The following is a 123939-nucleotide window of genomic DNA, read 5'->3' on the forward strand; positions in this document are numbered from 1 at the left end:
CTGCTTATACTTTTATGATCTTTCTAAATTATTTTGAACTTTTAAAATCTACTTTGTAGATTATTTGTAGATTATTCTTATTCTTTACAACCCCCTTTGCTCATTACTGCATATTACAAAGTTAGTCTTGCCCACATATTTGACATCTGGTCATTGTGCAACCCATGGGACCTCTTTTTTTGTGAGTAGTTCATGCAGTATTTGTTTATATACCTTTAGTCATGGTGGGCACATTTTTTTCCAGTATGGAGTTATCTAAGTACTCTTAGATCTGCTATAACTGAACTAGCCTTACACCAAAGTCTTGAAATTAGCTTCATGCAGACAATTTTTCCAACATTTCTTTTAACAGTTGTTATTCAATTTGAAGTAAAATAATTGGATTTAAAATTTCTCTTCAAAGATAAGAAAATTTCAGAGTGATGTTCTTGCAGTTCTTTGGCCGCAGACAGCTAAATTGCCACTCCAGCAACAACTTTGGTTTCCCACTCTTCATTGGATTCTTAAAGACCTCCTATGGAGCTTTATCAGATTTGGAAGGGTTAAGTGATGGTTAAGTGATTGAATCAAAAACAGAACAGTAGCACAAGGTCCATATCCTTGACCATATTTGACAATAACATAAACTCAGAAACAGCATCAAAGGTTCTCAAACATTTTGAGAGGACAGAAAAAGTATTAGTTTGTTTTTGCAGGACAGATATTGGCAGAGCATTTGTTGAAATAGAAAATAGGGAAAAAAATGTTCCATGGGAGTCCTCTATTCTAGTACTTATAATGGCTAGGGCTGGGATATTCCCAAGCTCTATTTTATTTTATTATTTTTCACATTTCTGAACTGTCCATCTCCCTCACAGAGAAACTGTAGCAATATCACTTAGACTTATATACCGCTTCATAGTGCTTTACAGCACACTCTAAGTGATTTACAGAGTCAGCATATTACCCCCAGCAATCTGGATCCTCATTTTACTGACTTTGGAAGGTTGGAAGGCTGAGCCCCATCAGGATTGAACCCCAGGCAGAATTAACCTGAAATACTTCATTCAACCACTGTGTCACCAAGGCAATCAGTTGTACATTTATGGGTTTTTAAATTGGCCATATGTAATCTACATTCAGGACATAAGCAGTGCTCTGCTAAATTGGCCATCTAGTCCAGAAATCTTGTTCTCATAATGGCCAAAAACAGAAAACAAAGCCCACTGGTATCCCCACAGATCAGTGGTAAATTCCTATCAGTTCGGACCTGTTCGCCCGAACCGGTAGTAGCTTGACGGCCTGGGTCACTGGAACTGGCAGCACCCCTGAACTGGTTCTCCCAGCAGCACCCTAGGTGCTTGTTTTTTGCTTCTGTGCATGCGCAGAGCAAATTTTGTTGCACTTCAAACGCGCATGCATGGTGCGTCCCTGAGCGAGTAGCAGCTACCCAAACCCACCCCTGCCACAGATGGCTTTTAGAGGCATTCACGCTGACATCAAAGCTTATAGCCATTGATCCCCATGACTTCCATGATTTGGTCCAATTCCTTTTAGAAGCCAGATAAGCTGGTAGCCAACATCATATCTCATGGTAGCAAATTCCAAACTTTAATGTATATAGTTCAGTAGATACAAAAAAACTGTAAATTCACTTTAATCTGCACAGAAATTAGCACACTATTGTGATAGACACATCAAGATTATATCTCAACTCTGCTTTGCTCCTAGCACAATTTATGCATCTGCGGTACTTTAGATGCTTGTTTCTTATTTACTTATCAAATTTATATAGTGGACCAACTCACCTGAGATGACTCTATTTATATTATGTTGGCTCATCTTTGATGGGCCCAAGTTTGGAGAAGATTTTGAAAGGAATTCCACTGCTGCAGCTTCTTGACTGAATTAAGAACCAGAATTTAATCCATCATTTAGGAATTAATGGGGAATGCTTGCAATTGCCAATCATACCTGCCAGGAACTACTAATGGAAAATGCTTGCTTCAGCAACTTGTTGGCATTAGATTGTCAGAACAATTTTTTTTTTCTGTATTCCCTCCTTTTCTTAATGATAGCTTGGGCAGGAAACCAACCCCAAACTGTCAGTCACGTTATGAAAAAGTACAGGCTGCAGAGAAAGGCTGTAAGTATTCCAACCTTTATTGGAAGCTGAATTTTCAAATCAAAGATGGAAACTATTTGCTTCTGGAACACTGGATGTATATTATGCCTAATTATTCCATCTGAGACCCTTATGGCTCCTACCCTAATGATGTTCCATACAGCATTGCAGATATGGCCATTCTCACAGGTCTTGGAAAGGGGTGATAAGTGAGCCCCTATAACATTTTGCTTGGTATAATTTTGTCTATTGCTGCATACACAGGCCATGGAAATATATATAGAAGCATGATACATTTTATTATTTATGATGCAAAATTTAAGATAATTAATAAAGGAAGCAACGGTGATGAGTAAGTCTGAATGTTGGATGGGCCATTCTTTGGGAAAAGGGACAGAGAGAAAAAGGATGTGGATGCTACTCCAGACAAAATGAAAAGAAAAATCCCAGAAGTACAGGGAGTTACACTGATGTGAAAATGAAAAGGAAGGTCTGTGAATCAAGAAAAAAGTAAGATATTGAATGCTACAAAAATGAGAATGGGGACAAAAAGAGGATGATATGGTATATGTCATATACAAAGAGCAAGATGCTTCTAAAGTGTGTAGTCAAAGAAAGCAAGGAATGGCTATCTTTAAGAGGCAGAAAAAAATGCATGTTTTAATAGAAATAAAATGGTTTTTTTTTTAATGGGAAAAGAGGGCTAAACAAGAAGCATCCAGAAAAGTAATGGAAATTAAAATAAAAGTTATGAAATATTTTGAAATGAAATTGAAGAAAGGGAATGGTAGAAGAAAGAGTTTAATGTTTGTAAGGGATGAGTAGTAATATACCAAAGAGGGCAATTGAAATGAATGCTCTGAATAGATAACTAACCCAAGAAAAAAGTAATGAAAAGGAACTCACAAATGTTAATAAAACTATGGAAAAATGCTAAGGCTGTACATGTAGATAGTGTAATTGCAGAATTGTTAAAATGTGGAAGCATTTGTTTAATGCTTGCAGGAAAACTGACAAATGCAATATAAAGATACTGTTGTTCTTCTTTCATACAAAGTTAAAAATAGCAAAAAGTTAATGCAAAAGCTCCAGGGAGATTAGTTTGCATCAGCAAAATGTATGGAATTATGCCAGGGGAGGAGAAGGCTGACAATTTTTTCCAATGATTACCTCCCATGATCTTTTAATCAGAACTCCGCCAAACACCTTCCCAGAGAAAAAATTTCAAGACAGAGGTTTGCTCCATTTGTGGAGAAAATCCATAATGTGAAAAAGTTCATTGTACTTTGTTGATCTAAAGAAAGCTTGTGCTTGATTTATAAATAGCTTTGTGTGAATTTAGAAGGGAAGGTGATAAAAGTAGTTTATGAATGTGATAAAATTGGTTTATGATGGAAGTAAAGCATGTGCGAGAATAAATTGAACCGTTCTACATTGAATAAGAAAACAACGTGTGTGATGTCCTACGGGTGCTAATGTATTTATGGATTGATATAAAAGAATGATTGTTATAATGTTAGTGATGTGTTTGTTGGAGTGTCTTTTGGTATGCAGACAAAGTCATGTTTTGGCTGAGAATCCAGAAGATTTGTAATAAATTTTAGATAAGTTGAATGCATGAGGAAAATGGAACTGAAAATTAATGACCAAGAAAATGAAATAAACCATTGCAGGTTACTCATAAATGCCAAAAAGAAGCGGGGAAACAAGTAGATGAATTTGGGCATTTTTCTGGTATGTACTATTTACTAAAGATGAGAAAACAAATGGAGAAATTGTACAGTATAAAATACTGGCAGAAAGATGGCAGATATCCTGTGATCTGCTGTGAGGAATGAATGCTTGTCAAAAGAAGTAAAATTGCTCGGTGTAAGAGCGTGCTTCTATCCACTTTGCAATATGGACGTGAGAGTGAATATGTCAAGAAAAATATAAAAGGAGTTGAATGCAGTGAAAATGGAGTACTCGGGAATCATGTGTGATTGAAACAAAGGGAGGGTCTGGAATGTATGCAGGATGAAAAGCTCTCAATCCAATCCAATTCAATTCAATAGCTAGCTGCTATCGTGATTTTTCTGACACCCACCTGCATGTTGCTGGATGGAAGAAGAATATGGGGGTTTAGAGAACAGGTAGACTGAAAAATCCATGGTAGGATGCAATTAACGAGATCCTCCCAAAATGAGAGATTTCAAAAGAATGGTATAAAAGAATGTACTGATATGGTAGAAGCAATGGTGGTTTGTAAATATTGAAAGGACTGGAGAGATACAGTGAATAATGTTGATATGAATTAGGTTTAGCTCTTATTTCTATTTCTTGTTTCTGCTTCCTGTCATTTATTTTGCTCCCTGCCTTTTTCCCCCTGCAATTTCCAGTATTACTGCAGTTTTGTAAGCAGTCCATAGTCCATTGCGAGAAAACTTCTTCTTCTTTACCAGCCATCCTTTTCCACCATTCCAAATCATCTATAAGGCCACACTTGATTTGCCATTCCTAATTTGCCTCTCCCTATGTTAACTCTCTTAATTTCCTGGATGCTCCCCTCCCCTTACTCAGTGCCTGGTTTTAAGGGTGAATTTAGGCAATTGTGAACATCCACTCCAGAGGTGGGTTGCTCCTGGTTCAGCCTGGATTGGGCAAACCAGTAGTAGTCGTGGCAGGAGGCTCCGCCCACCCACCCGGATGCTTCTGTGCAGGGTTCTCACTAACAGAGAGGAAATGGTAGAAGGTGTTGAAGCCATAGGAACCCTGGGGACAAGTGACCATGCAATATTGGAATTCAACATTATGTAAACACGAGTAGTAGAGCAAAGTCAAACTAGAGTCTTGGATTTTAAGAAAGCTAATTTCAATAAACTTAGATAGAGCTTGGGAAGAATTCCATGGATGAGAATCCTCAAGGGGAAAATAACTCAAGAAGCTTGGGAAATTTTGAAAAATGAGATTACAGAAGCCCAGTCTAGCACAATACCAATGAAGAAGAAAAATAACAGCTCCCAAAAGAAACCAGCATGGCTGCATAAAGAACTCTCTGACAAATTGAAAGACAAAAAAGTAAGTATAAAAAGTGGAAAGAGGGGGACATAACTAAGGCAGAATATCAGCAAATAGCCCGAGCTTGTAAAGATGAAATAAGGAAAGCTAAGGCTCACAATGAAGAAAGGCTTGCCACAAAAGTAAAAAATAACAAAAAAAGTTTCTTTCAACATGTTAAAAACAAGAAAAAAGTTAAGGAAACAATTGGTACATTGCTGGGAGAAAGTGGCAAGAAGGTGACAAGCAACAGGGAGAAAGCAGAACTATTTAACTCATGTTTTGCATCTGTTTTTACACAAAGGGATAAAACAGTCCAACCTATCAAAAACAGCACCACAAAAATCAGATTTGGAACACAAGTTGAAATAGGGAAGAAAATGGTAAGTGAGCACCTATCTACCCTAGACGAGTTCAAATCACCAGGACCGGACCGATTACACCCCAGGGTTCTGAAGGAACTGGCAGATGAGATCTCAGAATCACTGAACTATATCTTTCAGAGATCCTGGAGCACTGGGGAACTGCCAGAGGACTGAAAAGAGCTGATGTGGTTCCCATCTTCAAAAAAGGAAAAAAATAGATCCAGAAACTATAGACCTATCAGCCTGACCTCAATACCAGGAAAGATTCTGGAAAAGATAATCAAGCAACAAATTAGTGAATACCTAGAAGTAAACAAAGTAATAGCCAAAAGCCAACATGGGTTTGTCAAAAACAGATCATGCCAGACTAATCTTATTGCATTCTTTGACAAAGTGACAAAATTAGTGGACCAGAGGAATGCCGTCGATATAGTTTACTTGGACTTCAGTAAGGTATTTGATAAGGTAGACTATAACCTACTACTAGATAAAGTAGAAGAATGTGGGTTGGACAGCATCACTACCAGATGGATTCGTAACTGGCTGACCAACCACACTCAACATGTAATCCTCAATGGAACTGCATCTACATGGAGGGAGGTATGCAGTGAAGTACCCCAAGACTCTGTTTTGGGCCCAGTACTCTTCAACATCTTCATCAATGATTTGGATGAGGGAATAAATGGGGAACTCATCAAATTTGCAGATGACACCAAGCAGGCAGGAATAGCCAACATTCCAGAAGATAGGCTTAAGATACAGAAGGATCTTGACAAACCTGAACATTGGGCACTATCTAATAAAATGAAATTCAATGGTGAAAAGAGTATGGTTCTACATTTAGGCAAGAAAAATGCAATGCACAGGTACAGTATAGGTGGTACCGTGCTCAACAGTAGTAACTGTGAAAGGGATCTTGGAGTCCTAGTGGACAACCATTTAAATATGAGCCAACAGTGTGCAGCAGCTGCCAAAAAAGCCAACACAGTTCTTGGCTACATAAACAGAGGGATAGAATCAAGTTTACGTGAAGTGTTAATACCACTTTATAATGCCTTGGTAAGGCCACACTTGGAATATTACATTCAGTTTTGGTCGCCATGTGGAGAAGATGTGGAGACTCTAGAAAGAGTGCAGAGAAGAGCAAGAAAAATGATTAGGGGATTGGAGACTAAAACATATGAAGAACGGTTGCAGGAACTGGGTATGTCTAGTTTAATGAAAAGAAGGACTAGGGGAGACATGATAGCGGTGTTCCAATATCTCAGGGGTTGCCACAAAGAAGAGGGAGTCAAAATATTCTCCAAGGCACCTGAGGGCAGAACAAGAAGGAATGGGTCGAAACTAATCAAGGAGGGAAGCAACTTAGAACTGAGGAGAAATTTCCTGACAGTTAGAACAATTAATCAGTGGAACAGCTTGTCTCCAGAAGTTGTGAATGCCCCAACACTGGAAGTCTTTAAGAAGATGTTGGATAGCCATTTGTCTGAAATGATATAGGCAGGGGGTTGGACTAGAAGACCTCCAAGGTCCCTTCCAACTCTGCTATTGTATTGTATTGTATTGTATTGCATTGTGTGCGCGCCTGAACCAGTAGTAAAAAAATTGGCATCCCACCACTGATCCACTCCTTCTGAGCACTTGGCCCATCCCACATTAAGAACAGTGGTTTCCATCAGCTGGTGATATTGACTGGGAGAGGAGGGGGGGAAGTTAAGGGAATCTCCCAATCATTTCCCTTAACATAACCCACTACAAAGAAAAATAACATCATTTGATGACATCATGAACCATGGCAGGATAGGAAGCAGCACATATAGTTTTCAGCTGTAGCCCCATGGCTCTTATTTTGGAACGGCCGAGCCCCATCCCATCTCGGCCATTTTATGAGGAGCCTCACTTTCTAGAATTTGTAATTCTATTTTAGGGGAGTTGGGTTTATTCTATATCTCTCTCTGTAAAAATGGATATGTGTGTCTATGTATGTTCCAGCATAACTCTGCAACGCCTTCAGCAATTTCAACCAAACTTGGTACACAGATTACTTATCCTCTGGAAACAAATACTGTTGGGTAAGATACCCCTAATACCCCTTGTGGTGTGTGTTCTGTTAAGAGCCTGTTGTGCCTTAAAATGGCTTCTCCAGTACTGCCTTAAAATGGCTTCTACTGTACAGCGCTGTGGAGTTGCCATGGTAATGGCTTCACAGTACTCCACAAGGGGCTCCCTCCAGTAGGGGGAAAATTCAACATTAGAAATTGTGGCGACATTCATGGAAGGAGGGTTGGGATAAATAAATACCTGGCAGAACCAGGTTATCAGTTAGTAGTAGATAAAGATATCAAGATATGGCATTAGATATGTGCCAGCTGAGGGGAAAAAATGACTGTAGATCATAAGCTGTTCCAAAGAAGCATAATATCAGGCTCTCGCGTATTTCTTTTGCAAAGAAAAGAAAAAGATGTTTCTGATCAAATATCTTCTGTTTCTTTATGCATTCTTGGGTTTTTAAAACAGATGCATTAGTCTTATATTGATATTATTTGGTTAACCTTTCCTTTTTAGGCAGTTTCAAATTGTATCCTATGAGAGAACTCGGCTGTTCACGTGAGCTGAGCAAGAAGGTTGAGTTAATGGGCTTTGTCGGTGTTGAGCATTCGCTCTGGTGGGAATTTTGCCTCGGGTGCCAGTCTGAATTAATGTGAACAGGGATAGATACTTACCCATTAATCTTTAGGTTATTAAACAAGAAACTTCAATGATTGGATTAGCTGCTGAAGAGCCCATGTGTCCTAAGGAGGAACAAGTTTAACTGGGATGGAGTGTTTAACAAGAGTTTATAATATCAAGGAGAGGATGAACATAAGAGAGTCAGACTTGTGCACCAGAATTCAGAAGAATAGATTTGGATGAATTCAGAATAAGGTAGATTTAGAGCCAATGGCTTGGAATCTTGGGGAAGGATGGGAAATCTTGCAAACATGACACTAATCTTGATGGAATCTCAAACAAGACTTGCTGGAAGGAAAAAATGTGAGATATATAAAGAGACCAGCGTGGATTAAAAATAGTGGGAAAAGGAGCATGTATAAGAAATAGAACGAGGGTCCTATAACCAGAGAAGGAAAAAAGGAAGTTACCAGAATTTTTGTTAGCCTAAAGATAGGGTAAGCAGAGACTTATGAGAAATGCCCAAATACAGCAACAAAAAATGCCTTTTGTGTACATCATGGTCAACAGGCAAAGGAAAGAGGCTATAGGTCTATGGGGGGAGAAAGAGGTTGATTGATAGCAAGTGCTGACAAGAAGACCAAAGTGTTTTAATTCACAAGTTAGAGCTGCCTTCATTCTGAAAGGGAAAAGAAGTTGTAACTGGCCAACCTTATGCCATTTGTGCTAAAGAGAATTGCAGGCCTGGGTATGTAAAGAGTGTAAAAGAGCACATAGCCAATTTAAAGAAATCCAGGCCTCCAGGAACCATTGAATAACATTTTAGGATACCAAAGAACTATCCCAAAACTGTCCACTGTGTTCTTTGAGAATTCTTGGAAAACCAGGGGGGTTTCAGAAGACTGGCATGATGCTTTTATTTTCAGAAAAAGAAGGAGGAGAATCGGGGAAATTATAGCTTGATCTCTGTATTGGACAATACAGAGCAGCCTATTAAACAGAATGTGTGTGACTGATTGGATGGGAATGCAACATTTAACAAGCTTCAGCATGGGTTTGTCACAAACAAATCATGCCAGATTAACCTTATCTGCTTGTTGGACAAGAGTTCCTAGCTTAGTAGAACAGCATATGGATATAGCATAGCTTCACCTCAGTAAGTTTTCAACAAGGTGGCTCATGAGATTCTGCTTAATACAAATGTGGATCAGATGACAGAAGTGTAAGATGGATTCATAGCCAGATAAATGACTGTATCTAGGGAGTGTTCACAAATTAATAAAGACCTAAAGGAATGTAAGATGGAGCAGGCCATGCTTGGCAATAATAAATGAGGAAAAAAGCTGAGTAATAACTTACAAAAAGAACACATGTGATGCAACTGCTAAAAAATCAATTGCTTTTTAGGACTGCAGTAGAGAGCCCAAATTATGGGAAGTAATTGTCCCACTCTATTCTGCCTTTCTCTGGTTTGGGAGTCTGCTGTCTAAGAAGGACATTAATAAATGAGCATGAGTTTATTAATGTCCTTTATTAATGTCAAGGTGAGGGGGACTGGAAAATCCTTTAAGAAACAATGAAAAGAACTGGGTATATTTAGCTTGCAGAAGAGAAGAGTGAGAGGAAATACAACAGAAGTCTTCAGATATCAATAGATGAAGGAGCAGACTTGTCCTCTGTCATCCCAGAGGGGAGAAGAAGGATGAATGGCTTGAAACTACAGGGAAACAGATTAGATTTTAGGAAGAATCTCCTGAGGATAAAGATTGTCAAGAAATGAAATGAATTGCTTCATGAAATGGTTAGTTCCCTTCACTGGATATCTTCAGAAGGAGTCTGGGTTGCCATCTGTTGAAAATGTTTTAGAGGTCTCTGCACTTGCAAAAGGAGCTGTAAAATATATCTCCATTTCTATGATTGTAAGAATCTGCCACCAGGGATTATCTTAATAAATCTAGTTTAGTATTTAGGACCATATTACGTACTCTGTTTCAATCCTACAATTTAAGAGCCAAACTTAAAAGCCAATCTTAAAGAAAAATAGTACTATATTAGTGGTAGATTTTGACAGAAGAAGGCTAAGACCAGATTTTATTTGTTTTTCAAGTGCAGGGTACTGAATAATTATAAAAAGGCAGATTCTAAGGGAAAGATAAGAAGAAGAAGAAAAACATTCTAATAAGAGTACTTTTTTGTAAAAAAAAATATTTTTCCATTTTCACAACATTTAGTCACATGTATACTATTACATAGCCAACATCATTTTGTATTAAGTGTTTACATCAATTCATCTTACCATCAACTCCCAAAACACAATTATTATTTTTTAAATAATTTTTTTATTTTCAGACAAACACAAACACACAACACATATAACATAAAAGCCTCTTCAACTACATACAGTGTGTCAATTGGTTACAAGGTCTCTCTGCGTCCTTTCCATAGTCATCACTTGAATTTTATCAAAATTCACATATTGTCAATCAAGATATCTTTGTATACATTGTTATTATGTTTCCTTTGTTTGATTATCACTATTGTTTCTCCATTTTAGATAAGATATTCTAAATATATAACCATTAATATTATAATGATTCATTGTATCTTCAATATATCCAATAATAAAGGGTTATTTTTTTATCCTATTCTACGTCATTCTATTATTTTAGCATTTATAACATTCTCTAATAATTTTCAATTCCATGTTTTTCCCCATTATTAGTATCATCAATCTAATATACATGTATACAAATTGTTATAATTATTAAACATCCATTAAGCCTAGTTATTATTACATCCTTTCAACATAAAGTATATTAAATTTGAAGTAAATTTATATTATGACATTTTATTACATCATCCTGAAATCATCCAATGATATTATATCTTTATATTCTATTCTATATAGAATTGTTTATCTTTTATAAAAAGGCTTTTCAACATCATCTCCATAATCCTCACTTACAGTTTGTATAAGATTTCATATTATCAATCTAGTATTTATAAATGCTTTGTTATCATTATTAATCATTTATTTGACTATAGCTATTATTACATTGTACATAGCACTCAAAATTTAACTATATTTAACTAAAAATTATTGTGACATAATTCTAGTATTTTAGCATTGATAACATTCTCTAATAATTTTCAATTCCATTTTTCCCATTATTAGTATCATCAATCTAATATACATGTATACAAATTGATATAATTATTAAGCATCCATTAAGCCCAGCTATTATTACATCCTTTCAACATAAGGCATATTAAATTTAAAGTAAATTTATATTATGACATTTTATTACATCATCCCTAAATCATCCAATGATATTTATATTCTTTATATAAAGATTTATATCTTTATATTCTATTCTATATAGAATTGTTTATCTTTTATAAAAAGGCTTTTCAACATCATCTGATAAGTCTTATGTGGACTTCTCTTAAGAACTTGTTCATTGCATGTCTTATAAGAATTCAAAACCCTCTATCTCAGTGGGTCTCAACCTTCCTAATGCCGCAACCCTTTAATACAGTTCCTCATGTTGTGATGATCCCTAACCATATTTTTTTTATGTTTGCCATATTTTTTTGAAAATATGTGTTGTCCGATGGTATTATGCAACCCCTGTGAAAGAGTCATTCGACCCCCAAAGGGGTCCCGACCCACAGGTTGAGAACCACTGCTCTATCTGCTCTTTTTAGCAGCTTAACTTTTGTTATCATTAGTGCTTCTGCCAAGATTGCGCTCATTATTTCTGCCAAATTTTCTCTCCTGGAAGGAATTCAAAGTAAAAGTATTGGCTTCTGTTTAAGATCCATCTACTTTGAAACCAGAAGAGAAGCTAACGCCATCTTAATCCTCCACAGCAAAAAGAGAAGAGAGAGGAGAAGAGAAAAAAAACCTTCGTAGTTCCCAGGTCCAATATTTATTCTTTGCTTCAATCACTGCTCAAAATAAATCACTTATAATAAATTTGTAATCAGCCAAAAGTTTTTCTCTGCCTCTGCTTTTCCAACATCTGATTTATGGCAGTTGGTTAATTAAAATTTTATGCACAGTGAGGGTTAAGTTGTCCATTATCAGTAAGAGGATGTGCTTTTTTTTCTTGGTTATATTAGCTGGAAGGAATTCAAACAAAGTAAAAGTATTGGCTTCTGTTTAAGATCCATCTACTTTGAAACCGGAAGAGAAGCTAATGCCATCTTAATCCTCCACAGCAAAAAGAGAAGAAAGAGGAGAAGAGAAAAAAACCTTTGCAGTTCCCAGATCTGATATTTATTCTTTGCTTTAATCACTGCTCAAAATAAATCACTTTTAATAAGTTTTTAATCAGCCAAAAGTTTTTCTCTGCCTCTGCTTTTCCAAATTCTGATTTATAGCAGTTGGTTAATTAAAGCTTCCTACACAGTCAAGGTTAAGTTGTCCATTATCAGTAAGAGGACATACTTTTTTTTGGGTTATATTAGCTGGAAGGAGTTGAAATCAAGTAAAAGAATTGGCTTCTGTTTGAGATCCAAACAGAGCCAAATTTAGCATTTATAATTGAGTGATTTTGTCACTTCTCTGCTTTCTATTCTTCTGTTCAAAGCGTTTCAAACAAAGAACTTCTGGAGGGGCTGGTGTTACAACACTCCAACTTCTTTTCTTCTTCAGCATCTTGTCAGCCATGTTAATGACTGCCACCCCGATTCCGATTCATAGGCAAATCTCTAACCCACGAGGGATCAGTTGCTTCCCCTAGGGTCTGATGAGACACTGCTCTTCTTCACCCCCACCTCCAATGTGGGTTCAGAGTCAAAAGAATCTTGAAATTGGATTGTCAGACAGGGTTCATGTGAGACTCTTAAGAGCCCACACCCCCAACATCTGTCCAGCTGGAGAACTTCCTGTCGACCCATTCTAATAAGAGTATTATTAGAATATACAATAAAGCTCTTACTAGAATGAAGGTATTTTTGAAGATGGAACTAGTTCCTCAGAAAGGTTTCCCATTTGCCTCAGATGCTTTACTTTGATTGCTTGTGCTAAGTAACAGTTCAATTTGATGGTTACAGTGTCCCCTTCTGTTTCTTGGGATTTGTAGTACCAGGAATGCCAGAGTGAGCTGTGCAGAAGATAGAATAGCCTTTTATCCACAAAGCAAAGAGTAAATTTGGAGATATCTATCTATCTATCTATCTATCTATCTATCTATCTATCTATCTATCTATCTATCTATCATCTATTAAATTTATATACCATGCATTTAGCTGTTTGGGGTGAATATGTTGGTTCCCCTTCCATGTCTTTTTATACAAGTGGAAGTTCTGAGCTAACATGAGAAAAATAAAAAAGTTTCCAGTACAGTATCTTAATTACAGAAAAAGAAGAGACAGTTCTTGTGTGTATTTCTACAGTGGATGAGGCTTCAGTCCCTGGAATCTTCTTAACTTGTAAATTTCTTGCATTTAATATCAAGCCAGAGGCTGGTTTATCAACCATGATCCAACATATATTTGTTAACCATGGTTTATTAACGGGGACAAAAACCTTCTGAGTTGGCACCACGCAACACCCCATGAAGAAAACCAAATTTGGTTTTGGTGTGATGGATAAATACAGTTACTAATTGGGCTTGCCTCACAATAACAATTGTGGAATATGATTCTCTCATCACATGTCTGAATGCTACAGATGAATACAGATACTGATTTCCCACATAGTCGCTTGCAATAGTTTGGCAAGTAGATCCAAGGGAGATAATTATCATCTGCAGCAGCCTGCCTTTGGCAACTTCCCTGTACTTGGAGTACATATTTGGTTCATTTAGGTGACCATCTTTTTTGTGTTGATTCCTGGTGACTCCCTGGACATATCCTTGCAGCTTTCTTGACAAGATTCCAGAAATTGTTTGCCATTCGTCCTTCCTAATGGTGAGAGAAAATGAGGAATCCAAATTGCCCATTTCGTGCCTAAGGTGGGACTAGAACTCATGGTCTCCCTGTTTTCAGCCTGATGCCTTAAACACAACTTCAAACTGGCTCCCTCAGGTGACCACTAAGCCATCATCAATTCAGATGATGACCATGCCATAATTAGATGTAAGTATTTTCTTGCTAGAAGAGGTTCCATCAGCAACCCGTGATGATATACAACAACAACACTTACACATTTACAGTATGTAATTAAATAATTGTCACAATTATAAACGTGGACCCTAATGGCATTTGTATGTTCCTCACATGTGTATTTTATCATGTCTCTTTTCACTAACACTGTCTCCTCTACCATGTTCATTGTTCTCTATTAGATAATTACTTCAGAATAAAAGGCACTGGAGAGAGATTTTTTTAAAAAGCTGTTACAGAATAGAGACTGTAAAAGTACTACTCATATTGTTAGTAAAATGCTGTTGGAATTTACATTTTTCCCCTGTTGCATATGCCTTAAATTTTAATTGCCATTATAAACCATGGATTATTGTTAAATCCAAGTCTCAGACTGCATTAATGCCCTTTAGAGCATATGTTTAAACCAAAGGGATTCATAGCCAAGCAAAACCTAAATACAGTATTTTTGTGTCTTTCATTGCCTGTTCTGAAACCTTACCCAAGCTACTTGTATTTTCTAAACAAAGATCAAAGAGTGGAGCAGAATCTGTAATTACCTGGACTATAATGAAAACTTTAGAAAAAGATGAACATGGTTTTGATGACTGGAAAATATTAGCTAATAGAAAAAAGAAAGAGATTTTTTGTAACCATAATTATTTGCTGCAAATGCAAATTGGAAGCTTCCTTTTATTTCTTTTTATCTTTTCTTTTTGCATCTTTCTTTTTTCCTTCCCATTTCCTTTCTTTTCTTTCTTTTCTTTGTATTAGTTTTTGTTAGTTTATATCTGTTTAAAATTTTTAATAAAATTAATACATGGCTATGATGAAGACTTAATTCACCAGTCATTTTATGTAATTGACAGTAATTAATTGTAATAAATTAATTACTAATACTAATTACTAATTAATTACTTTATTCTCCTGTTCATTTGTCCTATGTATGTTGCAGGGCAGATTTTGCATGGTATTTCGTAGACTCCTTGGTTTTCTGGTAGATGGTGTGTCCTAGGGAGCCATTGGGATTTTTGTAGATTAGGACATCCAGAAAGGGAAATTGGTTGTTTGCTTCTATTTCCATAGTGAATTGTAGTTTTTCATGTAGGCTGTTGAAATGTGTGAGGAAGTTGTCCAGTTTTTCTTTCCCATGTGGCCAAATCATGAAAGTGTCATCAACATATCTAAGCCAGAATTTGGGTTTGTGTTCAAATTTATCTAAGGCGTTAGTTTCAAAATGTTCCATGTATAAGTTTGCAATGACGGGTGAGAAGGGTGATCCCATGGGTGCTCCTTCTATCTGTTTGTATCTTTGTCCATTATGGATGAAGTGTTGGTTAGGCAGTGGTTGGTCAGATCCAGGATGTGTTTAGGGGGGTTGTGTTTGTTTTGGAGAGCTGTCAAGGCTTCTTTTATAGGCACTTAGGTGAAGAGGGATATGACATCGAAGCTCACAAGTAGGTCGCTGGGTTGTAGGTTTTGTTTCTTTATAGTTTCTATGAAGTGGAGTGAATTTTGTACATGTGAGGTGATGGATTCTGCGTAGGGTTGGAGTTGTATATATTATATTCAGTTCACTGTCATTCATTATAAGCAATTATAAGCAATTGCTTGATGAATGAAACAGACTTTTAATTGTCCTACTCTTCCAATGGTTGCACAAAATTGGAAAACCCTCTCTTGGCTTGCCTCCACTTTGTTTTTTTGTGCTACAAAGTGTCATCAAGTTTTGCAATATGTTATCTCTCCCATGAATATTTATTTTCAAAGCTCAAGGGTTTCAGAATGTACTTCTTCATTAAAGGAGCTGATCAAATTCCAGTTGCTGCTACTTCTAAAAATTCTGCACATGGTTTAGTCAGAATAATTAATATTTTCGTTGGCTTTTAGCGTATGTTTAAATTCCTCTCACTTTAAAAATGCTCAAATGTGTCTGGATCATACTCTCATTTTCTGTTTTTTTCATTTATTTAAATTTGGGTAATGTATTCCACCATTTTTGAAATAATAATTCTTTCTGATTTCAAATTACAGTATGTGGGCTGCTGAAAACAAATTTTGTCTTTAATCTTCTCTACACTGATTTGTGGGCACAACTCCTATTCCTAAATCCAGTTCACTCTTCATATTTCATATATAAAAAACACTTTTAGGAGTTTATTCCTAACCATGTCATCCAGAGGTCAACCCTGCCTCAACCACATCACCCATATCTGCCAAAATATTTGAGTACTTCATGGTAGCCATAATTGTTCAGATGACTTCATGCAATTGAATCCTTACTGTCTTCCACACTAACAAAAAGGGCTCTTCGCACTAATGTGAATCATATCCGCAAAAAGATAGAGATTGAAGTAATTTCTGTGTGATCTATTTTATAGGAACATAATGGCTAGGTTTGTGGGACATGCTTTATTTGCTTATTCGGGTAAGTTGTTTTCTTAGTTCACACTGGGCTCCGAAACACCCAAATCAAGATGAACATAAGCAAGCTTTGCATACTTTGTGATGCAGTTGTTATGTCTTTAACTCACTTGATTAAGTGTATTGTGCAAACCTAGCCATAAACTATTCATGTAAATATATATACTCTTCTCTGTTGATCTGAAATCTTGCTAAGCCCAAGGGATAGCTTGAAATATTTTCCTTATTACTAGTCATTATCTGCACCAGTGACCTGGAGTAGAAGAAAATCTATATCTGTCTTAGCATTGCTCTGGTTTCTTTGTATTGCTGAGGGGACACAGTTTTCTATGCTAATGCATGAAAACATGGATGAACAATAGCATTTTCAAGCACTTCGTGTAACTCTTTTTAGATGGTTGTAATTTATCTGGGGAAAGTTTCACAAAAGAAGGCAAATATACATGTCCCAGAATAATGTTGCAGGAGCCAATCTAGGTTGGTCATTGGGACTAGAGGTTTAGCCTTCCAAATTTTCAGATTCATGCTGGAGTCCATCCTTAGGGAATTTCTTTATTGTCAGAATGTGTGCTTTGGTAATTCTATGTGTAGTATTTATGTGGTGCCTGTTTATGTGTGACTTTTTAGTTGTTGATTGGGGTGCCTATTTTGTTTTCTCTCTCTCCCCCCCCCCCTTGATTTTAATCCATGTAGATTTGGATGTCAGGCTTCTAAACTGAAATCCAATGGCTTTAGAAAGGAGATACTGCATATTTACTAACAAGGCACATATCAGAATAACATAATAACAGAGTTGGAAGGGCCCTTGGAGGTCTTCTAGTCCAACCCCTTGTCAAGCAAGAGATCCTACACCATTTTAGAGAAATGGTTGTCAAGTCCCTGCTTAAAAGCCTCTGGTGTTGGAATATCTACAACTTCTGAAGGAAAGTTGTTCTATTAGTTGATTGTTCTTACTGCAGGAAATTTCTCCTAAGCTGTAGGTTACACATCTCTCTTTGTTCAGACTTCATCCATTGCCTCTTGTCTTGCCTTCTGGTGCTTTGGAAAGGTTGACTCTGTCTTCTTTATGGCAGCCCCTCAAATATTGGCACACTGCTGGCGATCACTTCCAGTTCCTGCAGGCAACGGACGCACTGTCCACCGCTCGTCTCCTCTGTGGGCTCTGTAAGGACCACAGGGAGCCTTGGAGGGGTCTCCTGCCATAGGGCTGCTCGCTGGAACCCCCTGGACTCGGCGGCAGCAGGCGGGGGTGTTTTTCAGCCTCACCCCAGGAGCCGGGGAGTGGAGTGGGGGCATGGTACAGCTTCGCGTTGTCTGCCCTTTCGCAGAATGGGCTCCGGGAGGAAGGAATTAATCCAAGGAAGAGCGGCTGAATGCTGGTGGTGGGGGAGCCATCCTGATCTCCTTAATCGTCGTTAAAGAATAAGCAGCAGACTATTGTAAATTCGTGTTCAACTTATTTGAAACTGAAGATTAGAGGGGGGTGTTTCTTCTCTTTACACCCCCCCCCCTCGGATTAAGTGGCATTTGAATTAGCTCTCTCTATATTGGGATGGAGAGAGAATGAAGGCTGACTCATAACTTGAACTAACTATGTGAGAAAGATTGCTATCACAATTGCAAGAGATTATTGCTGAGCTGTTCTTTTTAAAAAACTTTATGGAGATCTCCGTTTTTCTCCCTATGAAAGGAGGAGCCAAGATGGCTCCCTTCCATCTTTGTTTTTGCACTTATAAATGAAGCCTGCCTTTTGAAACTACCTTCGGAAAAAAAATCCCTCTGGTATTGTTTTATTACCCTCTCTGAGGGAAACCTGGACCTCTCCTGTTACGTGGTCTTCCTGGATTTTGATTATTTGACTTTCCCCTTTCTGGTGTCCCTCGGTGCCTTGGAACTCTGAAGGAGAATTAACATTTCCCTTTTGGATTTGCCTGCCTCCCTGGACCGGCACAGCTGCGCACTCCACTGACACCATTTTCTTTGTAAAAGACTTATACCATCTCTGAACTAAGACAAATGGGGCCTAAGAAACCACCAACAGGCAAGTCATTTTCGGCTCCTGCTTCTGCCACCTCCAGTCCAAGCATGCAGCAAATGAAAATTACTTCTTTATTACAACAAGAAGGGTCTGGAGAGAGCTCAAAAGAACTATCTGTTACCCAAATGTTTCAAGAAATAATGAGGGGTCAAAATGAGTTGAAAAAAGAGGTGACAGATCTTAAAGATGAACTCAGAGGTGTTCAACATCATATTTCAGAAAACAAACAGAGAATTGTGGTGTTGGAGGAGGGGGCGGCTGGGCTGGGGGAGGAGGTTAAGGCAGTCCGGAAGGGAAATGTAGACTTGGAAAACTTTATGGCAAAAATAGAATTTGAAAGAATGTCCTTTTTTCTCAGATTACAGAACCTACCAGAGACAGAAAATGAAGACCTTAAGGATATTATGAGTACAATTTTAGCAGAATATATTAAGAGAAATAAAGAACAGCTGTGGTGAGAGAGGGATCTGGTTTACAGGATTAATTCAGCATATGCTAGAAGTCATAATGTTCAAAGGGAGATACATGTTAAATTTCTCAGGAGGACCACAAGGGATGAGGTGCTAGGGGCCCAAAGGGAGGGACCACTAAAATATAAAGATGAAGAAATCACCATTCTTAAGCAAATTACGAAAAAGATAAGAGAAAGAAGGAGGAAGTATTCCTCCTTATCAAAGAAATTATACAATAAAGGAGTTTGGTTTAGATGGTTATTGCCAGAGGGAATGTTGATTTTTTGGGAGGGAAATAGAATTAGAATTAATGCAGGAGGCTGAAGCCTTCATTTAAAAACACTTTTCTCTCCTAGAGGACGAACATAGGGAAGGAAGTGAAAAAGGTAGCAAGGTACAAGATATGAAGGAGGGGGGCTGTGGCTCTACCTGGGGACAGGGAGGAAGGAGCAATATCGAAAAGGCTCAGGTCACAAAAATAAAAGTATTTGAAATATTTGTAATTGTTGATATACTAGAAAGTGACAAAGGAAAAGATGATTGAACACATGATTGATACAATGTAGAATAAGATTCTGGTTTTTGCCTATTTTTTATACGTTGTTTTTAATATTGTAAAAATTGTGAGATTTGGGGGGATTTCTACCACTAGCATGGGAACTGCCAAAATTTTCTATGTACCCTCTTACCTTTCCCCAAAAATGTTTAAAAACCAATAAAATTATTTTTTAAAAAAATATTGGCACACTGCTATCATGTCACCACTAGTCTTTTTTTTCACTAGACTAGATATACCCAATTCCTGCAACCGTTCTTCATATGTTTTAGCCTCCCCCGCCCCTCACTAATCATCTTTGTCACTCTTCTATATGCTGTTTCATATATGGAACTTCTTCACCATTTCTGGTTAACCATTTATGATCTGTGGGCATTTTATTCCTAGCAGTACACACTTATGTAATTACACAATTACTAATATATGGAAAACCAAAGAAATTACCAATTTCTGGGGAGAGTCTAATAGTAAAGGCTCTTCTCCAGTGAGTCCTTCCTTCTCATTTGGTGGCTCATTGTACTGATACTATCCCTTGTTTACAGAGATATCAATGTTAAAACAAAATGAGCATGAAACAAAGAAAGTTAGAATAATTAAATAGAATTTTCTCTCTCTCTTCTCTCCCTTATCCCCACAAGACACTGTTTTTTTAATGATCTAAATGTTGTTTGAAGGCAAGCAACACTGTGTGTATGTCTGTGCATCTCTCTGTGTGTTTTAAATGCTTACCTTGTAATTTCAACCACTGTGATGAAAAGCATGCCTTGCACAAAACAAGATTTATTATGCCTTGCTCTCCACATTATAGCTGCTCTGCTAACCATAATGCACAGGCAATGAAAAGCAATCATGTAGATAACGCTAAGAAGGAGGCGGGGGATTCCCTCTTCCACTTTAACTATTTTCACATCACTTTATCCTGGTGACATTCTTTCTATAAAATAATATTTCTGGTTGGATCTCTTGTTTTTGAACAGCTTATTAAAATACAGACACAGCACACAAGCCCCCATGTGACTTGTGTTCAGGGGTAACTAGTCTTCCTTATATAAGAATAGCCAATTTCCATTATGTCATCAATATGTGATGCGATATTGATTTTCAAATGAATGCACTTAATCTCAAATTCCTGCCTTACCTTTGCGAAAAGACTCAGAGTGCATCAGAGACCCTGTGGCTACAGTGGCACAGATTTGCAGTGATCATGGCAGACATAACAAACATGCCTTTAAATCCAGATAGTCCTTGACCTATAACTATTCATTTAGTGACTGTTTCAAGCACTAAATTCACTGGAGAAAAGTGACTGATGAACGGTCCTTGCACTTACAACCATTGCCACATTGGCAGGGTCACGTGATCAAAGTTTGAGCACTTGGCAACCAGCATATATTTATGATGATTGCAGCATCTCAGGGTCACAAGATGGGCATCATATAAATTTAATCAGCGTGATCACCATTTTCAACCTTCCCTATTGGCTTGTGACAAGCAAGATCAGTGGGAGAAGCTAAATTCACTTAACAACTGCAGGGGTTTGCATAACAACCACGGTAAAAATAAAGTTGTAAAATGAGACACATGAGTCAACAATCAGCTTGCTTAGCTATGGAAATCCTGGTCCCAATTCTGATTGTAAGTTGAGGGCTACCTGTATGTCATTATGTTGTATGATTTGCCAGATCAACATGCTTGAGATTCTAGTTCTCTCATGAGTCCAAAACTTCTAATTTAAATTTGACTCCCCCCCCCACAAATTTGTGTCAAGAATATGAACAGTAATTTCTGAATTCCAAATTGTGGGTATGTAACACCTAAAAGTGGATAGGAGCCAAGCAGTCCAAGTCATGGACACATGGGAGACTTGCAGCAGAAGTACATCAAGGTTGCTCAAACTTTAGCCAGACTTTAAAATCACTGAGCTCTAGAAGTCCAAAGCATACCCATGGACAAGAATCATGCCAATCTTTAAAAGTCCAGTTGAGTCAGCTGAGTCAGCATTCTTGGAGACCTTCCAAATAAGAACACAGTCCTAATCGTGGGAGAAGATGGGCCCCTTAATAATCAAACACTTTCAATTGCAATCAGTTGGAATAAATATTTTTTACTTATATAAGGATGAGCCATGGTGGTACAGTAGTTAGAATACAGTATTGCAGGCAAACTCTGCCCACAGCCGGGACCTGCTCAAGGTTGACTCAGACTTCCAGCCTTCCGAAGTCGGTAAAATAAGGACCCAGGTTGCTGGGGGCAATATGCTGAATCTGTAAACTGCTTAGAGAGGGCTGTGAAGCATTATGAAGTGGTATATAAGACTAAGAGCTAGTGCTAGTGCTGTTTTATCCATACCCAGGACAATCTTTTTATGGTCTAGTAAATGTCCCACTGCAAAATGTACACACTATTATTGTATTACATTTCAAGAGGTACCCTGGGCTTCCTTTGAGAAAACTCTTGCTTCCTGGAGTCTGGCATAAGAGAATGACTTCCACCTTTTGGATTCATTGCATAACATCTGATACAGTGAAGCTTTGCTCCTTTGCCACACCCTGTCACAGAATCTGATGATCCACTCTTAAAGTTTTCAATGGGTAGAACATTTCTTCATTCACTTCCTCCTCCCTTTCACCCAATCAAGTGGGGGGGAAAGGGCCCCCAATGAATTATTGGAATTGCAAATTAGAGAGGTTGGTGAGGCAGCAGAGATGACCAGGAAGCTTTTGAAGGCTTTCTGCACATTTCTTCATCTTTAACCTTCTCTGATTTAGCTCTTCTCAAACATATCAATGCTTGTTTGCAATGTCAGACACATGTTCACAAATGAAGAAAAGCATGGACCACATTTTATTACTTTTTTTCCCCCTCTCAGCAGAGGGGAATAAAGGCATGCTGATTTAGTAACAGAAAGCCTGAAAATAGATTGTTGGAGGAGGCGGGGAGGAGAAGTGGGAGGAGGGGAGTTGGAGTAAGGCTCCAGTAAGAAGAGGAGGGGGGAGGAGGAGAGGGGGAGGAGGGGGAGGAGAAAGAGGAAGAGGAAGAGATCCTATACTTGGTGGGGATTGTCCTACTAAATACTACTCAGTATTAATGGCTAAAGCAGGAAATTAAAATAGAAATGCCCTTAATTGATTTCCATAGAGAGGGAGCATTTCAGCACTTTGGATATATTAAACTAAAAGGACAAGTGGTCATTAAAAATAATTATGCTACAGTTAAAGAAAAAAAAGAATCTAAGCAGCCACTTACTATTTTATTCTTATGAAGTGAGACCCTCCATATAAAAATTATTACTCTTTAGAGGCTGAATAGCTTTGTAAGAGGTTTTTTTTAAATCACATATTCAAAGGCATAACCAAGAAAAACATAGAAAAGAAATATAAAGGAGCGAAAAATAAATAGAAAAGAATTCTGATTCCATTTTCTGCAAACGAATAAGAATTTTCAAAAGAATATTAGATTAGTAATGTATAAAACTCTTCTACAATTAATTTAGTACTTGAACATCATTGTTAAACTCAAATCAATAATTAGCAAAAGATAGACAATATAATAAAAATCCTGAACCAGAATAAAAAAAATAAGAGGAGTTTCTACCTAAACAGAGAAAATCTGCCCATATTAAAACACTTGAAGCAAAATATAATATTTTAAAGTCTTATGTTAAGAAAAACCAAATTTTTCAATGTGGCACAGTCCATAAATGATTTCCAGGTTAAATTGAATTCAGGATCAAACATTTTCGTATTGAGACATGCTCCCATAGTTTAGGAAGGAATTATGTTTCAAGTAAGTAATTTCAAGAAGCATAAGGTATCCTAGCAACGATCATCATATATAGAGTCAACAATGCATACTGTATAGGCATGTGAGGCTTAATGATGCTCAAGAGAAAAACAGCCAGATGGAAAAGTCTACATCTGAAATTAGTTTCAATCTATGGAACTCCAGGAAATGAAGCGGCATATGAGATGCCTAGAGTGGCCACTGGAGGAAGATGAAGAGTGACTCTAATGGGGCACAAATAAAGAGGCTTTATTAAGAGTACCCTGTGGCATAAACACAGTGAAAAATGTTCATTTTTCCATTCTTATTGGGTCTGCCCGATGCCCTCTTTTGGATGATGATGTCCCTCCTTGGTATTCAAAGGAACCTTTGCAGATCTGCAAAGGGGTTTATTCAAAGTATCTATTGGCTAAAGGCTTTTGGGTCCATTTAAGAATTAAATACCAGTTGTGCTGGTCCTATGATGTAATGGCATGTGGAAATGACCTTGGGAATAAAACAGAAATAAATTAAAACCAAGGATTAAAATCTAGGGACACGTGGGGAAGACAGGGACGGAATATGGGGAGGTGGGAACTGTTGTTACTTGATCAACCACCTCCACTGTGTTGTCCCGCCAGACCAACTGGCAAAGGAAAGTCTTTAGGCCCTTACAAAAGGATAGGAGGGTTATATATATTCTGTATTCAAATGAAAAAATTCAAACTGGAATTCATCTTCTAAATTGTGAGCATAAAAACCCATTCCAAATTATCAAAAGCTTTCTCCAGATCAAGAAATATCATAGCCACTTTCTTATTTTTCTGATTACTCTTATATTTTCAATAGCATTCAGATATCTAATATTGGTATATCTAATATTGTCCCTCATATATCTCTTTGTGACAAACCTGATCTGATTAAAATGAATTAGAGCAGCTAAAAAGCCATGTAAACTCTTTGCAAGTACAGCTATAAAAAAAGATTATAATCTACATTCAGTAAAGGGATATGCCTTTATGATTCTGGACAAGATGGAACATTCTCCTCTTTATAAATCAAAGCCAGTAAAAGCCTTTTGCCACAAAGAAGGAAAGATTTGATATTGTTATATCTCATCTATTAGCTGGGCCAATGGTTTTATCAGCATTGATTTTAAAGTCTTATAATTTATTGCAGAAAAAACATTAAAGTCTGGGATTCATTCCATTTTACTTTTGTGTTGTTTTTTTATATTTATTTAGAGCCTCCTTTTATTGATCTCTAAATTTCATATTCTGTGTTGCATTTGAGTATTCTATAATATTCTCCAGACTTGGTGTCTGTTTTCTGTATTGTAAAAATAATATTTAACAACTTGAATCATTATGCTTTCTGGAGACAAGACATACCTATTTTCTTCTCAAACTGAAATAATCCATCCTACCTTCCTTCTTTTCTCCATCCCACCCTCTGTTGATAAGCTAACAATTTGTCTATTACTTTTCTCATTTTTTTCCTATTTCATGAAATTCATCTTCCTGATTTATTCATCTTCATTCACTTGCTCCATTAAAACTGGAAGTGGTGTGAGTTTGAAACAAGCTCTTTAATTCAAATTGACACTTCAATTTAATATTAACTTAATATTATTAAAATAATAAGCAATTCAATCTCCAGCTTTTTGAACTAAAGGTTCCCCAGTGCAGTCTTACAATTAATAATGGATTATGATCTGCATAAATAAGAGCTGCAACTTCCATATTTGTAAGAATAGTTAACAATGAGTTAGATGTCCAACACATGCCTATTGTGGAGCAAGTATTGTGAGCAGAGGAAAGATAGATTATTTTTCCAAAGGATATTTAAATCTTCATCTAAGGAGGAAAATAATAATATATTACAGTAGAACTGTATATTTGAAAGTTTTCAGAATTTCTTTTGTATAAACCACATTTGGTTGGGGGTTGTTTGGCAGTTTAGTTTTAATGCTGTAACTTTGTCCAAAGTTATTTATGAGATGGGCAGCCATATAAATTATATACATAAATTTATCAAATTTTATGCACATTTGGAGAGTCAAGCAAGATTTGTCAGTTTGTCTGGGTCAGAGTTGCAAATACCTATACAAGCAAAAGGCAGGGTCATGTCAGAAATCTGATGGTCGTCTTCAACAAGGAAAATTGGGTCAGAAACCTGCCTCTTAAATCAAGCTGCAGCCACCTGTCCTTAATTAAAGCAGGTACACCTTTGTTTGGCAAGGGGTCTAAGTGTCTTTGCTCTGCTGTCCAACCTACTTACTGAATCCAAGGTCTTGTACATCATCATCTGACTGCTCCATCTGTTCTGATAGTGCCAATGTTTGATTTCTGACTTGGGGGTCTCCTGAGGCTGACATTCCACTTATTCTCTGGACTAGAGCAATAAACCATGACACAGGGCATTACTTGGGTAACTCAGGATGGAAATGTAGAACAGAGTCTCATCAGCATAATCTCCTATGGCCTTGAATCATGCTGTTGAATGACCTTACCCAGTGACTTTGTATAGATGTTAAATAGGAGAGCTTCATGCCTTGATGGGATCCACAGAGTAGGGCCTTGGGCTAGATATTTTCCTCCAATCAACACCAACTGGGTGACTTTAAACCTTCTCAGCCTAACTCATCTCACAGGATTGTTGCTGAGGAGAAAATAAGAGTGGGGAGGGGTATTAGGTATGTTTGCCACCTTCAATCATTTATAAAAATAATAATAAAGGCAGGATAAATAAATATTAAAAAACCATTCTAAACTTATACTGGCTTGGAGGAAGGTGAAGAATCAGTGTATAACAGCCCTACCCCAGAGTTGTTCCAGGGTACCATGATTAATGGCATTAAAAGTGCTGAGGGATCAGTGAGAACCACTTCCATCCTGTTCCTGCCAGAGGTCATCCATAAGCACAATCGATGCCATTTTATTTTCCTATCCAGGTCTTGAAAGCCAACTGAAAAGGTCCCGGTAATTTGTTTCCTTCAAGATTTTCTGAAGTTGCAGTGCAAACATCTTCTCAACAACTTTCCCTAAAAAGAGAAAGGTGAAGATGGGACAAAAATTATGCAGAATCATTGGCTTCAGCCATGACTTCTTCTTTTTTTCCTAAAAGTTTTTATTTTTAAACAAACATAGACAAACAAAACATGTAGCATTAAAAACATCTTCCATTACGTACAGACTGTAGTCCAACTTAGACTAAATTCAAGTGATCTTCTTCAACATATATCTTGACCAATCCTTTATAGGGGACCTGGAATAAACACCTGCAACTCAATCTTTCCTAGAAAGAGTCAGGTCACTCTAAGCACTCCCACTGGACAGTTATTTGCAGATGGCAATAAAGGTGGACAACTTTTGATGTTTCAATGTTAACCATGGTTCTCATTCATGTTTGGTAAGGTTCACTCCTTGTCATTCTCCAATGGTGGTGTAGGTGTTTCCTTCATCTCCCTCAACATACCAGTAAACACAGGATATGCAAAAGAAGAATTATATGAGAACAATGCAATCCAAAGTCCCAACCATCCTCTCATTCCAAACAGTGGCCAAGGCTTTGGTCAGATCATGGACCAGACTTTCATGAAGACCCCTAAGTTCCCTTTGAAACCCAGAGGAGTCCATTAGTTACCATTCCGTTTTTTCCAGATTCAGTGGCGAGTTTATGAAGTTTATACTTCATTTTTTTTCTGTCTACTGAGGCCAAAATTCTTTTACCTAAAAGGCATTCTAAAACGCTAGAATTATCTTTTAAAATAGACGTCTTCAGAATATTTATTTGCATTTTCCTTTTTTTAATTTCAAAACTGTATTTTTCTAAATAGAGTACCACATTCAGTCCATTAATGTTTAAGAATATTTTTATTTGATCCAAGATGTCAGTTATCAATGTAATTTATGAAAATAGAGCTGCTGTTTGATCTAGTTTTGATCACCTGTCTGTTCTGGATCTTTTGGGATGTGTTCTGTTGCTGTCAATGATTCAAGCACTTTAATAGTGTCCTCTGCTTTGCCACCATCCATAAAAACCTTGAGATGAAATGGAATGGCCCATGGGTATTTGATCTTTCTTTCATGGAGACAAGATGTCAAAAATCTCACATCTCTTTGCTTTCAAAATATATCCAGAGCGGCCTCTGGCAAAATCTCTATTCTTCTATCTCCAAGCTGAACAGAATAACATGCCTTTTTAATTGCAGTGCTGAATTATTTGCCTTTAAATATCTAAACCTGACAAATGGGTTCTGTAGTGAGTTTTTTGTACTTGCTCGTCCAAGAGTTCGTTCTGTAGTCAGTCCAAGCAGAATATTTCTGGTTTTTTTGCTGAATCTAATTGAATTTTCAAATTTTAAAGGCTATCCAACTCAAGCAATGTGATTCTTGGCTGCGTACAACAAAAATAAACAGTAATGAAGTAACGCTATCTCATTAAAATAACCCTCCAAAATATAAAATGGTAACCCAAAGGGGATAATTGAAGAACTAAGAGGGGCTCCAATGCCTAAGGAAAAAAGCAAATTTTAATAGCTTTTCTACAGGCAAGGAGCCTGGGGTATCATCATGTATCAAGGAAGGGCATCCCTCTGGGAAACAGGGATAGTCATTAAAAAGGTACACTATCGTGGCCCTACAAGATGACAATGGTTACATGAGGAAAACTGTAACATGCTCTATCTGTGGAAGCATGTGATGTGAACGAAGTTCTAGAGAGAGGGTGGCACCTTGGATAACCCAATCTTATACCATGTAGGACTTTAAAAGTGAATTATATATTCTCAGCCAGTCCAGCTGTATTAATAAGCAATTTCCAAATGAGCTTGGAAAATGAAGCATTCTGTTAAGGGTGCTGACCACAGTTGGAATAGATTCGATCATCTCCCAGTGCACAAAGCCCATTGAAGAGCACTGTATTACAATCTTGTGAAGAGCAACTGCTTCGAGCAGTTGTGGCCGATCTCTGATCCTCTTTCACTCACCAGCTCTTTATCCTTCATCACAATCATCAACTCAACTGCACTTTTCATGTAAAAAGATGTAGTCAGAAGAGGGCTGTGGAAATACCTACAGACCCCTCACGTCTTGGACACAAATTGTTTCAACTTCTACTCTCAAAATGATGGCGAACCTACGGCACACATGCCACAGATGGCACACGGAGCCATATCAGCCAGCACAGGCGCCGTCAGCTCCAGTGCGCATATGCATGCCGGCCAGCTGATTTTCGGCCTTCCAGATGGCCAGGGAGGCTGTTTTCACCCTCCCCAGGCTTCAGGAAAACCTCTGGAGGCTGGGGAGGGCAAAAAACAGGCCCAATGGGCCAACCAGAAGTTCAAACTGGTAGTTTAAAAAAGGGAAACCCACCACTGGATGTGACTAAGGTGAGAGTGATAATATGGAAGGCCTCCTGATCCAGGAATAGATGCAATTGTCATCTATAGTTGTGCAAAGGATCCTCTGACCACTGTTTTCACCCTACAGTTCAAGCATGGATTGTGAGTTCATAAGGACCTCCAGATTGTCCACCAAATATGAACAGAGGTCATGCTCCACCATCCAAAATGAAAGAAGGATACTCTCTAGTTCCCTTATCCAGGGGACCTGATCACTGGATTTGCTCTGTTCGCATGGAATTTTTGATAAATCAACAAACAATGAGCTTCTCTTTCTCCATTCTGCCATCTCTTACTCATTTATAACCAATGGCAAATTTACTATGTTGGCGAATGATTTTATCCTTGGAGCCTTTTCTCTAAACAAGCTCAGAAAAGGATATTAACTTGTTAAAAGCAAGGTAACCTTTAAAGACTTCAGAATTTAATGCTCACTCCTTCACATCAAATATTTTTTTGAGGGAGAAATAATCTTTTTATAATATAGTTGAATAGTTTCAAAGAGTTCTGCAGTATTGATTTTAATTAGTGGAACATATTCATTATGAACTCAGGTATGCCTTAACTTATATGAAAGGCAAGAAATAAATTCACTAGTCTGCATCTAGATGGTTTGTCAGCATTTAATTAATTGGAGACCAACAGAGCAGGTTATTTTAATCCACCCCTCAAAAACTTATAGACAGAACATTAATTCATGTCATAAATGCTCTAGTGCATTAGCATCATGCTGTTAGAATGTGGAAATGCGTGGCCATGGGGAACATAACAGAATGCAATTTGATGTTTCCTCCCTTTAGGTTTATTCCAGCCACATTTTATTATATTTTCATGCAACCTTTTTTTTTTTAGCTAGTGGAAGAATAGTCTAAGATAAGAGGGACGTGATTTTGTACCTCAGCTTTCCTAATCTTGAATACCACTGAGGCTTTGGAAATAAATATTTGCTTAAGAGATGGGGATGGGGTGGGGGAACTGTAAACATCAGACAAAAATAAAAGCAAATTCCAAAAAAAGTGGTTTCAAAGAATCTTTACAAGGCTTGGGAAACTACAGGTAGCCTTCGACTTATAACCATTCTTTAGTGACCATTCAAAGTTACAATAGCACTGAAAAAAAGTGACATGATCTTTTTCACACTTATGGTCACACTTATGATCATTGCAGATTATCGGTGTCACATCGGTGTCCTGAACTCATGTGATCACCTTTTCTGACAAGCAAAGTAAATGGGGAAGCCAAATTCACTTAACAATTGTGTTGCCAAATTAATAATTGCAGTGATTCGCTTAACTGCAGCATAGCAAAAATTGTAAAACGGGGGCAAAACTCACTTAACAACTGTCTTGCTCAGCAACAAAAATGTTGAGTTCAATTATGGTTATAAATCAAGGACTGACTCTAGTTCTTTAAACAGTAGGTAGGAATGTTTGCACTCCATATTTTCAAAGAACCTGAATGACTTCATGGAGAATGGAGATAGCATCAACCAGATCTGCTGACATGTTGAATTGGAGATCTTGTGCTGTCAAAGGGCTATAACTTGCCATAGCCAACTCACTGTGGGACAATTCAATGGTGTATTAATTATTTCATTCAGGTACTTTTATTATTGGAGACCATGTTTTCATTGAAATTATTATAACTCCTCTATTTCTGGATTGACTTTCTTTATTTTATTATTATTGGCCACAGTGCTATCAAAATTAATTTAACTTTTGTATTTGTTGAATTGTTCCACAGCAGTTTGTCCTACAGTGAGTTGGCTTAATGGTGGGTTAGCTGTGGCGAGTTGTTCCATTCCACCTTGAAGCACTGTCAACCCTATTCCATTGGGTCATTAAAGAGAATCTGATAAAACTGGCCAGGAAGTGAGAAAAATAACATTTCTCTCTGACTTGCTTAGATCCAACCTTTTCACCATCTGTTGTTTATCAACTAGACCTAAATTTGTTGAGTCTCTAGCATCCAAATAAACAATACTTCTACTGGTGGGACAAGTGCTTTAAACCACAGCCTACATAATAGTTTTCCCATCTGGACAATTTTTCCCTTTGAACCATAAGACGTCTTGAACAGGCAAGCCACTAGTAGACAAAATTCATTTTATGTAGTAGCAACAGATGCTGGCAGTATGTTTGTTTCTCAGCGGTACAAAGAGTTGACACTGACAATCAATTTATCTTGAGTTGATTTTCAGAATAACAATCTGGCTTTGGTACCAATTTAGTTGTGCAAAGGTCTGATTAAAGCCCACAACAAGATCGCATTTTAGTACCTACACAATGTGAGTCTTCACCACTTCATCACCCAGGTCTTCTTTGACAGGAGACAGAGCATTTTTATGGTTGCCTGGCAACCTATCATGAAAAAGAAAATCACTTGCTGGATTTCTATTCTTGCTGTACTATTGCTGGGCTGTTTCCTTTTGGTGCTAGGATGAGATTTCTCCTGGGGGTTGAGCTTCTCTAGAAACAAACAGTGAGGGAGAAGACTTAATCAACCAGATATTGAACATCTGTTATAATCCCTTGCTCTCTATACCACAGTGCTAAGTCACTAAGTTAGGGAGAGGAGTAACAGGGGGAGTGGGGAAAGCAGATGCTGATTAGGATGTGAAAAGATTTGAAAATAAAATCTCTCCAGTCAAGCTGACCCCTGATGCCTACATCCACATGGTTTTCCTGGCTGTTTTCTCAATGTAGTTTCCTATTGCTTTCTTCTGGGTTTTTTTTTATTTGTCAACTGACTCTACCATCTGGTGGTTTTCTCATTCAACTGCTAACTGAACCTTGGATTGAATCCAGACTGGCACCCAATGCAGGTAGTATAGCCAAAAAAAATGTAATATGTTCTAGAGGAATCAATAACTGCCCATACCACATTTTGCACCAAATGAAGCTTCCAAATCAGTGGTGGGATTCAGCCAGTTCACACCTATTCGGGAGAACCGGTTGTTAACTTTCTAAGCAATTCGGAGAATTCGAAGAAATCTCCTTTTGTTTTTTTTTCCACTTTACAGGGCTAATCCTGTAAGGAAAGCTGGAAGGAAACATTTTGGTGTTGTTTCTAGCCTCATCTTTTTTGCCCTGCTTACAGAAACTGCATCTCCGATAACCCTTATTACATTGCAATGGCTAAGGTGAAGCACCCATTAACGTGAGTGGCATTGAGTCGGCCACGCCCACCCAGTCACATGACCACCGGGCCCCACCTACCCAGCTAGTCAATTGTTAAATTATTTGAATCCCACCACTGTTCCAGATGCTCTTCAAGGACAGCCTCATGCAGATACACTGACCAAAATCTTTGATATTCCCTCCTTTACAAATAGGGGTTTCCATTTAAAATTTGCTTGTAGATATATTTGTTCTCTCCAAGAGCAGAAGGGGAAGAGAAGAAAACTGAAAATATTTCTCCTTTACCCCATGGAAAACTGAATTTACATTTCTCTTCGTTCAACCAACCAGTGAAAAATTAAAATCTGGCATAGTAAATAAATTGTGTATTTATACTTTGCATCAAGGCCTCATTCTTTTGGGTTTTTATTTAATAAACTTTATTTTATGAACTTAGAAAAATTAAAAAGGGTGACAGAAAGCAAGAATAGTCAGTATTTGGTGACTGAGCTCAAATATCACTGAACGTAACTATTGTAGATAATTAAATATGGGTTACATATTCCAAATCATGATAATAGCAATAATGTACCTGGAGAGATTTCTTTTGCAGAGTTTAAAGAGGAGACTGGCATGAGAAAAACACTTGGAATATACGGTTTAAAACTTGGTTTATGGTTAATGATTCATTGGATCGCCATCATGCTACTTCATGCTGCACATTTCTGAGTTCAAATTTGGCTAATCTCTAATTTGTCCATATCTATTTAAACTATGTGTACCTGCTATTTTTGCTAACAGATCTGCCATTAACTCAAACCTATTTTGTTTCACAAAAGAAGGCAAATATACATGTTCCAGAATAATGTCTTTCTCCCTCCCTCTCTCACTCTCTCTCACTCTCCCTCCCTCCCTCCCTCTCTCCCAGTGACGTGCGTTGAGGTTTATGGCTGGTGAGGCTGGTGACGTCATCAGGAAGGCAGGGAATGGGACCACGTGTGCAGGAGGCTGAGGGTCCGCGGTCCCGCAGCTTGCGCTCCGCAGTCCCCTTCATGATGACTCAGGAAGGCGGGGAATGGGACCACGTTTCAGGAGGCTGAGGCTGCCTCAGCCTCCTGCATACGTGGTCCCATTCCCCACCTTCCTGAGTCAACATGAAGGGGACCATGGAGTGCGAACTGGCGGAGCGCGCTCCGCGGTCCCCTTCATGTTGACTCAGGAAGGCAGGGAATCGGACCACGTGTTCCTTTTCCCTTTTCCCTTTTTTTTCTTTTCATGATACCCCATACATCCCTGCGACCAATTCGCTCTCACAGGGAGGGACTCCTCCGGGTGCCGTCCACCAAGCAATGCCAATGGGCGGCGCCCAGGAGTAGGGCCTTCTCTGTGATGGGCCCAACCCTCTGGAATGACCTCCCCCCCGATATCAGAACCACTACTGACCTCCACTCCTTCCGTAAGAAACTCAAGACCCACCTGTTCCAATTAGCTGGCCTAGCCCATTTATAGTCCCATCCTTATCCTCCTGGCAGTTATTTTAATTCTGGGGTAGTTTTTAGGGATAGATTTTAATGTTGTTTTTAATTTTAACTATTATTGTACAGTTTGTATGTCGTCTCCTCTATTTATATTTATATGTATTTATATTGTGTTTTTATTATGACTGTACACCGCCCTGAGTCCCTTCGGGGAGAGGGTGCGGTTTATAAATTTAAATAAAGTTAAAGTTAAAGAGAGCGATGAGGCTCTGCCTCCCCTGCCTCTCCTGACCACATGTCCCTGCTCTCTCCCCTTTCTATCCCGCTCCCTCTCTCCCTCTCCCTCCCTCTCTCCCTTCCTCTCTCCCTCCCTCTCTCCCTCACCTCTCCCTCCCTCCCTCCCTTCCAGATTTGCTACTGTTCAAGAACCAACCAGTTCTTCTCTTTCCTCAAAATGGGGTGGAAAGAGTAATATTTCATCCAAGAGAGAGAAAACAAAATTAATCCTCCCACCATGTTCACTATTTCAGGAGAATGAATTAAAGTGACATTTCTATACCTCATAGGAAGGTGATGTATGTTCTGTTAATGGAGGAAAAACATGTTTAATCATTATCAAGAGGAATCATATGTTTGTGTCAAACATATTTATGAAAAATGATATTGGGGCATGGCTAATGTAAGCTTATTTGGGCAATGGAATTAGACAGTAGTGTTTGTTATGTGTATGTGTGTATGTGCACGCACACATGTGCACTATACTCTCTCATAGCTCCCTTTGTGAACCTTTATGGGGATTTTAAGACAGGCATCTCTATATCTCATGCTGAGTTGTTCATTTGACGGACTTTATGAAATGGCGGATGAACACAATGAAAGAAAAGCTAGTTTGCTAAGACTGAAAAGCATGGAGAGGGATGGTGAATGGTGTGGACTGTATTTCATGATATTTCTTCCCTGTCTTCATCTTATGCCTTTAATTTATTTGGTTTGGTATGAGCTGGCTCTCCATTATAGTGTGCATGCATACGAATACCTAAACAAGCTCTGTACTAATTCTCTGTAATAGGCTTTGCTGATAAGGACCTAGAAACAGATGACTGGTTGGATTATCAAGCAACATTGTGCTCATCATGGAAGGGAGGGGCTGCAGAGGCAGAGCTGGCAAAAGAGGGGACATCTGAAGCCATCCAGGATAGTGCTGGGACATCAAAGAGAATTTTGAGAAGGAGCAGGGGATGGAAGATAGCTGAAGGTGCTACCATGGCAACAATGACCTGAGCCATTTCTAGTGGCTATGTTAAGCATAGCCTGCTGAGCTTAATCTCTAGAAGGAATGGCTAGTGATCCCAAAATGAATTAAGCAGTCTTTTGTCCTTCTGAAAGCTGATCTGTTCATGACTGGTGTGAGGTCTATGATTCGCCTGAGAGTGAGACCAGGAAAAGCACCATGAGATCCATCCAAACAATGCAAATAGCACAGAGGCTCTGCCAAAAGACAGACAGGAAGAACGCAATCAAAGTTATACCTGTCAGAAGGTTATTAATAAGTTTCAAAACAAATGCTAATTCATCTGACTGAGAGATATGGAAAGTTGACCATTAAATTATGTAAGCCTCTTTGTTAAATCTACAGTATATGAGTAGCTTTAGTATTTAGGAACCTAAAGGGTTGTCTTGATACTGTGTACACACATAACATAACTTGGATAGATGAGCTTACTTAGAGTTGCTCCAAGGCTACAAGCGGTCTGGTACTTTTGCATTAGGCTGAGAGGGAAAAGCACTTCCAAAGGAATGCAAAATAATTAATGAATTGGAAAAGTCCTGACTAAATTGCTTTTTACTGTCTTTTAAGTAAATAAAAATGGGCCCCAAAGAAATAACAAAACTCAGGAAGTTACGTGCTCTCACCTCTTTCAATTAGATTTCTTGAACTTGTAGACATACCCCATCATGGTATGATTTCCTAGCCCCCTTTTTGAGTTTTGTGTAATATTGACAATCCTGAAAAAGCAATTGCTGGTGTGTGTGTTACTTTAGAACACATGAAATTCCCATTATCGCTTAGTGTTTGTGAATTAATATACCATGGTTTGTTCAGTAATCCTGCTTTAAAAATTCCATCTTATTGCCAGTTGTGAACCCAGCATTAAATGCTTAATTAATTCCTAAACTTTGTATGAGACTTATGTTCTGTCACAATTTTTACTCAAAGGTTAATCAGTCAAAACACAAACTAAGCACAGTTATTCCACCACCAGGGACATTACAAATTTTCCAGTTCTTCACTTGGAAAGAAAAGAAATTGGGTGTATTCAGTCTTTATTTATTTAAAAAAATTATATAGCAATCCCTCTTAAAAACAATCCTGGAGGGGTTACAATCAATAAAACAATATAGAATAGTATAAAATTAACAGCAAGCACCACCACCACCATCCAAAAACAGGAAAAAAAGAGGAAAGAAACACTTGGTGCCACAGCTACACTAGGTATCTAATAAGCTTAATGTACCTGGAAATTGGGGGGAAAGTACATTCCCCTCCCCACTGGCCTAGCCTTTTTCTATTATCACCATGTCCTCTCTGAAAAAAGAATATTTTCTCATACCAAATCCTGCTGGGTTGTTGTTGTTAGTTGCAAAGTCGTGTCCAACCCATCGTGGCCCCATGGACAATGTTCCTCCAGGCCTTCCTGTCCTCTACCATCCCCTGGAGTCCATTTAAGCTCACACCGACTGCTTCGGTGACTCCATCCAGCCACCTCATTCTCTGTCGTCCCCTTCTTCTTTTGCCCTCTATCACTCCCAGAATTAGGCTCTTCTCCAGTGAGTCCTTCCTTCTCATTAGGTAGCCAAAGTATTTGAGTTTCATCTTCAGGATCTGACCTTCTAAAGAGAAGTCAGGGTTGATTTCCTCTAGGACTGACCTGTTTGATCACCCTGCAGTCCAAGGGACTCACAGGAGTCTTTTCCAGCACCACAGTTCAAAGGCCTCAATTCTTTGGTGCTCAGCCTTTCTTATGGTCCAACCTTCACAGCCATACATTGCAACTGGGAAAATCATAGCCTTGGTTATATGCACTTTTGTGGAAGGGTGATGTCTCTGCTTTTTAGTATGCTGTCTAGATTTGCCATTGCTTTCCTCCCCAGGAGCAAGCGTCTTTTAATTTCTTGGCTGAAGTCCCCATCTGCGGTGATCTTGGAGCCCGGGAAAATAAAATCTGTCACTACCAGCATTCTAGTTACTTAGTTGCTGATTAAGTATGAATGAGGGGGAAAAACTATTTCAAATGCAGGAACGAAGTGGACCTACTCTTCTGAATTGGGCCACAGTGGTACAATGCTAAGGATGTTGAACTACAATTAAGAAGACCCAGGCTCAGGTTTCTCCTTAAGTGAACACTGAAGTTCACTAGATTGTTTAGAGCTAGGTGTAATCACTCAGCCTAACCTATCATGTAGGTTGTTGTAATAGTGAAAAATTGGATGCAGAGAATGCTATAAGTACCTTAAGCTCCTAAAGAAAATTCACAGTATAAAACATATGAATAATCATTAATTTAAATCATATTTATTACACAGACTACACTACACAGATCGTAAGTAGGTTATATATTATCCTGTTCAGGATTGGGGGGAAATCCAATGCAAGTTACAATTGGTCTAAGGTTTGACAGGAATATTACAGAGAAGGCCATCAGCTTGATGTGATAGATTAAGAGTGGAGAAAACCAATGGTCTAGTTTTTTGGAAGTTCTCTGGAAGGTGTAGAAAGATGATCTTGGCAGAAATATGCAAGAATTGTTACATAGACAAAGGGGAACTGAAGCATTTTTTTAAAAAAATCCAGAAAACTGAGTCAACATTCAGATGTAGCTCAGGAAGATGTTATCCCAATTCAGTTGTCTTTTGGGAAGCTGATACAGCATTGAAAATATTGTTCCAGGATACTATTTGCTGCTTCTGGCTATCAAACTGAGGGATGACAGATGGACTCTTAAATTTTGGATTAAAATTCTTCTGAATTGCGTAGTGAAGACATGATCTGAGACCAGATATTCACATAATCCATGAAGACAGAGCAGATGGCATAGGAACACTTGAGATGATTATTTGGCTGCGAATAACCAATGTACCAATTTTGAAAAGGTATTGATGAACACCATCAGAGGTGGGTTGCTCCCAGTTTGGCCTAGTTCGGAGGAACCGATAATGGAATTGTGGCTTGGTCCAGAGAACTGGCAGTGACCCAGGCTAGCCATGCCCACGAACCAGTTCCCTGATCTCTTATGCCATTACCGGCATATTTCTGCGCATGCGCAAAACAATATTTAGTCAACTGTGCATGCGCCAGCAAAGCGCATGCACAGCAAACCAGTAACAACTGATATAGGAACCCACCCCTGTTCACCATGATTGTGCTTTCTCCCTTAGACTTGGATAGTTAGTTAATAAGGTCTAGGGATGGTAGTGATTATAGTCTTTAACAATGGCAGCAGGAGTCCTGAAAGCTGAATCACTAGTATCGATCAATCAAAGTCACAATGACTGCCAGAAAATATTAGTAACTTCTCAACCAGGAAAGCTGTCTCAGTCTCCAAATGGCAAACTAAATGTCAAAATGTTTAATTCATCTGACCTCAGATTGGAAAACAATTTATAATGGAGATCTTCACAACAAATACATTGTTCCTTCCTTAATTATTTTATTGAAAACCACTAAGGAATGCATAGGATTTTTCCTGAGAGTTAATTTGAATAGTATAAAGGAATTGATAGCCAATTAGAGTAAAAAGACTGACCTATTAAACCAGTACCTTCGATGATTCTTGGAAGTATTTAAAGTTATACGTTAACAGTCTTAATTTCGGTTTAGCAAATCACCACAGATGGGGACTGCAGCCAAGAAATTAAAAGACACTTGCTCCTGGGGTGGAAAGCTATGGCAAATCTAGACATACTAAAAGGGAGAGACATCACCCTGCCAACAAAACTGCTTATAATCAAGGCTACTTTAAATACTTTGGCCACCGAATGACAAGGGAGGGCTCACTGGAGAAGAGCCTAATGCTGGGAAAGATAAAGGGCAAAAGAAGAAGAAGGGGATGATAGAAAATGAGATGACTGGATGAAGTCACCAAAACAGTAGGTGTGAGCTTACATGGACTCCAGAGGATGGTAGAAGACAGGAAGGCCTGGAGGAATGTTGTCCATGGGGTTACAATGGGTCGGACACGACTTTGTAAAACAACAAGGTTTCAATGCATCTAAATTGACTTACATTTTCTTGTTCAAATCATATGTTAGTATTCATTCCTTTTCCCTATTGTAAGTGTTTGATGTGGGGTTTTTTCCTTCCAAATTTGGGGGCATCAGTTGTTCCTGTTCACTGATTCATTGTTTGAAATTTTTCTTTTGCATCTTATTTATACCTCCAACAGAATAAATGTTGAAAACAAAGAACATGTAAAATGAAATAGACCTCATATAACTTTGAGCAATAACTTGAGCATATTGTTAGGTTATTATCATCAGTGTTACATTCCAACGCTGAATCCACAAAACCAAAAGAAAAACAAAACCCAAACCCAAACCCAGACTATATTATGGCAGATTGCAAAGTGTGTGGAGGAGAGCTTGACAGGCATCTCAAGAGAAGGGCTTCCTTCAGGGCGGCAGCAATCAAGTTCTTTGCTTAGATCCCAATAAAACTCAGATTAACCGCTATCTACATGGAATTAACTCTTCAACATTAAAAAAAATACCTGCTTGTCCTCAACCAGGGACAAGAGCAATAGTGGGTGGAAGCAAATGTTACTACATGGAGACAAGGGAAGAAGCTGGCATTTCATTTAGGCCACTTTCACTTAAAGGCCTCTGGTCAGTTTGCCCAGCCAGTGTATAGATCAGGTTGATTAGACTACAATTAATGAGAAGAATGGTAGCATATATTCTTCATGGAATCAAATATTGTGGTCCTTTAAATTGCTTCTAGTTTAGACTGATAATATCTCATTCAGAATAGCCAAATAACAAAGTTGGAATGGACCTTAGAAGTCTTCAAGTCCAATACCCTGCTCAAGCAGGAAAGCCTACGTCAGTGATGGTGAACCTATGGCACGCGTGCCACAAGTGGCACGCGGAGCCATTTGTCAGGGCATGCGAGGCGCTGCCCTGTTAGCTGGCCAGCATGCATGCGCGCGCTGGCCAGCTGAGTTCACCTTTTTAAAAGCTATTTTTTGCCTTCCCCAGGCTCCAGAGGCTTTATAGGAGTCTAGGGAGGGCGAAAAGAGCCCCCCCCCCCGAGGCTTCAGGGACCATCCGGAGGCTTCCCTGAAGCCTTCGGAACGCTTAAAACCACCCTCCGAACAAACCGGAAGTGACTTCCGGGTTGCTTGGAGGGTCGTTTTAAGCGTTCCAAAGGCTTCAGGGACCGTCCGGAGGCTTCACTGAAGCCTTCGGAGCGCTTAAAACCACCCTCTGAGCAAAAAGTCACTTCCGGTTTGCTCGGAGGGTGGTTTTAAGCGCTCCGAAGGCTTCAGTGAAGCCTCCAGACAGTCCCTGAAGCCTCCGGAGGGCCTCCGGGGGGCGGGGGAGGCTCTTTTCACCCTCCCCAGGCTCCTATAAAGCCTCTGGAGCCTGGGGAGGGTGAAGAAAGCATGTAAAAATGGGGGGGTCGTGCGTTGTGCATGCATGCGCACTGGGGGGGTCGTGCATTGCATTATGGGTGCGGCATGCCCGCACAGGACCCCCCTGCGCTCCCCGCACTTGTGGCACGCGAGCCAAAAAAGGTTCGCCATCGCTGGCCTACGTCATTTCAGACAAGAAACAAAGCACACGAAACAAACCATGATCAAGACACTAACAGTGCAGAGACACTTCAGTTACAGAGAATATTACTGGAATCTGATCAATATCTTCCAGTAGTTGTCCGGAGCCATTCTTTTAAGGACTCATAAAACTAATGACATATACAGGGCATTCAGAAAGTATTCAGACCCGCTTCACTTTTGTCAATTTTGTGGTGCTGCAGGCATTTTCACTTCGTTATTTTTGGGGTACTGAGTGTAGATTAATGAGGAAAAAATGAATGTCAACAACTGTAAAATAAGACTGTGGCTTAACCAAATTGACAACAAAATTGAAGTGGGTTTGAATACTTTCTGGATGCACTGTAGCTTCAGGAGCCTTAACAGAGCCTCAATAGGGTTGTGTCTCCAACTATCCTAAGTCTACATTGATTCCATCCAGAATACTGATAGGAACAAAATTGCAACAGAGACCATGAACATCAACTCAATACATTCAGGTTTGTGTGCTATTTGTTTCATCAGAATCAGTTTAACTGTTGATAGGACTTAGATCAGAGATGGCGAACCTTTTTTGGCTCCTATGCCAAAAGCGGGGGAAGCACAGGGGGGATTGTAGGCAGGCCTGCCACACCCATAATGCTATGTGCGTGTAACCAGTGCCCCCCCCCTGCTTTTGTGGTTTTTTCACTCTCCCCAGGCTTCAGAGGCTTTCTAGGAGCCTGGGGAGGGTGAAAACAGCCTCTCCCCCCCCCCCCCGACGCCTTCCAGACACCTCAGGAGCTTCCCTGAAGGCTCCGGAGGACAAAAAATGGACCTATGAGGAACCTGGAAGTTCAGGAATGGTGACTTCCAGTTTGTCCATAGGCCAATTTTCGACCTCTGGAACCTTCAAGAGGCTTCCCTGAAGGCTCTGGAGGGTGAAAAATGGACCTACGGACAAACCAGAAATGAATTCTGGTTTGTCTGTAGGGCCAGTTTTTGCCTTCCACAGCCTTCAGGAGCCTTCAGGAGGCTTCCCTGAAGGCTCCAGAGGCCGAAAATTGCCCCTACAGCCAAACTGAAAGTCCTTTCCCAAACTTCTAGTTGGCCCATAGGGCCAGTTTTTCACACTCCGAAAACAGCTTCAAAAGAAGGCCAAAGTCAGCTGACCAGCACACACATGCAAATGGCTGTTCCATAGATTTGCCATCACGGACTTAGATGAAGGTCAAATTTGATTGTAGATCCAGCATGTTGAGATTATGGATAGCTCTAAAGGGTTTGCAATTTCTTTTTCTTCCATCGCTGCATTTAGTTTCAGTCCAACTGAGTTTGGCAAGATTTATTTTTGAGTCTCTGCACTGCCATTTTATAATTGCTTGGGGTTTTTTTACATGTAGGTATTAATACAGTATTCTACAACAAGGCACCCCCACATAAATATATATTACTTGTGAAACTAATTTGATTTCTCTAAGTGTCTATAATTCACTAAAACTCAGACTTGTAAACTAAGATCATTATCTACAACTGGGGTGTCAAACTGGTGGCCCGTGGGTCGGATGCATCATGTGTCAGCCGCATCCATTCCAACTCCATGAATGGGAAAAGTGTCACGAAACATCACGTGATGACAATGTGACGTGGTGAGTTTGACACTTGTGATCTACAACTATTGGCAATACATTGCACAGAGATATTTTTCAAAAATAGTTGTACTAGTTACACTAGTTACACTTGTGATCTACAACTATAGGCAATACATTGCACAGAGATACATGGAGCAAATGGTCACACATTACTTTTTCAGTGCCGTTGTAACTTTAAGTGAACTGTTGTAAGTCGAGGACTAGCTGTATTAAATATTATGGATAAGCATATTTCTATGGCTACTCTCATTATTTTTTGTTTGCTTGTTTATTAAATTTGTATACAGCCAAATCTTTTATATTTATAGTGGCTTGCAATAACAGTAAAATGTCCATTGTAAAATAACAATGGACTACATTGGACTAAAATACCAAAATACAATTTCACAAAGCAAAGCAAAATAGGTACAGTATATAATTGCAAATAAATAACCGATTGATAAAATTTTGTTGCAGATGGTTCCTTCCCCCTTAAGACCCCCTTAAGACCTCTGAGAACAGCATGAAAGTAAGACTGTTGCTTTCTCATTTTTTAATGACCAAAATGAAGCACTTTTGAACTTCCTCTTACAACTGCTACATGAAGGTGATGGAAATGTAGCCTTTTCTTGGGTGATGCACTATTTAAATCAACTATTTCATTTCTCCAACACATTCAAGGTCTTTCTTCATTGCTGAAAAGATACCCAGACCATGCATTGTCTGGATGTGAATTATTCAGCAAAGACTGCCTGCAAGATTAGAGCAGAAGTTCCACTAATTACAGATAAAAGAAAACAATTTTAAGTATTTGGTGAGTCTATAAAAGTAATTAACCTATTCACCTTGCCCCTAATCTTCCCCTGAATGAGAAGTATCAGCTATTCTTTTCTGTATCACTAAGAGCTTCTTTGTAACAAAATCGCTAGATATTCAATACTCTCTGTCCAAACTAATTAACCCAACAGGTCCAGCAAGAGGAAAATAAGAGTTAAGTGTCAGGAATAGAAGCAGAACAATTGAACTAAATCTATTTTTTTTAAAAAAAATCTATCCTTTTTCCTCCACATTTTTTTTAAACAACGTTTTATTGGTTTTTTTAGAATTTTACAAGGAAAAAGGTAATGGGTAAATACAAATTTTGACGGTTGCATGTGTGGTAGATGTCCCCTCCCTCCATACTCAAAGTATACATTTGCAAAAAAAATCATTACTAAATAGTTACATATAGTCAGCATATAAATTCAATTAATAAATTCGGTCAACTTATGTCAAGCAAATTTTCTTATTCATTTTTGTGATCTGGTTTTTCTCTGTGTCGCCCCATCTCCCCCCGCTGGCAGGGCTCCGGCCCCTCCCGTGTCCTGTGTATCTGGTGTAGGATCATCTGGTTTTTCTAAGAGTGCTTTGTTTTTGTCCATAAAGGCCTGTGCCTCTATGGGTGTGTTAATTCTAACTCTTGTGTCCTCCCAGAATACTAGCATCCCTTCAGGCATCTGCCATCTGAACCACACCCCCTTCTGGTATAATTTCTTCGCTAACTGCGAGTAGCTTTTTCTTTTTTCCCTCACTTTCTTGGGGATCTGTTTCAGAATGGTTATATGCCTGTCCTGGTATTTCAATTCTTGCCCCCTTTGTGCACTCAGAATCTCATCTCTTGTACTTTTTCTGAGGAATTTGATGTGAACCTCCCTGGGTACGTTATGTGTTCTAGCATACGCTGAGTTCACTCTGTAAACCAGGTCTATTTCCCACCCCATCTGTTGTTTCTCTCTGTGAATGTATTCAGCCAAGATATTTGTCATAATGTCCCTTATGTCTTCATCATCTGCTTCTACCACATTTTGAAATCTAAGATAAAAGGACATTCTCTCAAATTCTATTTTCATCTGCTGGGTATCAAGTTCTTTGTTCCCCTTCTGCATCCCTTCCATCCCCTCCCTCATCTCAGCCATTCCACCCTCCAAAAGATCCAGTCTCTGTGAGTTTTTATTAATTTGAACCTAGTTCCCTTTGATTTCTTCTTTCATCTCTTTTAATTGTTTTTTATTTCCTCTTGCCCCTGTAGAATTTGTTGAAACATTTGTTGAAACTCAGTCTCTGTAGATTTAGGTTGCATCAAAGCTGTTATCGTTGATTGTGTACTAGGACTGGACATTGCAGATGTCGGTGCAGAGGCAGCAAAGCCAGGTTTTCCAGGGGGTGGTTTTTTAGGTGCCATTGTTTGTAGAGTGAGAAGATCAGTCAGTGCAGAGTTTGATCAGTCAGAGGATGAAACAGCCAGGAGAGTCCAGGAGACAGAAGTTCCAGGCAGAAGAGGATTTTTCTAATCACCCTGGCAGTAGAGTAAAGTTTTTCAGACCAGGGAGTTCAAAAGGCAGAAATCAACAAGAGATTTGTCTGAGTAGCACGGAGACAAAGACCGGAAGCCTGAAGTTTTAAAGGTGGAGTCAGGTTTCAGAGCTCATAAAGACAATGGAAGTGTGCCATCTTGCCCTGCCAGCTTCGGGTTTGGAGGCATAACAAAGTTTTCAAAGTTCCCAAAAGCCTTCCAGATCATCCTTCCATTATAGTTTTAAGTTCAAAAGTTCGCCGTTACTAGAAGCGTGGCATCCTTAGTTGGCTCTCCCCCCTCCTCCTTCCCTTGGGGCTGAGAGCGAAATTGTTTCCAGCCGCCTGTCCGAGGGGGGGGGAAATCCCCCTCCCTCCAGTCGCGCTTCTCCAGCCAAGCCGAAAGTAAAATTTAAACTGCTGGCAATTTTTCTGAGTTAGTGAAGGGGATGAGAGGGAGTTGTCACCTCACCGCACCGCAGCCGCGTCCTTCAGATCGTCTTTTTCTTCCGTCAGCCTCACAGCGAAGACGCCGGAGCGTCTCCCATCATGCTCCCCGGTGCCTAGAGCGAGGCGGGGGGCCCCCCACCGGCCGCTGCCGATTCCGGGGATCCCCGCGGTGCTGCTCCTCTGGCAGGAGCCTCTACGGGGCGTCCTGTGCCCCCCAAGGAGTGGGGAGCCCACCGGGAAAGCGCGGAGCGAGCAAAGCTTGCCCGTCGCCGTCAGCCGCCGGAACCGGAAGTCCTCCTTTTTCCTCCACATTTTTATCCACCTCATTGTTTACTATTATTCACATCTTTTTTCCTCTAATTTTTAACTCTAACTAACTCACTATGAATGCAATAAACTTAAATACTTTATCCCCTAGGGATTTCATTAGTTTCCCCCTCCACTTAAATGAACAAGCTGTAGAGCAGGGGTATCAAACTCAAGACCCGGGAGCTGAATCTAGCCCATGGGTTGCTTAGACCTGGCCCACGGGGCCCCCCATGGTACCTCTGCTAGCAAAACCGGCCCTCGGGAGGGCTGTGCGGGGCCCTCCTGAGCTCTGTTTTTGGCAGTGATGGCCTCCTGCAATTGTCTGCCAATGAAAAAAGAGCTCCGTTTTTGCTGATTTGCGCTTGGGCCACCACAGGTGCCCCTGACATGAGTGATGTCGAGCTAGCCACGCCCACCCTGGTCACACCCACCTTCCCCCCAAGGTCAAACACTGATGCAGCCCTCAATGAAATCGAGTTTGACACTCCTGCTATAGAGAAACCTAAATGTTTGTTTGTTGGATGATGTTTTGTATCTACCTGCCTTTGCTTGCGGTACCTATATGTTGAAATCCCGCTTTTCTTTCCAGATCAATTCACTATTTTTTCCCACCATTTCTGGGTTCTTTCCAGATTCTAGCTCCGTGATGGGGAACCTATGGCACGCGTGCCAGAGGTGGCACACTGAGCCCTCTCTACTGGAACGTGTGCTGTCACCCCTGGTCAGCTTTCCGTAGTGTTTCTTTTGTGAGCTTGCAAACGACGAAACAGAAGGTCACCAAATAAAACGATCTTACCTCTTGCCACACTGCCAGTGTTGGGATACCCCCGCCTTCCAGTGACCAGCTGGTCTTCGGGTCTTTGCTGCACATGCATGCATGTCCACACATGTGCACATTCATGCAAGTCTGCACATGCCCATGTTAGCACATGCCTGCGTGTTTGTGCATGTCCGCGTGTGTGTTCATGCACATTCACCCACCTTTCAGTTTGGACATGCGCACACGCAGTTTGGGCGCTCGGTGACTACAGGGTTTGCTTTTACATCGAACTGTTTACATCACTGTTCTAGCTTCTTCTTTTACTTGTCTGAAGAGTAAGGGTGCCAACAGAGAACTCCTGATTGTGGGATCCTTCCTGCTCTTCTGCAAAGTTCAACTGTGAATTACAAGTATTCTCTTCTGCTGAAATGCCTAGTTTCTTGATGTTTCACCAGCAACTGTGATTGGCATCTTCACTATCATTAAACCCTGAAGCCCAATGCTGTCCAACCTGAAGTTTGGAGATGAGTTGACAAGCAGCACAATGGTTGACTCAAAATTTTAAACTATTATAAACTAGTTACCATATTCTCTTAGATGTTTCTTTCTGAATTTGTTTTTTTCCCCTCATGTTATTTGATACAATTTTTTATTATTTACTGGCGCTTTTTTATACTAGCTTCCTTTCTTTATAGTGACCCTGTCTGTGTATTATTTGAATGTTAACTACCTTCAAATTTTACAAAACATTGAAATACAGTAGCTGCAAGTCTGAGAATTTGCAACCAGTATTTTCTTGGCCATATTGGCTGGGAACTCTGGGATGTGTAGTTCCATGCACATGAAAAGCCCCCGTGCTTATTTCCATGTAATAATATTTCAAATTAATACAAGTAGTTTTAGTTTCCCATCCCTTCTCCTCCCAGCTACATACATATTCCATTCTTTTGACACATTTACACCTTATAGTTTATACTCTGATTAACTATGGAGGTGTTTATATCAATTGTACAAAATATCTATGTTGTGGTTGTACTGCAGTTGTCACCCAATGGATAAAATAAAAAGGAAACGATCATCAATTACCTAAATGGGGCAGTTACAAATGGCCCACTCCACAGAACAACCTTTTTAGAAATAAGTGCTTACAATTAAATATTAAAGTGAAACTTGGCAGGAGTGTGTGTGTGTGTATGCGTGCGAGAGAGAGGGGGGGAGGGAGGGAGAAGATTTTAAGCACCTGGGAGCAGGACAAGAAGCAATGGATGGAAACTAATCAAGGAGAGAAACAACCTAAACCAGGGGTGTCCAAACTTGAGAACTTTAAGACTTGTGGACTTCAACTCCCAGAATTCCCCAGCCAGCATGGCTGGCTGGGGAATTCTGGAAGTTGAAGTCCACAAGTCTTAAAGTTCCCAAGTTTGGACACCCCTGACCTAAACGAAGGAGAACTTTCCTGACAGTGAGAACAATTAATCAATGAAACAACTTGTCTCCAGAAATTGTGGGTGATCCAATGCTGGAAGAGTTTTTAAGAAGAAATTGGACAACCATTTGTCTGAAATGGTATAGAGCTTCTTGCCTGAGCAGGGTTTGAACTGGAAGACCTGTCCAACTCTGTTATTCTGTAATTTTTCCGTACCAATCTTCTTAAACATTTAAATATTTATGAAAAGGTTTATAATATGGATCATAATGCTCAGTTGATATATATCCCATGTGAAAAAGATCTCTGGTCCCATTTTATAGACTCAAAGCAGGTTGTGTGTTGTATGTGTAGTTTCGCAGGAAATTCATATATCTTATACTAATATCTTCACAAAATAATGCAACTGTGGTCAATTTGCTTACAAGATTTCTATATTCCATATAGGATTCTTTATTTATAGCCACCTTTATTATTTTTACAAATAACTCAACTGACCCTCTCTGGGGTCCCCAAAATGACAGGATATCGCCACTTCCCTGGAGCCCCCAAAGTTTGCATTTGCACTACTGCAATGCTGGCCATGCCCCCCATAGTCTCCTTTTTAGCCCATCTATTTTCTCTACAACAACCCTGACAGGTAAGTTGAGTAACTGGATCAAGGTCACACAGCTGACTTTCATGGTTAAGGCAGGACTTGAACTCACAGTCTCCTGCTTTCTAGCCCGTTGCCTTTACCACCAAACCAAACTGTCTCTCTCTGTATAGAAGGATTCATCTTCTTCTTTCCCATAACAGAAACACACCAATTACTATGACATGATGAATACTAAATGCTCAACATGACAACTTTGTTAGCTCTTTCTTTTCTACCTGAAAAAAAGCAATTTAGTTGGACCTGAAGTGATTTGGGATTTAATCACAAAAAGATGTTTCAGAGCACATGACGAATAAACAAAGCACCTGTCTGTCACACCTTAAAACTTTATTCATATTAAAATTTTACAGTAACAAGATTGTAATCACTGTGGTCCAACTAAAGAACACACCAATGTTTTATATAAAAAAAATTCTTCATTCATTTTAGCCTGATAGTAATCGTAAGTAGTGACTTGAATCAAACTTTGGATTTTATTTTTATTTTTTTATTTGATCACAATACAGTTTCAAGTAAATGAAATTCTCTTTTTCAATTGCTCAACCCTTATGTATTTAATGGAATTCAATTTGCTAGATACATGGCAATTTCTGAATACCATCTCAGGGTGAATATATAATTATTCTAATTTCTAAAATCAGCCATTTTCCCATTGATTTAAAGGCATCAGGTGTTAAAATAAAATATGTTTCAATCTTTAAAAAAATCTCCCAAAGATCACTCAGGATCAAGCAACTTATTTAGCTGCATTATTACATCTTTAGGAAGTAACGGATATTATCACATTAATGAATTTGGGTAGGAAAGCTGGTACAAGTGTCTTTCCTATTGATTGGTACAAGATTTTTATTGATTTTAGTCTCAGTCTTGTGTTATTTGAGGTTTTCCACAGCATTGTTTTCTGGAAGTTTTTCTATCGTTTATTGATGCTTTTATAGCCTATTTTGAAAGCTGATGAAGATATCCAAAATCTTTTTAATATGTGAATGCTCCAATTTTGACTGTGATATTGGCTCGAAGTCTTTAAACTACATTACTTTAAATAGTTAATTCTGAAACAGCCTGGTTTTACAAAAAGAAGTCAACTCATGGATAATATTAGAATATTAGTGAACATAATTAATATTTAGTCATATAATTGATTCAAAGATGAATGTGGAGAAAGTCCTTAATATGGCTGTCCTACGTGAGCCTTAGATTGCAAGCAGGAAGTAAGGCAATTACAAACCTTAAAACTTTAATTAGCATGTTATAAATTTTCCATCATAGCCAAGACAGAGCTAAGAGCCAGTAATTTAAACAAGGTCTTGGAGAGTTGAAGGAAAGATTGCTTGTCTCATAAATTATATCAGAAGAACAAGGTGCTAGTTTGAAGAATCAGAGGCAGGAATGCCAAGAGGAATCAAGACAGCCTATAAATGCAACACCAGAAAATTCCACAGAAGGTCTGATCACAGGGCTAGAAGCAGGAGGAACCTGGAACAGGACACCACAGGAGTACAGATTGGAAGCTGGAGTGTAATTTCCAACATGAAGAGGGATCTGGAACATGTTGTTAAAGGTAAAGGTTCCGCTCACACATATGTGCTAGTCATTACCGACTCTAAGGGGCGGTGCTCATCTCCGTTTCAAAGCCAAAGAGCCAGCCCTGCCTGAAGACATCTCCATGTGGCCGCCATGACTAAACACCGAAGACTCACGGAACGCTATTACTTTCCCACCAAAGATAGTTCCTATTTTTCTACTTGCATTTTTACGTGCTTTAGAACTGCTAGGTTGGCAGAAGCTGGGACAAGTAATGAGAGCTCACTCCATTATGCGGCGCTAGGGATTTGAACCTTTCTGATTGGCAAGCTCAACGCCTTAGCTACTGAGCCACTGCATCCCTTTGTAGCAACATGAAGCATGTTGTTACACAGTCAAAATTCCTGCCATGCTTAAGCATCTCCTCCTCCTCTTCTTCTGCTGCTGCTGGCCCTCTTCAGCATTCTTCCCAAGGATAGGCTGTGACTCCTTACTACTGGAATTAGTCACCAATTGCACTAAATCAGTCACGTCACTTGGAGGCGGTTGCCGACTGCCTGTTGCATCTTGAATGGCAGATGGAGTCTGGTTCTTCCTCTTCAGCATTAGAGTTGGAGGAATTCCTAACAACGGTACAGTTTTAAAATTATTTTTAGAATACGTTAAATTGTTTTTCCAGTTTACTGACTGGATCAGATGAGCTAGTCCTCGATTTACAACCACAGTTGGTACCGGAACTTCCATGACTAAGTGATGTAGTCATTAAGTGAGGTGTGCCCAATTTTACAACCTTTTTTTGTCATCATTGTTAAGTAAACCACTGTGTTCATTTTGCTTCCCCCCATTGACTTTGCTTGCCGGAAGCTCCCTGGGAAAGTTTCAAACGGTGATCACATGACCCTGGGATGCTGCAACTGTTATAAATACATGACAGTTGCCAAGCATGCAAATTTTCATCATATGATTGCCAGGACATTGCAATGATCATAAGTGGGAGGACCTTTTTCAGTATCATCATAAAATGAACAGTTGTTAAATAAATGGTTGTCAGTGAGGACTACCTGTAAAATGAGGTTCAATTCACTAACCCGTGTTAACATAAATGCACAAAAACACAAAACTTCTCTGGAACAAATCTGGTTGGTTTGCTTGCTTGCCTATCTTTGGCTTCATCCAACCATCCAAGATAGTCACAAATTGGACTGCTTGCCATAGCAATAGCACATAGACTTGTATACCGCTTCATCGTGCTTTACAGCCCTCTTTAAGTGTCAGCATATTGCCCCCAACAATCTAAGTCCTCATTTTACCGACCTCAGAAGAATGGAGATGGAATGGAGAATGGAACTCCTGGAGTGAGCATTGAGTTAGCCTGCAGTACTGCATTCTAAGCACTGCCCCACCATGACTCAGTGGTGATAACTTGCTTTCTCTTGATCATCCAGTCCAGGAAAGAAAGTTTGCCATTAGCCTTTTGCTGTTTATGTCATTTGGCACCAGCCCACTTTTCTTTAGTACTTTGAAAGTTTTAGGTTGTCACGGCAACCATGAAACCCTGCATTTCTTTTAGATAGAGCAACAGATGTTGAAGTCCTTCAGGGCTATCACTGTGGGAATCTTCAACAATAAATCTGAGACAGCCTTAATCATGTCAGGCAGCGAAACTCTTGGGCAGCAGAAGGAGCTGTAGAACCCCATCCTGCCCTGAATTTCAAACACAAGTTATAAAACTTCCAAAATTGTACATTTGTCCACACCAGCATCCCAGAGATGCCAAAGAAGAAGATGGAAATCCTTCGGATGTTAGTGACCTATATATCTGATCCTATATACCACCAATATCCTAGGTGCTTTTTGGAGTGCTGTACGCAGTTTTTTCTATCACATCCTCTCATGCATTTAAATCAACATTCAATTCTTATTCACTGTTCTTGTTTTCCCCTAGTTATTTACAGAGCAGTGACTGAATGCCTCTAATCTTTATTCATGCCATCATGCACATTTATTAAACCTAGAACAAAAAACGAGAGATAAATATGCTAAATAAATAAAAAGAAAGATCCCCAAAAGTGAATTCTGACCAATATGAATGGGCCAAATATCAATTAGATCTGCCTTGTGAAAGTGCCTACCTTAAAATATATCAGCTCAGTAGTTAAAATAAACTCGGTCTTGCTACTGTATTTAACTTGGGTCTTGGAAGAGTGTCATGGTATTTTATGGTTTTATTCTTTTGCTGCTAAAAATATTTTGGAATTTAAACAGGGAATAGCAGTGAGAAAGACTTAAGTTATTCCAAAGCACACCTCTGCCGATTTGTATGCTTTGCATTTTAACATGATCCTCCTCATTGAATAGCTCTGGAAAGATGAGAAACATTGAATAATTATAATTATTGCACTATGTGCAGTGTGTTGTAAATATGTTCATCGAATAATACTTGCACACAAAAGGCAGTTTATCTGTCTTCTGGGTTGTAAATCCTGTTCAATGATAACAATTTTTCCCTGCTCATATAAGAAGTGGTAGATGTAGGACTTACCTGGTGTTTTAAGGCTTTGGAAGCCCAGCGTAAGCAGATTTTTTGCATCATCATAAAATCCCCAAACAGCTGCATTTGTCAAATAAGCAGTTGCTTTAAATGTCATCCTTACTGAAAAAAAGTTGGTAGTTGTCCTATCTGACTTTGAGTATTAAGCATATCCAAAGAATTCAAGTAGCAGTTTTGGAGGGTGATCTGTGTAACATATGGAATTTGAAAATGTACCCATCCAGTGCTGTATATTGTACAGGTGGACTTTAAATTATTATGGAGACTACCTATCATACACATACTCATCAGGGTGATAAAATGGTGCCAACTCAATTTTTCAACATTTTTTTTTGCAGTGGTCATTAAGCAAACCAATAGTTTTCTGACGGTGCCGTTTTTCTGAAAACTGGAAATAAAAGCTAGTTTTCGTCAAAACTGTTATAAAACACAGTTATGTGACAGATGCTCCAAAAAGCCATAGGTATAGCCTGATTGCCAAGTGCCCCAAGTGCAGCCATGTGTCTGTGTGGAGGAAACCATCAGAACTTCAAATGTGGGTCTACTTGGAAACCGCTTCTGGACTTTATGCTTGAGGTGAAAAAAATGAAACTTTGATTTTGGGGTTTCCCAATTAGCTTGGATAGGATTAGATAGGTTTGTTGTTATAGAAATGGCTAGTTTGTATTATGATGTAAAAGTAAAATGTTGAAGTTTGATGCTATTATGCTACTCTACTGCACCAAAAGAAGTTGGAAGTCAATGCCGTCTCTTTCTTTTTTCCCTTTTCCCTCCCTTATTTTCCTACTATTTTCTTTTGTATTTTTATATTTTATTTATAAACTAATATACAAATAATAATATTTTTAAAAGAACTTAAAATGTGGGTCATAAGTACCTACCAAGTAGGTCTTTCACAACATCAGTCACTTAGCAACCAGTTGTAAGTCAAGGTCTACCTCTACTGGAAGTTACAGCTACTGATAGTCTAGTAAAAATATAATACTAGTGGAATCTAAGAAAATGTTGTCTGTGGGAAGGATTATTTTGGTCACTTATTTTCTTTACTTTGGGCTTAGGTTAACTGTTCTATCCTCAACTTACAACCTGACAGCCAGCAACAGCCAAGCCGTGCCTGATTGGCTAAGATGTGGTTTGGCTGAGCACAGGCTGTTCAGGATGTTTCTATTGGCTGCCCTGCTTGACAGCTCCGTATAAATAGTTGTCAAGCAGGGAAAGGTGCTGAACTCCGTCTGTATATAGTTTTGACTGCTCGTTCTAAATAAACCTGTTGAGTTGCCTCAGAACTCGTCCTGCCTCATCCTTCGGCTGCTCTATTATACTGGTGACGAAGGTGGGATTCTGAAGGCCAGCTAACAGCGCCCTAGTGGGAGCGAATGGAGTTCCCACAGCCAATGAGGCTGCATTTTTTTTCTCTCTCCCGTTCTCGCCTCCTCATCCCATTTACGGGCACTACCATGGCATCAATGCCCCCTTTCGCTCCTTAGGAACCCCAGGCGAGACGTGGCCTGGGTTCATGGACCACTTTGAATGCTTTTTAATAGCGAACGGCAACTACGACCTGCCCGCGGACCACAAGGTTAGTTTTTTCCTCAGCTGCTGCGGGCCGGTCATGTTCAACGCTACCAGGGCTCTTGCCATGCCACTGCCAGCTCATGCCCTTACCTGGGACAATTGAATCGCCAAATTAAAGAACCACTTCGTTCCAGATCCCTCACGGATCGCACGCCATTACACATTTCGCCAATGCGTACAGAAGGAATCCAAATCAATCAGACAATTCCTTCAATCCTTGAGGACGGCTGTGATACCGTGTGAGTTCGCTGAACTGGACGACTCACTGGTGGAGCAGTTCATGTGCGTGGTCCGGAACCTCCGCCTGAAGCAGCGTTTGTTGGCCCGACCGGAGATCACACTGCAGCAGGTGGTGGAAGAGTCCGGAGCCGTGGAGCTGTCTGACCAGTCCACAGCTGAGATGTTCAACAACCAGCTACCTCCTCATCCCACCCGAGCCTGCCTCATAGACGAGCTTGTGCCGTTGGATGACCTCGAGGAGGAGGACCAGGTGGACCGGCTGGGGGCCGTGCCGCTGCGCCAAGTGCAGCAGCCGTTCCACCAAACCGCGGGGGTCTGCCTTGGTTGCGGAGGAAACCATGCCCATACCGCTTGTCCTTTTAAGGCTTCAATATGCCGCAGATGCCACAAGAAGGGCCACCTGGCCCAGGTCTGCCAGGCCACTTTGCCGCTACCACAGCGCCCAGACGTCCCCGTGCAACCGTCCAGCCAGTAGGCACCACCTCGCCTCCAGCAGCCTCGCCACCAACAACGCAGATGAGATGACTGCTTCACCGTCGAGCCAGACCTCCCTGCCACGCCTGCACTGTCGGTCAGCCACGCCTTGACCGGATCAAAGAAGATCACAGTCTTGCTGTTACTCGATGGGTCGCCCTGCACGATGGAGGTCGACTCCGGATCCTCCCATTCCCTCCTATCCTGGGCTGAGTTCTCCCGCCTCTACCCCGGCATCACCTGTGACCAGCTGTCACCACCGGACACAACTTTGAGAGACTACCAGGAGACTATCATTCCCACCCTGGGCTGTCATATGTTGTGGGTGGAGTATGGGGAATTTAATGGCTGCCTACCAGTGCTGGTAGTGGAGAAACCGCTGCCGGCCCTACCGGGCCTGGATTGGTTCCCCGCTTTGGGCCTGTCGTTGTTGGGGGTGCATCATACCGCTGACACACCCCCTGACATTGAAGACGTCATCGTCGAATACGCTGACGTCTTTGATGGTAAGCTGGGGAGGTATAAGGGTACCCCCATCTCCCTGAACAAATAATAATATTTTAAAAAGAACTAAAAATGTGGGTCGTAAGTACCTACCAAGTAGGTCTTTCAGAACATTAGTCACTAAGCAAACAGTTGTAAGTCAAGGTCTACCTCTATTGGAAGTTACAGCTACTGATAGTCTAGTAAAAATATAATACTAGTGGAATCTAAGAAAATGTTGTTTGTGGGAGGGATTATTTTGGTCACTTATTTTCTTTACTTTGGGCTTAGGTTAACATTTCCTGAGTTTCCCCTCAACAATCCTTTAACTCACACATCAAATTTCTTGGTATAAAACACAGACCAACCCAAAGGGCGGGGAAATAATATAAGTATAGAATTTCTATTAAAAAGATGCACATGTCTTTCAGAAATATATGTCCATTATATTCAATAAAAAATTAGGAAGAGTCAAGGTCCATTCTGGCCAGCCATTAGATGAGATCACTACCTATTGGCCACTCCACTTAGATCAGATTACATCTGGCATAGCTTTTCCTTTAGGGATCCCTTCTACCTCTGCTGAGGCCCTGACTGAAACCAGAGCACAAAATGGATGGAGCTGCAAATGTTAAGTTGGATAAATCTTTAAATAAATAAATAGGTGATTCTAATCTTCATTCAGCATGCAGACCTCATGGAGACATTTTTATACTAGAAGTAAGAGTAAATACAGTTATGGAATAACTGGCATGTAATATTGGTTGGAGAAAGAATTACAAAATTAGTTTACAGATTAGCTTGGTTACAATCTGCCAGGCAAGTTAGAAATGTAAACAAATAAATGAGAAAATTAAAACAGGCCACATGATAGATAGATAGATAGATAGATAGATAGATAGATAGATAGATAGATAGATAGATAGATAGATAGATAGAGTGAGTGAGAGAGAGAGAGAGAGAGAGAGAGAGAGAGAGAGAGAGTGTGAGAGAGAGAGAGAGAGAGAGAGAGTGAGAGAGAGAGAGAGAGAGAGATGATAGATAGATAGATAGATAGATAGATAGATAGATAGATAGATAGATAGATAGATAGATAGATAGATATTGATTGATTGATTTGCTTTGGGTCGTGTGGATTTCAACTTCAATAGGTTCTCTCCAAAATACTGCATTAGAGCAACCCCACAAACTCACCATAATGAAAACTGTAAGCCTCAGAGGTGCATTTCCAAAAGACAACTGGACTTTCTTGGTTTTCCCCTTGAAAACGTTTTGCTTCTCATCTAAGAAGCTTCTTCGGTTCTCAGCTTCTTGGATGAGAAAAGAAACATTTTCAAGGTGTGGGGGGGGAACCCACAGGAGTTCCCTTTTGGAAAAGCGTCTTTGGGAGAATCCTGACCTAGATGATTGAGAATCTCTGCAGACAAAACTGTAAGCCACTGTTGCTCTCAGAGCTGCACATTTGATCCTGAATAATTGAATATTTAAGCTCTCACAATGTACAAGAATGCCTTTGCTAAATGTCATAAGACGAGTCATACAGATGTTTGACCCTAAAGTCCTTGACCTACGACCGGCCGCAAGTCCTCGACTTACAAACGGCAGCCAGCAACAGCTCAGCCCCGCCTGATTGGCTAAAGTGTGGCTGGCTGAGCATTCCTATTGGTCGCCCTGCTTGACAGCTCTAGTATAAATAGCTGTCAAGCAGGGCGAGGTGTTGAATCTCTGTACATAGTTTGTTGTTGCTGTTCTACTGAATAAAATAGCTGTTCTCTTACCTCAGCTGCCTCACGCCTCTTCAGTTAATAGCGAATCTAACAGTTCAGATCTCTCTACTTTTCTCCTCAAGACCAAGCTACTGAAACCTAGCAGCAAAATGCCAAACATGCCCTGCTAATTTTGGGAGGAAGAAGAAAGATGGGCTAAGATTTTTACAGAACTCCAGGACAATGTATATGGGGGTGCGCAAAAGGTGCTGCACAGTTCAGGAAAGGAAGGCCAGCATGATTCAGGGGTGCACACTGGGGGCAAAGCAAGAGGTGCTGCATGGGGTGGGGAAAGTGCTCAGACGTGGCACAGGTTGAGGAAGCATAGGGGGGGGGAGAGATGGCATGGGACAGGAAGGGTGCTTCCCTACTCCCTCTCTTTCTTCTGAGTGGCTTCCTAAAATAACTGTAATTAACTTTCCCTTTGTTAGCACTTCTTCTATAGACTCCATTTTGTGACATGCTGTAAGTAGCAGAGATTCTCCTATTTGTTCTTTGAATCTTTCTTCCCTTCACTCGTGAGATCCCACCTTTGCTTCAGGATGGTAGGACCGTGACATTTTTATTTATACTTACATAACTAGAAGTGTCACAGATTAAGCTTTAAAGAGTTTAAGACAGAAAAGACCAAAGAATGATGTGTAAAAAGATTTTGTAAAAGAGAGCAAGTATTGATTTCTTGTCCTTCAGTCTCAATTTTGAAAATAAACTCCGGTAGTGACACCTAGTGGCGACTCTCTAGCCATACAGTTTTCGTACGTTCTGATTTCAAGGTTTAAAAGTAAACAAATTGAAATGGCCGACAAATTGGTTCTTCTGGGGTTTTAGCGGAATAGCATGGCATGAAAGTCACTTCATTCTGTGTACTTGCCTATTTCATGCTTCTCTATTGACATTGCGTTTCCAGGTTTCTTCTTGCTATAAATTGCAAAGGTTTAACTGTAATTCATTTTGCAGTAGGTTTCATGTACCATAGATTTACAAGAGAGGGAGCAGGATTACATTTTGTGCTCTGCTGAATTCCTGTTTCCTCAGAGATGGAATGAAATGGACATATTTAGCCCTGGGAAGAGAAAAAACGTAGAGGGAAATGATAGCATTCTTCAAATATATCTGAAAGAATGTCACACCAAAGAAGGTCAAAACTTGTTCCCTATCATTCCAAAGCGCAAGCTTTGGAATAAAAACCAGGGCATATAACTTTATAGGAAGGCAGATTATAATTATAATTGAATGCTAGGAAAATATCCTAACAGTGAGAGCAGTGAGTGAAAGCAGTATGTGGTAAAATAGAGGCTAGAGGAGCTTTAATCTGGATTAATCTGCTAAAAGAGCTGTAATCTGGATTCTTGCATTAAACAGAATATTGTGCACAGTAGTCTAATATCTCCCTCCAACTTCTGTAATTCTATTTTAGCTGGTGTGTGTGTGTGTGTGTGTGTGTGTGTGTGTGTATATGTATGTATATATATATATATATATATATATATATATATATATATATATATATATATATATATATATATATATATATATATATGTTGTAATTGTACTGATAAATATATATGTGTGTGTGTGTGTGTGTGTTGTATTTGTGCTGACAAATATATATATTTGTTTTCGTAGATTTTTCGTAGAAATATATATATATTTCTCTATTGGAGGGTCTACGTGAATCAATAAACAGAATTGTGGGATGGAACCCAAGATATTTAAATGATTTATTGAATTACAGTTCAATCAAGACATCAGTTCAATCACATAACTCCTTTTTTGAGTCTAAGGCTATTGCACATGTGTGCATGCATATTCACACACATGCGCACAAACATACATTGCCTGTATATATTTAATCTGCAACCTGTTTTTCCTTAAACAAAATACTATTTAGAGTTATTTAATAGGCAATATAGCAACAATGGATATTTTCGAATGTGCTTTTCACAAGCTCTCAAATTTCCAAATGTGTCCCTTGCTCAAAAAAGATGCTTATTCTATTCTTGTCAGGAGGCCACCCATTGGTGCTAATGTAATGCAGAAATGCTTTTGAAGGAGGTGATTATTTTCAAGCCTAATTATATTTTAATAGCTAGTTGCTACTCCATTTCCTGGAAGTGAAGACCAGAGTCTAGCCCCCTTGAGACACAACTTTGATGATTGTAGAAAGATTGGGCGAAGTGAAACCTAGCCATCTGTTTGACTATGTAACATACTCATTCTATGCATCTGAGAGCACACTAATCTAAATGCTTTGGCTATTGCCACTCCTCACACTCAGATTCACCCTAATTGCCTTCATCAGGAAGAACAAGAGAGGAAATGTAATGCAGCACATTAATTTCATATTTCTAATAATTGAGTTGGGGATTATGACCTGGTAATATGCTGGTGTGTATTGACCACACACTTTGTGCACAGATTCATAAGTTGATTCCTAAATTGATGAGCTGAATTCTTCTCAAGTCTTTTCCCTGCATAACTTTAACTCATAAGACGTCACCCTTTGTCATCAGCCTGTGAGGATGATATGCCAAATCTAAAGTCTCTGGGTTTGAAGATACCAGTAAGGATCCAGGGCGTGTGGCTATCACTGACAGTATCAGGGATACAATACTTTCATTAAATTCATTAATTTCATTAAAATGGTTTTCAATTAGGTATTTTTTTAATGAATGTATTCATTATCTATAGTATTGGTGTTTTCAGAGAAATTGTTCCTGTTCCAAAATACATTATGCATCCATTTTATTTTGTACCTAGCTTTAATGGATTTTCTTTGTTAAGGAAAAAAAGCAATGGGAAAAGCACAGGAGATCCTTTCATTTGATGCCACCTGAATGCTTCACAAACAAGTCAGAATGATTGGACAATTAAAACAGCACACAAACTTCTTCCAGAAGAATGTTGTTTCCTTCTTTCAATTTTAGCAAACTCTAATGCATAAATTAAAGCTGACCTATACAGTAACATTCTCAATTGAAGAGGTTGCACCAAGTCCATACAATATTTTAAGAGAATTTCTGTCTTTTACAATGAAGATTGGGGGAGGGGGGATCCTGCCTGTTAAAACTTCCATTCCTATTGAAATGAAAGTTGCAGCCAAGATATTGAATGATACTTAGTCTAAGTTGCAAGACCTCCTGAAACGAGTAATATGCTACATGTGAAAAAGAAAAAGGCACAGTTTTTGCCAAAACTTGTGGGGATTGGGGGCAGGGGGTAAGGATGTCTCGCAGGAAATTTTATTCCAAAATAAAAGAAGTGACAGGACAGGAATTTCATGAATGTGGGCAGTTCTAAACAATAAAATTAACCAAAATTCAAGTTAAAATAAAGAATTAGGATCATTAAAAATAAGCATTTGGTAAAGCCAGAATCAGTTTGGTGTAATTGTTAAGACATCTGGCTAGAAACCAGGAGATTGTGAGTTCTAGTTCTATCTTTGGTATGAAGCCAGTTGGGTGATCTTGGGCCAGTCACTTTCTCTCAGCCCTAGGAAACAGACAATGGCACATTGCTTTTGAAATCTTGCTAAGAAAACTGCAGGGATTTGTCCAGACATGCCAGGAGACAACAGAGACACAAATGTGTAATAAACACCCACACAAACACCCACAAAACATACACAATACATATAAACATTTAAGTAACAAGAGGAAACAACTTAACCCTCTGCAAGCCCAATAGTTAAGGACAATTTTCATGGCCTTCCTAAGTGCTACCAGTATGGGAGCTATCCAAAATTCAGAAGGAAGACTATTTCATAGAAACGGGGTCCGCACCAAGAACGCTTGCCTCCCCCCTCCCCCAGGAGAAAATATCCTGTCTGAGTTTGAACACACAGGATGGACAGATGAGTTGGAAACCATGGTCCCAATAATACAGAAGGGTTATGCCAGATAGTGCTTTAAAGGTCAAAAACAGCATTTTGCTCTGAATTATTGGCAACACCCTTAGTTCAGGGGGCACGCTACTGAAGTGTTTCTCATTCATGTGTAAATAGCATTAGCACTTAGACTTATATACCGCTTCACAGTGCTTTATAGTCCACTCTAAGAGGTTTACAGAGTCAGCACATTGCCCCCAACAATCTGGGTCCTCATTTTACTGACCTCAGAAGGATGGAAGGCTGAGTCAACCTTGAGTCAATGAGAATTGAATTCCTGGAGTGAGCAGTGAGTTAGCCCTGCAGTACTGCATTCTAAACACAGTACCACCACGGGTCTTTAAAATGGGCTGTCACATTCTGTATCAACTAACATTTCCACTTAGTCTCCAAAGGCAAAACATCTAGCTAACAGCAGCAATTTATTTATTTGTTTGTTTGTTTGTTTATAGACAATTTATATTGCTGCCTACTCTCACATGGCGACTCAAGGCAGCTTACAAAAATATAAAAATACTTCATCCACTCTTACCAAAAATGGTATGGGCCATCTTAAAAAAAGACAATATTAAATTATTTAATTGAGAGCAGACAATTTATTTGTCTCTCACTACAGTGTAGGCATGAACCTAAACTTATACTTCTACTCAATCTTCATTTCTTATCTTTTACCATCAGTGTTCAATCATTCACTTTTTTGTCCATCATCTCATGAGCTCCCCAATAAATCAAGAGTCTCCAGTTTGGTGAGCAGAAAAAGGGTACCTGGGGCAATTCCCTCATCATCTCTCAATTCAAGAGGTCATTGGGATTCATGTGAGGTTTACCTGCCAGACTGATTGGGAAATTCTCAAACATCTCTTAAAAAATAACTAGATCCCTGATGAATCTGGCATCCAAATCTACTCTGTTACTTTTGCAGAGATCAAAGATGCCAATAAAGCGTACTGCAATATCATTTTAAAATCATGCATCTCTTCCTGCATTCCAAAAACAAATCACAGGCAGAATCTTACAAACAACTTAGGAAAAAAAGTATTTGCAGTGTCTTTTTCCACACTATGTGGGTTTGATTATGAATAGAGGATGGAAGAGAGTAAAATTGTAAATAACTGAAAGAAAAATTAAATAACTGAAAATGTCAGTAAATTGCACATGATGTCTCAAGGAACATCCTCATCATTTCATTTCTATAAAATTAACTGCAAAATGTAACCCAGAGTTGTTTCAGCATGGTGATTTTATGTACAACTCTAGAATATGTTCAATCTTGTTCTTTTATGTGGACAATATGGTTCTATTTCCCAATACCCCAAATATTGCAGTTGCCAGAAGGACTCCTGTTCTGCTTGGTTCAAAATTGACATATTGCACATTTGCATTATTTATCAAGGTCAGTTTCAAAATTCAGTGGATAAAATTCACCATCATTGTACATAAGACAACAAGGGGAAGATAAAAACAGAACAGCCTCACTGCAGGAACAAATCATGATTGTTTGGTGTGTGGCTTCAGGACACAGAATTCATTTCGGATTCCACCTTTTTTGCATCTTTCAGGCTCCAAAAAAAGCACAATACCCAAATAAGCTGAATGAGGTACTAACGAATGAGGTATTAATATAAATGGTTACATTTATGTACACATACCTGTCTGTGTGTACATCTCTCTGCACCCATGTACACAAATATCAGCCAAAGTGAAGTTTACACTGGAGCTGGAAAATATTTGCTGAAGAGTAAAAATAGGAGAACACTTAACCTTTTTCTAGTTTCAATTCTTCCATGGCTGGTATAAGATTCTCCAGTTTTGTTCCAGTGGGGAAGGAAAGAATACTATATAGTCAATGATTTGCCATAATATTCCTATTAGTTTATATACCTCTTTCTTCAAGAAAAGCCATTTGCTTAAATGAGCAAAACACAGGTGGCAAACAGGCAGGCATGGAACAGTAACAGGTATTTCTTGAGTTGAAATATCGAAGTACTTTATTTTTATTACTTGGTATTAAACAGATTAGTTGTGTGAACTGATTCTTCAGCATTGCCAACAATTTAATAAAGTTGGAGCGAAAGAAAACTTAATCCTATCTTATCTTGCTTTCCCTATCCTAATGACCTTTAATTGTAATCCACAAAAAAAAGTATCATCTCAGCTAACCTGGTGGGACTTGACATTTAATGTTGGCACTGGAGGTTGGGAATGTTAGGCTGATATTAGCCATTGGAACTGGCACCACTATCCTCCCCCCTTCCCCCCAATTATTTAGGTTGTTGAACCAGTATATCTAAAGCAGGCTGAATATATTTCTATTGTCTATACAAAAGGCACAGGGGAATTTGTACACTCCAGCTGTGCTGCTGCTGCTTCACAGCCAAGAATAGCTTGGCAGATATCTGAACAGTAAGTAAGTAACAATTCATTAAAGAGAGTTCCACCCACCAATGTTGGTCACGCCGCATATGAATAAACAGGGAGGGTAATAAAAGGGTGGTGGCAAATAGATGTAAACCCTTATTGCAAGAGGACATGGGAAGCGTGGCAATGTGAGGTGTTTCCCATTCCTTATCCAGAACAAAGACAGGAGTGAAACAAGATCCAGGATCCCATAAAAGTGGATTATTATTTCCAAGCACCTGAGAAGCTTCAGACAGCTGCAGCTGGGATAAGACCTCCAAATCCAGCGTTAAACCAGGAAGCGGACAAAATTAAATGCTACTTCTCACCTAGAAGAAAGCTGCTTGCACTTTTCAAATGAGCTTAAAGATTATCAACAATATTGCTGAGATCTAATCAAATAATTACCTAGATAATACGAAGCTTGGATTAAAACTGAGGTTTCGGGTTGTTGTTTTTTAAACCAGGCATAAGCATAAATAAGAATTTCTAGGGGCTAATAAGACGACAACAAACATTTAAGGGATTGTTGACAGCTCGGAACAAGGCCAGATGAACAACAGTAAAAAATGCTCCATTTCACGCAAGGACATTTCCACGTGTCAAAGTTTCTTGCGGTGCCACATTGCCCATCTAAAGAAGCAGATGGCCCAACAGAGGGCAGAATATGAAGCTATTATTTTAAGGTAAATATTCAAGTCCACAATATGTCAACAACTGGGGCTTGGCTTACTGTATTTATTTATCAAATTTATATGGCTGCCCATCTTGCACAAAGCAATTCTAGACAGCATATAATAACATGCCTTTGGATGGTTTGTGTTGCTATCGTCAGAAATGCAGCGGAAATATTGATTTATCAGAAAATTTATAGATTGGTTGAAACGAATGATGATAAATTAAATTAAAATCTACCAATCTTTATCCCATACTTTATATACTTCTAGCAAAGCATTTTGAAATACCAGTTAATGTGATGGCACTTTGCATGGGAAACAGCAAGCTGCAAACAGAAAAATAAATCATGTATCATTTGCATGTATTGAATGATCATCCTAATTCACATTTCACAGGGAAGTTTTGGGGGTTTTTTACTGCCACTTTATTGAACTACAAGTATTCTAATTGTTGGTACAATGTTAAGGCTACTAGTGTCAGATTCATTTTCTTCCTGTGAATAAGTGAAAATAGTGGTTTCAACACATGACAGTGATAAAGGAGACAAAATTGTGATTATAGCCTGAAATGTTACTTTTTAGACCAAATTATTACAAACATCCTTCTTTTTGTGGCTCTTGATTTATATTACTGAGAGTCTAGAATAAAACCTTTCAAGTATTTCTACTTTTGAAATGAACATAACTCAGGATAAAGCCAGGGAAATGAAGCACTTGTAAAATGCAAAACCACACTGTTTTTTATGCCAACAGCCTGGAGCAACCGAATAAAGAAAGGGACAGAGAGGTTAAGGATCTACATTCAAAATTGAATCAGCAACGGCAGTGGCATCGTTTGATGGAAATTAAAATATGCAATGCAGAGAGGGCACGCAAGGATGCAGAGAGGAAAAATGAAACTCTTCAGAGAGAAATGGAAGAGTTTTTTTGTACTTTTGGAAAACTGACAAGCAGAGAAAAGCTGCCGGAGCAAATTACTCAAAGTTTTTAGATGCTATTTAATCCTAACTTCATCTGATGAAAAAAAAAACCTACACATGTACTCATTATTCAAATACTTAAAGCTAAAAATACAAATAAAGTTCTTCTTTGTTGCATTTTTTAAAATACTAAATGTTTAGTAAGTTTTTGTTTGAATGGTTAGAGAATTATATTTTTAAAACTGGGCCTGGAATGATTAAGTACTGGAAGAAAAATATGGAGTATAGATTTGTTAAGAGTAGAAAAAAAATTCTATAGCACATTGTTGCATCCACTGCGAGAGGAAAAAAAAAGAAAGACTGAGTTTTGAATTAGGAAATCCAGTTTGGGATCCTGCAATGAATCAAAACATCTCTCAAGATTCAAATGTATTGTTACAATTATTGATAGAATATAATTATATGTGATCTGACTTCCATTCAAAAAGATAGAAGCACCTATGTGAAAGTAACAATAGATCTTAGTACAGGGCAACCAACACGGAGGAGGAGGAGTTGTTAGTGAGAGGTCTGTTAAATTCAGAAATATGTCTACTAAGGTATTTTCTTTTATTCTAGTACTGAAAGTTACCTCAAATGTTTTAACAGGAGGGATTCTCAAATTTCTACAATTTAGCTGATTTAATACACAAGATTCTATCAGTCATACTTTTGCTGAAAAGGACCTGGACAGTTTGGGTGCTTTTTTGTGTGTAAAAGAGAATATTTCCCCTCTCACCATGCATTTTGCAAATATAATTATGGCATCTAGTGGGTTACATATTTTGGATCTTGGTAAATGTCTTAAGAAATGTCAGGGTTCAAGTCACTGAGGCTCACACGTAGGAGTCATTATACAATCATGAGGAACTTTTGAATGAGCCTATTTTTCCAGAAGAATTTTCCATTTTGTAATAAAAGTCCATCAGCTTCTTGCTTAGTGTTCTGTAGATGTCTTTGTAATAGGAAATCTTGGCATAGTAATAAAAAGAGGAAGAAAAAGAAATGTTCTCTTTTCCTATTATTATTTCAAATACAGATGTTTAATTTTAATGAACATTATAAAAATATTTATTTTTGAAGTTTCTTTCTGTAGCTTCAGGCCAACAATGTACTTACTTTGGAATCTGTAAATGCATTAAAATATATAGATCAAACAGTGCATTCCTTAAAATCATGGAGATGCATGTCATGATAAAATACAAATAGTTTAAATTTAAAAAGATGTCCCTAATCAATAACCACACCATCAGGTGCTTGTTAACCTTCACACCCTCAACAGATAGCTATTTGGTGCAATCTGTTTTGAGGTTTGTATAGATTTTGTTTTAATTACATCCATTTTAATCCTGATTTTCCTGTTTTTAAATGCCAGTTTTTATATATGTATTCTTTTTTGACTATTCTACATCATCCAGAGACGTTTCTGTGAGGTGAGTGGCTATGTAAGTCTGATTAATAAATAGATTACAGCAAGAAGTGCATTGTATTATTAAATCTAGTTTCTGCTGTTGCTGAACCTGCTGGATCTGCTAGTCATTATACTGTACTTCTGTTAAGTTACATGAGACTACTGCAATGTGCTGTAAATGAGGTACTCTTAAAAATTATATAGAAGCTTCAAGTAGTGCAAAAATGCAGGAGCAGCTAAGCTTGATTTTAACCTTTCAACCCTAGCTAGCTTAGAGGCCAACTGACTGACAAAAACGCCTTCTTCATGAATTTTCTATGCCCTAAAATATTATTGAGGGACTCTCTTAAAACACGATTTCCAAGGTGCTTCATTTCCAAGCATTTAGCATACATTGTCTTTGATTTTGCACTTAGACCCACTTTGTTCTTAGAAAAGGTTATGAGTTAGACTGGTTATTATTTTAGGTGCTGCTGTTCTAAACAAGGTTCTAAATTGATTTATATTTTGTAGGGGATGTGTTTTAAAAATTATTCAGCTGAGATAATTTGGAACATGTGACTGCAATACTGCTTTAAGAGCATCCCACTTTTTCAAGACTCGATGAGACTTTGCAAACCGATGTGACAGTTTTAATAAGTTGCAGCATACCCATTAAACCTGCAGAACTTTTTCTCTGACTTGTGCAGAAACCTGAAAAAGTATAGCAACACTTTACTGTAGAGTGAACATTTTGCAGGTTCTGAAGCACCTTTTTCGAATTATTTTCAAAACATTGCCAATTCTAACAGAATGCCTTAGTGTTAGAGGAAGTAGAGAACAGAAAGAACGGTGGAAGGGCTGCAGGGAGGCCGCAGGGAGGCCGATGCAGCCCTCCCGGGCCCAATAACAACGAATGTGGATTGCCAAATGGACGGAGGACCATTCACAACCATGGCACGCCATGGAATGGAGGCTTGGAACATCAGAGGCCCATGCAGAAGGTCAGACCCAGTGCTTTGCTGTGCTCACCGCTACCCCCCCCCCACTCATTTACCACCTACTTACTATGGGCTATCCGCCCCACCGCCTATTATGACCTACCATCTATTACGAACCATTTCTTAGCTGCAATCTTTTATCCATCAACTGGCTATTTTATCTTATTTCCATCAACCATCATTTCCATTCTGATGCGGACTATTTTCATCAGCCTATCCCCTTGCCTGGACTATCCTCTTGCCAGGACCATCCCCTTAGTGGGAATTGCGGCTGCTGATGCATATTAACATCTACAGCACCCACTTGATGAACTTGGCCCTGTCCAATTATGTTATACACGAGGCTAGACCTGCTACAGCTACGAGAGTCCCCCCTCTCGCAGTTATGGCCTCCTGCCCTTTCGAGGGCCCACCTTGAGGACGGGTTCATTAACCCAGAGAGGTGGAGGAAGCGCTCGTTGAGGGTTTTTTTAATTAATTGTTTTTTTAAAATTGTAAGGGGTTACAGGGATGGGAGGGGGAACAAGACAGGAGGGATGGGAGAGCCAGGCACCTTGGTGTGGTCGAAGGAGGAGGGAGCGGAGTGGGGGAGGAGAGGGAAGATAGCATTCCTGTGCAGGGCTCTTTGATACCAACGGTCGTGGGGAGGGGCAGGTGCGAGGACAGATTAAGAGCGCGTAGTCGGTTGGGAGACCGGGGTTTTTGGTCATTCCCGGTCGTTTGCACCAACCCCTGCATACTAGGTGGTCAGGATCTACAGACCCAAGGCCTGAGACTGCTGTTATGCAACGCGAGGTCCGTTGTTAATAAGGCCCCCCTCATTCACGATCTAATTTTGGAGGGGGAGCCGGACCTCGCAGGAATAACCGAGACCTGGTTGGGCCACGAGGGAGTTTTACCCCTCGTGGAAATGTGCCCGCCAGGTTATCGAGCATTTCACCAGCCTCGGGCCCAGGGAAGGGGCGGCGGGGTAGCAGTGATTATCCGGGAAGACTTAGAGCCGAGAGAGTTCACCGTGCCACAGACATCCGGGTGTGAGTCCCTTGTCGTGAGATGGGGCCCAGGGAGGCAGTTGGGCCTGCTGATAGTATACCTGGCTCCTCGCTATACATCAGCGGCCCTGCCTGAACTCCTTGAGCTGATCTCATCGGTGGCGGTTGAGACCCCCAAACTTTTAGTGATGTGGGATTTTAATCTGCCGTCGATGGGAGAAGCGTCTGAGGGGGTTCGGGAGTTCATGGCTTCCATGACAGCCATGGACCTGACCCAGTTAATTCAGGGCCCTACTCACGAGGGAGGCCACACGCTGGACCTTGTCTTTGTCTCTGGCCAGTGGACGAGTGATCTGGGAATAGGGGATCCAGCCATTATTCCCCTGTCATGGTCGGATCACTCACTTCTCCGGCTTGACTTCCCTGGTGCTACCCCCCACTGCGAGGAGGCGGAACCGGAAGGTATTAGATGGTTCCGCCCCAAGCGCCTGATGGAACCAGATAGGTTCCAGACGGAGCTTGGGCCACCTCCTGTGGACCTGACCCGCCCCTGAGTGGAAGACCTGGTAGACGCATGGAATAGTGCGACTACCGGGGCCCTAGACCGGGTGGCGCCTTTGCGGCCTCTCCTGCGGCGACGAACCACCCTGGCCCCTTGGTTCACCGAGGAGCTAAGGGTGATGAAACGCCACAAGAGACGCCTAGAGAGTCGTTGGAGATCCTCCCGTTCCGAATTTGACCGAGCACAGGCACGAGCCTATTTGAGGACGTACCTTGTGGCATTAAGAGCGGCCAAACGTCAACATTGCGCCGCTCTTATTGCGTCCGCAGATAACCGTCCTGCCGCCCTGTTTCGGGTGACTCGCTCCCTCTTGTTTGAGAGACCGCGGGAAGCCCCTTTACAGGGCAGAGCAGAGGAGTTTGGGAAATATCTACAGGACAAAGTCGCTCAAATCCGGATGGGATGGGCCCCTTTCAGTGGTCCAGTAGAGACGCCCGTGGCGAGTCTTGAGGGACCGCTTTGGGAGGAGTTTGACTCGGTTGCCATCGAGGATTTGGACAGGTTGCGTGGACGTCTGCGACCTACCACATGTTTATTGGACCCGTGTCCCTCCTGGCTTGTACTGGCATCCTGGGAGGTTACGCGCGACTCGCTCCTGGGCCTGGTGAACGCTTCGTTGGGTGAGGGGTTTCTACCGGCCGCCTTGAAAGAGGCGGTGGTGAGGCCCCTGCTCAAGAAGTCTTCCCTGGACCCAATGGACCTAGTCAATTATCGTCCAGTCTCCAACCTTCCTTTTTTAGCGAAGGTTGTAGAGAGTGTGGTGGCACAACAGTTCCCACGTCACCTGGAGGAAAATGATTATCTAGACCCGCGCCAGTCCGGCTTCCGACCCGGGCACAACACGGAGACGGCCTTGGTCGCATTGGTTGATGATCTCTGGAGGGCCAGAGATAGGGGTTGTTCCTCTATCCTGGTCCTATTAGATCTCTCGGCGGCGTTCGATACCATCGACCATGGTATCCTGTTGCACCGGCTAGAGGGGCTGGGAGTCAGGGGCACCGTTTTACGGTGGTTTGGCTCCTACCTCTCTGACCGGACGCAACGTGTGTTGGCAGGGGAGCAGAGATCAACCCGGAGGCCACTCACATGTGGAGTGCCACAGGGATCGGTGCTCTCGCCTCTCCTGTTCAACACATACATGAAACCGCTGGGCGAGATCATCCGTGGTTTTGGGGTGGGATATCATCTGTATGCTGATGATACTCAGCTATACATTTCCACCCCGAACCACCCCAATGAGGCCGTCGAAATGATGTCCCGGTGTTTGGAGGCCGTACGGGTCTGGATGGATGGCAACCGACTAAAACTCAACCCTTCCAAGACGGAGTGGCTGTGGCTTCCGGCCTCCCGGTTCAACCAGTTGCTTCCATCTCTGGCCATCGGGGGCGTGCAACTAGCCCCCATGGAACAGGTGCGCAATTTGGGCGTCCTCCTAGATGCCCGGCTGTCCATGGATGACCATGTAACAGCCGTGGCAAGGGGGGCGTTCCATCAGGTTCGCCTGATGCGCCAATTGCGCCCCTTATTGGACCGGGATGCCCTACGCACAGTCACCCATGCGCTAGTGACGTCTCGCCTGGACTACTGCAATGCTCTCTACATGGGGCTTCCCTTGAGATGCACTCGGAGACTACAGTTGGTCCAAAACGCGGCCGCGCGGGTGATTATGGGGAGGACTAGATACTCCCCTGTAACACCTCTCCTGCGCGAGCTGCACTGGCTTCCTGTGGTCTACCGAGTGCGTTTCAAGGTTTTGATTATGATCTTTAAAGCGCTTCATGGCACAGGACCTAGTTACATGCAGGATCGCATCCTGCCCCACACATCCCTACGACCAATTCGCTCACACAGAGAGGGACTTCTCCGGGTGCCGTCCGCCAAACAGTGTCAGGGGGCGACACCCAGGAGCAGAGCCTTCTCTGTGATGGGCCCAGCCCTGTGGAATGACCTCCCCCGTGACATCAGGATTACTTCCGATCTCCGCTCCTTCCGTGTACAGCTGAAGACCCACCTCTTTCAATTATCTGGCCTGGCTCAATCGTAATTTTTCTTACTCCTCCTGACTGTCTTTTTAAATTTTAAATTTTAATTTTACATTGGGTTTCTTACAATTGGGGTATTTTTATGGTGATTTTTAACTGTCTATGTAATTTGTTACCTCCTCCGTGCATGTGTGTCTTTGTATATATGTATGTTTATGTGTTTGTACACATGTTTTATGTTCTATATGCTCCATTGTATGCCACCCCGAGTCCTGTCTGAAAGGGAGCGGCTAATAAATCCAAATTTATTATTATTATTATTAGGTCTGCTTTAATTACTTTAGAAATGGAATAAGGGGTTCAAATGTAAATAAAATAGAAAATAATTGTACAATCCCCAACCCATTCCAACAATGAAGGGTATTTATTTCAAGAGACAAGGATCAGTGAACAAGAGATTGTATGCATATTTCATCAACATTTAATTTTTATAGTGGCTTTAAAATTGAATAGGATTCAATGCGACAAGATTATGGGGATGGGGGTGGGAATCCAGTTTAAAATGTATTACCAGCTGACATTTTGACATCTTTGCCAAAAGTTGAGTTTTGTTTAATCCTTTTGAACTTACCAGAATTCACTTTGGTTCCACTTCCCACCAATTATTTCCTGCTGAAAAATCTCACCTAAACATTAAAATATTGTGCATGTTTTACTTACCTGTTTCTATATAAAAGTATAGTGTCGTTTCCCACTATGAGATATACTGTAAAAGAACCATTGCTCCTAATGTGCCCTGCAAGAGCAGTGAAATGTGGTCATTGTGTATATACTTCACCTTAAAAGAGAACGAACTAAGGCTCTCTAAGCATGCAACATTAGGGTCCCATGAACAAAGTCATTTCTCTTAATTAAGAGAGCAACATTATTAGTATGATTAGGATTAGTATAATGGCTTAGAGGTTAAAGATACCAAGCTTCTCAGCTGGAAAATTGACAGCCTGGGTTTGAAGACAGAGTGCTGCTTAACAGGGTAAGCTCCTGTTACTTGCCTCAGCTCCTGCTCTCCTAACGGTTCAAAAGCATGCAAATGCAATTAGATAAACAAGTACCACTTTGGTGAGAAGGCAACAGCATTCTTTGTGCCTCAGGGTAGAGTCATGCTAATCACATGATCATGGAAATGTCTTCGTATAATGCCAGTTTCCTCGACTAAGAAACAGAGATGAGCCCTCTAGTGTCAGATACGACTGGACAGGACAAACCTTTACACCTTTAGGATTTTCTTAACAAAAGTTCTGTTTGTGCATGTATGTGTGTGAGAGAGGGTGCATACACAGAGACATGCTTAAAGTACACTGTAAATAACGTAATTATATGTAGTATTATAGTGCACTATGTTTATATTATAAATACTAACACGTGTCTTTAAATCTAACCAGAAAGGTACTCTTAGGCCTCTCTGAAATCAATTTAACCAATGTTTAAGTGCAAATTGATTGGGGGGGGGGGATAATGAATACTTCACTCACAGAACTTTAAATATATGGATTTTTAAAGTTATTGCTCCAATTCTGAAGTCATAATGAAAAAATGCAAACTTAGTAATTTCACACTAAAGTTAGTGGAAAGTAGATATGCCAAGAAAATGTATTTGTTAAGCTAGGACCTCATGTGACCATGACTTCCTGCAGGCTTTGCCACTGACTTTGCTTGTGAGAAGTCAACAGGGAAATTCACAAAATGCAATCACATGACCATAGGATGCTGCAATTATAAGTCGGGCACTAACACCCAGATCATGATCATGTGACCACAGAAATGCTGCGCTGACGACTTAATCAGGCCATCATAAGTTTGATCAGTCACTGAATGTGCAGTTGTTAAATGAGGATCACCTATATGTGCAACTATATATAAATTCTGAAAATAAGGAAATGTTACTTTTATGCACACGTATCTGTAAGAACTGGGGTTATAGTTGTGTTGCACTGCATCGACCTCAACTGTAGCATGCAAAATGTTATAAATGATTTACCAATAAAGACAGGAGCCATGAATATACTGAGAAGAATTAACATGCTTAATTTTTTTAAAAAAAATTACTGGAGTGCAAAAATTGAACAGAAGCATGACATGAACATTAATATTTCAAATAACACAATGTAAATCATAAACTCATTTTAAACATTTATTTCTTGGTTTTTGAAAGAATTCATTTCTTAATTTTAGAACCAATTAAACTTGGGGTTTAATTAAATGTTACTACTTCCAAGGCATTACTTTATTTTTTTTTTAATTGTGTAAGTATTGAAATATAGGACCCAAGCTTATCTACAATATCCACAGTGAGTTAGTGGCAGTGAAATTCACAATCAGAATTACAATTATAAAAATAAAATATAATTTTATAATTCAAAAATGAGAATGAGTTTTTGTACATATAAGGAGTAGATGGCTTGCAATTCTTCAATACAAAGTTCTTATCATGCACAGTGCATAATAACATGAGATTTGTTACATAATGGCATTAAAAAAGATTCTAAGCAAATTATTTAAATATTTGGCAAATTTTCATGTCCCAACATATAAAATATGATCTCAGAAGTATACATAATGGAAGAAAGACGTAAAAAATCAGGGAGTCTTCTGAGAGAAATTAACTTAGGGCTCAAATACTAGACCTGGAAGTCTGTGAAACATATATGAGCTTCAATTAAGTTCTACAAATACATTCATCACCAGGAAGAAATTCCGCTCCAACAGAATTACTAAATTTTATATGCCCTGATTAGTTTTATACATCACAACTTCAACCAGCTTTACAGGCACTATTGATTTTAGATTCATAAAATTTAATCAAGGTTCTTAGTATACATTTCTTCACTTCTGGGTTTTGCAGTTCAACTATTATACATAGACCTCATTACTGCAAAATATATCTGCACTTGGAAAAAAAAGTATTTGGCCATTTTAGGAATTTATCCAGCAAGTAATTCTCAAACTAAAAGGGTCACCAATTTTTGGGAACTCAGAATCTCTTGAGATTCAGACATCATGAACTTGGCAACTTGCAGTACAGCTTAGCACAAATTTGTGGACTGCACACATGAATTTTTCCCCAATTCATGGAGTGCTACATAATGGCCCAAAGATACAGATCAATACTATTGTGTCCTATTACTTTAGCCTTAATCCAACAAACCTTATACTTAACGCCATACATCAAAGGAGCTTTCAAAATAATTTCCCAAGTCCAGCAGTTGACAAGCATCTTGTGAAGCTAACAGTTTCAAAAACATATTTGTGATATGACCTGTGATCTGCCATTCAAAGGAAAAAGAGAGTCAAGGCACACCGGGCACATCCAGGCCTAAATTAGAAATATGATCTAAGCCCTTCTCTCTAAATGTATGTTTTTTTTTAATTTTAAAAAAATCATGTAAACATGATGTAACAGCAACAAAAGACTTCAGCAAACCGTGTTGCAGAAAACGTTTTAGATAGAATGGATCAGTGAAGGTGCAGGTGTTAACAGTTTTTAAACCAACTCTGAACCATAATGTAAACAGACACTGAAGTCATCTGAAAAGTAAACATTTGGGTGCATAAATATTCCCTTAGAATTACATTTAATTAATGTAGTTTAAATTTCTGGCAACTTAATGTAAACTAAAACAGCATTATTCAACTTTCTTTTAAGCCTTTGGCACTCATTATTGGAAGCAGCAGGAAGCACTACTGACTTCTGCCTTCACTTTTAAACTGTGCTGCGGTATTAACAAAAGGCCATTTCATCCATTTTCCTAGTAAGACGCGCTTTTTGCTTCCTCTGTGGCTGCATCATGAAATGTGCCTCTTGGCTTTTTTTATAAAAAAAGACCTGCAGACACGTGCCTCTCTTCATATAATTTCATCATAAATATGTAAGTTTGTGTAAACTCATTTCCTTAAAGCACTTTCCAAACAATCCAGACTCTTAATGTTTTTGAGCAAAGAAGGGGGCACATACAAAAATAACTTGTAAAACCATTCTATCTCTGCAATGCCATTCAGCTACTCAGTATATTTAAAATAATATGTAGAGGACAAAAATTGAACATTTAGTAGCCAATTTGCTTCATTCTCCTTTTTTTTTCAGGTGAGCAGTTAAGTACAGGAAGTACACACATTATGCCTATTAAAACATTTCACAGTAATGTCAGAGCATGCTATAGTAGACAAGTTCATGACAAGATTTTTACAGAAAGACTTACACATTTACAAATACACACTTAGTTTCTGGGAAAGTGGCACTGAACTGATTTGAACACATCAAACTACAGGTGACCAAACGTGTTTAGTAATTATATACTATTTGATCTAAATTAGTAAGAAATGACTCTACTGAAATGTAGGATTCACTATCCTACTTGGAAACATTGAAAACTATCCATGTTACACCCTACTTACATTCTTTTATAGAAAGAAAACCAGCTGTGCAAATGTATGCTTCAGGCTTAGAACTCTGTCCTTATACTTAAAACATTGACTAGTTTTATCTTTTCAACTCAATGAATAAATGTTAGTTATAACTAGCCTGGTGATGATATAATGCTAGCCAAACATTAGTTAAGATATGGAAAGTGGCCATTGAATCATAATGTTCAATTCATTGTTCCTTCCCTCTCATACTTGGAGTTGTCCATGCTTTTCTTAACGAATTAATGTCATAGCCATTGCTCAAAAGAATGTTATCAACTGATTTACAACAAGAACATTATCTAGAATAGCAGAAAAGTTTGAATCCACCTTCATTTACCATGTGCTCCAAACAGTTTATATCTGTTACAAAGCTGTATGGAACCGTATAGAAGAAAAAAATCTAGGCAAGTGGGGTTAAATGTTTCTATCCCTTAAATTGTATGTGTGTGTGTCATTAACGGGATATTTACTTATTAAGTCTATGATATGATTTTTGCAAAGCATGAAAGAAGTAGATCAATTATAATATTAATGTTTTATGGATGCTATAAAAATTGCCTCTACCTATCCCTCTTTATGTATGCATGCAGTGCACTTAACTGGTTGTCCCAGTGCAACTACAGTACATGTAGATACAACCACATTTTTCTGTCTCCTCAGATACATAAAACAAAAAAGCTGTAGCATATAATTAGAGCAAATATTGTTCCCTATTAGATGATAATCCACTCATTTACGCTTTACCCTTTCTTTAGCACATTCTCTCCAAATAAGGATTTAGCCAATGATTATTCTCAGTTTAGTTGTAGCCAAGATTCTCACTATTCTAATGCCTTCAGAATTCAGAAACAGCTGAATAGTTTCAGAGGATACCACTTTTTTAAAAAAAAAATAGTTTTAAAGTGAGGGAAAATCAAATGAGATTTTTCAAGATGGAAAGCATAGAAATTTGAGGAATAATTAATCTATCTAATCTGAACTGGCCTCAAATTATTATAGTACAAACTTTAAAGTCCTCTGCATTCATACTATAGAAACAATGGATATTTCAATTCTAAACCCCTTTTCTTTTCCAAAAGATGTGATATTCCTATACCAATGCTTAAGAAATAGTTTCCTCTTATTTCAAGAATAGAGTGTGTAAATGCCTTTTTTTTTTATTACCGCTGAACAATATATTGTAGAGGCAGAAACATTTTTTAATATTCAATGTTCCTATAGATGATGAATGCCCATATTTACAAAAAATAGTCCAAAGACAGGATCGTTTTCACAGTACTTCTGAAAGTTCAATGCAAACTCTTAAAAGAGTTACATCATGTAACCTTACATTATTTAGTTTTATTTAAACTTACATAATTATTATACAATTTCATAATTTCAAACTGATTAAAGCTTTTTTTTGGAAGAAAGTTCTTTTACAGGAACACAAAGGCAAAACTTATATTATCAGACATTTCAACTTGACAAGTGAAAAGATGCCCAAATCATCTCTACCTTCTCCAACCCCACTGTGGAATGAGAAAGGCTGCAGAGAAATTCTGATCATAGAGAGAACTTCAGCTATACCCCCTAACCCCAAATAATTTTCTATGAATGATGTGGCAGCATATTACATTTGCTGATAATAGAAAAAGCTACGAAAACAAAGGAATTAGCGTGAAGTACAAATAGCTGAAGAAATCATGCTATAAAGCCTGAATGTCTCAAGATTGTATATGTGCTCTCTAGTCTTTCTTGGCAAGATTTTGGAAGTGGTTTACCACTGCCTGCTTCCTAGGGCTGAGAGTAAGTGGCTGGCCCAAGGTCACTCATCTGGCTTTGTACTTAAGCTGAGGCTAGAACTTACAGTCTCCTGATTTCTAGCCTGGTGCATTAACCATTATACCAACTGGCTTTCTTTATGAAAATCAGCTTGAATTTAAACATTTTAATTATAACTAACTTGTATTTTCTTTTCTTTTCTTTCTTTCTTTGTTCAGTAACTCCTCCCACCACCGAATCTCTAACCAATTTTCTCCCACACCTTCTCTTTCTTTCCATTCTTACTGCAGGCATCCCTTCATCTTATTCTATATCCATCTTGTTAAATTGCTGGCTTCTGCTGGAAAAAAAGGGGGAAATACACTGTGTAGTTGGATGATTCTGTATGTGGTCAGCGAATGTTGGTATATGAAAATGGAGATGAATTAATATTGTGAATGAGGGACCTAATTTTTACAGGCAATGAGTTTTCATTAGTAGTTATTACTTCAATCAATACATATTTATGTCTTGTCAAACTCCTAAATTTGTCTTCTTTTTGGTTAGATACAGTACCAATTGGGATCTTGATCCCAAGTGAATTTCAGAGTTTAATCTCCCCAGCATAGCCTAAGAAAAATATAACCGTGGCTTTATGGTTGTTTAGCAGAATGGGATGAATTCAAAAGCAATCTATCATTTTACAATGTGCTAAATGTGATTAAACACTACTACAGGGGAAAACTGATTATTTTGGAACACAATATATTACATTTCAAAATAGATAGGTTTTACAATGAGAAATGCTCTTTCCAAATTTCATGCAGGTAAATCGAATAGGTTTTGTGCAAAAGAAAGGGCCAAACAGTTATTTCAAAATAGTTTGGTGGAATGCTTAACAACTTTATGAGTTAAGCTTTATTGGATATGGTTAAACACCTTTCTTTGTTCTTTCACTTCAGTCTTTCTTTTGTTTCCTATGTTTATTTTAGCAATAAGATTAGCAATAAGATACGTTTCATTTAATTTTACTCATTAATATTGTCTTCTGAAATATCTTACTAGTGCAAATAATAGATTGTGTGTCTATGCATCATATACTTTATATTTATATTCATTTAAGGATAAATATGAACATGGATTATTCTGTTAATTGCTAACATGTAAAGCTCTCACGGGCATTTCATGTGGTCTCATATCTCAAGTAGAATGTTTAAGGAAGGCAATCAGTATGTTCAGTTGCAACTTAGTAATTGAATTTTATCAAGTGATAAAATTGTGTGAATATCTTATAGCCAAAAGATCTGATAACAAATTCTATCTGGAGAAATCAGGAGTGTGGGGCTCATTCTGATAGTGTGTTTTGAAGAACCTATTGCTAAAAAATGTTCTTTCTAAAAACAGTGAATTTATGCTGTGATCCTATATCACACTTATTAAACTTAATAGGACTTATTCCCAGTCATATGCTAGTAAAGTGCTGGTGCCCGGAAAAAAAGGTGGTAATACACAATATGCCTTTCCCAATCTCTTCCAAGGGAATCACCTCTCCCCCAGCTGGAAATCTGCAATAACTGTAACACCTGGCTTTGATTCACAACTTTGTTCCATTCACCCACACCTTCCCTAAAACACAATGCTCATCTGCCAATCCACCTACATAGTCACGTAAATATTTTTCTGTTAAATCAACTTTGCTCATGTTCAAAGCTTGGAAGAAATTGAAGCAAAGCAAATACATTAAGGATTGGGTATTTATTTAAAAAAAAAAACCCACCCTAACATATTTTGTATGTTACTTATATAACTAAAGTAGTCCTCACATAATGACCATCGTGTGATCAAAATTCCGGCGTTTGGCAGCCACCCACATTTATGACTGCAGGGTGTCCTGTCAGCAGGGGGAGAAAGAAGATGGTGGAGGTCAGCTATGGGCGGTGAGGGATAGGCGGCAGTGGTGGAGTGCAAGACAGCCAAAAGAGCCCAGATAGGTAGGTGAGGAGAGTTGAAGCAGAGATGAGCGTGGCAGGGCAGTTGACGTCCTCATCTAACACATGCAAGTGAGACTACCAGAACTGCAGTCACGAAGTGGTGGAGCCATGTCATCTTTTGCCTAATGACTGCTTCGCTGACCAATGGAAAGCCCAGTCCCAGTTAGTGTTGTTAAGCGAGGATTACGTCTAATTCTTACCTCTGTGTTTTAGCTCTAAAAATTATTCCTTTCACTTTGTATAATGTATTTCAATTTTACCCATATGTGAATTTTTGAAAGTAATTATAAGCTATGGAGTGGTCCCTTAAAACATACCAAAAGCAACTAAAGGTAAATCTATTAAGAGGCTCAAAGTTAGCTCCAATATGATGTCAACATCAGAGTCGCTATGTTAATACTAGGAAAAGGCAATGGAGATACAGGTCCTAAAGCGTTTAGTCACGTCTTAAAAATAGGTGCCAACGTTCCTATTTTAAAAACAAACCCTACCTCTGATAAGTATTAAGACTTATCTTTACTTATCCCCTCTACTCTTCAAATAAAAGCACTGAATAATACATTCAAAAACTCATTTAGATGTAAAATGTGAAGTGAAAATTCACAAATTTGCTTCTTCTATGAGAAGGAGTACAATATTATTTGGTGATGGAGAGAAAAAGGCCTCAAGAAAAGAGTGCTATATAGAAAAACAATTGCATCTATATCATACAGTATTGAGAATACCAGCAAGATATATTAAGAATGGCATATGACTCAATTGAATAGTTAAGAAACAGAATATACATTCAACAAGATTTACATCTTCCTTCCCTCCTTCCTTCCTTCCTTCCCTCCCTCCCCTCAAGAACACACACATTTGTTTTATAAACATGTTTTTTTTAAAAAAAAATCTGTGAGAATGCCCATGGATTTGTTTGATCTTGTTATTTTAACTGCTCACCTGATATAGATCAAAACAGAATAGGTTATATTAATGTTTATATTTCATTTGCCTTGAGATACAAAGTTGCTTTCACTCTACAATATTAAGCAGACAGTTTTACTGCAACTGAGTAAAATCACAGGCATTATTTTAGAGGAACATGCGGAACATGAAGTTTTCTATTTGGCTCCATGAACTTACAAGCAATAGAGGCCCAACAGGAGCAAAGATTCTTTGCTAATCTTAATCTTCAAAGCTGATCACCGACATCCTTCAAATGTTCCTGTCGAAGCATCAAGGCTGCTGTCCGTGTCTGAAGCCAATGTTTGTTCTGTTGACATGGATGAAATGTCGTTGACTGATGATGACTGAGAAGGGCTGGTATTGCTATTCACTGCTGCATCTGTGCTAAGTAAACCAAGCATAAGAAAATCTGAGGCAAGACATGGTTGAAAGCAAAGGTGTTTTATGTGGCATAAAGATATATGTGCACTTAAAAACATATGCATGGAGAAACAATGCCAATTTCAATTTTTTTCCCTTCGAAGGTAGTATCTAAGGTAACAAAACTGCGCAGAAGGTAGGGAAGACACACAGTCAATACAGAATCACAGGCACTTTAAATAAATCTGTTGTGAAAGTTTAAAAAAATTACTTATTACTTATTATTTACTTATTTTTGCAAATTATCCATATCCTGTCAAAAATCAGCCTTTACTGCCCCTGAAATTATTCCTAGCACTTCCTTCTTACACCAGGGATGGCATTCACAGTCTTGAATACCTCAGGTCTGTCCTTTCACCTGAATCTTCCCAAACCCTCTCTCCATATATCCTCCTACTAGAAATACTGTATAACTAGGAAGCGGGTATCATCCTCTAATTAGCAGTTTCACAGCATGCAATCCCTGCATATACTGAATAATGCTTATTTATAGTAAATAAAACTAGAAGAGGTAGATTGTGTGATGTGCAGGATGTGTGGAAAGAACAGATTTCAATTCTATAAGAATAATAATCTTATTCTATAAGGAATGTTGTCAAAGATCTAGTTTCATATTAACAGTTCCATTCTCTATGCTTAATTTTGAGAAGAAAAACAAAAATCTGTAGCTATCTACAATGTTGCAAGAAAATCACATTTAGCATCACAAATGGATAATACCTTTAGTAATGGCATCTGCCAGGACACAGGACTGTGATTTACTGAGGACGAGTAATAGCTTGGATACTAATAGACTTTGCATTTCCAAAAGTGATAGAAATAACTATTTTGATTTGTTTCTGAAAGCTGGATGCAAATTGACACCCATAACACTTAACAGACTCCCTTAGAGTGCAAATCAGGCAGTGTTTTTATTTATCTCTGTCATATACTGCAGTTAAGAGTAATTTCAGTGGTAAACAGAAAGCAAATTATTGCTTCCCATCAAGAACAATGAATCTGCCCTTTTCCCCCAGGAAACTATTTCTGAATAAACCAGAATTCCCAGCCACCAAGCATACACCAAGTAAAATTGTTTCAAAAGAGAAATAATGTATCTCTCCATCCATATAAAAGTCTTTTAACTCTTTACAGCCTCTTTTTGGTAAAGCTATTGTTTGTTGTCCATATGCTTTTTATCTTGTTTTTAGTCATGTGTGCATATTATCCACTGCAAGATATATAACTTATTTGATACATATCCTTTGTTAGCAACCATGAATAAAACATCCTACCATTAAAAAATTGTAAAAGAAAAAAAAAGAATATATTACATCAATGACTAACCTGAAGGCTGTTCTTTTACCAAACCATTCTTATTTCTTTCTTCCCAATCCATTACTTCCTTATATATTAACTCTGCATATCAAGAAAAGAATAAATATAGACATAATTTACAACAATACATTTGCTGCTTATATATAATCATCATCATCATCATCATTTTAGCCATTGTCTATCCACTGTAGAATGAAGGCCCCTTCTGCATGTTTCCAACCTACAGTATATGGGCCTGAGCTCTCAGAGTAAGTCTTGCTTGGACAAAATCATTAAAGCTCTAAATTTTATTGCAGGCAAAAATGTTTTCATTGCTGATGATGAAAACGACATATGACATTTAAATTAAAACAACCCAATCTTAAATATCAATATTGATCTAATAGAATATAAATTTGCTTAGTAGGAACAGACACTGATTTACGCACAAGGGTATATTCACTTTATCTTTATTCCAGTTATTTATGGGATATCTGCAAAATATTTTATCGAAGTTCCTTAATATATTGCAAGTTTTACTTACCTTTCCATTCTTCAATGGCATGTTCTCTTTCTTCCAATTGTGCATCATAGATTTGGGGTGGTGGCTATAAACAAAGAAACGTTGCTGCTTTATCTTTTGACAAATACAACTGCAAATATTACAGTTAAAAATGAAACTATTGCTTATGGAGCTGGGAACAGTATTTTGGTACGCACTTGAGGTAGTGGTAGTGATATGCTTATAGTGGTAGTGATATGCCTATATGTTGTCATCTGAACTGGTATCTATTAAATTTTCAAGTCCAATTCAAGTCTGAAGTGGTGTTTGTCTGAAGTGGTGTAGGGTTTCCTGTCTAAGCAGGGGGTTGGACTAGAAGACCTCCAAGGTCCCTTCCAACTCTGTTATTCTGTTTGTCGGAAGTGTTGGAATTAATATTTTTTAACAGAGAACTGAAGATTATCTGTAAATGCTCTATATGCAGAACCCCTGGCAAATGACTTATCAATGACTTATCAATGTGAAATGCAAGTGTCAACTATTCTTATTGGTCTTTCCAATATTACAATATTTTAGTGAATTTTAAATTCTTAGCATTAATGCTATCTTCAGATGATTCATCTCTTCCTTATATGTTATGTAAATTGTAGTGAAATGTTAAATTCATGAAGAAGGCAGCAATATTTGTTACTGAGTGTTTTATACATAAAAATAAAAAGACCTTAAGGTATACTTACTGCTTCCGCTTCAGCTGGATCATACCAAACTGTGATATATGGATGTCGCAAAGCTTCATCTACTGAAATTCGTTTGTCTGGATCTACTACTAGCATTTTTGATAGTAAATCTCTAGCTTGACTTGCTAGAAAACAGGAATAAAAAAAAAATATTGAAATTAAAATTTTAATGCAGAAAGATAAAATTCTGTCTGTCTATGCACCTAACATGTTAAAGGCATTTCATTGTTACATTTTGTTTATTCTCTTGTTTCTTTATTAATATAGGAATAGAAAGGAAAAAGAAATATCAGAACTTGGGATATTCACAATATCAGATAATGAAATTGATATGAGCACTACTTGTAAATATAATCAGATAATTAAAACCAGATGCCCACAATTTCTTACATCATCTGGTTGAGATGTATCAACTAGAATAAGTAGTGTACTTTTCTTCAACGATTAAACTATCATTCAAAATGCTAAATTTCAGAGTTTAATTTTGAAGCTTGATACCTGAATTTTCAAAGATTAAACTACTTCATTAGAATGCCAGGTGGATTCAATTGAAAAAATGAAATAATAAATCAACAATCTGGCTTGTAACCTGACAAATACACATTTCTACAAAAATGTAGCAAAACAGAACCAAAATCCTAGCTCTTTACTGAAACATATACAAATAAACTTACTTTTTAATTTGTCACGATCAGACTCTGACGGAAATATCCAGTCTGGGAATAGTTCTTCAAATTTGATACCTGGATATTTTGGCCTATTTTCTACATAATTCCGTACAGTGGGCTGTAGTTTTTTCATGAAATCTGCTGATGGTGTACCTAATTGTTCAATAACTTTATTCCATTGATCAATATCTGCAAAAATTTCATTTAGGAAAATAACATATTTTTTCCTCCAATTTTATATTGCAAATATGTAGAACTTTGGAAGAATTAGGTGCTATTTTAAACAGTATCTTTATTTCACAAAACAGGTTCTTACAGAAATTGTGATAATAAAACAAAATCTAAAGAACCATTAATTTGGATGAACAAAGTCCATCAACAAAGACTGACTGTGGATAATGCTGCTAAAATCCACAGAGTATAATATGAACTAGGTTTGTTTTTAGTTTCTGTTTCACTCTGAACCCATGCTCTTCAGTAGTATTTCATGATACCTTGAATATTTTTTAAAACACCTGAAAATCAAATAGTTAAAGCAAATCAGATTATTTACAGTCTCTGTCAACATTGAAATACATTTACAAATATTTCTAACCTAACTGCATTTATTCACAGAATACAGCCTAGTGCTTTGGATGATGAGGAAGATACAAGATGTTTTTTTTACTTCCCAATACCTTTTTATGCTTTCTAAAAGTAAATGGATGGATATTTCAGGACTCTCATTGCCTACCATGAAAGTTGTTTTGTGTGAGTATCCACAGTCCATTCCAAAATTCCAAATCTACCCCTCTATCCTAAAGGTTTGCCGACTCGATTATAGAGCCTCTCCATTAAAAACACTGCCCAACTGACATGGAGAGCACAATGGCTTTCATGCACAGTTTAATGCCACTATTTTGGAGAAAACATATTGAGATATGTATTTTCCAGAAGGAAAAGTACAGGTAGTTCTCACCTAACAACCATTCATTTAGCAACTGTTCAAAGTTATGTGAGCACTGAAAAAAGTGGCTTAACAATTGGCCCTCATCTTTATGACCATTGCAGTGACCCCGTGGTCATATGATCTGGGCGCTTGGCAACCAGCTGGCACTTGCAAAAGTTTGTAACATCCTGCAGTCACATAATTGCTATTTGTGATTTTCCAACCAGCTTTTAACAAACAAAGTCAAGGGGAAGCTGGAAGGAGATTGCAAGTTGCAGTGGCATTATGTCTCACTTAAGGACTACAGGTTAGCAACTGTGGCAAAAAGGCTGTAAAACGGAGTGTCATCATATGTTGCCTCACTTATCAACTGCACTGTTGATAAGTGTTCCACTCCCTGCTGTGATCATAAGTCAAAGACTATTTGTAAGACAATGCTGACAGCTACTTGAAAATTACATTATGCCATATAAATATATATGGCATATATGGCCCATTCATCTTCCCTTAAGCAGAGGGATAGAAAGTTAGATGTCATGCTTCCATGACTTTCAATTTCTTTATTTTTCTCTAAAAGTTCTCTATTTTTCCATTCTTAATGTCGGAGGGGGGGAAGTATGTTCAGTCACACTGACCACCAGGAGGCAGTAGGTACCAGTTTCATCCTCAATGGGAACTGTCAGATATAAGCAGGCAGATCTTATTTTATGGGATTCAAACCTGCTACTGGGATCAGAATTCATAGCCCATTGCACTTTAGATGACTACATACAAAACATTAGCGTTAAAAGTTAGCCAGGTCTTGTTGATCAGCAGAGTTTCAGAAAGAGATGGGTAGCCAGTTAAATTACCTAGAAAGCTAGACAGATAGAAAAAAACATAGACTTTATCAGAATGGCATATATAATCCACCTTCTCTGTTGCTCTTAATATACTATCTATAGCGTAAGATCTGGCTACATACAACTGATTCTCAGTAGGAATGAAACCAATTACATATTGCCTTCTGATAGTTAATATATTTCATATATTGTACATCCTTTCTGCTTCTAGTTACCCTAACCATGTGAGAATTTTATAAACATGAGCTTGTCAACTGAATTAACATATTACACAGAAGACTCAAAACGAAGGTTCCTTTTTGATACATGGTCAAAGAGTCCCCTTTGGGGAAGGAGATAGGTGGTTATATAAATTTTATAAACAAAACTTAGTACCATAAAATATGAAAACAATCAGATGCTAAATTATGCAAATAAAGACAGCTTTTTCCCTTTCTAGGTAAATATTTTTATTAAAGGATTCGATCAGTCTGGAGCAAAGAATGTGTATGTGTCTGTATAAACATATTTAAAATATTCATACAATAATTTTTCATTTTCTTGGCTTACTTCTTCTTACTCTACCCAAGAGTATAAAACAAACACTGTACAATGATCAGTATGAACATAGATATTCACCACTAACGTAATTATATCAGATCCTGCAAGGAATCAATAGGACAGGTAAGGAAATCATTACATCAACCAGAGAACCCAACAGGGAAAAAGTACTTAGAAAGTATATTAAAGAAGAATGGCTGTAGAGCAAGACATATAAAGGGGCGGGGGCGGGGGCACAAATAAACGCAATATAGCAGGCTCCCGTTATAAAGTTAACACTTTTAACATAAAAATGGAAGGAAATTGTTGCATATTTCAAAAGTAATGTGCCTTTCATGCTGGAGATGTGAAGTTATCAAGATGATCTTTCTGAGCTTTTATATTCCATCCACTGATGTGACTAATCTCATGGCTTGCTCTCTAGGAATTCAAGTTTTTATACTTCTAAAGAACATCAGATTAGAGAATTAATAGCACAGTTGAAGATAAATAGCAGATTCTGCTAGATGACTGGAAGGGAAAAGGGCACAAATCTGGAGCCACTCTTCTGAATTTAGAAGGTGAGAATTGTAACGATATGTTTCCTAGGGCAATATACATTCCTCATTCCCCACACCACCAAATATAACAGGCAAAAAAAATCAGTTACACCTCTTTTAATGACTTTATTGTATCCTCTATATATGATCCTCTAGATCACCGGTGTCAAACTCGATTGCGTCACATGACAAATCTCAACCTTTTTGTCTTTGAGGAGCTGGGGTGGGCGTGGCCTGCACGTGATGCATCTGGCTCGCAGGCCAGCAGTTTGACAGGCCTGTTCTAGATCAAGAAGGCTAAGTTACAGCCTCCACCCTAAAATGTTACTCTTGACCTAAAACACTCACATGTGAAGACCACTGCTTTCTCATCTGTTCCTGTTCAATCATAAACAGAAACACTTCTGAAGAAACTGCAATTATTTCTGCAACTTATGTGCAATCCAATACAATTTCAGAAATAAAAAGTAACAACATGGTTAACAGGTTGGCAAGATTCTCATAACTAAGATACTTATTGCAAAGAGATTTACTAAGCATGAAAGACACATATATGAAGACAGCAAATATGAAAATCAGCATTAACATGAAATCCACGAGAGACACAGCATTCATGAAGAATTGTGTTAGGTTGGTTATAAGGCTTTAGAGAATAAAAGAATACAGGATAGAAATTCAAAAAAATGAAAATCAAGCTTCCTCTCTTTTATTATTGTGTTAATAGGCTAATACATAATCAACCATTAAAATACCTAAAATTAAGCATTTGTAATTATATTTTTCTAACCTTCATGCCTTCTTTAGGTAAGTAGCAGGATAAGAAGTGACAAGACAAAACCATAGTTGAGTCCATTTCCATCGTGCAGAAAAATGAAAACAGCAATCAGTTTAAATTTTGAGCAACAGTTTGCAGAATTTTCAGTTTAAATAAATGTGTTGCGTTATTAAAACTTCAAAAATATAAAATTCCTGTAATGGACAATTAATGTTCAAAAACTAAAGTTAATGCAATTAATATGAGAATAAAAGTTTAGCTGTTTTGTTAAAACAACAAATTTCACAAATTTGGTTCGTACAAGAAAGAACTGTTCCACTGAGTATATGGGATTAGCATCTTTTATACCCATAAATCAAATAACTTGTTGCTAAATATGAATTAGGATTCAAAGATTATTAGGGAAGGATACGATCAGTGCCTTGGAATATCACACAACCTTTCACCAATTCTCCCATGATGCAACCAACTGACCAGATATCAACTGAAAGTAAAAGTGAAATGATAAAATTATGAAGTGTTATGAACTAAAGCAGAAAACAAAAAACATTTTTACATTTAAAACATAACAATGCATAAAGTAAAACAGCTAACATGTTTTGGAACAATATGGATAGAAATAATGATCTAATTACAAATTTTAAATACCAGAACACCAATAAAAGTACACAACACACACACAACACATACATGTCAGCCTTATTTTGAATAATCTGAACTTGCTGAAAGAGCTGCAAAGGATACAATCTCTTCCAGGAAACAGGACCTTATGGAGGACCATTTCGGCCATTATGCACCCAACAGACCAGATATCCACTATTAAATATTAAGTGTAATGGGGATAAAAATTAAACATTTTTTTAAAAATCTATACATATATTTTCATAAAATAACTGCACTGTGAAGGAGTTATTGACAAATATATTGCATATGTTTGGGAATCAGTCAAGAATTTTAAATGCCAAAATACACCCAAAGAATTGAGTTTGGGTTTTCTGCAAATTATACATGGTAATACTTTTTTTAAGTACCCATATATCCTATATACATCTACCGATAAAACCAACCATTTTATCATTAAATTTCCAATTGCCATGTAGCAATTCAGGAAATCAATTTTATCATTAGCTTTCATTCTGTACTCATGAAGATATTGCAGAAAGTTTCTGTCAACTATTATGTATATGGTAATCAAGGACAGAAGTCCCATTTTTACTGTAAGCAATCAGCAGGTACTTCCCATATAGTGCTGAGAACTAAAGTTGCATAAGTGAGCAGCTGGGTCAAGTGTGGAACTGTTACTCACGAAAACTAAAGCTACTTCCTACACTAGGCCAAAGCATGAGATCCTCTTCATTCCAAGGGACTATTTCGTATTGATGGCTGAGTTAGTTATATCTGATATGATATGATATTATGCCATCTCCATCTTCAAAAGAAAGACTCCTTCTTAGAACAACCTAGCCAAACTGACTCAGGTGATTTACCTCACAGGGCAAGAAAACTAAGTTACAGTCTGAAACCAGTAAGCTTGTGGTAAGACAGTGAAAAAAATAGAAAAATTTAACCATTGATCAAGTACTCCAAATATGTCACTTCTATTCTGTAACTTACCATTCTCTTTGTATCCCATGCCAAGAATAACTTCTGGTGCTCTATAATATCGTGTTACTACATATGGGGTCATCATGAAATTTGTACATGCTGTTCTTGCAAGTCCAAAGTCAAGGATTTTGAGAGTACAATCTGATTTTACTACTATATTGCTTGGTTTTAAATCCTAAGGACAAAAAAATACATCCAGTTAAATGCTGAAAAAGTAGTATAATCCTTAAAAGTCAGCACATTATTAGGCTGCCATACATGACAAGCAAAACCTATTGATCAATTAATCACATTGAACAGATGCTGACAGGTGTCATGGATGCTTTCCAGCTGATTGAGAATTCCAATGAACCATGCTCTCAGTTACCTCTATTCAAAAAGTTATTTGTAACTGAAACTTTAATCCCATTTTGCCTTGGCAGTGGCATATTTTCAACAGCTGGAAAAGCACTTACACTTCTTTGTAATTTTATCTAGTGTTTATTGTTTACTAATAATACTGACAGCATAGTCCACATTGAGGAACTCCAAAGCGAACACATTATTTTAAAAATTAATGTTAAAAAGTAGAACATTAAAGTGGGCTATACAGTATTAAATTATTAACTCTAATTCTGAATAAAATAACAGGTAATAGTTAAGAACATGCAGAATTGGATAGGGACTAATGTAGGAGGTGCAGGGGGAGACACTAAATTTCATCTTAAGAACTGGATGCCTGAAATTCAGAGAGATGGCTCCTACACCATTACAATCAAAAGGCATCACCATCTTTTTCTACTTAGTGGATTCCCCTTTTCTGGAAAAGAAAAAAAGAATAATTTAAGGTGAGAAAATATAGAGAGGGATTGTAGCAAATCAAAGACAAAAATATCTAGCCATCTCCGACCGGAAGCAATGTGTGTTGACAGGGGGACAGAGGTCGTCCCTGAGGCCACTCACTTGTGGGGTGCCACAGGGGTCGGTCCTCTCGCCTCTCCTGTTCAACGCATATGTGAAGCCGCTGGGTGAGATCATCCGTGGTTTTGGGGTTGAGTACCATCTCTACGCTGATGATACTCAGCTGTATATTTCAACCCCAAACCACCCCAACGAGGCTGTCGAAGTGATGTCCCGGTGTTTGGAGGCCGTCGGGGTCTGGATGGGGGACAACAGACTCAAACTCAACCCCTCCAAGACCGAGTGGCTGTGGTTGCCGGCACCTCGGTTCAGCCAGCTGACTCCATCGCTGGCCATAGGGGGCGAACAGTTGTCCCCTGTGGAGCGGGCGCGCAATTTGGGTGTCCTCCTTGATGCCCGGCTGTCAATGGAGGACCATGTGGCAGCCGTGGCAAGGGGGGCATTCCACCAGGTTCGCCTGGTGCGCCAATTGCGCCCCCTACTGGACCGGAGTGCCTTGCGCACGGTCACTCATGCGCTGGTGACGTCTCGCCTGGACTACTGCAACGCCCTCTACATGGGGCTTCCCTTGGGACGCGTCCGGAGACTGCAGCTAGTTCAGAACGCAGCCGCGCGGGTTATTATGGGAAGTACCCGTTACTCCCACGTAACACCTCTCCTGCGCGAGCTGCACTGGCTACCTGTAGCCTTTCGGGTGCGTTTCAAGGTATTGATCACCATCTTTAAAGCGCTCCATGGCGGAGGACCTAGTTATCTGCAGGATCGCATCCTACCACACACGTCCCTGCGACCTATCCGCTCACACAGGGAGGGCCTTCTCCTGGTGCCGTCCGCTAGGCAATGCCAGCGGGCGACACCTAGGAGTAGATCCTTCTCTGTGATGGGCCCAACCCTCTGGAATGACCTCCCCCCCGACATTAGAACCACTACTGACCTCCGCTCCTTCCGACAGAAACTGAAGACACACCTGTTCCGACTGGCTGGTTTGGCATAATTTACAACGTCTACCCCCCCCTGGCATATACTTTTTACTGGCTTTTAGAGGGATAGTGTATAAATTGTATGATATTTTAAATTTTATATTGTTTATTTATTAGCTGTACAGTTTTGGTCTATTTTATCCTCCTCCTATGCATACATGTATTTTATTTGGTGTTTTTTAATACGGACTGTACACCGCCCCGAGTCCCTTTCGGGAGAGGGGGCGTTATATAAGTGCTAATAATAAATAAATAAATAAATAAATCTGTACGTTTCTGTAAGGCTTGGTGATTCCATAATATTAGTATTAAAAGTATACAAACATTATGAATTTAAATGCAGGTATCTAACAATATCACGTTTACATTTCAAATATTTCCACTCCAGGGACGTGACCGGAGGCTGGATTATATGTGACAATTAATGGATCCTTAGGACACAAGGTGGTGCTGCTTGCCATGAAGGAGGAGGAAACAGTACAGACTGTCCTCAAGAAGCAAATAACTTGGGAGAGCTGACGTCGCAATGGCATGACGTGCGATCTTGGTTTATCCGAGATCGCAGTCAAATTTCTGCCGCTGGAGGGTCCATTTGGACCTAAACTGTCCCGCAGAGACGGTGATTGAGAAGGGCACCTCCTGCTGATCTCAGAGACACCGCAAAGTCCCTGAAAGATCCAGGAATAGCCCTTTTTTTTCCGGCGACAGAAACGCAACTAATGAAGCTGCTGAAGTTGGGACAGCTCTGGAATGGGAAGAAAGTGGAAAGAGAAAGTGGGTCGAATTGGTGAGGAAATTTTATTATTAAAGGAAGAGACTACCCAAGAAAAAAAAAAGTTAAGATTGAAGATAGAAGACTGTAGGCGGTGAGATTGATCTGCATTGAACTTAGTGTGTTATCTAGTTTCTAAATTTTTTTTTCACGGATGGAACTTTTGCAGGGGCTCTCTATTTTTTAAAGTGAATGGATTAATTCTTTCTTCTTCTTTTTTCATTTTTGAAATTTTTTTTATAAAGAGGGTTGTAATAAAAGGAGGAAAAGCAGTTACACTGCCACTTAGAGGCTGGAGGCTGGATACATTGTTTTTTCTTCTTTCTCTTTGATCACCTGAGATTCAAGGTTCTTTCAGTTTGTTTACAGATAGTAATAGTAGGAAGAGCACAAGTTATTTATACAGATGCCTTTTGGAAGTTCACTACCACTAGCTATTGGAGGGGAGACAACATTTTGACTTGAAAGATAATAAATGAACCTGTTTGAAGTTTATTAAAATAGCCTTGAACCTTATAGTGGCAGTGTCTGTAAAACTGAAAGAATGGCTCAGCAGGAAAAAGAAACTGTAACATTGCAAATGATTATGTTTGAAATTCAAAATCTATTAGTTGTGACAGAGAGAATTGAAAAGAAATTGGAGAATATAGAATACAAAACAGAAAAATCTGATGGAGAAACTGAGGATGTTTACCAAATGAAGAAAGTAGAGGACAAGTTCAAAAGATGGAAGAAAAAAAATGAGCAAAGAGATAAGAAAACTGTGGATAAAGACAATAAGTGAGCGTAGTTGGTAATGGCAAGAGCAGAATATGGAAAGGGGAGATAGATGGATTGGAACTCTACATCAGACTTCAAACCACAGAAGAAGAAAAGAGAGAAAACTGGATGGAGATATTATCTTGACAGAAGCACTAGTGATAACCAAAGATAAGCTGATGGAAAGAACAGATGTTGGGTTTCAAGCTTTTATGAGATATGAAAGGAACAACATGTTGCCAAGAGAAGTTTATACAAGATTTATTAAGAAAGTAACTAGAACATTAATGCTACCAATGGAAAGAGATATAAGACCGTACTATTACTGAAAAGATACAGGTTGATGCAATGAAAATGTATAATAAAAAATTAAGCTAAATTTAGTTTACTAGTAGTATGTATAAAATGAAGCGACAATAGCTATAGTTAAATAATGATTAATAATGATAACAATACATATAGATATATTAGTTTGATAATATGAAATTTTATATAACAACACATGGAGATTATGAGAGGAGGTTTAAAACCTTTATCTAGAATGTTATAAAGATGTATTGTGATTGGATGATCTTAGGATGATTTAATAGAATGTTATCATATAATTCTACTCTAGATTTTGAATTTTATATATAAAAGGATGTAAAAACAATTATAATCAAATTAATGTTGAGATATAATAATTGTGATATACATGACTATAGATGAATTTAAGATATGCAATTTGATATGAAAAGCAGGTGGTGACTATGGAAGAGATGCATGGAAATACTGTAACCAACTGACACACTTTCTACAATTTGTAATGGAAGATGGTTTTTTTATTTTTATTTTTATGTTTGTCCTTGTTTAAAAACAAATAAAAATTGTTTTTTAAAAAAGAAGCAAATATTTTGATTCTCATTATATATTTTAATATTATTCCTATAAGCTGTTGAGAGCCACTTTTGTTTGCATTGGAACAGAATAAATAAATTGTGAAAAATACCTGGGCATTCTTCACCCTAATGTCAAAATCCACAGGCAAGTATCAAAGCAACAGTATAGCTCTAAAAATATTACCCAATTACAGTATTTTCGGAGTATAAGACGCACCAGAGTATAAGACACACCAAGGTTTTGAACAACAAATTTTTTAAAAAAGTTTTTGCACTCTGCAAGACTCCCCAAAACGGCCTGTTTTTCATTAAAATGGGCCCGTTCTTTTTTTCAAAAAAAGGGGCCTGCATAGCCTTTAGGAAACTTATAGAGTGCACCTGGGGGAAGGGGGGGCAAAAATGCCCTGTTTTTGGCTCATTGCTGTCTCCCCGGCCCCCAGAAGCTCTCTGAAAGCCTCCTACAAGCTATGCACGGCCATTTTAGTGAAGGGGCGGGGTTTCGGGAGGCAAAAAATGCTGTATTCAGTGTATAAGACACATCCAGATTTTCAGCCTCTTTTTTAAGGTAAAAAGGTGCGTCTTATACTCCGAAAAATACGGTATGTATTTTGATAAAACCATGGCAAGTAAGATTTTTAGTAACAGTGGATCTAAATAATCCATAAAAATTAATGGCATTACATACACTTTTAATTTTTGCACAGGTAGATAAATGAACTAGAGAAGATTTATAGAAGATATAGACACAACAATGTAAAATAAAAGTCAATTAGTATGATTATAACAGCACTACCTACTCTGTGGATGATACCAGCTGAATGAAGATGTTTGATTCCACACAACATCTGGTATAAAAGATAGGACATTCTTTCATGATCCAGTTCCATATGAATAACTTGGCATAAATTAGCATCCATCAATTCCATAACCAAATACCTGAAATATTTTTTAAAAGTAATTAACATCTATTCTATTTCATGCATACACGGGTCAAGCCATCAGTGTATTTTCTTCAATATAAAATAATTTCAGTACAATAAATGAAATAAAACAGGCTTAAAATTATAGTACAGATAGCCCTTGCTTAATTAACACTTGGGACCAGCAACTCAATCACTAAATTATGTGGTCACTAATTACATGACCATGATGGATTTCTGAATCATTTCCCATTCAGTTATTAAGCGAGGAAACACATGACCACAACTTGCAATTTTACTGTTGGCTGCTGCATTGATTTTCCTTATTGGAAACTGGCTGTGAAGCACAAAAACATGACTGGAAAACACTCTGATTTAGTAAGTTCCTGCTGATTGTGAAGTGTGTGAATCTTGATCATATGACTACATGGATCTTGTGATGGTCATAAATGTGATGGCTGATTGTAGTTACTTTTTCAGAAGCATGGTAACTTTGAATAGTTGCTCTGTAGCAGGGGTGTCAAACTCAATTTCATTGATGGCCAGATCAGGGTTGTGTTTGACATTAGGGGGGCCAGGTGGACGTGGCCAGCTTGATGTCACTCATGTCGAGGCTGCCTGTGGTGGCCTGAGCGATCTGCCAGCGAAAATGGACCTCAGGTGGACTGCATGCGGCCCACACGCACGCAGCCCTCCTGAGCTTCATTTTTGCTGGCAGAGGCACCACAAGCCAGTCCTTTGCTGTTTCCAGGGAGCCCCCGCGGGCCAGATCTAAACATCCCATGGACCAGATGCGGCGTGCAGGCCTTGAGTTTGATACTCCTGCTGTACAGGGTTGTCATTAAGCGAGGACTACTTGCATGTTTATGCAAAAATCATTTTAATCAAGGATTGTCATAGTGTTTAAGAGTCAGATATGCACTTTTTATTTTATTTTAAAACTAGAAATAAAAAGCACTTCATATAAATGGAATAAGAAACAGAAAATTACAATTAAAATGAAATAGTTGGTTAAAGTGTAAAACCTGAAACATTTAACTGAATTATTAATTTTTTCTCCATAGAAACTCTGTTAGGTCAGGTGGGTGAAGAAAGACTAGCCAAACTCAAACTCTCGAGTTTCAAACAGCTTGAGAGTAGACTAGCAGCTAGATTTTCCCAGTGCCCATCAAATATCTTAAATATATGACTCTAGCTTAAAATTGAATAAACCAGGAAAACAAATTGGCAATAGAAGAGAATATTTGTAGCTCAGGTTTGAAGGGGGTCCTTGGTGATCTCTGAGCATGGTTGTTTTCTTGCAAATCCACATTAAGTAACACCATCAGTGCTAGTAGGGAGTGGCCATTAGTATATACACCAAGAGCAAACCCAACTTCCCACTAGCACTGATGATGGTAGTAGTTTGGGTAATGAAACATTTAAGAAAACAACCAAGGTCAAAGGAAACAAATTGCATTACAAAAGCAACTTGTAAATCACCTTCCGTTTCTAGCGAAGGTTGTTGAGAATGTGGTGGCGCAGCAGTTTCCACGACACCTCGACGAATCCGAGTATCTAGACTCACGCCAGTCCGGCTTCCGACCTGGGTACAGCACAGAGACAGCCTTGGTCGCGTTGGTTGATGATCTCTGGAGGGCCAGAGATAGAGGTTGTTCCTCTATCCTGGTCCTATTAGACCTCTCGGCGGCTTTCGATACCATCGACCATGGTATCCTATTGCGCCGGTTGGAGGGGATAGGAGTCGGAGGTACCGTTTTGCGGTGGTTCGGCTCCTACCTCTCCGACCGGAGGCAATGTGTGTTGACAGGGGGACAGAGGTTGACCCCGAGGCCACTCACTTGTGGAGTGCCACAGGGGTTGGTCCTCTCGCCTCTCCTGTTCAACACATATGTGAAGCCGCTGGGTGAGATCATCCGTGGTTTTGGGGTTGAGTATCACCTCAACGCTGATGATACTCAGCTGTATATTTCAACTCCAAACCACCCCAACGAGGCTGTCGAAGTGATGTCCCGGTGTTTGGAGGCCGTCGGGGTCTGGATGGGGGACAACAGACTTAAACTCAACCCCTCCAAGACTGAGTGGCTGTGGCTACCGGCACCTCGGTTCAGCCAGCTGATCCCATCGCTGGCCATAGGGGGCGAACAATTGCCCCCTGTGGAACGGGCGCGCAATTTGGGCGTCCTCCTTGATGCCCGGCTGTCAATGGATGACCATGTGGCAGCCGTGGCGAGGGTGGCGTTCCACCAGGTTCGCCTGGTGCGCCAATTGCGCCCCCTACTGGACCGGGATGCCCTACGCACGGTCACTCATGCGCTGGTGACGTCCCGCCTGGATTACTGCAACGCTCTCTACATGGGGCTGCCCTTGGGACGCGCCCGGAGACTGCAGTTAGTTCAGAACGCAGCCGCGCGGGCTGTGATGGGGAGTACGAGGTACTCCCACGTAACACCTCTCCTGCGCGAGCTGCACTGGCTACCTGTGGTTTTCCGGGTGCGTTTCAAGGTGCTAATTACCATCTTTAAAGCGCTCCATGGCACGGGACCTAGTTACGTGCGGGATCGCATCCTCCCACATACATCCCTGCGGCCAATTCGCTCACACAGGGAGGGACTTCTCCTGGTGCCGTCCACTAGGCAATGCCAACAGGCGACACCGAGGAGTAGGGCCTTCTCTGTGATGGGCCCAACCCTCTGGAATGACCTCCCCCCCGACATTAGAACCACTTCTGACCTCCGCTCCTTCCGGCAAAAATTGAAGACTCACCTGTTCCGATTAGCAGGCCTGGCATAATTACAACTGTCCCTCCTGGCAAATGTATTATATCTGGTTATTTTAGGGGTTTTTTAATTTACTGTATCTATTTTAGGGGTTTAAACTTATATTTATATTAGCTTTGTACAGTTCTTTTAATTGCATTTTAACCTCCTCCATGTCAACTGTCAACTGTACATATTTAACTTTTTTATATTTTGTATGAACTGTACACCGCCCCGAGTCCCTTTCGGGAGAGGGGGCGGTCTAGAAGCATTAAATATAAATAAATAAATAAATAAATAAATGTGCAGCACAGCAAAAATACATTGTATCTCAAAAGCTCAATTGATTTTTCTGAGGTAAGGAAGGTGGAGACCCAAAAAGTATTTTTCAGTAATTTCTCCTATTCTGTGGACTAGTCTCCCACCAAAGACTGGAGCAATTTCTATTGTGTATTTGTATTTTTATCGTGGATTTTTATTTTTTATTAATAACTAAGAGTTCTTTGGATTACAACTACAGAAGATTAGATAGATAGATGGATGGATGGATGGATGGATGGATGGATGGATGGATGGATGGATGGATGGATGATAGATAGATAGATAGATAGATAGATAGATAGATAGATAGATAGATAGATAATGATAGATGGATGGATGGATGGAGAGAGAGAGAGATTTTTTTAAATGGCATGTTGTCCATAACAAAGTAGAATATAGTTAAAACAAGAATCTGAACAGGTTATTTTACCCCAAAAATCATTTCCAATATGCACTTTAATGGGAAAATAACTTGTCTTACTACTATTCTTAGCTGTGCAGTGATATAGACAGTGCAGTGAAGAAATCTGGCATATCTGGCATATATAGAAACCCTAAAATATTTCATTTGCCTAGTTTGTGTTAAAGGAATTTTTTTCAGTGTTATTGCAACTTGTATCTTTAACAATTAGGTTTGTTTAGTAAAGATTAAAACTACTTGTATCTTTAACAATTAGATCTGTTTAGTAAAGATTAAAAATGAACAAATTAGATAGACAGCAGACAGATATATATACATACATTTCTCATAGTTACTGAAATATCATTAAGGATTCATTAGGAAACATCATATGTTCAGCTTACTGTTGGTCAAATTGTACATTTCTGGGGGAAACTAAATAAATTAAAAAATAAACTTACACATCTTGAAATTCTTCTAATGACTTCTGTGGTGTAAATACATTTAATAGACTAATTATCTGTAAAACCAGAAGTCAGATAGAAATAAACAAAATTAGCACAACCACAAAATTGCATAATGATATAATAATCAGATCATTCAGTAACTGTTAATATGAAGCATTCTGGGAGTGCTAAGATCAAAGAATATACAGTAAAATATAAAGATTCTAAAATACTGTAGTAAAAATGCAGTAATAGAGTATAATCAATTCTATATTAGTTTGGAGAAAGTCACAAAACCATAAAGAGCAGTCAAGATGTTATTGTCTAAACCATTTTAATAAATTTGTAGAAATATTGTTGCAAATTTATGATGCAAGCCAATGAACCATCATTCCACTTTAGCAATGCTTGGCAAAATTAATATATATGTTAAATAGATTTTTATGAAAAAGCTGAACTTTTTTAGTTTCCTCTAATATAGTAATAGATCTTCTGTGTTTCAACAATATTATCTTAATTTCTTATATATTGTTTTGTATGGCTGCACTGAGCACATAATTATATCTGAAATTTTACAGTTGAAGTATATATTAAAGAAAAAAACCTTCTCAAACAGCTTTCAGAGTGGATTTATTACAAAATAAAACAAAAGCTAATGTAAATAAAATTATTTTCAGAACAATAAATTCTATACATTTCTCACCTTATAAAAAGCAATTCCTATGATTATCATAATTCATTAACATTGGTGAAAAGTTTTAATGCAAATTATTAAGATTTACTACATTGACATTATCTTAGACTGTAATGACAACTGACAGATACATTTACTTCAAAACTGTAATGTAAATGTTTTCAGATATTCTATTAACACTCAAATCTACTATTATCATGAATCATTAAACTTTTCTGTCTTTTTTTTCTGAGTGCTTTCATGTCCGAGTTAATTTCTAGCAACTGCATAGACAATCCCTGCAGTTTTTCAGGCAAGCTTTCAGAAGTGGTTTGCCATTGTTTGTTTTCTAGAGTCGAGAGAGAATGACTGGCTCAAGCGTTTTATTTTATTAGCCACATATAAAAGCTTATTTGTATAATTCCAAACCTCAGTATAAGCAATCTATATGCTATTAAAAATATTAAAATAAATGAAATTAGCAACAATGTAATTCAAGCTGCGGGGCTAATACGTCATATCAGTAATTATATTAAATAAGCCTAATGCAAGAAATGGTTGAAAATCTCTGAATAAAAACATACAAATATGTTTTTATTGACATTATTGTTAAATATTTCTCACATTTCCAGATCCCCCCTCTCTCTCCCTCCCTATACATACATACATACATACATAATGTTATTTGATAGTCATTTGATTTAAATATAAAATACATATTTTCAATATATGCTATATTAAATTTACTCACATTTTTGTGATTTACACACTTTAGAAGCACTAGTTCTCGGTAAGCTCGCTTTGCATGGGTTTGATTCTGGAAAGGGCGACTTAGCTTCTTTACAGCAACATTTATTCCAAGAACAGTATCAAATGCAGCACTGAAACATTGAAGCAGAAACATTCTAGCTCAGGTTCTTTGAAAACAAGACTAGTATACACTGAAAGCAATGATAACTTGAGCCAACTAAAATTTGCCAGCCAGCAACCTGTTCTGAGCAGTGCACATAAAACTCCTGCTTTCCCAACAACCAGGATCATGACCACCATACTGTACTGCTAAGCTGAATAAATGGGTATAGGAGTAAAGAAAGGTAAGATTAGTATCCAGTGTGCATGTAAAGGAAATTCTACAGGGGTAGGGAGACAAACAAGCATCAGTGCAGTTACTGTACAATGATTGCCTAGAGCTCCAGAATCAAGCAAGGATTCCCTCCAATGACTACCCCCCATGAATTTTAAAAGTATACCAAGAACTTTCTGTCAAAGGGTTAAACAGTCCCAGGTGAGATGGGAACCCTGGATAATCCAGCCCCAGAAAAAAACATGTACCTATAGCAACTCTTCAACAATAACATTAAAACAGTGGTAATATATGTCAGATTTTGAATAGCTATTCATTGGTCCATGAATTTCTGCATGGATAACAGCACTGGCATAAACATACAATTGTAAGTTACGAATTGTGTAATTGCCAAGGATGTTACACTGCCACAATGCTAGCTACCTTCCCTCATCTGATCCCTAATCTAAATCCATCTACTTTGTTTCTTACCATCTTTAATTTGCTCAAACATTTGTTCCTACAGAGCTATATAAATCATCTGGCTGGTTCCTTAAAGTGAATGCTATGAGTCAGGTGCTGGTTTTTGGATGAGTTATTAAAATATAGTCTTTGCTTAATGACCAGTGCTTGGCAACCAGCTCAAATTTACAACCATTTGAGAGGGTCTATGGAAACATGGCTGATTTTCAGGGATTTTTGCTGGTTGCTTGTGTTCACTCCCAGTTTTCAACGAAAAAATCCACTGGAAAAAATGGACTTGCTTAACTACCATAGCATTCACTTAATAACTGCCGCAAAAAAGGTTGTAAAAACAGTCACAGTCACATGGTGACCTGCTTAAGCCACAACTTAATGATCATAATTCCTGGTTCAATTAGAATTGTAATTTGGGGATTACCTGTACAGTGCTGTACAATTTGCATATGTTTATTTTGGTAGCCTCATAAACATGTCGTATTTTCCCATATCCCTTTAGGCTGAATGACTGTCATGGTTGGGGTGGGAGGAGGTTGGCACTGGGAAGACCCAGCTACAAACCATCTAACAATTCTCTTATATATGAAGTATTTAAAATTTTGGCAATTGTAATACTTTTACTATTTTACTGTTCCTAGAGGTGGATTATACTTTAGCAGTTGTTTATATTAGTGTTTGCAAATAAAAGATGAAGACTCTCAAGTCAAGCTTGTTTCCTGAGACTTGATTAACACATTGTAGCAGCTTGCTTATTAGCAATATCTAACTGTTTTGCCATTGTCAATTGCCAGATTATTTTTGAATAATTTAGCATACAGTCCTAAAATTACTTGGGGGCTCCCCATACAAATAACTCTACTAAATGTCTTTGGAATTAACCAAGAAAAGATAGGTGCTGCTATTTGTTTGCTTACTCACCAAACAATGCCTTGAGCCCCAGAGCCAATAGGTTTCAATTGCTGGTAGCGTTTTAGTACAGTGAATGTTGAATCTGCAACTTGAACACTGTAAAACTGTGTGTCACATTTATTCTCGCTCATGTTGTAGTGTCATGTAATCTTTATCTCAGAATTTGGCAGTTTTCAGGATCTGTGTAAAAAGAATTTTTGAAATGTGAAACATCTTTTAAGATAGATAAGGTAACCTTTATTGTCACTTTTTACTGTGGCACACATCAAAAATGAAATTCTGTTGCCTGCTCTCAAAGGAAAGTATACATATACCCATACACATACATAACAGAGATATGAAAGCTGAAGAAGCTTCTTGGATGAGAAGCGAAACATCTTCAAAGAAAAACCAGAAACTCCAGTTGCTTCTTAAAAAAGGATCTTTGGAATCTTAATTTTCCTCCTTCTTCTATGTATTTAAAATGGACAGTGAGATGTGTGTCTGTGTATCTCTCTCTCTCTCTCTCTCTCTGTGTGTGTGTGTGTGTGTGTGTGTAGTATGTGTATATCTGTGTTATGTATGTGTATGGATAGATGTATGCTTTCCTTTGAGAGCAAGTTCAGTTGCCTCTTGAAAAAGTACCTTTGGGACAACCATGACCTGGACGACTGAAAATCTCCACAGGCAGGAAACCTGAGAGTTCACAAGGTTGATACTATATGGAACGAAACTATGGCTTAATCTAGTTGTTCTGCTTCGGATACAATGAAGCCTCCTTCCAGAAGGTAATGTGGAAAACAGATCATGAAGAGGATGTGTAGCATGCCAGACAATCGTGCGGACCTTGCTTAAGCATCACTTATATACCATGTCCTGGATAGAAGGGAATGAACTACCAATTATCTTTTCTGCCATCCTCACCATTTTCTGCACTGCCTTCCTGTCCAAAGCAGTAATGCTTCCAAACCAGACAGTAATGCCATATGACAGGATGCTCTCAATTGTCCCTCTACAGAAAGTGGTAAGGGCAGGAGAAGGAAGATGAACTTTTCTCATGTGACAGAGAAAATGCAGGCACTGCTGAGCCCGCTTCACCAGTGTCTCACTGTTGAGCGACCAAGCTAGCCTACTCATTGGCTGCACAAAAAGTTCTAATAATATTCATAAATTTTAAATCCCATATTCTTATCCCGAATCTAGATATTTCTTTGTACTAGAAAATTTTAATATTTTCTAATGATTAACATTCCCCAATACTCTAGGACAGTGGTGGGCAACCTTTTTTTTCAACTGAGCCAAATCTCGCCAAAACCACAATTGAAATTTATTTTGAGAGCCACATTTTTAAAACCGAAAATACATAGGATGGTACACTGTTTTTAGTTTCAATAAACTCTGGCATTTGAAGCATTCAAGTCTTAAAGCTGTCAAGTTGCAAGACCCTTGCACCCCTAACCCTTTAGAAAAAAAAAAACCAGGGGTCTTCAAACCTGACAGCTTTAAGACTTGTGGACTTCAACTTCCAGAATTCCTCCTCCAGTCATGTTGGCTCAGGAACTCTGGCATTGAAGCATGCAAGTCTTAAAGCTGTCAAGTTGCAAGACCCTTGCACCCCTAACCCTTTAGAGAAAAAAACCCAGGGGTCTTCAAACCTGACAGCTTTAAGACTTGTGGACTTCAACTCCCAGAATTCTGAGAATTGAAGTCCACCAAGGGCATCAATCATATTAGCCCAGGGATCTGCAAAATTGGCTCTTAAGACTGGTGGACTTCAACTCCCAGAATTCTGAGAGTTGAAGTCCACCAAGGGCATCAATCATATTAGCCCAGGCAGGGATCTGCAAAATTGGTTCTTAAGACTGGTGGACTTCAACTCCCAGAATTCTGAGAATTGAAGTCCACCAGTCTTAAAACAGCCAACTTTGCAGACCTCTGTGTTAGCCCAAAGCCTGGCGCTGGGCGGGCCTTGCTCCCCCATTGGTGGAGCCCCAGGAAGCGAGGAGGGAGAAAAAGAGACGGAGGCCAAGGAGCTTCTCCCTCCCCCGCAAAAATCTTATCAGGGAGCCGGCGGGCAGTAGCAAATTAGCTGATCACGCGGCGTGATCGGCTAATTTGCTACTGCCCGCCCGGCTCCCCGGTTAGATTTTTGCTGGGAGGAGGCGGGGGGGAAGCTCCTTAGCCTCCGTTTCTTTTTCTGCCTCCTCGCTTCTTGTCCCCGCCCGACTTCAGGATCCTCCCTAATCATTGTGGGTCGAAAAGAAAAAAGGGAAAGAGGCGCTTGTTTTGAAGTGCCCGAGAGGAGGGAGGGGAGCGGGCGCCCGGCACACAGAAGAGCCACATTAAAGTGTGTAAAGAGCCGCATGTGGCTCGCGAGCCGCGGCTTGCCGACCACTGCTCTAGGAAGTCAATTTAGGACAGAAGCCCAATATTATGAAGAATTTTTATAAGGATAATTTAACAGTACTTTATCACAAATAAAAACGTATTATAAATTAACTGAAAATAAATCTATACTTCGTTGCTATTACGACGAACCAGATTTCTGATATTGCTAGGGATCCTCTTGCTATGGCGCCTAAATAAAACTTGTGAAGTTATTGCTTTGGTCTGAAACCATATTTGTCTTGAATTACAGTAAATATTAGCAAAAAAATAAATAAAAGCAATTCTCTAAACAGCATATTTTTCCTTTTCTGTGCTTTATAAACAATATGTAGCAATAATTAACAGAATTCAAAGTAACCATTATGCTAAAACTCAGATCCAAACTGCCAAAGCATTGTATTAGAGAAAATAGAACTGCTAGTATTTTAAAATATTAATTAATGCTTTGCCAGCATACTGTTCTGTTTTTCTCTCAATTGATGAATATGTTTACATGAAAAACTGCATGCAAAGATTCTACATATTTCCACTGTATGGACATACGGAGTACCTCTTGTTCTCCTGCATATCTCAGATTTATTCCACAGAATGCAAGAGAGAGGATTGAGAAAACTGATCTGCCAGCAATGTCTGTAAACTTGATGGATGGACACAACTGGATATAAAGGATATTTTTCCTTTATAAATAAATAAGTTTCAGATATATTAAATGAGCAGGAAGAGACTTCTGTGTCTCTACTCTGTTGACAATATTTGTATTGTATGTCATCATCTAGATCAGGATGGACAACATTTGAATATATAATTCAAATTACATATACAATTCAAATTACATATACATATACAAATTACATATACAATTCAAATTTTATATACAATTCAAATTACATATACAATTCAATCCCCCAACCTCACAGAGGAACCATATAAAGTTATCCAATGGTGTGATGGTATCATTAAGGTGGGATTTATTTCAATAATCTTTTCAGGGTTCTTTTCATTTCATAAAGCAATCTTTTCATTGCTGTATTTATTGAGAATCCTTTTATGCAGATTCGGTTTTTCAACTCTAAACAACATACAAGTCAGAAAAAAATCAACAATGCAGAAACAATGACATTTCATATTATTATAATTTGGGCAATTCACAATTTCTAATTTTTTTAGTTTGGGAAAGCCCCCAAAGCCAAAAACTGACTACTTTGAAACCAAATTTTGATTGTACAATGTTAAAACTGGAAGTTACAATGCAAGTACTTGTACAAGGGCCAGTCTTTGACTTGTAATAGTTAATTTAGTGACCAAAGTTACGATGACACTGAAAAAAAGGTTATTTAGGACAACTGTGTGACTTTTCACACTTATCACTGCTGCAGTCTCTCCATGGTCACATGTTAAAAATCCACACACTTGGCAGCTATCTCATATTTATGACAATTGCAGTATCCTACGGTCATGTCATCAGCTTTTGCAACCTTCTGGCAAGCAAAGTCAATGGGGAAGCCAGATTCACTTAACAACTGTGTAACTAACTTAATAACTGCAATGATTCGCTCAGTGACGTGCGGTGAGGTTTATGGCTGGTTAGGCTGGTGACGTCATCAGCCTCCAGCACACATGATCCCATTCCCCGCCTTCCTGAGCGTGCTCCGCCGGCTCGCGCTCCACAGTCCTCGAAAGCAACTGGAGAACGATGAGAACCTTCCTGCCTCAGCTGGACTTTGCGCGCTCCTTGCGACTGCAATAGACGTCCAGAAGTGGCAGGGGCTGTTGGGCTGGAAGCCCAAACCCCATTAGCCACAAAAGCCACTTCTGGACGTATACTGCAGTCGCAAGGAGCGCATGAAGTCCAGCAGAGGCAGGAAGGTTCTCGTCGTTCCCCAGTCTCTTTCGTGGCTTGTCATCCAGGAGTGCCGACAACATTTCTGCCTCTGCAGCTCGCGGGCACGGACGGACGGAGGTAGCCAGAGTGGCGCTGAGGCAGTCCGGCAGGCGAGCGACCAAGGATCAGGCTGCCTGATCCTCCATCACTCGCTCTTTCGTCCGCTCTGGCTACATCCGTCCGGCCGCGCCCGGGAGCTGCGGAGGCAGAAATGTTGTTGGCGCTCCCAGATGACGAAGCCACGAAAGCGACTGGGGAACGTCGAGAACCTTCCCCCAGTCGCTTTCGTGGCTTCATCATCCGGGAGCGCCGACAACATTTCTGCCTCCGCAGCTCCCGGGCGCGGCCGATGGATGTATATAATATTATAATATTATATATATATATATATATATATATATATATATATATATATATATATATATATATATATATATATATATATATATATATATATATATATATATATATAGTATATAATATTATATACTATTATTTCATGAAGAGAGGTGAGGCTCTGCCTCCCTTGCCTCCCCTGACCGCACGTCCCTGGATTCGCTTAACAACAGTGTCAAAAAAGATCTTAATGGGACAAAACTCACTTGACAACTGTCTCAAAATATGTTGCTAGAGCAATTTTTTTTTGTTCTGCAGTAAAGACAGTATTTGTATGGTTGCTTGCCAGATGAGGAAAGAAAAGAGCTTCTTTGATATAACTTTGCAAAAGCAGCAACCATTGCATTGAAACAAGTGTTTTGCATGTCTTCTATGCACATGGGAAGAAGACAATTCTTTGAAATTAGGTATTTAGGCAAAGCAAAGTAGTCTATCTTCATGCTTTGATTGGTGCATTGAAATATAGCAACTTGCTGTTCTGTGGTTATGGTACTACTTTTCTCCAGCTATCAATTTAGGCAGCTCCATAAAGCAAAATATTGTCAAAGAAATCTGATATAACACAAAGAAATTTTATAAATACTAGTATAAAAATAGAAAGTTTTATTTCATAAACCACATAAAGTTTTAATGGTTGTATTTTCTAAGGTACCAGCAAGTGTGTGTATTTAGAAGTCTTATTAGCAATGAAATGTTTGATAAGTCAGTCACCTAATATTTTAAGAGGGAACATTCTTACAGATATGCAGAAAGCAAGAGAGATATTGCATGGACTCAAGCAATGGTAAGGGAACTCAATGCTTTAAAAATTATTGTTTTCAAACTAATGGCTAGTTTGAAACAACAGATTAGTTACTATTATAGTGCACATCTACAAAAGGATTCTTTGCTTCAGGTTTCAAGTTTCAAGAAAAAACACCCCCTTGGACCTGCTTTGATAAACAACATGAACCCTTCATTTTTAAGAGCAGAGAAAAGCAGTCCTCCTCAGCATTCCCTAGCACTTGAAAATTCAAAAAAGACTTCTACAAACAACTGCACAGAAGCCTTTTCTGGATTGGGTGAGTGCTACAGGCTCTTCCTTTTGAATATACTGGGGAATGCTAAGAGTAGGTAAGGTGCAAATAAATACTTTCCTTTTAGCAGTTACTAGTGCTAGATGAAAACGTTTCTATGCTTTGTTTCACAGATGTCATGTAGCTTTGCAGGTGACAGAAGAAAAAAATAACATAAGAGAAATTTTAAGATGCTAAGAAATATTCCTTCAAGGAAAAAAATACATTTCTTATCTTGATAGAATCACATCTTTCCTTTGCAGCATGAAAACAGTTTACTGATATAAATATGTAACTCATCAGTGGTGGGTTCCGTATCCCGTTCCAACCGGTACGGTTGGAACGGGCCCGGCGGCATCCACATGGATGCACGCAGCGCATATGCACATGCGGGCATGCGTCTTACCATCCAGCGATGCCTCTGCGATGCTCCAGCTGCTCTGCAGAGCGTTATGCAGGCACTGTACGCGCCATGCGCGTGCACAGAAGTGCCAATACTTTAAAGACAGGTAAGAAGCATGGGCGGGCAGGTGGGCCCTCTGGAGCACTGTACCGGAACAGTACTGGAGCATACCAGGCGTACCGCCTGCAACCCACCACTCTAACTCATCATGTATATATCCATGTATTATAGTTCAATGTATGAACCAGTGTTACATTTTTTAGTAGAGAGGATGTTTTAGAACCTAACAGTAGTTAATTATATGATTTCTGCCTGCTCTTTGAAAGTGTGTATTAACAGGCATATTCTTACCACTTTTTTGGCTACTTTGAATATTAGGTCTGGAATTGTGGTGATCAAGCTTCAAGAATTCAGGACTGTAATTTCCAAGCATCCAAAACTGAAACAGGCAGCTCTGAAGGAAGAACCAAGAAGAAAATTGAAAACAAGGGAATAAATATGCGAACAAATAGCTATTTTTAAATGTGATTTCCCCCCAACCCCATGCTCCATCTGTCAATATCAAGAACATATCATGTGTACTGTTTTCTATGCAATGAACAGATGCCAAGATACTGTTTATATTCCTTCCCTATTCCTTCCTGTTTTCCATCAACTAGCTTCCTGTATAAGCTGTAGACTTTTCTAGTACAATTGAATATGGACAACTAATTTTTGAATATCACTGACATGAATTAGAATTGTACGCATAACTACATTTAAATCAGCATCAGAAAGTTTGTGATTCCATTTTTCTCACTCTAAAAATTATATGAAATAGTACATTTTAATATTTTTGGCAATTCAACAGGAAAGTATGTAAATAAATTAAATCAAGAACCATGTCATGTATTACAGGACATAATAATAGTATGCAATTCATACTATTTTTGTTAAATGTCTAGGAAATCTTCTAATAGTAACCAACACCAAACTACAGCTGATCATGTGTTAATCAAATGATGACTAAATCAAAAGTAGAGTACTGTTCCACTGCAAATGCATCAAATAGCTACTGTCACAAATCTCTTGTGAAAACAAGGTGTTAGAAGTTTATTTTATGAAATATAATTTAAAAATTCATATGTTGATATATAAGTTTACCTAGTAAAAACAACTTTCTATTGTATAGGAAAAGCTTTCCAAAACAGCAAAACATATTAAAGCCTATTTAAAAGACTGAAACCTTTCAATTTATAATGTATAAAAAGTAAAAGAATGTGAGAATGATGAACACATGCATAGAGCTCACTGTATTCCTTCGCGTGCCCTCAGAAATGGCTTCGCGTGCCCTCAGAAATGGTTCAAGCGTGCCACTTGTGGCACGCCTGCCATAGGTTCGCCATCACAGCTCTAGTTTTTCATACACATGTATCTTAAAAGCATTCACTCATTTTAATTGTCAATAATATCTATTATGGTCTCTATAATATGTAAATTTCAGATCTAAATTCTTCATATTACTCTGTCCTCTACCTAATGTATATAACATTCTCATTTAGCAACTGAATTCCATTCCATGATTGTCGTTTAGTGAAATGGCCACTGAGTGAATCAAAATACTGTTATTCACTCAATGACCAGTAACTTTGATAAAAAAAATACACCAAAGTAAAATAAATTAGATGAGATAAAATATTAGATAAAATATAAAATAACAAATAAAAAGTGTAGCATACACTACTAAAATGGTGTGTTAATTCCTGTGCAAGTGTAAATCTAAAATGTTACTACAGAACCTATGAAATAGAAACCAAAACACCTAAAATAAGGTAGTTTTATTAATGACAAATAAAACAGAAATTGTCATTTCTGTGACCAGTTATGCTTATTTTAATTGTGGCAACACAGAATTTGGCTGCTGCATATGATAAAGTGTTCTAAACGTGTTCTGAAGATAGTTCACATAGAAGGTGTCTTGTCTGTCCTGGAGATTTAGATATTAAAGGCAAAATATAAGCAAACCTGATACTCCTGTGGAATTTACAATGTAATAACACAGGTGATCAAAATGGCTTTGATGTCCTTGTCACCACAGGGGCAGCTCTGCTCAGTTAATGGGATTTTGGAATATCTGCCTCGCAGCAGTATAGACGGTAAAATATTATTCTGGCATTGAAAAATGCTATCTCAGCTTGGGGAAAGTTAGATTTTGCTGATTCCTAAATGCCCTCATTAATCTAATTTCTGCCACGTTGGAGAAACCTATTAAGTCCAGCCTGAAATCCATATTTCTGATCACTAAGTGAGAGAAAAAGAGAACTGATGTGAAGAACAGTGGTTGCTGCCATCTCATTTAGATAAAGATACATTATCCTGTGCCTGAACCCTTTTGTTTCCTCATGGAATAGAAACAATTGCTTAAACAAGCTATCTTTTCCTGAGCTGTTCCCCCTCACACAGGGAGTATAGCATTTCCTTCAAAAGTGCTATTACTTAAGAAATTCAGCTCTGTGTCTTAATTAGACACCTTAGTTTTCTGACGCTGCTGCCAGAAACTGACCAGACCTTAATCAGCTTCACACTGAAGGCTTTTGTTATAAGGTGCATAAAATTTGTTCTTAATCTGCATTAGTTGGGAAATTATTTATTTTTTACTACCATTTATTACCATCATATTTTTGAATGGTCTCTAACCAAGGTTGTCGCTTAACGAGGAGTGAATGTACTGCAAATTATTCACATACAAAAGTGTACACACATTCATATCGCCAGCAAACATATCTCCTTACTCAATGTTGAACTATGTATTATGCATTTTATTCCATTTCATCATATATTTTACTTCCATCATTCATCCATCTTATTGCATTCAACAACCAACTTTCAAACTGCATTCACATTATGTAGCTGAAGCCAATTATCATGCACTTGTTCTATATCAACAAACATACAACCAACTTTTTCATAACTATACATTATTCAGTGAATATGTTATATGTTGTTCCTTTAAAGAACAATAACAAAAATGCCACATTATTAACAATTGTCTGCCTCTAATGCAGAGAATATTAACCTTGATATTAGCAGTCTATATTCTGATATTAGTAATCAAATCAGTATCTTAATCTTACTTCCTATTCAAATTAGAAAGCAAGCTGTTAACATTACTAGATGCTGAATTTAGTTATAGATATAGGCTTAATTTTTTAATGTTCATATAATAAATAGTTCTCAGTTTACGACTAGTCATTTAACGACTTCAAAGTTATGAGAATTTTAAAATCTACTTATGACATATCCTTGAAGTAATGCTGCCACAGAATCACGTGGGCATATTTCAGGTACTAGACAACTTGTTTGCATTTACAACTGGTTGCAATGACCCATGGTCATGTGACCATGATTTGAAATGGCTTTTTGCTGATTTCAGTGACTAAGAACAGAAGAAAAACTATAACAAACTTTATAAGTAGCAAGTAATACAGTAATGGCCCATTCTAAAAGATCATAGAAGATAAGGATGCTTCAGGTCTCTGATGCAACAATACCTAATTAGACCTTCTCTGTTGCTATGCCTGACCTTTGAAATAAGAAATGATGCTCTTAGCTTTCTGTAGAGCTTTAATGATCTGGCTTTTCCCCTCCAATGAATCTGTACTGTGACATGAATATATATGTTTTTTTTCTATTTGATTGTTCTTTTTCTGATTTTTAGAATATCAGTCATCAACCATGACAGCTTAAATAAATGACTCCAACAAATAAAAAACAAGATAAAAATTTATGTTACATAATTAATCCTACTTCCCACTGAAGTACTAATGTATCAATATTCTATATTAATTTAAAAGACAGCTATGAATCTCACACAAGAGTGAATTCAAATATTGCCAGGCAGAGCCTATTGCATTAAACAATGAATACAGCTTAAATGGTTAATTCCTATCCTTTTTCTATTGATAAGTATTTTAAATAACACTTCATGGACATAAAAGAGAGATGGGATAGAGGCTACACACAAAAAAAAGGTTAGGCAGAAATTTTCTTGAAAGTTAAGCCTGTCAAAATCAATGAATTTCCTAAATGAACATGTGGATGAGTCTGTCACCGAATAGTGAGATTTATCTCATTAGTGTATAACATAAATAATATTTTATTAATGAACTAACATTTAATACAAAACAGCACAAGATAAAGTAGATTAACATATTTTGATCTAAGAATACTGAAAAAGAACTAGTATTTTTTTTTGTGAGGGGATATGTATGTTTTTATATGAATGGAAAGCCCTTGTACATAACTGGAAGCATATCAGCTTACATTGCTTTTTCACATTTTTAAAAATAGTACTCTGGAGGAATAAAAATAATTGTGATATGTCTGTACTGCATGCCCAAAGGCTCGCCACATATATATTTTTTTCTTTTATATCCCCAATGTTTTACATTATTCTTGTTTTTCAAAATTACTTGTTTGGCTTGCCATTTCATTCTGAAAGGGCTCTTTGTGAAGTAGGAAAATAAAAGCTCTTCCTCTCTCTCCTCTGTGTCAAACTAGAAAGGAGACTGAATACACAGGTATTTGAAAAGGCTATTTAATACTGCCCCTTTTATTAGAAAGGAAACCCAGTGGTGAGAAGAAGTAATCAAATAATAATTAGCAATTGTTCCTCCTTTTCTCTGTCCCACAGCTGATGCTGAAAGAAAACAAGAAAGCAGGAAGTCTCCAGCTCCTCCCCTCATCATAACACTTTGTTAGTGAAAATGAAAAAGAAGTGTAGAAACAAGAGGGGGCATCACCAGCTTTTATTTATTCTTTCTTCCTTGGCCTTTGTGGGTAGTGCAGGGAGGAAAGATTTCGTTCAGGAATCTGCTTAGTGAAAAAAGGATAAAAATCTCTGGCAACCATCACCCTCGGAGCTAAGCAGCAGGAAGGGTTTTGAATATATCAGAAATATGCCTTATACTGAGTCAGAGTATTGATCCAATTAATTCCAATACTAAACACTTTTTAGTGGTTTAGAGGAGTGCTTTTCATCTTACCTGAACGAAGATGTTCCAATATAGTCAATATAGTCAACCACTGAATTACTATCCCCTCCCCACCGCATCCAACTCAGTCTAATTGAGCATTGCAGCCTAAGTTGCTTGTCTCCCATGATGCTCCCATGTGTTTCTTCAACAATATCAAATTCCAAACCAGTATCAGAAAATGTAGCAAGCTGGCAATGGGTCAAGCTGCTGCTCAGCCAAGACTAAACCCATTGCATGGTTCTTCACCTGCTATTTGCCCTTCCCATCCATGCAGGAAAGGGAAGCCTCACTGGTTGGTGTGGACCAGTCATCAATACCTGCCTTTTCCTTTTAGGGCTTATTCCCGTCTAAATAGCCCATCTTTCTTTTGATTCCCCAGAAATTTGTTCAAACAAAAATGACTTCACAATTCTCTTCTCTGACATTAACACAGATACTTCCTTTTTACTCCTCTGAGGATACAGTTCAGTTAGTCTTCGCTTATGACCATAACTGGGACCAAGAACTCCCTTGCCAAGCAATGTGGTCATTATATGAGATATTACATGACTGTGACTTGTGATTTTACTGCTGGCGTCTCCACTGACTCTGCTTGTAATCATAAATGTTCACCAGATGTGAAGCACCCAAACTTGATCACAGGACCATGGGAATGCTGCATTTATAAAGTTCAGAAAGTCACTTTTTCAGTACCATAATTTTGAATGGTCAGTTAACAGAGCAGTCATTAAGCGAGGGCTTCTTGTAATCAAAGCAATAGAGAAGTTAGTTTTCATTCATTCCTATCTTTCTGAGTAAGTTAACAGAAACTCTGTAGCAGGAAACAATTCACAGTTCGGCTTCACAACATTAAAGCAGCTCACTTAAACGGAGATGAAGCGGGGAAAAAGAAAATAAATAAATACAATAACAAAAAAAGGAAACTGTAGTTCTGTAGGCTGGGATGGGAAAGCTAGGAATATGTTTTACCCACATGGGAACAAAGATGAAGAGAAGGGAAGATGTAAAGCTTGGTGTATAAGGGTGTGTCAAATATATATTGGAAATGTAATCAATGTGAAGGTATTTTTACCATCTTTGGTAGACATGCAAGACAGCTATGAAATGTAGGGTTCAGATATGTACTTTAATTAAGAGAATTCTTAAAATAAATGTACAATTGAAATCAGATGTATTTTTAGGTTTGATAGATTTTTTAAAAAACCATGGGGTTTTGTTTTTATATATGACAGCAGCAGCAAGACTTTTGCTGAGGGAAGGACTTACAAATTCCCACAATAGAAGAATGAATGATAAGGTTAATGAACTTGGCAGAGATGGCAAAACTAATTGCTTTGATTAAAGAAGACTTAGTCTAGCTTTGTTTCTGCTTGAAAACCTCTTTTGGACTTTTTGCTTGAAACTGAAAGAAATAATTATAAACCGTAAAGGGAGGGCTCAGTTTTGAAAAAAAAAAAAAAAGATTTGGATAGGAAAGAACATTATGGACTCCCACTTTTTACTTTAAAGAGACCAAAAGTGAGAGAAGCAACTACACTCACATTATTAACATACTCTGACCCTCAAATAAGATTGGGTCCAACCAAGTGAATCCTTCATAAAACCCAGATTGCTCTTGGAATTACATATAATGCATTCTTCTTGTTGCATAGGCCGAGTCATGGAATGCAAAGCAGCATATTATAAAATGAAAAAAAGCTGATGGATTGTATAGAAGTAGTGACTACAGCTTTAACACATTTCTCCTGTATAGCATAGTTCTGGGAATGAGTGTTAAGAGAAGCATATCAATTACAGGAAAGAAATATCTTATACTACCAATCCCTCTTGTTCATGTTTTCTGGGCCCTGTTCTTTCAGATAACAGCAGTACCAGTATATTTTTGTTCACTCACTCACCATTCCTCTTATTAACTGATGAAGCAACAGGATTGTGGCAGGGGCACCATTCTCTACCAGGTAAATCTGGACTCCCACCCCTTCTAGGTAGCAAAATGGTTCAGCTACAGCTCAGTAAACTGAATTTTCTTGGAGGGCAAGTAACGTGTCAGAGGCCTGTAATATACCAATTTCCTGAAATTTTCTGGACAGGAAAAGCTATGTAAATCATGGCTGCTGCTGTCTAATTTCTTGCTTGCCAGCTTAGCCTCACTTTTTGGGCAATATATGCAGATATTTAAAGGGAACACTGAGAGTGAGTCAACCAAAAAAATAAGGTAACTTGTTCAGTTGCCTCATCTTATACTATGCAGAACAAAGAAGAAAGAGCAAACAATTAAGAGAGGAGTTATCAAGAGAAGACTTTATTTGGAGGAGGAACTGTCAACCTAACTTGCTCCTTAACCTTCTTTTCCTTGGTGATAATGGACCCCTGAAGCGATTAAGTGTAATCCTCCCAACACCATTCAAAATGATAGTACATCTGAATATATAGATAGCAAGTGACACCATCCTTCTGAGATTTCCCGGTATGCTGTCTAGGTAGAGAGAGAAACGACAACTGCTCTTGCTTTCTCAATGGGCAGCACTGAGGCCAGCCCTCCTTTTCCTGTTATAACCAAAGCTGCACCCTTAAAAGACAGGAACAGGAGTTACTGCTGCTTTTGCTTACCTATTTCTTAACTCAGAAGCAATAAAATCTTTGGAAAAACTAAAGGAAAAAAATCTCACCTTGGAGAGAGAACATTATGGGGAGGATTTCCTGCCAAGAGATCCCTCACCTTCTGTTAGTTTCTACTCTATCGAAAATTTAAAAAGGAAATACGATGAGATTCTATTCACTGTGTACATCTCTCTCATCTATGATTGGTTTAGAGTAGACAAGATGATGACTGAAATATGCTTGACCTCTCATGTAGTTATCAATTTATTTATTTTTCTTCTCTGTTGGCAGAATAGAAACATGTCCATTCAAAGGCATGGTTTATTGATATCATATAAATAAAATCCCCAAGACTTGAAAATGATTTACTTCCCCTATACCTTTCCTAAACAAAATCCTGTTCTCTGAGACTGAAAAGGGTTTTTTTTTTAAAATGGGTGCAAAGGAATGCCTTTCCCTGCTTTGCCCTCACGATTTTTAAATCATTTTGCCCCTAAAAGTTGTCCCTGTAACGCCTCCGAGGGTAGATCGGAGTGATCTACCCTCCGATCAATCATTCCAGTTGACAGACAGAGCACCACCAGGTCTGTCGGACGAGCTGCCAATGGTAAGAGGAAAGGGCACACAGCGCCAAGGGAGAGGCAAGGGATGTAGACCGAACCGGGCGTTAACATATGCTCGTCCCTACCGAGACAAGAGCCCGGGTCCAGCCGGCCCGACGATGCCTGCCGACACCCGGCCGGGGATCCTTCAAGACGGCCAGGACTGGGCTCTGTCCCCACGGACTCCACGGACCGCGACGGGCTCTGCGCAAGGGCTACCGGGGGCCCCTTTCCAGGCACCCGAGCGCAGAAGAGGCGCGCCGCGGCGACAGGGCGGGGGGAGCGCAAGGACAGGAAGCCGCCTTGGGGCCAAAAGCGGAGCCTCTGCGGTACCCGCGCCCAGCCAGGAGGCCGAAGAGCCGACGCGATGCCGGGGAAACTTTCCAGGCAAACCGCCGGGTGGGGGAGGGTGGGTGGGGGCTAAAGCCCTAAAGGGGCGCTGCTCCTGCCGCTGTCATCGCTAAGCCCCCTCGGCCGCCCCGCAGAGAGCCTCCCCCCTCCGCTCCCGCCTCACCTCCTGTGGTGCCCCCGGGCGAGCCGCTTCGCGTCTTTATCGAGCTCTCATACCCTCTCGAGCCGCAATGGCCTCCCTCAGCGCCTCACAGGCCGCACCAGAATCAGGCATGCTGATGAGCACCCGTGCCACCCAATCGCCGCGGACGTTCGGCAGGTGTCTACCAACCAGCTTTCGGAGGCGAGTCCGAAGACCACTATATAAAGTAGGCGCGACAGGCGCCTTCCTCTTAAAGAGGGTGTGGGGGGCGGCGGCGGTGGCGGCGGCGGCGTTCCTCGGAGGTGAAGTTTGCATCTGGCAGGCTGAAATGCCACACGCCTTGTGCGTGACTTTGGCTAAAACGAGTTTTCCGATTCAGTTGCTCAGTTTAAAAGTACATCTCATGACTACTGTCTGCTCCCCGGTAATCGTCCACTTTTAACAACAACAGAATTAGTACATATCAACATAAGAGTACAAGAAAAATTGCTCTGCTTTTAATGCATTAATTTAGTTTAGTTATGGCATGAGGTAGGGTAAATGCAAGTAGGATGGGCAGAATTAGCCATTGTAAACTGCTGTATTTACCTGTAGTTTTCTCAACCACCATTTCTGTAAGAGAGTATGTATAAAGTGATATACTCGGGCTAGGTTCACATAATAGTCTAGTTTAAAATGTGATTGGATATATTGTGATACAGTGTGCTACCTAATGACAGATGTGTCATTGAAAAAAGTTGGCATATATGGCTCTTTTTAGGAAGTACTCAAATGTCCCTGAAGTGTTGTCCAATTGAATATTTTGATCATTAGACTAATAAATTACTAATTCTTTTTATTTACTTATTTTCCCACTTATCTTACAATACTGTAATCCTGGGTGGTTTATAGCAAAAAAACTTTTTAAAAACATGAGTTCAGACAAGGGGGGGGGGGATTTAACCCATGGAGCTCTACAGCTGCCTTTAAATCTCTGGCAACAATCTATAGCGCCAAGCCCACATCTCCAAAACTATGAATACAAAATCAAGGCTCCTTTCCTCAAAACAGCACAAAAGGTCTTGCAGCCATAGTTTATCCCTGACTGATCATTTTTGTACAACAAAACATAAACTAGGAATGTAACTCCATGAGAAATTTATCACTTTTGGTGGAAACTCTGCTTAATGCTTCTTTTAAAAGAAAATATTAATAAAATCATTGATTTATGGACAGTAGAGAATGTTTTTTGCCAGCACTTGAAGCTCCTAGTTTGTTCTGACAGTGCCACCTCTACATTTGGCTACCTGGCAGTAGGCACAATATATTTTTGGCAAGTAAGGCAATGGTTATTTGGTATCTTTCTCTTACCATAACAGGAAGGACCTGCTGTTTGTACCACTCTGCCCTCTCTATGCAGGGTAAATGATTTGTCTTAGAACAGCTATCTCATCCTATTGCTCATTTGTGTTCTCACTCCCCTAACATTAGGTAATGGTTACTTCTCTCTTGAAATGCTCATTTGTCTTCTTTTGCTTCAGAACCAAGGCAGGGGAAACTATTGTGCCTGCCAGAACATGCTTGATGTGGTGAATAAAAGGTGGTCTTCCCTGACATGAGGTAAAAAGGGAAGGAACAAATGAAAATGAGCAAGCATAATACGGTTGCTGATTTTAACAGCAGTCATCATCTCTTCTGATCCCATATCTTCTTGCTCGTTGGTATGAAGAATTAGGCTAGCTGTTGCATTATCCTGAAACAGATTACTTAAGAGAGATAGGAATAACCACTTTCCCCAGTTGTGCTAAAAAGCTGCAGGATGTAATAGATGAGAGGTAAGACTACAGAAGATTCTTGCATCAGAAAACTCTGTGCCTTTTTTTCCCCCCCCAACTTAAGTTTCAAGGCTGGGTAAAGGAACAGGAATAGATTTGTTTTAATTATGGGTATTTATTTGCCCAGTATCAAAGTGGCATGTATGGCATGTTCAGGGGTGTATGGGGTGTTCAGAGAGGGGTAGCACCTCTGGTGTAGGGACACGTCATATCCTTTTATGACAGCTTGTTTTAGGACAGCTTTTAGGGCAGCTTATCCACCTTTGATCCCCACCTGTCACTCAGCTCTCACCTGTGGCTCCTAGTAGCTGCAGCATGCGTAGCAGCCACACCCCGGGCAACAGCTTCGACAGGTTGGCCAAACCAGGTTGAAAGTAGCTGTTGAGTCATTGACCTTCGGTGAGATACGGTAGGGACTTGCCTATCCCGAGCATGTGAAGATAGATTCCGGTGGACTGAGCAGATGAAACCTAGGACAACGGTAATAAAGGCAAGCGATGTGGTACACTAAGAGCACGGCAAGACACAAAAGATGCCCTGGTCAACCACTGCGCCCAGCCCATCTCCAACTGTCTCAACTCTTGTCCTGCTAATGGAGCAAGATGGAATCTGGGAAGAGGGAGTGAGGTTCAATATGCGCAGCTCTCCCTTACTTTAATCCAATTCACACACAAGTCTTGACATCGAAGTGGCACTGTTGTTTATGGTTTTTGAAATGTGGGTTGAAGTTCATACTCTTCACAGAAAATTATAAGATACCTTCAATTTTATAAAATGATTACTGAGATCCAATCATGTCTTTGGGTGGATCTATTGAAATGATAGAAAATACAATTTGGTGGTAAAGAAAACAAGCAGATTCTGAGGAAAAATGGTATGGCTCATAAGGATACAAATCTGTTACACTGCTCATTAACTATATTTAAAATATTTTCTTTCCTTCCTTCCTTCCCCTCCCTCTCCCATCCTAGAGGAAATGGATGATTAAGATAGCATTTGGGCAGAAAGATCTTCATTAGAATGTTTTAATGTTTTTTTCAAAAATAATGATTGGCTGGTCTGAATATTTGAAACTAGACTACTCTTTAGACTGGTGGCATCATTTTTGCTAACAAGGAGAGAACGGAAGGAAATGTCTGAGATGTTCTTGTACAGTAAAAATTGCCTCAGGGAACACTCTTCAGAAAATCCTTAATCTCCCATTTACAAATGTACTCTTTTTTAACAGCTGAACTTTCAGGGTCTAATCCCAAATTGCTTTAGTGCTACGTATATATGTTAAACTTTTAAAAAGCAACTTACCTTCTGATTGGGGCTGTTACATTAAGTTTTAGATTATTGTTGGTGCCTACCAAGGTGTTTTTTTTAATTGTTTTATTCTTAAGATGCATTTCTACCGGCTATTAGAGGGTCATCTTTTCAAAGGCAAGAACTTTTCAGGAGGTCACTGTGCCTCAGATAGGCGGGTGTGAGTCCCTCTGTGTGAAGTGGGGCCTTGGAGCTCAGGTGGGCCTTTTTGTTACATACCTGTCTCCCTGCTACATTTCATCGGCCCTGCCGGAGCTGCTGAATATATTAGCTGGATTGGCGGTTGATTTCCCCAGGCTCATGGTCCTGGGGGATTTCAATCTGCCTTCCATTGGCGAGACATCCGAATCAGCTCGGGAGTTCATGGCTTCCATGACAGCTATGGACCTAACTCAGTTAATTCAAGACCCCACCCATAATGGGGGACACACGCTCAACCTGATTTTTGTCTCTGGGCAGTGGATGAATGATCTAGATTTAGGGGATATTTCTATTCAACCCTTGTCATGGTCTGATCATTTCCTCATCAGGCTTGACTTCCATACCGCTACCCCTCACCGCAGGGAGGCGGAACCAACTAGATGGTTCCGCCCCAGGCACCTGATGGACCCCGAAAGGTTCCTGACGGAGCTTGGGACTTTTCCTGAATCCCTTGCTCACAACTCTACCGAAGCCCTAGTGGAAGCCTGGGATAGGGCAGCCGCTGGGGCCTTGGATCGTGTTGTACCTTTGCGGCCTCTGACCCGGTGTCGATGGCTCCCTGGTTTACCGAGGAGCTCCGGGAGATGAAACGCTGGAAAAGATGCCTAGAGAGTGGCTGGAGGGCCAGCCGGTCCGAATCTGATCGAACACTAGTAAGAATTCATATTAAATCCTACTTAGTGGCGATAGAAGTGGCAAAACGGCAATATTTTTCCGCTTTTATCGCATCTGCAGATAACCGCCCAGCCGCCCTGTTTAGGGTGACCCGCTCCTTAATTAACCAAGGAACTGGGGAAGACCCCTTGCAGGGTAGGGCTGAAGAATTTGTTCAGTATTTGCAGGATAAAATCGCTCAGATCCGGACAGGCTTGGACTCTGACTGGGTAGATTCGGGCGAGCTGACGGGGATGAATCTTGAGGAGACAATCTGGAATGGGTTTGACCCTGTGACCCCCAAAGGCATGGACAAGATTATGGGGAGACTCAGTGCTGCCACTTGTGTGCTGGACCCGTGTCCCTCTTGGTTAGTTTCGGCTTCCCGGGAGGTGACACGAGGCTGGCTCCAGGCGATTACCAATGCTTCATTGAGAGAGGGGTTCTTTTCCACTGCCTTGAAGGAGGTGGTGGTGAGGCCCCTCCTCAAGAAGCCTTCCCTGGACCCAGCTTCTTTAGCCAACTATCGTCCGGTCTCCAACCTTCGCTTTGTAGCAAAGGTTGTCAAGAGTGTGGTAGCACGTCAGCTTCCCCAGTACCTGGATGAAGCTGTCTACCTGGATCCATTTCAGTCGGGTTTCAGGCTCGGGTACAGCACGGAGACGGCATTCGTTGCGTTGGTTGATGATTTCTGGTGGGCCCGGGATAGGGGCTGTTCCTCTGTCCTGGTCCTATTAGACCTCTTGGCGGCTTTCGATACCATCGACCATGGTATCCTACTGCGACGACTCGGGGGGTTGGGAGTGGGGGGCACCGTTTTACGGTGGTTCTCCTCCTACCTGTCGGATCGGTCGCAGTTTGTGTTGACTGGAGGGCAGAGATCGACCCCCAGGCGCGTCACTTGTGGGGTGCCCCAGGGGTCGGTTCTCTCACCCCTCCTGTTCAACATATACATGAAACTGCTGGGCGAGATCATCCGTGGTTTTGGGGTACGGTATCATCAATATGCTGATGATACCCAACTTTTCATCTCTACTCCAAACCACCCAAACGATGCCCTCAACGTGATGTCCCGATGCCTGGAGGCTGTGCAGATCTGTATGGGGAGGAACAGGCTCAAACTCAATACCTCCAAGACTGAGTGGCTGTGGTTTCCGTCATCCCGATTTGTACATCTTATTCCATCTTTGACGATAGGGGGAGAAATTTTAGCCCCCTCAGAGAAGGCTCGCAATCTGGGAGTCCTCCTGGATACGCGGCTTAGTTTAGAAGAACACCTGATGACCGTGACCAGGGGGGCCTTTTACCAGGTTCGCCTGGTACGTCAGTTGCACCCCTTTCTGGATCGGGATGCTCTGTGCACAGTCACTCATGCCCTCGTCCTTTCTCGCCTGGACTACTGCAATGCTCTCTACATGGGGCTGCCCTTGAAGAGCATCCGGAGGCTTCAGCTGGTCCAGAATGCGGCCGCGCGGGTTATCATGGGGGTACCTAGGTGCTCCCATGTTACACCCCTTTTAGGTGGCCTGCACTGGTTGCCGGTTGTTTTCCGGGTGCGATTCAAGGTATTAATTATGACCTTTAAAGCACTCCATGGCTTAGGCCCAGGGTACCTGCGAGACCACCTACTGCCACCAGTAGCCTCCCACCGTCCAGTACGATCCCACAGAGTTGGCCTCCTCAGGGTGCCGTCGGCCAGACAGTGTCGGCTGGTGACCCCCAGGGGGAGAGCCTTCTCTGTGGGAGCACCTTCCCTCTGGAATGAGCTGCCCCCGGAGCTTCGCATAATCCCTGACCTCCGGTCCTTCTGATGCGCCCTAAAAAGTTGGCTTTTCCAGCAAGCCGGCCTGGCCTGTTAATTTTAACTTATTTTAAATGTATTGTCTTTTAAATTCGGTTTGTTTTTTGGGATATGGATTTATTTTTTTTTTTAACTTTTGGGATGTGTGTTTTTTAATGTTGTACGCCGCCCTGAGTCCTTTTGGAGAAGGGCGGCATATAAATCCAAACAAACAAACAAACAAACAAACAAACAAACAAAGGCAAGCATGTGGGTCATCCTTGACCCAAACCAAATATGAAAATCTATCAAACCATTCTGATTTTCTATTTTAAATGATGAAAATAGTATGGGTTTTCAACCTAATGTCATGGGCATCAGTGTATTCAGAAGTAATCAATACTCCAGAAAATAGGTTGAAGATACAGAAGAATCTTGACATACTTGAACACTGGGCCCCATCTAACAAAACAATATTCAATGGTGAGGAAACTAGTTACATTTAGGCAAGAAAAATCAAATGCATGGGTATAAAACAGGTGACACCTGTCTCAATTGTAGTAACAGAGAGGGATCTTGGGAGTCCTAGTGGATTCTAAATGAATCACTTAAATATGAGCCAGCGGGGGTGTAGCAGCTGCCAAAAAAGCCGACGCAGTTGTAGACTACATTAACAGAGGCATAGAATCAAGATCATGTGAAGTGTTAATATCACTTTATAATGTCTTAAGACCACACTTGGAGTACTGCATCCAGTTTTGGTCACCACGATATTAAAAAGTTGTTGAGACTAAAAGTGCAGAGAAGAGCAACAATGATGATTAAGGGACTGGAAGCTAAAACATGAAGAACGATTGCAGGAATTAGGTATTGTTGGTTTAACAAAAAAGGATTAGGGGTGACATGACAGCAGTTTTCCAATATCTAAGGGGCTGCCACAAAGAAGATGGGGTCAACCTATCTAAAGAACCTGAAGGCAGACAACAAGCAATGGATGGAAACTAATCAAGGAGAGAACCAGCCTAGAACTAAGTAGAAATTTCCTGACAGAACAATTAATAATGGAACAAGTTGTCTCCAGAAGTTGGGACTTCTCCATCCGTGGAGACTTTTAATTAGAGATTGGACAGCTATTTGTCTGAAATGGCATACAGATTCCTCAAGCAGCGGTTTGGACCAGATCTCCAAGGCCCCTTCCAACTTTGTTATTCTGCTATCTCAGATCTTAATACAATGGGTTTTTTACAGATTATACATGCTAATTGATGAGTATTTGCAATGTGTCTAGTGTGCCACCTGCTTCTGTATCATCATTTCTCTACCTACATGCTGCTGGGTCATACCTTATTTTAAACAATCAGTTAGGTGTAGTCATTAAGATACTAAAGTAGAAACTGGGAGATTGGGTGTTCTAGTCCACCCCTATGCATCAAAGCCAGTCAGGTGATTTTTGGCCAGTCATTTTCTCTTAGTTCAACCAACCTCAATGAGTTTTTGTGGGGGGAAATAAAATTTGTATGTTGGTTTGAATTACACAAAATAATCTAATTAGCGATAAAGCTACACCAGTTCAACCATTCTATACATTCAATTATGTTAGTTATAACTCACTGAAGTGTTATGTTGTTTAATAAAATGTGTGCATTGGAAAGGTACCAGACTCATTTTAAATCCCTATTAAATCCCTATAAAGACTTCTTGTCCTAAAGTGGGAGGCTAATATGAAATAAACAAAAATGTCAGTGTCTATATTGTATTTATAAAGTATTTCAGCCTCAAACATATCCCTATACACTTTTATAAGGTACCATTTAAAACTATTTTTACATGCCCAGATAGAACAGAAGGAAGATCTGCTTCTGGTATCTGGAAGATCTGGTACGAGATCTCAGAACTACTGAACTGTATCTTTCAGAGATCCTGGAGCACCGGGGAACTGCCAGAGGACTAGAAAAGAGCTGATGTGGTTCCCATCTTCAAAAAAGGGGGGAAAAATAGACCCAGGAAACTATAGACCTATTAGCCTGACCTCAATACCAGGAAAGATTCTGGAAAAGATAATCAAGCAACGAATTAGCGAACACCTAGAAGTAAACAAAGTAATAGCCAAAAGCCAACATGGGTTTGTCAAAAACAGATCATGCCAAACTAATCTTATTGCATTCTTTGACAAAGTGACAAAATTAGTGGATCATAGGAATGCCGTCAATATAGTTTACTTGGACTTCAGTAAGGCATTTGATAAGGTAGACCATAACCTACTATTAGATAAAGTAGAAGAATGTGTCTTAGACAGCATCACCACCAGATGGATTCGTAACTGGCTGACCAACCGTACTCAACGTGTAATTCTCAATGGAACTGCATCTACATGGAAGGAGGTATGCAGTGGAGTACCCCAAGGCTCTGTTTTGGGCCCAGTACTCTTCAACATCTTCATCAATGATTTGGATGAGGGAATAAATGGGGAACTCATCAAATTTGCAGATGACACCAAGCTGGCAGGAATAGCCAACACTCCAGAAGATAGGCTTAAGATACAGAAGGATCTTGACAAACTTGAACACTGGGCACTATCTAATAAAATGAAATTCATTGGTGAAAAGAATAAGGTTCTTCATTTAGGCAAGAAAAATGAAATGCACAGGTACAGTATAGGTGGTACCTTGCTCAACAGTAGTAACTTTGAGAGAGGTCTTTGAGTCCTAGTGGACAACCATTTAAATATGAGCCAGCAGTGTGCAGCAGCTGCCAAAAAAGCCAACACAGTTCTAGGCTACATAAACAGAGGGAT

At 39.2% G+C, this 123939-nt stretch overlaps 1 protein-coding gene across 7 annotated transcripts; it reads right to left on the reverse strand.

Annotated features, from left to right (window-relative positions):
- Positions 1-31352: 31352 nt before the first annotated feature.
- MAPK9 (mitogen-activated protein kinase 9) lies at positions 31353-115857 on the reverse strand. Of its 7 annotated transcripts, none has more exons than XR_014174433.1 (14): positions 115410-115857; positions 107029-107131; positions 100584-100754; positions 98874-99003; positions 97465-97523; positions 93401-93539; positions 88324-88489; positions 87122-87193; positions 83092-83274; positions 82418-82542; positions 81723-81786; positions 81209-81280; positions 79640-79841; positions 31353-31372 (listed from the first exon to the last, which is right to left on the reverse strand). XR_014174433.1 is itself a non-coding variant. In XM_081942003.1 (13 exons), the coding sequence occupies exons 3-13, from the start codon at positions 100703-100705 to the stop codon at positions 79699-79701; spliced, it is 1275 nt and encodes a 424-aa protein (XP_081798129.1). In that variant the 5' UTR covers positions 100706-100754; positions 107029-107131; positions 115410-115857; the 3' UTR covers positions 79356-79698. The 7 variants fall into 7 exon arrangements, 5 of the variants coding, with proteins under 5 accessions (XP_081798129.1, XP_081798131.1, XP_081798130.1 ...); XR_014174434.1 differs by lacking the exon at positions 31353-31372 and adding an exon at positions 72494-73901; XM_081942003.1 differs by lacking the exon at positions 31353-31372 and having other exon boundaries at positions 79356-79841.
- Positions 115858-123939: the final 8082 nt, after the last annotated feature.

This window comes from Natrix helvetica (genome assembly GCF_964273705.1).
Source record: "Natrix helvetica genome assembly, chromosome: 1".
Lineage (NCBI taxonomy): Eukaryota > Metazoa > Chordata > Lepidosauria > Squamata > Natricidae > Natrix > Natrix helvetica.

Coding starts and splice junctions, on each gene's coding strand:
- MAPK9 (XM_081942006.1), bottom strand. CDS start 100,705: ATGAGCGAGAATAAATGTGACACACAGTTTTACAGTGTTCAAGTTGCA. Junction 83,275..87,121: donor GATATTCCAAGGCACTGATC/GTATCCTTCCCT, acceptor AAATTTTTGCAG/ATATTGATCAATGGAATAAA. Junction 81,787..82,417: donor ATCCAGCTGAAGCGGAAGCA/GTAAGTATACCT, acceptor CTTTGTTTATAG/CCACCACCCCAAATCTATGA.